This window comes from Zalophus californianus, chromosome 1 (assembly GCF_009762305.2).
Source record: "Zalophus californianus isolate mZalCal1 chromosome 1, mZalCal1.pri.v2, whole genome shotgun sequence".
NCBI classification, from domain to species: domain Eukaryota; kingdom Metazoa; phylum Chordata; class Mammalia; order Carnivora; family Otariidae; genus Zalophus; species Zalophus californianus.
Window position 1 is genome coordinate 153,263,409 of NC_045595.1, and position 144,179 is coordinate 153,407,587.

The 144,179-nt window shown below is 36.7% G+C and overlaps 2 pseudogenes; one reads left to right on the forward strand and one right to left on the reverse strand.

Annotated features, from left to right (window-relative positions):
* Positions 1-45,347: 45,347 nt before the first annotated feature.
* Positions 45,348-77,225, reverse strand: LOC113918141 (annotated as a pseudogene).
* An 11,270-nt stretch (positions 77,226-88,495) lies between these two features.
* On the forward strand, positions 88,496-89,826 carry LOC113918768 (annotated as a pseudogene).
* The last annotated feature ends 54,353 nt before the right edge of the window (positions 89,827-144,179 follow it).

A 144,179-nucleotide genomic window follows, 5' to 3' on the forward strand; every position in this document is an offset into this window, starting at 1 on the left:
GGCACTTTCCAAATATTTGCTTATTAGAGCATATTTGGACTATCCTTCCAGATCAGTGTATTGTGAGCCTTAAATATATTCCTACTCTTACGCGGTAATTCCATTGCTAAGATTGTATTTTAAATAAGTAAACATAGATGTAGTTCGAGATGTAAATACAGGGATGTTCACTTTAGCGTTATTTCAAGTAAGAGAGATTACAAAGAACTCTCCAGGAATAGAGAGTTAAATTATGGAAAATGAACTTACCAGTGGGCATTTAATTTCTTGTCATCCATTCAGTCATTTGAAAGTGTGCATCCAGTGCTTCCTACGGGCAGCCACTATATGCTGGCTCTTGATAGTATTACAGAAAACATACCATCTCTAGCTCTCAGGTATCAAAGTCCAGACTAGTAACCAAGATTTGTGCTTAGATTCCGGGCGTACCCAGAGGTTCAACATTTCCTTTCTTTGTAAAGTGGCCAGGCTGATGTTATTACAATTCAAACTCTGTCCATGTCCACATTCTTTAACATTATGTGTGGGCCCTCGGTGCTGTGGTTCCTACTTTCCTCTCCAGCCTTGACCTTTGTGCATCACTCTCCTCGCATGCTGAACTCTTCCTTTCTTCAAAGGAGCCAAGTCCTCCCGTCCTTTGAACTTTCACATATTAAGTTTGCCTGCAACACTTTTCTTAGTGTGGACTCCTCAGGCTAGGTCCTCTTTGGTTGTCTATGAAACATTCATTCCTGCCCAGAGTCTTCTCTGAACCCAATGGTTACAGTCAGCCTCTCATGTGTTTACATACCACCTCCTGCCGCCACAGAGCACTCAGAACACCGAAACATAATGCATTATTGACTAGTTTGTCTTTTCTTCTAGACTGTGTTGCCTTGAGGGCAACAACCATATCTAGGTCCTTCCGAGTTAGGCCTTCTGTTGCATCAGAACCACCTGTGTGGGTCACAGCAGGCAGTCTAGTACTCCCTAGATTCTGACAGCACAAAATGAGTTTTTAAAAAATGTTTTGAAGAGTATTTGTCAACATTGAAGAGAGCTTATGATAAGCATGTGACAACTCATTCAGATGTACCTTCAATTTTAAGTTATAATAAATATGTCAATGCAAATATAAATATAGTCATAAATAAACACCTTTAATTTGAGCTCAACTATTTGCCCCTACACTTTCTGTCTCTGTTTTTTGTTGTCGTTGTTGTTCCTCTCTGGCCGTTTTCTACTTTTGCCTGAGTAATCTTTCTTAAACTCAAATCAACTCACATAAGTCCCCTGGATGAATTTTTCCCAGGATCCCCATTTCCTGTGTACTTCCCAGAGCTGACTCTTCAACTTAATCTCTTCTCCTTGCACCACACCTGCAGGCTTAAGAAAATGATTCCCAAGCTCTTTTTCATAAGTTGTTCTCACCGACTGGAATGTTCTTCCTCTCTATGTTCTATGGCTAACATCTACTCTTTCAAGAATCAGCTTAGATTCCACATGTGTAAAAGCTTTTCTTGCTCTCCCTCTACTCTTCAGTGCCCTCTACAAATGCCTCCATTGTATACATAGTATGTAGGCAGTTTCCTCATTGCCTCTTATTTATTTGGCTTGCTTTTGGTTATAGAACTCCCTGGAAGGTGGGGTCTCTGCCTTTTAATACTTCGTCACCAGTTGTTAGCACAGTGCCTGGTATATATTAACCTTTCAGATATTTTTGAATGAACAAATGAATGGAAACTGGGCATGCAATAGGCCTGTTTATCTATACTACAAGAAAATTTCGAAGTCAAATATTATAAATGATTTCCAGGTAGCATTTTATAGAATTTTTAGCTTAGTATAGAGTAAAACCAAAATGTGTTCCCACTTAAATAAAATACAACCAATATAAAATAAGTGCTAATAACTCTATTAATCATAGTTTTCTTTTTTTTTAAAGATTTTATTTACTTATTTGACAGAGAGAGAGAGAAAGAGCACAAGCAGGGGGAGAAGCAGGCAGAGGGAGAGGGAGAAGCAGGTTTGACGCTGAGCAGGGAGCCCGATGTGGGGCTCGATCCTGGAACCCCGGGATCATGACCTGAGCTGAAGGCAGACACTTAATGACTGAGCCACCCACGTGCCCCTGTTAATCATATTTTTCAAAGATTTTATCCTCCTAACAACCTTGGGGGGTGATATCTATATATCCATGTCTACATCTCTAAGAAAAGTCAAGAGAGCTAAATACATAATACCATACAGTTGGTAAAACAAAGAACAAGAATTAAAACCCTGGCTTGTCTGATTCTACAGGCCAATGCACAACACAATTTACTAAGTATTTCTGTTTTTCAAATAATAAAAAATACAATCTGACAAATATTTATTATGTGCCAGGCCCTGTTATAGCTGTTTTACACATATTATTTTATTAAATGCTTATAATTACTCTATGAGTTAGGTATTATTACTATGATTCTAGTTTTATAGATTAAAATAAAAATGTACAAAGAGGTTAAATAACTTGCCCCATCACAGGCAGCTGAAATGAAGGAGAACTGGCTTTTAATCCAAATAGTCTGACTTCAAAGTCCAAGATTTTAAAAGTTAAGCTATACTATCTCTCAGTGAGGAAGCCTATTGAGTTTCCAGATTTTCTTGAAAATGCTAACATAGATTCAGTCAAGTATTCATAAGATACATATTGATAAATATTTCTGAGACCTGACTGTGAAAAAAAGACTGTTTTGATTAATTATAGGTAATCAAGATTAATGAAGTGATACAACTCCAAATGAAGTTTTAGTGATCATTAGAAGAGGAGCCAATACAATCCTATATAAAAAGCATTAATAGAATTAGAAGAATAATTAGAATGCCAAAAAGACTCATTGTGAAATGTTAAAATTGTCATCGGTGAAATGGAAAAGTTTCCTTCATTTTAAATATCATTACTTGCTGCAAGGCTCACCTGATATAATGGTGGTCTGTCAAGAATAAAAAAAAAGAAAGAAAGAAACTCTGTCTAAAACAATTCAACTTTTATTTAATTTGATATAAGAATACAGTTTTGCAAGTTTTTCATACTTATTTAAGTTTTTCATAGTCTGTTAGGTTTCATGGGAGGTGATGGAAAGTGTGTTTTTTTAATGCAATTGTCACTTTTTAAACTTCCATCTCAAAGAATCTGAGCAGGATTACTTGCAGGAAAAAAAATTAGATGAGTATCAGAGCAATCACAGAATTGTTTTGACCTCTTGTCTTTATTGTATTGCTGATGTTGTATCTATCACCATATAGAATGGGTGGGTAAAGCATGAAGAGTAACCCTTTACATTTGGGTGTATTTTAAACACTTGTTTGGCTTGTTTAAATGCCTGATTTAATACCCACTCATATCTTTGGCCCTTTCCAAGGCAAAGTGATAGAGCTACCTGCCTCCTTTTGTGTAACACCTTCACTCTCACAATAAAGAAAAATTCTTTGGCAGATCAGGAACAATGCTGTACTAGACACATTCACAGACTCAGGTCAAGCTAAGCATTTGCAAAGTTGGAGGCAAATTTTAAATACAAAGCTTAGGTCATATAGCATCATAAACTATTAACTCAGTAGGGGTTAGTGGGCAGCCTTAAAAGTGGCCATTTTTGTGCCTACCAGTTAATGTAAGACTAAAGATTGGCCAACAGATCAGGACTGTGTCAACATCTGCACCTGGGAATAATTTATAAAGTCTGGTTTAGAGAGCTTGCTTTTGAATACATAAAAATATCTGATTATTTTTTTCAAAACCTCCTATCCACTACTACCTACAAGGGGACGTCTCTAACCACTACCTTATTTTTCTCCATATATCTTTCCACTTTTGATTACTCATGTCCCCTTAGCTACAGATACTGCCAAACTTCATCCCAGTGGTCTGCTATCCCTGACCCAGAGCCTAGCCTATTCAAACATTTTTGGTGTTAGAAGCACCATCTTGAAACATGATTAGAGCCCAGATGTCTTGATGCTCAAAGTCCTATTCACTGTGTGCTTGGATGACCTTTTAGGTTCCATGTCCATCAAGCTATAACCACTGCTTCCCACCCTGGTACTATGTGTGCCTCATGGGTATGTTTGGACTTCTGCTCCATAGCCCAGTGTTTATGAGCTCAGCATTTGGGACCAGATAGGGATGGGTTCATAGCTTGGCTCAAACCAGTAAATAGCTGTGTAACCTTAAGCAAGTTACCAAATCATTTTGTGTTTTGATTATTTTATTATTAATATGTACTTATTTATTTTTAGCAAATAGGAGTTAGCATTCATTCAATGCTTAATATGTGCCAGGTAGTCTTCAGAGTTCTTCATTATATTGACTCATGCAATCCTTATAGGGACAATCTGAAGTAGTTAATTTTTTTATTCTCATTTTACTAAAATTTACTCTGGAGTCAGGCTTTAAAAATTTACTACCTCTCGTATATGAGGATTATAATACTGTTTTTATAGAGTGACTCGATAGAAGAATTCATTTATATTTTTGTACAAAATGCCTAAAATAGTGCCCGGGATATAGTTCTCACTAAATCACATTATTATTATTAATGTGCCTCAATTTCTTAATTCACATTATAGTTTCTTTCATCTGTGGAAATCTTTCTGAGCATCAGTTCTCTCCCTGAGGCCCTGATATCTTCCTTTCTCCCTGTGACCCTGCTTTAAAGTGATTAATGTCCTTAGCACTCAGGTTTGTCTACACATTTAATGCCAAATATTACCACTTTCTGCTCATTAACCTACTGCCATGTCTTGCCACAAATATCAGAGTCCCTTAGTAGCCAAAAACAGACTACCTAGAAGCTTGGACCCTGGCCATCTGGTTAATCCCACTAAGATCAAATGTGAAAAGTTTAGTTTCCTGGTCCTAGTCTTTCTAGCTCTTGTCAGCTTCTCTCCCTAGAGAGTCACATTCAAGATCCCTCAATTCATCACAGCTGAGGCAGCACAGTTAATCATTTTAGATGCTGGAAAAAAAAAATGTAAGCGGGTATGGAAGATATCACCGCAGGTATGGAAGATATCACCCCAAAGAATGGTCCTCACTTTCTCCATTTCAGCAACACCAACAGAAAGAACTTCATGTTTCAGGGAGACAAATAGATACTATCTAGAACTGTCAAATCTAGATGCTTTTTCTCACAGTGATTTTGTATTATACATATCTGTCATAGGAACCTGATATGCAAGAGCTTTTTACAATTGGCCTATTGTAGGAACAGGGACTTAATCACATTAATATCTTAAGAGGACTTCTTAAGGAGGTGAGTCACTTAATCTTTCTGAACCTCAGTTTCTTCATTTATGAAGTGAGGATAATATGATGATCTAATATAATGAAGATATTATTCAGTGATCAAGATCAGAATTATAGGCTTAAAAGCTGTGGGAAACAGAAAACAGGGTGGTAGCACTCTTCTTGGTCATAGTGTTGTCCTTGCCTCATTGGAAACTAGAGACAGATGCAGAAAATTGTCTTACTCCCCTGAAAGGGCAAGAAGAATAAAAGTGAATGGCAGATAAAAGATGGCAGCATGGCCTGCCTAACTTCCCTCTGAATGTCTCCTACAACACTGCAAACTTTCCTTTGACTCATTTTATGCTACTTTAATGTAAGCCTTTGTGACTTGGGCCTTCACACCAGAATTACAATGGAGCCTTTTACTTTTTGAGGTCTTTGATTTTTTTTTTTTTAATCTCCATAAAGAGCTGCTTCAAACTTCTAGCTATGTTTCCTTTATTCCTATATTTGATCCTATTTCTCTTCATCAGTTCTGATGAAGGTCATTTCTCATTGTTGAGATAAGCACTATTAACCACTGCCCGAGTTTATTGAGCACCTGTGCTGTGCTCAGTTCTGTGCCTAGGACTGGTAGCGTTAGAGAAGGAATATAAGGAGCTCACCGTTTGGTTGTGATATAATTGTGAGGAAAATATTATTGCCTTCATTTCACAAATGAGCTGTCTTAAGTTCAAAGAGGTAAATAACTTGTTAAGCTAACAGTTAGTAAAAGGAAAAGCCTAGGATTCAAATTCCAGGCTTTGTGACTCCAGAGGCCCTGTGATAAGGATGTGTGTTGCATCTACATGACTCAGGAGGAAACCAGGTTGACCAGAAGAAGGTGGCATGTTATAAGTAGGCAGAAATTGGGCAGCACTGAAATACATTGCTTACTTTCAAGTCTGCACCTAATCTGGTAGAGGATTTTAGACTTGACATAGTAGGAAACTGAGAACCCCTGAATGTTTTGGGTCTGGGACAGAGTTTATATGAAGTGGTGATAAAACATGAGTACTGCAATGTGAAGTTGGAAGAGGGAAGACAAAGTTAGAGTGGGGAACATTGTCCCTATAATCTAGCCACAGAAAGGGGATAGGTTGTACCAGGTATTGACAATAGAAATGGACAGAAAGACATAGATTCATGGCATTTGACCAAAAGGAAAAACATTTCGTAACTTATGACTAACTAGTGAGGGAGTGGTGTGGTGAAGGAAGGGACTTAGTCAGCCAAGGGAACAGCCAAGGGAAGAAAGTTCAAGAAAGAAATGTTGAATATAATTTTCTCTTAAATACTGAAAATCTGTCCTGCAGAAAGCAGTGTATGTTAGCTCTAAGATAGTCCCTACGCTCACAGCGCTTACAACCCAGTAAGAGAAAAAGGCAGGCAAAACACTAAAGAATAAACAGGGTGCTGAGGGGCTATGGAAAGGTAACTAGTAGAAGGAGCTGGATGAAAGAAGGCGGGGTGGGTAGGAGAAAATTGTACCCGGCCTTGAAGTGTAGTTAGGGTTTCAATAGTTATCAAATGTAAGAGATGACAATCACTATTAGTTCTGGCCAAAAATGGTGGGGTTTGGGGCATGGGAGTGGGGTTCACTGGTGAACTCAAAACCCTAGTGAGGACAGGAGGCAGACTGCTTCAAGCTAGCAATGAATTTAAAGAGGCCATTCTGGCTACTCAGAAGCCTGGTCATGGGAGGAGGGAATGAAATTAATATTAACCAGGGGCTTAGGGTCAAGACCTATGGGAAGAAGTAACTGGATGAAGGTAAGAGCTGATCAGCTAGAGATGAAGGTGGGGTTAGGCAGGAATGTGGTGTGGTGGATGAGTTAAGGGTTGAGTTTAAAGAGGAGGATGGGATGTTTCACCTTTGTGTTAGGAATAAAGGATGTGAAATTGGACAGACAGGAAATTAGGGCAACTCTCTGAATGCCTATGACATGGTTTTGATTTTTCCATCGAGGTAGGAGGAAAGATAGTCATGTTTTGAGGGCCAGGGTATATTTTGAGGTCTGGAGGCTCAAGAAGAGCTGATTGAAGTATTATTGGTGGTGACTAAGAATCAAAGTCTTACCGGGAAGTAGCAATTGAAGTGAACAAAGAAAGACTGAGTCTTTTGGATTTGGCATTTCCCCCCCAGCCATCCTCAGAACATAGGGAGGAGCAGGCTCAGTAGATAGCAGAGGATGGTTGAGGGTTGGGGTAGCACAGTATCCAGAAATAGTCAGATACCGTGGGAGCACTGGTTGAGGCAGTTGGCATTGGAGAGAAGGCCATGGTCGTGAAACTGGGGCAGATCTGCTCAGCAGGAGTGGTCTCCCACAGGGGACTGCTTCAGTGGGATGTGTGAAGTTCACTGAGGATAAGCTGCCGACTCACAGGGATGGGTAGTGAAGACAGGACAGGTGAACATGGTGTAAAAAAGAACTAGACCCATTTGTTGGATGATTCGAAAACCCATTGCCCAGGCCCTTAAGATCAAATCCTCTGACTGTTCTAGTGTTGACAGATGGGGAGAAAGTTGTCAGGATCACACAGTATATAGTTGAGGGAGGAGGTGGTCTTTCCTCCCTGTTCTTTTCTTCCTTTTTATTTTTATTATTTTTCTTGTCAGCATTTATTTGCCACCTTTATTTCCTTTGCGAGTCAAGAAATCCGCTTTCCCGGTCGAGAGGTACAGTATATGGAGGAGACAAAGAGGCGATGAATACATTTGCTCCCCCATGAGTCAGTTCTTTCTCCCTCTCCACTCCCCCCTCCTTTTAATTATTCACCACCATCCTTTTTCTTTATTCACTTATCCTCTCATCTCAGTGTTCATGTCACATTGTTACTCTTAAATCATAGCCACTGGAGGGGAGAGAGAGTTGTCGAAAACCTAAAATATGGAGGTTACCCATTTCTAATGCACGTATGTAAAGCAGCGATTCCTCTGGCCTCTTCAGAACCACTCCTGGAGGTTTCACCCGAGCTGAGCACAAGGACATGGAAGTTTTCCATTAGCCTCTCAGTCTTTCTTTCTCTCTCTCCCCTTCCCATGGATGAAAGACCTTTGGCCACAGACATTCATAAATTAAAGTGTGGTGTTAATTATTCTTAGACACAAGAAGGAGTTTTTTCAAATGGAACATATATTAGACTTCAAAAAAGCAGTTCTATTCCTAGCTCTTTAACACTAACTCACCAGTGATTTCTAAAGAAGAAATACAAGTTTTAGAAAATGATAAATATAAATATATAGATGGGGTTTTTCATGGTATACACCAAATGTTCTATTCTAGCAAACCCTTTGTTTTTAGTCACATAACTACCCCCCCCCCCCCATGGAAGAGTACTAAAATGGTACACTTAAAGTCTGGGGTAAATCAGGTGGAGTAGAGGATGAGGTCATTTCTTCCTCAAGCACTGGCATTCTCTCTCCCTCCATGCCCCCAAACCTGGTTTATCTTCTTGGTGCTTCCATTCCTTCATCTAGTTATTTATTCAACACTTCCTTAACAAGCACTGTACTAGACTTTAATGACACAAGATAGATGAGACATCGTCTCTGCTCTCAAAAACTCACAGATGACAAAACAACCACTCATTCAATTAACTTTTTTTAGGAAAGAGTAACTGGAAGAGCAAGAAAAGTGACCCCAGTATAGCAAATGCAGTGGGTAACTCCGTGAAGCAGGCTTGCCGCCTTGCCCGAAGTCCCCAGAGGGTGGCTTTCATTACTTCGATCTAACATTGTGATTTAGGTTCTGTTGTTCTCTGTAATCTCAAGGCCTGATATCAACTGATGAGCCCACCACAAACAGGGCTGTCTCCAAAGAGCAGGCTCACATAGCTTGGCCTCACAGAGATGGACTATAATTGGGAAGACCAACAGGAAATACAGTTGTCAGGGAAACAAACACTCCTGATCTCTAGTAGAATAGCCTCTCTAAAGAGGAGATACATGGAACATTGAAGAGCAGTCAGAAGACTGAATATTTTGGCTGTATGTATTCTGATGCATTAGATGATGGTTTCATATTTTACATTCCAGAGAATGTTTTTATTTTCTTCCAAGTTTCTAGAGGACCTCTATATTTGTCCTTTCTTATCCTGTTTACAGCAGTGCTTCTCGATGTAAAGACATCTCATTAAAATACAGCTCAGTGGGCGCCTGGGTGGCTCAGTTGGTTAAGCGACTGCCTTCGGCTCAGGCCATGATCCTGGAGTCCCGGGATCGAGTCCCACGTCGGGCTCCCTGCTCAGCAGGGAGTCTGCTTCTCCCTCTGACCCTCTTCCCTCTCGTGCTCTCTATCTCTCATTCTCTCTCTCTCAAATAAGTAAATAAAATCTTTAAAAAAAAATAAAATAAAATAAAATACAGCTCAGTGGGACCATCCTGGACTTACTAAGTCAATATATCTGGGGATTGGGTCCTGGAAGCAATTTTATAAATAATTTTCCAGTAATTTTATACATACCCAAGTGTGAGAACCATTGTCTGTAGAAGAGGTGATGGAAATACCTTTTATTTTTCCCCCAAGGACTTGTTCTAGAGCCATCCAGGTATAACCAGAGATAGGTATAATATGAAGTGGAGAAATTAGAAAATTATCCAATCCATCTTGCATCTTCTAGCAATGTATTCTCTTGATCCTGAAGGTGGTCTTTAGTGCTTTGACCCTCAGAGAACAGTGCATTTTCAGCAAGGCCAAAAATAAAGCAGAATTCCTGCATCTACACCAAAGGCAATGGGGAGAGGATGTCAAATACTACTTTTTGGGCAACAAACCTGAAGTCAGGATTGGGACACAGTAGTTACATATCAGAATAATAGTAAAAGACACACTTTGGGGCAGGGAATGGCACACCATGGAAAATATGAGGAAATATCACATATGAAAGCTGTCAGAACCTGACTGAAGAGACAAGGGAAGTAATAAGGAACCATCATTCAGGTGGATTATTGTGGATATAATTCAGTTGTGTCAGAACTGCTTTTGAAGTAAGGCCCGTGGGTTTACTTTCCCCAATACCAAATGCACTGCATTGCAAAACCAAAATTTGAAATATATGTCATCAGACTCACTCTCCTTTCTTGATCTCTACCTGAGATTTTCTCTCTTCTGTTCATAGATGTCATTTCCAGTCTTGCCTTGGCTCTCCTAATTACACAGCCAGATGTGCCACTGCAGCCCATTGCTGTAGACGTCCACACCACTGATGCACAGGCAACTGAGACTCAAATCTCCAATTTTGCAGCATGTGACCAAGATACCCTCTCCAGTTTGTCCTAGTACATTCTAATGAGAGAGTAATTTCTATGCAGTTCTTGCCTGTCTTGAACACTGAATCAGCAAAAGTAAACACATGAAGTGGACAGTTTTATCAGCACAATTCTTACGAGTCACATTTCCTAAGGGAAGATGGGGAACAATTGAATCCTCTGTTCCTTTATCCTGCTATTTTTGAGTTTCAGTGGCATATGGCCTGTCTATCATGCCTAAAAGTACTCAACCTCCAGAAAACCTTTTTTTCCAATTATAGGCTTGCACGCATGCTAAGTTTTCTGTGAAGAGCACTGTTCAGACCAAAGGGGAGTGACTGCCTTCTCAGTGAAATTCAGAAAAATGGAGCAATGACAGTAATAACCCTTTGTAATGACGTATGTCAGTGTTCCCCCACTTAAGGCAGCCTGGTTGATATTAACAAAGTATGAAGGCATGGAACAGGTCTTGGAAATGAGCTCAACTATCTTGGCAGTGATTTACTGTTCTAAGAAAAAGATGATGGTAGAAATTAATTTGAAATGTTTTTGACATTGGGAATGTACGAGGAGCACAGGTAAATGTTCTTTATTGTCAAAGGGCTATAGCCCATTCTCCCTAATCACAGTTTAGAGTCACCAGACATCCAGGGGGAGAGAAGGATCATTGCTTCCTTTGTGTGATTTGTCCCTTATCAAGGGAGAAGGACAATAATGTTGCTTCAGGAGATCTACTGGTATAAGAGCCTCAGAACTCTACGTGGAGACTTGAAACAACCATGGAGACTGTTATTTGCAACCTGAAAATTCTTTATATACAGACATACAAAAATCAAGATAAATCACATAAAACAAAACAAGAAACTACTAACTTTTATACTATGAGTTGGAGAGAAGGGCACTCAGAAAAGGTTTCATCTAGCAGAGAAATTTTTGTGAACCTTCAGTGATTTTCTGTGATTGATCAGTCAATAAGGTATGAATCATCTTCCCTTCTCCCCATCTCAGGGTACCAGATCTCCGTTTATGGTTAATTCATGATAAACTGAGATCTGTCTATAATGTGACTCATTGGATTCTCTTGCTAGAATATTTCATTTTATATGAGAAACCGTGCATGGTATCATTTTTTAAAAACATAGCATTTTATTATCTAATTATAATGTTTTGGAAAATAGGATTTCATAGGACAAATGAAGAAGGAAACATAATAATATCATTACCCAGAGATTGCCACACTGATATTTTGCTATACTTTGGTATATAAAGATATCATATGTACCACACAAATTACACACATGTAAGGCAATGTTTATGCATATACATTTATAAATGTGTGCATAAATAAAAATAAATATGTATGCATATATATTTATACATCCCTATATGTAAAATATTGGTTATTATACAGTCTACATAATTGCACTTTAGTTTTGCTTAAATTTTATCGTATAAAATCTCCGATATGATTAGGTACACTTTAAAAATGGGAATTTAAAAAAAATAAAATAAATAAAAATGGGAATTTTTTTGACTACATAATAATATTCTATAGTTTGAACATGACATGATTTATTTTGCTCTTCCCTCAGAATTTTTTTTTAATCAAGTACCATGTATTGCACTCTTCTGTTTTGTGATTTTGCATTTCTCTTTTACTTTTGGTGAGTGTGGGAAGCAGAATAAGGCCCCCTCCCCAAAGATATCCATGACTAATCCCTGGAATCTGTGAATATTTTATAGTACCTGGCAAAGGGGAATTTGCAAATGTAATTAATGTTAAGAACCTTAAAATAGGGAGATTATCTTGGATTATTCAGGTGGGTACAGTGTAATCACATGAGCCCTTAACAGCCAAAAACTTCCTCTGGCTGGAAGCGAAGGAGAAATTTGGCAGGAGAAGTGAAGAGGTATTCCAATTATGAGAAGGATTTGACATGCTGTTGCTAGCTCTGAGTAGGGACCCTTGTTCGAGCACTGAGGGGAGGCCTCTAGGAGCCAAGGGTGGCCCTCTGCTGACGGTCAACAAGGAAAGAGGGATATCAGTCTTAGAACTGCAAGGACCTGGATTCTACCAATGGCCTGAATGAGTCTGGAAGCAGATTCTTCTCAGAGCCTCCTGGTAAGAAACCAGCCAACCAACAACTTGATTTGGGCTTTATGAGACCCAGAGCAGAGAAACTAACTGAGCTGGCTCAGACTTCTGACCTACAGAACAGAAATCATAAATTTGTATCATTTTAAGCTCCTAGGTTTGTGGTAATTTATTACAGGAGGAACAGAAAACTAATACAGTGGCCTATAATATATTTTCTTTTAATAATGATCAATTATTTTATTATTTTTTTGAGATTTTCAGATTAGATGATTATTATCTTTGAAAACCAATTCTTTGAAGTTTTAATATATGAAGCTAAATTCGATATACATAATGAATGGGATAAAAAAACAAGATTGCCCCATAACCATTTCAGCCAGAGTTCTGCACCTTAAATTCCATCATGTGGTCCACTACAGGTTGCTGACAAAGAGTTGTACCCTGTCACCTTAATTTGTGTGAAGTTGCTTTTGATAGATCTTTCTGATGAACTGTATAATCCTGTAGTAGTGACATTTTTGTGCTTAAAAATAAATATAACTTGAAGCCAATTAATCAGTTGACTTCTAAATTATATGTTAAAAGGGACTCTAGTTTTAATGACTTTTTAAATTCTGTTCACATCCCTATTTCACTGGCACTTAGAAGGATTCTAGCAGAATAAATTGTCATAAGAGAAGGATTTTTAAATATTTTTTTCCTGGAAATCATGTGGATTTTCCTGTGGAATGATTGAAAATATGTGAATTACTCTTTTATGTGTTGGTTAACTAATGAAAGCATCTCATAAGGAAGAAAATTTACCTTTTGCAGCGCTATATAAATAGAATCAACTTATAGACCTTGTCATGAAATAATTTACCATCCTGCGTCTTCTAAGAAATCTTAATTTGAGTGTAATTCATTCATGATCCCACTCTTAAATAGCAGCCCTAACACCCCTAGAAACCTGCAAAAAATAATTTTTAAAAAATTAGTTTTTCCTAAGAAAGACTTCTGTTCTAATAAATGTATTAAATTATAATTAGTGCTATACTGCCATCAGACAGTTCTCGCTGCAGACAATGCTTTGTTCTTGCCTGAACAAACAAAGTTAGAATAAAATATCTTTTTCACTAACTAGACCTAAAGTTCTGTCATTGAGAACTCTGCACTGGTTATATACAAAAGTGAGAGTTTCTAAGGCTGAGGAAATGGACAAAAGGTAGAAACCCAAAGAGTGATGCTTCTGGTGAGGTGCTGGACAGTAAGGAGACCAGCTTCAATGAGAGAAGTTTGAAAAAGGGCCATAAATAATTTAGGATTAGGGGCAGGATGTGACAAGCCCCCCTCCCCAAAAGGCAATACAAGGAGAGCAAATGCTTATATCCTCTCAATTTTGGTGGCTGCCACAAGATGAATGGCCTATTTAGTGTCAGTTATTTCTGTCCAATGAATGTTCTTTACCACCTCCGTCTGCTCCTACTGTGAGTGGCCACTAGATGTGTGGGTTTTGTTTTGGTTTGTTTGTTGTTGTTGTTGTTGTTGTTGTTTTGATGACTGGCCACTAGGTGTTTGTCTAGCCACTTGCCTCTGCACATCGTGGTTGTTTCTCTTGCCTTCAGATTGCAACATACATGCTAAAAGTTATTCCTGCCCAGCATGGCTGCCACCTGCCTGCTCTGTGATCCCCAGAGCCACCCAGGCTCTACCAAAACTTTGTGGAATCTGGTGAGGTCAGAGGGCCCACGGACGTTAAGATTTGTTGGGCTGTAGTCACCTTGTTCACATGCTTGTATCCCTTGTTTCTCATATGCTTTGAAAGATTCAAGTCTCTTTTGCAAGTAGCCCTTTGAGGTATTCTGTTTCCTAGATCTGACCAAATATTTCACTCCTCACTCTTCTCAAAATCTTTTACATTTCTGAAAACAAGCAGAACAAAACAAACAAAAACAAAAACAAAAAATCTTTTACATTTCTGAACCTATTTTGGGATTGATCAACTCCACTGAAGTCTTAAATCTTTCCATCTTTTCCATCCACTTAAGGGCCTTACCTGAAACCTGGAGTTTGCAGATGCCACCTTTTCTTCATTTTCTCTCATCCCATGTAAGCTTTAGGGGAAGAAAGTGGAATGGGTGTCTTCTCTCTCCAATTCAGTATAAAACAATTATACATTCAGCTTGATATTAAAAAAATAAGCAAAATATGACTCACTAAACTCTACACCTGAAACTAATATTACACTATATGTTAACTAACTGGAATTTAAATTAGAGACTTGAAACAATAAAAAAAGAAAAGGAAAGAAATAACAAGTTATAGTGAGGACTTAGAGAAAAGGGAATTGTTGTGTTCTATTGGTGGGAATGTCAATTTGTACAACTACTGTGGAAAACAATATGGCTTCTCAAAAAGTGAAAAATAAAAATGCCGTATGATCTAATAATTCCACTATTGGGTATTTACCCAAAGAAAATGAAAGCACTAATTTGAAAAGATATACACATCCTACGCTCATTGCAGCATTATTTACAATAGCCAAGATACGGAAGCAACCCATGTGTTCATCAATAGATGGATAAAGAAGATGTCACACACACACACACACACACACACACACACACACACACACACACACACACACACACAGTGGCATATTATTCAGCCATAAAAAAGAATTTTATCTTGCCATTTGCAACAACTTGGGTGGACCTAAAGGGTACCATGCTAAGTGAAATATGTCAGAGTAAGACAGATACCATATGATCTCACTTAAATGTAGAATCTAAAAAACAAAACAAAACAAAAACAATAAAAACCAAACAAATTCTCAAATACAGAGAACAAACTGTTGGTCGCCAGAGGGGAGGTGGTTGGGGGCTGAGTGAAGGGATTAAGATGTGCAAACTTCCGGTTATAAAATCAGCTAGTCATGCAGATAAAAACTACAGCATAGGGAATACACTCAGTAGTGCTATATTAGCATTGTATGGTGACAGATGGTAACTACTCTTATTGCCGTGAGTACTGCACAATGTATACAATTGTGGAATCACTATGTTGTACACATGAAACTAATATAACATTGTATGTCAACCATATCTCAATAATAGAGAAAAATAAATTAAAAAGTCAAAAAGTGTAATTATAGTCAGTCTCATACCTTTTCTATGTTCTTCCCTTCTTCATCCTGTCATCCAATAATTCCTCATTGCCCTACTTTATTTATCAAAGCACTTCTTTCCTGGTTCCAAGTGTCTTTCTCTTCAAACCAAGTGCTACTCTCATACTGAATAACGTCAAAATCATGGCAGAGGACCCATGCATCTAAGGCATCTCGGTTCTTTGATGTCCTCATATCTCATGGACTTGTCCCTGACATCTTTTTAACAACATCAGATTATGTTGTCATTAGAAACAACCCCTAACCCATCTCCTTGCTTCCATGATGGCTGTCTCCCCATCTACTCTGCAAACTAGAGTAATCCTTTAAAACGGAAAATAAAGTCACACCATTTTTCTTGTTTAAAACCCTTAGAAAAGCTTTGGATCTTAGATACAATGTGAAAAATGTTTGGAAGTTATCATTCCTGTCCCACAAGAAAAGAGTTGCACAAACTGAAAATCAGTGACTTCTCTTTGCCCCAGAACTTAGGTCACAAGGCAAATTTACATCCTGAAATCTGAAGAGACAGGTACATCCAGAGAGGTGCAGACCTGAGTTTGCTTACCTGGAGTAAGGCAAATGGACTCCATTTGATCAATTATACGATTATTGAATTGTAAATATGTTTAAGGCTACATTCAATATCCAGCAAGATTGATGAAAATGTAAATAACAGTATAAATAAAATATATGCTAATAATTTCTATAATTGTCACTTCTGAAGTTACACTTAGCTTTTTGTCTTTTCCCATTATATTCTCTGTCTTTCCACGGTGTTTTCAGGCACTGGAAAGTTCTAACATCTCAGTTGACCCTTAGCTTCCTGGCAAGCCAGCTACCTGTTTTTGCTGTCAAAGTTATTAAGAATTATTGATGGCCTGGTGTCTGCAGGTCTTTGTTCAGCTTCATTAGATAGACAGTCCCTCTCCTAAAAAGAAAGTTCTCTTTAATCTTAGGGTGGGCCTGAAATAACATTTTCTCCAGATTTGTTCTTTTCTTTTGCAGATGAAAAAAAGGTGATCCTGTTTCTCTTTCATCAATTTGCTTATTTTTTTTCTAAACTCATGACCTTCCACCGGGGTTGGGAGGTGGGAGAGAAAGGAAAAAAAAAAAAACAAAAAAACCTCATCTTTGTAACTAAATTACTAATTCATTCAACTTCCTTTCTCCTTTATCAATGCTCAATTAAGTGAGAATATTTCCCCCTATTTCTTCCAGTTTTGCAACCCACTTAGAACAACTTGATTTTCCTTTGACTATTATAAATATGTCTGACCATGGAAAGATAATTACAGTGATTGCCTCACAATGGCTATTTTAGTAACTATGCCTGACATGTATTCCTGGCATTAAATGTCATGCAATAATTCACTGTGACAATACTTCCCAGGATTACTTGTACCTTTTTAAAAAAAATTAGTTTCTATACAGGTCTGTGTAATGTTAAAATGCTTACTACAGTCCCCTCAGTAAAAATGTATACAACTGAAAGCTTTCTCATATACTTCACAAGTATGCTTCTTCTAAGACTTGAAAAGGCAACTACTCCCAGCTCGATGATAGTACTCACAGTGCTCATGACGTATTATATTGTCTCTTTGCTTATTTGGTTCCCCTATTTGTTTGAGACTTCTGGCAAGCAGACATCTTGCCTTTCTGTGAGTCTTCAGCATTCAGCGCAACTCCTTACCTGGGTTTCTAATAAATCTGTGTCGAAAGGATGAATGAATAAATAAATGATTTTATATATGCATGGATAAAAGAATACATGAAAGAATTAGTATATTAAGGATAGTTAGCATACTAATAAGTAGGCTTAATATGAAAGGAGACTTAGAATAACTTTTTGTCTTTAGGAAGAAATCAATCAACAAGCTTCTTGATTCAGTAACGCCTGGAAGAGACACTACAGTTGACCCTTGAACAACACGGGTTTGAACTGCTTAGGTCCACTTATATGAGGATTTTTGCAATAAATATGGTTTAGTGTTATAAGTGTATTTTTTCTTATGATTTTCTTAATAACATTTTTCTTTAGCTTACTTTATTGTTAAGAGTATGGTATATAATACATATAACATGCAAAATATGTGTTAACTGACCGTTTATGTTATCTCTAAAGCTTCCATTGAGCACTAGGCTATTAGTAGTTAAGTTTCAGGGGAGTCCAAAGTTTTACACTGTGTGGAGGTTCGGGCCCCTAGCCCTGGCACTGTTCAGAAGTCAGCGGTACTGCCCTTGCTCAGTAGTGCCCCCCAATGGTTGCTTCCCATGTCACACTGTACATTAACCTCAACTGCAGCAGCTTATGGTCTCCTTCAGCTTCCTGTCCAATTATGTGAAAGTTGGAAAAATAGGAGAGAAAAAGAGTTTTCTTAAATAAAGCCGAGAACATGTGGATAAAAAGTAGCAAAATGTATTTCTCTGATTTCCCTTTTAAAAACAACAGGTATTGTGTGCCATCACCCCTTCTTCAATGTGCAGAACTCTCAATTTCATACATATATTTAGTAAGGTCCAAAAGAAATGGCTCAGGAGTAAGTGGATGCCACAAACTTATCACATACTAAGAAAAATTAATAGTATGAGCGCTAGAGATTGATGTCTAAAACACAATTTGCTTCTGACTTTATATTATGGAAGTAAGGAGGAAAGATCATTGTGAAAGCAGAATTCTGCTGCAGCCCTATGATAAGCTCTCTAATTAGAATATGCGGAGTATCCAAGAACAAAGATTTTTAAAATTGGCTTGCGGTGAGTGCAGGTGATGAAGCAACTGGCAGAGTTAATAACATACCTGCTATAATTGCCAAAGACCGAGTTCCAAACAGAGTAGGCCACACTGGAAAGAGATGAAGAGAAATTTAGATAGGGCTGAGGGGGCAGAATATGTGGAGGTACAAGGAAGTTGCAGGAGTGTGCAGAGACTGTTTGAATGGGTGTGTGCAGACAAGGAGTCATCTCAGATTAAGAATATGGAAAGAGGTATTTGAGGAGGGAGTGCAGTGACAGGTAGGTAGGAAGACTGGAAGCACAAAGAATATTTGCAAAGGAATAACATTTTGAGCAGGAAACAAGAGTTCTGGTTGCTATGGCCAAAGCTGATTTTGGCTCAGAATGGTCTAACTTGGAAGAAGCATGTTTGGAGAATTCTGAGGGTGATTCTTAATATTTGTTTGCAAAATCAGGGGTAAATATAGGAAAAAGTGTTTAGACTGGGGAAGGAGAGGATAGGGAAATATTAGCTTGTGTTAATAGTTGATTATCTTACCAGAAAGATAGAGAGATGGTAGCCTACCATGTTTAAAATTATTGAGGGGAAACCAGGAATTAGCTTCAATTTATAGAAACTTATAGAAAATGTAAAAATTCTTTCAGTACTTCTATCAGGAATAGCTATAGTGTTTATTTACCTTGAATCTAATTTAACATCCTATTGTAGTCCACTTAAATGTTTTTCTAGGTTGATACTCTAGTAATTTTAGTTTTATAGCTGGAAAGGGTATATGATTTGTTGGGGAACATAACACAATATAAAAATAATACTAATAGTACTTTAGATATAGATAGATATAAAAGCCAAATAAAACACATTGTTAAAAAGCAGAACCAAAATACAAAGACCATGGAAAACAGTCAGTTTAACACCAGCTGGCATCAGTAAAGTGTAATGGGAAAAATTTGTCTACCTCTAATATGGTTTTGATTATAGAAGCATTTTACTGACTTAGCACACTTGAGAGAAAGATAAACTACATTAGGGTTATCAATAAGAAAGGACTGTGCAGGCACCAAACAAAGTAGCCTCAGATGCCCAACCACTCTCTGTATTAAAATGTCAAAATAATAAATGGAACCAGAAGTACCTCCATACCATGGTCCCAGGATAAGACAGCCCCAAGGGATTATAGGCAGGAACACTGATAAGTATATATGTATATAATTTTTAGAGGGATGAGACTTGTGGAAGGGAGAGTTTTGTTTGAATATCTAAATCCAAGTTTGAGCTCTTGCTAATGCTGCAGGATGGATGGTCACAGAGATGCATACCCGTGTCACTGATACACAGCTGCCTCTCCTGCTCTGTTAACAGTCAGCATTGCCTTGTAGAGGAGACTGTAGATCATAAGCTTGTTTCCCTACTTCCCTGGTGAGTCAGTTTGTATTAAACATGGTGCAGGCAGTCCTACTGCTGAGGTATTTTCTCTGTATTCACCATTTCTCAGAAAGGTTGGGCATGTCCAGAACAAGAAGCCAAATAGGGCATCATCTCTTTATGAAAGGAAAGCTTTGTAACAGAAATGATGTCTAAAGCTACAAGTAGTCTGTTGACTTGAGAACTGATAGCATGCAAGTATTAGACAAATAACTGGAAGAGGAAATAGAAGAAGAGAAAACCATTAAAAAAGAAAAGAAAAGAACAAGAGAAAACAAGAGTTGGAGAAAATACTTCTGGTTAGGTAATGTGGCCTGTTCCTGGATTCCCTGTCATTGTGCCCCACATTTCTTCCAGAGAGGTTCATGTAAAAGCTACTTGTCTGTGCTGCTCTGTCTCCTCTGGATCACTTTGGCCCATCCAACAGCCCTGTCTGCCTACTTGGATATCCCTGAGGTCCATTGGCACCCCTTCTGATTGCCAGACAAGGTGACCCCCAGAGCCTGGAGTTGTATCTGCTCCTCCAGCTGTGCCTGTCCCGTCATAGGAGACAAAGCCTCTGAGTCTGCCCCTTCCCCACCAGGTTCATGGCCATGACTGGTATGTGGTTCGTGATGGCAAAGTCTATACCTAATGGTTTGTTTAATTGTAAGATGTTAGAACATCAGCATACTGTTCCAATGATGATTTCTTTTTCTTAAACATTTGCTCATTTCTGGAATTAATCCAAACTCATATAGGAAGAGAACTAAGCAGCATCAAGATGGCAGGCACGATAATATCAGTTCTTCAGTTTTTTAATTTTGAATTTTTCTGGCCCATAGGCTGAGTTTGCTGCTAAATTAAATAATTCTTCATATTTAGAATTGTTTTAAGTGAATTTCGTTTAAGCAAGTTTTACATAGAAGAGCTTTGGATTTCTGTGACAAACGACAGATGGCAAAGCCAAATGCTGACAGCTATGGCAGCTATATATCTGAAACAGGAAACATTTTTCAAGAATCAGTATTGTCATTTCTTTTCCCAATTCCATTTGAGTGCTAAGAGCAAGCTAAGAATCAGTTGTAAAGAAATCCTTAAGGAAAAAAAAAAAAAGAGTACATGTTACTCACCTGGATTCTCCTGGTGATTTTTATTAGACACTACTATCAATATGGGCACAAAGAAGAAAGCAGTCTCCACTATTCAGCTTCCATGTTGGTCCCTGGCATCTGGAAGATGTGCACACCTTGTGGACGGGGAGGGGGAGAGGATGATGGTGTATTCCCCTTGACTAGGTTCTACCCTCACTTTAATATGCCCCAGGGGTCTCTGCCATTGCACATCCTCAGTGGAGAGATGCTGGCATTTCAGAAGGGAAAAGTGGATCGCAGATAGGCTAGCAGATTGTCCTTGGTCCCTGGGACACTGCTCAGTTTTAGAGAAACAACTCTAGTCTTTTGATATTCAGTGCTTTAGTCTCAGTTCCAGCAGGGTATGTGTCTGTGACCTTGAGGAGGATGCTTTATCTTTCTATGCCGTTGTCATCTGAAAAAGGAGATAAACATCTTCACTTTCTGGCTTCCAGAGGACTTATCAGACTCCAAGTAGGTGGTTGAAGAAAGCTCTTAGTAATCTGTAATGAGCTACAATGTTTCTGACCTTATTTGGTATCCTCACTGTGGGTCTAATTCCCTCTGAAGGGGACTTGGGTTGAAGAAGTATGGAGTCCCCATCTACAGGTTAGTTTTGACTCTCTGTGCCTGTCCTAAGAAGTTGATGGGTTGGCCAGCAAAGGCTGAGACACAGCTTCTACTTATGGCATCCCATCTGTGTCACCTCTCAGCTGCCACCACTAGAGACTTTGTGACAAAACAGGCTGGAAAGGATACTTGGCAATTAGTCTTTACCCCACGCCCCTCTCAAGCTTGCTTCCCAATGTCAAACACAAGGTTTTCTTTGGTTTTATTCCCACCCCTCCCCCCAGCTTAGTTGAGAAAACACCAATTAATTCCCCAGCAGGAGGAGCATTCTTGGAACTGAAAACCTGAAAACCATCAGGACCAGATCTTTGAGTCTGACAAGGCTTCATTAAGTGGATGCTCAACGTTTTATTGTCCTGACACTGCCCTATGTATTAGGATAAATACCAGTCAGTCTTTGGCACTAAAAATCTGCCCTCTGTGACTCAGGACAAATGGGTTAGTGTTTTGTGTTCAGCACTCCAATGTTTGTAGTAGCCATGAGGTCAGGATGGCTTCAAGGTCGAGGGTATCCTTTCATCTACGTTATTAAAAACAACTAGTCATCTTCCCTATTTCCCTGTTCATTCCTCCCCACATACACACATCTAATTGGTCCCACATGCTTTTGAGTGCTCCTCTTAAATGCCTTTTGAATCTGCCTTTTCTCCAGAAGAAAGTCAGACTTTTTCTTGCCTTTTCTGAACTATTGCAATCATCTTCATGCATCTGACCCTCTGGCAGCAGTCTTGTTCCCTCTAGGCTGTCCCTTCTCCACTCTGCTACCAGAGTTATCTCCAAGTACATAAACCATGACTTTTGTATTCCTTTGTCATCCACTCTAGTTCTTCTCTAAAACCCACAGGATTTTGTCCAGATTCCTTAGCATGGACTACAAGGCCTTATTATTCCATTCAATAGGTTTGCATTTCTCAGGTGGACCCTAAGATCATCTGCTTTAAAGGAAAGCGGGGGTGGGGGGGAGTGCCTGGGTGGCTCAGTCTTTAAGCGTCTGCCTTTGGCTAAGGTCATGATCCCAGGGTCCTGGGATCAAGCCCCACATCAGACTCCCTGCTCAGCGGAGAGCCTGCTTCTCCCTCTCCCTCTGTTGCTCCCCCTGCTTGTGCTCTCTCTGTGTCTGTCTCTCTCTGTCAAATAAATAAATAAATAATCTTAAAAAAATAAAATAAAAAAATAAAGGAAAGCAGGGCATTTTTAAAAAAATGAATATTAAATAAACAACAACAAAAGAGACTCAAATACAGAGAACAAACTAGTGGTTGCCAGAGGGGAGGGATTTGGGGGCATAGGTGACCAGGTGAGAGGATTAAGAGGTACAAACCTCTAGTTATAAAGTGAATAAGTCATGGGGATGAAAAGTACAGCATAGGTAATATACTCAATCATAATGTAATACCTCTGCATGGTGACAGATAGGAACTACACTTATGGTGAGCATTTCATGATGTATGTAATTTTTGAATCACTATCTTGTACACCTGAAATTAATATAATATTCTATGTCAACTGTACTTGAAGGAAAGAAAAGAAGCAAAAGTAAAGAAAGAAAAAAGAAAAGGGAAAAGAAGTTACCCTTCAATAGGGGAGAAAATGGATATTGCAGGGCTCTACCCTAAAAGTGCTGAATCAGGACCTGGGGGAGGGGTCTACCAAATCCACACTTTCAACAATAGTCCCAGGTGACTTTTATGTGTAGTAAAATAAGAACTACTGCACTGGACCATGTATAAAGAACCCTCTTGGGGACAAGAAAGCAACTGTGTCTATTCCCCATATTTTCCTGGTACTGCTATGAGCTCAGTGAATATTTATTTAATAAAAAAAAAAGAGATATAAAATGAGCCTAACTCAAAATTCACCAAGGGAGATGTTTGTTGACTAGCAACAGGATGAGGAAACCTTATGGTATGCTGGAAATATTCTGTATTGATCTGGGTTATGGCTTCAGTATTTATTTAAATGTGAAAATTCACTTAAAATTAATGCATTTTTCTGCACTTAACTACATACATATGTGCTCACACACACACACACACACACATATATATAATACCTCAATATAAGTCACTCTTCAGTCATTTTTAAGAATATATTTTAGAGGGCGCCTGGGTGGCTCAGTCATTAAGCGTCTGCCTTCGGCTCAGGTCATGATCCCAGGGTCCTGGGATGGAGCCCCGCATCGGGCTCCCTGCTCGGCAGGAAGTCTGATTCTCCCTCTCCCTCTGCTCCTGTTTTTGTTCCTGTTCTCACTCGCTCTCTGTCAAATAAATAAGTCTTAAAAAAAGAATATATTTTATATTCCTACTCTTCACAAAAACATTTCTAAGTCCATCTTTTCCCTCTACCATGTCTCAAAATGCTTCCTTTTTTTTGCCCATCTCAATGACACTGTCCCTAATTATTTAGAATTCAGCTCTAATTATGCCACCTCAACCCAATTTAAATTCCAAATGACTCTGTATTGCATAGAAAGTGCTCCTTATATTTGACCTTCGTTACCTGATCTTAACCTATTTATACTGTTCGTTTTTCTCTCTTGGCCTTAATACCCAATATACCCTATATTTAAATCAGTCTTCTTGGTTTTTTTTGGCAAAGATCATTTATTTAATCTAATGAAATGACTTCTGTTGATACATGGTAGATGGAACGTAAATGTTTATCACCATTTCTATCTATACCTTTATAAAATGTTAGGGCTTTTTGCTTCCATACAGTTTTGTGTTTTTTTTTTTTTACTGAAGGACATCTTTTTTTTATTGTTTTTAACATTTTTTTTATTTTATGTTAATCACCATACATTACATCATTAGTTTTCGATGTAGTGTTCCCTGATTCATTGTTTGCATATAACACCCAGTGCTCCATGCAGAACGTGCCCTCCTTCATACCCACATCTTCTTGGATATTATTCCATGTCCTTGTGTCTTTAGTAATGCTCTTTCCACTGTCCAGAATGCCCTCATTCTGTTTTTACCTTTTCAAAGTCTATATAGCTCGGCTCAAATGTTGCCTTTTCCTTGAAGCTGCCTCTGATCCCTGTCTGGAAAGAATCATTCACTCCCAAATGTTCTCAATCTATGAGAGCTTATTGATTCAAAATAAGCATGGGTCCCATAAGCCTCTAAGCCCAGAGAAGAAATATCAAGGTGGTGGCGAAGAGAACCGTGTAACTGTCCTCTGGGAGACATAGATCTATTATACTATGTGGGAAGGTAAGGAGTTCAGGATGATTAGTGCCCATTAGGCACTGCAGAGCTCACTCTCAACCCCCTGCAGCTACACTTCTGGCTGCATGGAAGAGAGACTGGAAGAGAGACTGGCCCTTGCACATAGTCCAGATGGCTGCAGTTCCAACCAATGGACAATGAGCTCAAAATCACTGCAGAATTTGAGAGGAGAAAAGAAAAGAAGTCTCTTCCATTTTGAAATTTCGTTCTTTGGTGCATAAATCCAAGTAAGTAAAATTAGTAATAATTTATTACTAATAAATTATTAATTTACTAGTAAAATAATTAGTAAAATTATTAATGCTCAATATTTGTAAAAAATTCAGTTCCAAAAGCACTTTCATATACATCTCTTCTAACCCTGATAACACGTTTGTGGAGGTAGTGTTACTTTATACCCATTTAAAAAAAATGAATAACATGTCATTTAGAGAGCTTAAGTAATCTGAGATTTTATAGAAACTGATACACTGGAGTCTCAATGCAGAATTTCTTATAAATAGTGTGTTTCAAAGTGAAATGAAATGTTTTCTTAATATTGTAATTTTAAAACTTTCAAATTGAAGCTAGAAGGTACATGCATGTACCTGACATGCATGCATATATTTATAGGTATTATAATATATATGAATCTCTCTGTAAGCTAAACCTGTGCTGAGATTGGCATTTTGAATGAACTGCCTAGGGAATAGAGCATAAGGTTTATATGACTCATTATATGTGCTTTTAAGCATTAAAGCTCTTGGAAATCCCAACTTCATGTAGACCTCTTAAAGTATATGTAAACACTGGGACTCCTTTAATGACCCTAGAATTTCTTGATGCTTTATGTATTCAAGGGGGGAAAAAAACAGTGAGGATGTCTTGATCAGACTATTCTTATCTCAGCACCGCTGAATTTTTCCTAAATGAGCTATAGGACCCTAATTTTGTGTTTTGGGGAAAGCTTAATAACAATAATAACAATATTAAAAACAGCTAATACTTATTTTGTATTATGTGCCAGTCATTATACTTTATCATTTAATCTTATAACCACTGTGTGCCATTAATGTTGCCATTGTTTAAGATAAATGAGATACAGAGAATTTGAGTAATTTTCTTACCATCACACAGTGAGAAGGTTATAGGGATAATATTTGTCTTAGTCTAGGTTCCTCCTCTAGGTAACTCAGATTTCAGAGTGATGATTGGGAGGATGAGGGACTGGGGAGAATAAACTTGGAAGGATGAAAAGTCAGCCTGAGCACCTGATATCAAGATGGTCACTGCCATGGTGAGTCTGGATCCCATTAGGGCCTTCTAAAAGAAGAGAACCAGCCAAACAATTCTCAAAATTGTCCACCAAAGGATTGACAGGGGCAAACATATACCCATGGGCTCCTATCATTTTTCATTGAGAATAACTTCAGGGACTTTTAATCCCCACTCCCAGTATGCACATGCATGCGTGCGTGCACACAAACAGACACACACACTTCTGGACTGCACAAGCTTCGCGCTACTGAGTTCCAACTGGATTTCCATGCTTTAACATTGGAGAAAGGCCCAAGTCAAAGAGAAAAAAGTGGAGGACAAGTCAAAGCCCACAAAGAATTTGTTTATCAAGTAAGGGTTGGAATCAGAGATAGGATTGAGAGGATGTGAGGCCAGACACAGGACACATTTAATAAAGCTCACATCTTGCACTGTTAAGAACCTCTCCTGCCTTACATTAAAACCTAAATCTTGACTTTCTCAAAGTAGTAGCTAATTGCAACTTGCAAAAAATTTAGTATTTTCCTGAAACTAATATAATGTTATATTTCAATTATACCTCAATAAATTATTTTTCAAAGATAATATTCAATGTTTAATGAAACAAGCTACTTGCTGCTGGTATCAAGGGTATAACTGACATTTATCTTTTCTTCTTCCACCACTCTTTCCAGATTTCCCTGGCCTTCATTAGCACTTTAGCAAGTGTAGGTTGTTTGCCTGGTAGGGTGACCCAGATCCTCATACTGAGGGGTCTGTGTCCTACTGGGCTGTGTTTGCTGCAACTGGGCATTCACCATTATTACCAAGCCTGAAAGCACCAAAAACATGTCCCAATAAATATGTCCCAGACATATTCCTCCATGTTCCTATTTTGGAGGAGCAACCTTTGTTCTCCAGGATGATCAGGATCAGTTTTTCATAACTATACTAACTATAGTAACTACTTTCTTGGCTTCTGGCCCCTGATACCACCCGGTAGGGTGGTACTCATAGCATTTCTTTAGTGGAACACTTTTTTGGTTCCCTTGAAGATTTGTTTCTTCTCTGGAAATCAGGACCTTCAATCCATCAGACCTTAGTGTTTTAGGAATGAAAAATGGTAAATTCCTCAAGGAGATCTTTAAAAATGGTGGTGATAAGTGCCAATCTTCCACCCTTTGCTTTTAAGATCCAAGTATTTGTTCTAGATATTGGGGGATAAGTCACCATACGATAGTTATTAGTTTACTTTATATGCTTCCTCCTAAAGTACACAGTTATAAAAACCTGCAAGATATTGACTCTTTTATGGCACCTCAGCTGAGCCTTTAATAGGCTATTCTATTCTATAACTCTAACTACTTCCAGGTATGTTGGCAAGACTAGTTTGTGTCCACTCTTATATCCCATTAATCACCTGTCCTCCATTAACCCCCTAAATGGCATTTTGGTCCTCTTGTTGTAATGTTAGCTTAGACCTTGTTTCCAGTAACCCTCAAGGTGTTTGAGTATACTACTTCCCCTAATACACAGTTACTCTGGTAAATGACCATAAGTACTTCTGGGGGAAGGATTAGGTGAGTGTTTATCGTATATACCTTTAGTGGCATTCCAGAGTCCTTCAAGGGGACCCAATCTCCCCTTCAATCAATGGGTGCTGGTTTGGATCTAGGAACTTGGTGAGGGCTTTGTGAAGGATTGAGCTGCACATGTGCAGATGTAATGTGAGTGTACTCTATTGTTTGAGAATATTCAGTCTTCCATAGAGAACAGGATAGTTAATGGGATGATGAAACCCATAAGTGTTTAATGTAGATAGTAAGTAAGCTGGGAACTTATGATACACTGGTAAAGCTCCTAGAATGTGTCAAATATGAGTAAACAAGGAGCCTGTGAGGTATAGTCAAAATTTAGGAGACATGTTAAATATAGATTGTAAATGAGTTAGTAACCTGTAAGACACTTCAAAGATAGAAATAATAAATAGTCAAGATCATAGAACAAATATGAATACTTCTTATAAATAGAAAGGTATAGAAAGAATAAGTCATGATTATGACTCCTTTTGATTAATAACACCCTGTGTACTCTACACAAGAAATGCAATAAAACCCATGGTTGTTCAATAAGCTGACTGACATCTTCCAGCTCTGGCCAGGTATACTTGCCTCTGCATTGTTCTGAGAGAGCAAGCATGAGTCGTTGGCCCAAGATATCTCTGTCTGTGAATTCCTTGTTCTAACTTCAACTCTGGATCTTATAGCCACACCATCAGCAAGAAGGCTGATGTAGCTGAAACTGAGACAGGATAAATGAACATTACATAACCCAGGACTCAACTAGTATGGTCCTTCTGTCCACTTATAACCTAGTCTAAAAATGTTGTTACCCCACTTCTATCCCCTTCCTTCTTGCAGTGTGTTCTAAAATAATTTAATAAACCTTTTAAATTTGTTCTGTGAGCCCTTCTGTTCTATGACCTTTCAGTGCGATAACTTGGTAGTGTATTTAGAGGCTACTTTGCATGCAGGTAATTTTTCACATTGCAGCAAGTCAAGACTACTGGAGTCTTACCAGAGAATAGCACCTATAGGGCATAGAAAACAGAGATTGTATAGATCAAGTTCAAGTATACTGGGAGGCATTGGAATTTCAGACCAGCCAGAGTGAGAAGAACTCATTAACATCTCCTTAACAACCCCGGCATCTAGTTGAGGCACTGGAAAGAATGCTGTAGGAATAAAAATTACAATCTAGAGTTAAAAATACCTTAGACCCACATTTGCAAAGCCCAAGAACTTTTTAATGATATGAAGATAACACAGTTTGAAAATAGGTAAAATATTTGATCAGATATTCAAAAATTAAGATATACAAATGGCCAATGAGCACATAAAAAAGGTTCAAACTTCCAGAGCATTTATTATTAGAGAAATGCAAATTGAAGCCACATGAAGCTACCATGTCACACTTGTTAGAAGAGTTAAAATTAAGAACTTAAAAAGTTAAAATTAATGAGACTTGATCATACCAAGTTGGTAAGAATGAGGAGCAACTGGAACTCTCCCACATTCTTGGTGGGAATGTAAAAATGCTACAACTACTTTGGAAAACAGAGTTTCTTATAAAAATAATCATATACCTATTCCTTTATGATCCACTAATCCACTGTTAAGTATTTTTGCCAAGAAAAAATGAAAATATACTTCTACATAAAGACTTGACAGGAATATTAACAGTGACTTGTTTAAATTATCTCTGAATAATGAACAACCCAAATGTCCACCAGCAAGTGAATGTATAAACCAATTGTGGTATGTTTGAAAAGTGAGATAACAGCAATGAAAAGGTATAAGTTACTGTTACATGTGATAACATGTTTGAAACTCAAAGATACTATGTTGATGTAAAAAGAGAAAAGCCAACACATGACAGTATATACCATACGATTTCATTCATATGAGTTTCTAGAATGGGGAAAACTGATCTATAGAGATAGATATCAGATCCACAGTTGCCTAAGGTGGAAGGTGAGGATAATTTACTACAAAGGGCACAAAGGAACTTTTTGTAGTGATGAAAACATTTTTCATAATGATTAGGGTGGACATGGGTATCTGCATTTATCAACACTCCTGGAACCGTACACTTAAAATGTGTGCATTTATTGTATATAATTTGTACCTCAATAAAGTTGATTAAAACTTCTATGGCAATTCCCATATCTGACTTCAATTACTATAGACCATCAGAATATTAGAGTTTTAAGGAACCATTCCAGCAGTGTATTAGAATTACCTCTAGGTGTTCAGGCTAGAATATTAAATTTTGTGTCATGGGAGAGTATGTCTATGTGAATAATGCCTTTTCATCTAGTCTTATATTCTGCCCTCAATCTAAGAGAAACGCTCATGATTCGTTGTACACATGAGGCAAAATCTGCAATTCTTTTAGGGAGTTAGCTGTTACCTCTGTTTCCTTGCTTGGGTTTTGAAGAGATCTGATTCTAGTTATTAATTTGTGAGAATGAGTAGAGGTGCGATGGATCATGAGGAAGGCAAAAAAACCTTATAAGGCATTTGCTTCAGTGAGTTCTTTTCATGGTCTTTAGGCAAGGGGAGGCTGCTTCCCCAAAGCCCCAAAGTGGGAAGGGATTTCCTTCTGCTGGCCTAGAGGATTAGGAAAATTTGGGAGTTGTGTCTTCTTAAGCTTGTCCACCCAAATATTCTCATACCAGGTGTCAGAGTCATATCTCTCCTCTATCAGGGCTCCTTTGCACAGGAGTCACATTGAATCTGCACATTAGTCTCTTTTTAACAACATAGGCTGCCTTGTTGCAGCAGGAGAAGCTGTTTTCTTTCAGTTCTTCTGTGGAGGCCTTCATGGCTTCCATAGCTCACTCTTGGTTGATGGTTGGCTTACCAGACCAATCATTCTTTTTTAATGTTTCCAATGCAGCCAACAGAACTCTGCCTTATAATTACCAGTGCCACCTATTCTGTTAAATAGCCCAATTACCCCACTCTCCACCTGTGTAACATTCCAACACACCATAGGTGACAGTATTTCTATAGTATTTTTTTTTGTTTTATTTTATCATGTTATGTTAGTCACCATACAATACATCATTAGTTTTTGTTGTGGTGATCCACGATCCATTGTTTTCGTATAATAACCAGTGCTCCATGCAGTACATGCCCTCCTTAATACCCATCACTGGGCTAGCCCATCCTCCCACCCCCTACCCTCCAAAACCCTGTTTGTTTCTCAGAGTCCATAGTCTCTCACGGGTCATCTCTCCCTCTGATTTCCCCCCCTTCATTTTTCCCTTCCTTCTCCTAATGTCCTCCATACTATTCCTTATGTTCCACAAATAAGTGAAACCATATGATGATTGACTTTCTCTGCTTGACTTATTTCACTTAGCATAATCTCCTCCAGTTCCATCCATGTTGATGTAAAAGTTGGGTATTCATCCTTTCTGATGGCTGAGTAATATTCCATTGTATATATGGACCACATCTTCTTTCTCCATTCATCTGTTGAAGGGCATCTCGGCTCTTTTCCACAGTTTGGCTGTTGCAGACGTTGCTGCTATGAACATTGGGGTGCATATGGCCCTTCTAATTATGATGTTACAGCGTGCCTGGTCCTATCATGGTCAGTCACCAGTAGCTGGTGAGTGATTCAGATTTAGAATCTCATCCTAGAGGTCTACTAATCTCTAGGGCTACTTCTAGTATTAATTTCCTTGGCCTAGATTCTACCCATCTACCTACCTCCCCTCCAAAATAGTAGAGTGTAAAACAAAGACTTATGAACTCGTTGTTTATTTGGAAGGTGTTTTCAGGGAATGGAAGTAACTGCACGGAATTTAATAGGGAAGAACAACAACAACAAAAAACAATAAAAGAGGTCATTATTGAGTTGGTTACCATCATGGAAATTTAGAGTTCAGTCCTGCTGGGATCTTCTGAAGTCCTATTAAGTGCCTCACAAAATCGTGAATCCAAGGATTGACAGTGAAGAATATTCATCCATTGGCTCTCATCCCAGATTGATTGAGCATTATCCTGGAGCTAATTCCCCCACATTATATAGCTGTACATGGGTTGTGCCGAAAAAGTTCTTACTGCAGGCCCACTCATGCATTGGCACTGAAGTCGTGGGGAAAGAAGCAAAGATGCTTGTCATGGAGGTGAAATGCTGTAAGTGCAAAATAAGTCAGAGCCTACTTGAAAAAGTATGTCGCAGCTGTAACTAGAATCAATGGTAAGACCATAAAGATATGCAATGGGGCACAAGAAGTATTGATAGAGGATCATAGACTTGTTTGACTTTACAGCTGAAGTCAAATTATCAGATTATCATATATAATATCTCCAATGAACCAAGACAAAAATTTGACCCCCAAAACTCTAGTATCTCCAAATCTCTTCTTTAGTTTGGGTGAATTTAAAACCATAGTATTTGTAATATTACTAAATGTGTGAGAGCTTCCCAAGGTTTTGCAGCTAGAAATCCAGGTTATTTTCCAAGAATCTTTCTTTAAGCTGCTGTGTGGAAAACTCAGTATAAAACAACTTTAAAAATAACTGATAATTAGCACACAGTAAGGGTCATACAAATATACTGACACAAAACCATGCTTTCTAAGGCTTTTATGGGAACATAATTCTTTCAAAACCGTTCACAGCCAGAGTTAATTTATAAGCATTATTCTCTTAGGTTTTTGAGACATGGCCTATGGACTTGAAGAATAATGTGGCAGAACTAATGTTTGTGTTTTGGCAAGACTTTATTTATTTATTTTTTAGAAATGCTGAAAGTGAATCACCCCTTTCAAGCTCAGGGGGATGTAATTAATGAGTGCAGAGAAGATGACGAAACCTCCCCCAGCATGGGAATCAAATAATTTTGATCTGGAGAAACAAGCTCTTACCTAGCTGGAAAAGGCCAGAACTACACTAAAACCAGGGTCTTCAGACTCTCAGTCCAGTTTTCTTCTGGCAGTCTGTCTCAAGGCTTTAGCATCAGAAGATGTCAATTTAAGTCCAACTCCCCCTCTTACTCAACACATGAACTTAAGCATCCACTTGTCTTATTTAGCTTCAAGATCTTTATGTGTAATATGGAGATAATTAAGTCATCCTTTCCTATCTCATGAGGCTGCTGTAAGGGTTAAAGTATCTAACATTTATAAAACCCTGTGCAAATGTTTGCTGTTGTGGTTGTAGTGGTTACCAGATCAGCCTTAGATTAATGGTGGTTTTTATTTTTGGAACTTCTTGCCTTCACTTTCAATGTTTTCCCCTCCCTCCATAATTTTCCTGTCCAGCTGACTTCACTTATCAGGGTTACACACTCCCCTCCTCCAACAGCCATTATTACTTGCTCTCCTGTTCAGCTGTCTTTTATAAATGAAGCTGATTACAAAGACACAAATACATATTATGGTTTTCCAATGTTAATCTCCCTCCTCCAAGAAGTATTTAGCCACAAAGAACTGAAGGTCAGAACTGAAAGGACCATATGAAGATCAGTTAATTCCCCCCCTTTTCTTTTATAAATTAGAAAATCTAAGCCCAGAGTTGATGAGACTTGTCTAGAGACACAGAACGAGTTAGTAGAAGAGCCATTTCTCAAACTAATTCTCCTGATTCACTCTCCAGTGGGATTGTACTTGAAATAAAGGGGCATTTTGGGAGGCTGGTCTGGGTGACTGTTTCCACAGTTACCTGTCTGCAAAAAGCCAAGTCACTGGCACATTGCATAAAAGGAAACCTTAAAACTCCCCAAACCCATAAACATTTTCAGTAAATCTTTGAGGCACGATTTCTCAACCTCAGCATTATTGACATTTTAGGATAGGTAATTCTTTGTTGAAGGAGTTGTCCTATGCGTTGTAGGGTATTTAGCGCATCCCTGGCCTTTACCCACTAGGTGGCAATAGCACCGCCTCCTGTTTTGACAACCAAAAATGTCTCCAGACTTTGCCAGATTCCCTTGGGGATTGATTCATGGATCTAAGTCAGTCTCCCAGTCAAGCTATCTAGATTAGAGGAAGTGGCAGCCAGAGTTCAGGGAAATCTAGAATGGGTGGCAGAAGAGGGAGATGATGATTATCAGTTATGGCTTCAGGACTAACTATAGCAGTGGAGCTGTTATTTGTCCTGCTAATTCTTCTCTCAGTATTTCCAGAAATTGTCACCAACCAGAATCCTGAAGAAACTCTGACTGTATAAAGTGAACCTACTGTGATAAACAAGTGAAACTCAGTGGTGCCAGGGAATCGCTCACCTGCTGTTATTGCCTGGTAACTATTTACAATTGCCAGAGAATTGCCCTTAGCTCAGTTTTGTAAGCCAGCTTGCTTGGTGGAGTACACTCCCATCCCATTTGGTTTGGGACAGACAATAACTATTGTTGGCCAAACTAAGTGATGTAAGTACAAAGGTCAGCCCTCCTCCCTTCCCCTGCCCCCCAGTGCCTCACCTCAGGATGAGATTCTGTGCCAGAACTTCTCTCTTGGATCAAACTGAAACAAGTCTCAACTGAGACCACAGTCTTGCATAGCTTTTTTCCCATTCTACCTTAGTTTCTTCACTCCTCTTGAGAGTACCCTCCAAAAAAGTAATATATAAATCATGTAGGTCATATATATATATAAATATATATATATGGTATGTCTACTCCATCCTGATTTTTTGTCTTTCTTAATATGTTTGATAATCTGTATTTATAAGGATTTTGTCTGTTTTATATATATTTTCACTTATTTTGGTGCCTCTTATCTTTTTAGTATATGCAGCATGTGTTTGTGATCACCTTTTTTCATTCCTTATATTAGCCATTTGTATACTTTTTTAGATAACTAGGGTTATGTAAATTTTAATAGTCATTTTGAAGAATAAATATTGGACTTTTCTCTTTGCTTTTCTCTTTGATTTCTATTTCATGCATTTCAGTTCTTCATTATTTCTTTTTTTTCAATTTTATTTAGGAATTTTTTACTACTCCTTTTTATCTTTTTGAGTTGGATAATTAGTGCATTGATTTCAGCCTTTCTTATTTTTTAATATATGATTGTCTTAGGCTAATGGGTTATTTAAAAGTGATTTTTGAAACTTTGAACGTTTAGGAACTTTCTAATTATATCTGTGTCATTTATATCTACCTTAATTCCACTGTGATCAGATAATACAAGTTGTATGACTTTGGTCCTTTGACATTTATTTATTTATTTATTTATTTTTATTATCTTAATTTTATTTTAGTTTTTTAAATTTTATTTTATTATGTTATGTTAGTCACCATACATCATTAGTTTTTGATGTAGTGATCCATGATTCATTGTTTTCGTATAACACCCAGGGCTCCATGCAGTATGTGCCCTCCTTAATACCCATCACCAGGCTAACCCATCCCCAACCCCCTCCCCTCTAGAACCCTCAGTTTGTTTCTCAGAGTCCATAGTCTCTCATGGTTCGTCTCCCCCTCCGATTCCCCCCCTTCATTTTTCCCTTCCTTCTCCTAATGTCCTCCGTGCTATTCCTTAGGTTCCACAAATAAGTGAAACCATATGGTAATTGACTTTCTCTGCTTGACTTATTTCACTTAGCATCATCTCTTTTGACATTTATTGAGGTCTTTTTTGAGATGTGTTAAGTTATGACCCCATGTATTGCCCAATTTTGGTAAATATTTTAGGTGCACTTCAGAATAATGTATATTCTACAGATGATCAGTGTATTAGGTCAAATTAGATTCAGTGGTTTAAATTAAATAAAATTTGCTATGAAGTTATTAGATCTTCTTTATATTTACTGATATTCTGCCTGCTTATTCTATCAATTATTCACAGTGATTGTGGGTTTGTGTAATTCTCCTCTCTGTTCTATGAATTTTGGCATTATAAATGTTCAGACCATGTTATTAGGTGCATACAAATTTAAAATTGTTAAATAGTCCCAGGGAATCTACTCTTTTACTTTTAAGAAATATGGATGTTTTTAGTCTCTTATTGCCTTCAGTTCCACTTTGTAGACTTTTTTATAGTTATGGAAGTTTTATCTTGATTAATATGTGAACATTATATAATTAAACAAATTTAAAAGAGGTGTGGTGGAAAAGGGAAATGATCCTTTTTTTTTTTTTTACAGAAGAATGCCAATTACTAAATGCAGAAGTAATAATGGAAATTTTAAAAGTCACCATTTTACAAACAGCATGGTAGTGACTGAATAAAGGAAGAATGATCAATGAATGCTAAAATCGTTGGGAAAAATTTTGTTGGGGAATAAGACATTTTTAGAGTTTCCTACTATTACTTCACATTAGCTATTAATTGTGAAGTGGGGAGGTATACTTTCAGTATATATTGAAAAATGCAGTGGGCATCTTCATAACCAAATAATGTTAACATCACTAATAATGGGATAAACTGTTAAGTTGTGCCTGTTTATGTGATGCGTGAGATGGTACACAGCGTCACCTGTGAGATATTTCTTATAAAGATTTTTAATGCAAATGTGATCATGAGGAAACCATTAGCCAAATCAAAATTCTGAGACATTCTCTAAAATGCTGAAGAACTATTCTAGAATAAAAGACATTAATGATACATGGCAGCTTACTGAAATTCTTGGTGGAATCCATGAGCTATAAATTTGCCTTCAACCACAGATTTTTCTGTATCCCACAACTTTTAATATGGAAGAAGTGGATATGGGAAAAAATATGGAAAAAACCTGCAAATGTAGCTAAATATTAACTTGATTAATGTAGGTGAAGGGTATATTGTACTTTTCTTTCAACTTCTAGGGAGGTCTGGCCTTAATTTTCTTTTAGTGAAATATAGTTCACACACAATGTTTCAGTTGTACAACATAGTGATTTGACAAGTCTGTACACTACGCTATGCTCGTCGCAAGTGCAGCTACCATCTGTTATTATACAACACCATTACAATACCATTGATCACATTCTCTGTGCTGTGTCTATCACCTCCATGACTTATTCATTCCAAAACTGCAAGCCTGTATCTCCCACTCTCCTTCACTCTTTTTGCCCATCCCCCACCCCCTCCCCTCTGGCAACCATCAGTTTGTTCTCTGTATTTATGAATCTGTTTCTGCTTTTGTGATTGTTCATTTGTTTTGTTTTTTAGATTCCACATATAAGTGAAATCATATGGTATTTGTCTCTCTCTCTCTGACTCCTCTCACTCAGCATAATAACCAATCTAGGTCTATCCATGTTGTCGCAAATGGCAAGATCTTATTCTTTTTTTATGGCTGAGTAATATTACATGATAAGTCTATATATATTTATATATATATAAATTCCATTATATATATATAATATAAATAATATCTCACATCTTTATCCATTCATCTGTCAATGGACACTTGAGTTGCTTCCATATCTTGTCTATTGTAAATAATGCTGCAATAAACATAGGGATGCATATATCTTTTTGAATTAGTGTTTTCATTTTCTTTGGGTAAATACACAGTGATAGAATTACTGGATCATCTGGCATCTCTATTTTTGATTGTTTGAGGAACCTCTATTTTTGATTGTTTGAGGAACCTCCATGCTGTATTCCATGGTGGTTGCACCAATTTATATTCCCACCAACAGTGTGTGAGGGTTCCTTTTTTTTTTTACATCCTCCCCAATATTTGTTATTTCTTGTCTTTTTGATTCTACTAGCCATTCTGACAGGTAATGTATTATTGTGGTTTTGATTTGCATTCCCTCTATATAATTATTGATGTCGAGAATCTTGACGTTGACATTTTTTAAAAAAATTGATGGTAAAAATGGAAATAGATTTTAAAAACTGGAAACATACCAAATATCTGCTAACAATAGAACGGATAAATAAATTGTTGTGTATCACATAATGATACAATATATAGTAGTAAAAATAAATTATAAGCACAAGCATCAACATGAACGAATCATAAAAACAAGGAAAAAAATGTCACGAAACAGTGTGTACATCATGAGTCTACTAACATAAAATTCAAAAACAAATAAGCTGTATACTGTACATTAACATGATAAAACTAAAAAAAGAAAAGCAGGGCAATGCTGAGCAGAGGGAATGTAATACACTCATTCAGGTATATACAGAAAATATCTCAGGCACAGGCAGCAATTCTATTTCTTAAACTGAGTGGTGAGTATATGGGTATTCCTGTTATTTTTATTTTAAACTATTTGTCAATTTAAACACTTTTTAATGTAGAGATATATTTCATAATACTCTATGAAAATTCAGGAATTAATGAAATTCTGGAGAATGTAACAATTTAAAAAGAAAATGGGACTCAGATTCTACCATAAAGCGCCTTTTTTTTTTTTATAAGAGAATACTATGTTCTTCATTTTTCCTGTAATGACAATTATTTAAATGGAGACTGGCTGAGACAGAGAGTAGGAGAAAGGAAGCAGGATTAAGGAGTCACTGTTCTTCCCCTTAACAGTCTTTGTGGCCATATCCACTGTGAGTGAGTATCCTCTGGAAGTGGCCATTTCTCCTGCTCATGTACTTGAGTCATTTCTTCCCTGCCCTACCAAATCCAGCATTGATTCGTTTAAGCCAGGTTTCCATACTTTGTATGTGACATGGAGGGAGAAATGGGACTTGATCCACATCACAACTGTCCTTGGGTTTTACTTTAGAATGTCACTAAAGCTCCTTTTACTTTTTTATTGATTGACTTTTTCCCTACTTAAATTATTTACCATAGAAGAGATTGGTTAATCTCAGCACTTCCCTAAATTCTGCATGAAGGAAATATTACAGAAAATTTCTTTTTAAGTGATCTGTATTTAGATCAGAAAATTCAAAATAAAGCAGTATTAATAAAGTGAAGTCATTTCTTATTAACACATGCAGGTTTTTATATGCAATTTAAAAGATCCAAGGGTAGATTAACTTTTGGAATTTGTTTGAATCTCTAGTTCAAGGTGTTATCTATCATTAAAGGATGTTTATCTCAGTTATTTAAGAATGGACTTCAGGTGCTTTCAAATTTCTTTCATGAACAGAGGAAATGGAAGTGTAATTAACTCTAGGGTAGCTTAAATGCTACCTGATTCTACCAGATCTAAATTTAAGAGAACTGTAGGAAGAGGCATATTGATTCTTAAGAACCCAAAGACCTGCCCTGAACAGCAATTCTTAGCTCCAGAACTGGCACAGCAATTTCTAGGAAAGGGTTCTCTGACATGTATTGTTCCTGTATTCTGATGGGAATTCTTAGAGATGGTTCCACCATGCCCCCCATGGTAAGCCTTTCCATTTAACCAAGAACAGCTTATCTTGCACTTTTAAAAGCATATCAAATGTGAAGGAATAATCATTAAGCCTTTTATTTTTATGGAGTCTTTGGAGATTTGTGGGGAAAGGCAACATGCAGTTCTTTGTAAATGTCAGATCTCTTTACAGAAATGCGAAGGAGGCATTGCAGGCTGTCATCTGTTCTTCATGCTGCCTACTGACCCTCACTGGGAGATACCAATTCCCAAAGATTCTGAGGCCGCTAGAATAAATAGCTCTCTCAGGCACAAAGCAAAATGTTAGACAACATACAGCAGAAGAGAAACACTTTAATTATACTATCGCAATGTGTTTCATACAGAAGTAGAGATCTGAAGGGTTAGACATTGAAGGACAGTTCCAGCCGGCAGGCTGTGGAGGAGAATGTTTCAAAACGGCTGTAGCAAATGACACAAAAAACATGGGCAAAAAATGTAGGTAGGTTTCAGGCACATGAAGGGGGGAAAATGATGATGATGTTTCTGGGATGAAAAAGAAAATTGTATGTGAATCTTAAAAATAAAAATCTGTTTGTGTTGTGTCCAGGTGCATTTGAGTCGCTTAGAGGATGGGTCTCAAAATGGAATGAGATTGCAGATGTGGCTGTGTTTCCATCAGCCCCTGCCTCATCTTCAGGATTGTCCAATGGGCTGTAGTTCAGGCAAAAAGCCACTCACTATGTTTTCTCACAACTACTATTGATGATAGGCTATTTCACTAACAAAATGTCCTGCTTTGCACAGAAATATAGATGGTCCCCCCGGGTCATAGATCAAACTATTCATTTATGGCATAGTGAACAAAGTGGTTTTACACTCACAAGGCCCACTAGTAGCTAGGAGGCTTACTGGATATATTGATGTCGGGCAAGTTATTTAGGCTCAATGAGCTCCAGTTTTGCCATCTCTAATTTTTACACTCATCCAAAATTTTAACTTGTGGAGCCAGATTGTAATCAGCAGCACACAATTTGCATTATGCCAACTGTGTAGGTCATGGTGGCTTTTTATTAGTCATATTTTTTAGTTTTGTACTTGCTAATTGAATTATTACATTTTAAAACCTTAAATGTCATATTAATCTCCAGCCTTCTCCTTGATTTAGAAGCTCTCCTTGATTTGATCAATTTATTATCAACATTTTTTTCAGCTCTAATGACTCCAAAGCAACTATTCTTACTTTGCCCTTCTTTCTGCACTCTAAGCCTACTGTTTATTCTATGCTTTTTCATGAACTATTTCCAGCTTCGCCTTTGCATTCTTAAATCTGTGAGGCTTCAAATCACAGAAGTAGTTCAGATTAACCTCCAGTCCTATGTATAAAATTCTTCAAGATCGCCTCTTCTAATTGGTTCTCTGGTCTCTGCATGAACATGGAACTCCTAGCCCTTTCCACCCTCATAGATGTAACTGATAGAATCTTCAGTCTTCTATTGAACCTAGGGAGATGGTATGATGTGGCTGAATTATTACTTTTCTGGGAGTTGGGAGATATTGATCTGTCATTTTTAAATGCGTGACCTTGAAAAAGGTACTGAGCATTGATGTCTAAGCCTCTACTGAAAGTTTTCTTTATTTTTTTATTAGTATTTTTCAAACTCTGTATTGTGAGCATTTAGTGATTTTCAGAATGCGGGCCCTGAACCAGTAGGACCAACATCATCTGGGAAGAAGTTAGAAATCATAATAGATACTGAAACAGAAATTTGGTGATGTGGTCCAGCCATCTGTGTTTTGGAAAGTCTTCCAGGTGATTTGAATGCATAGTGATGTTTGAAAACCACTGTCTCAGTTGTTTGTAAAAACAAATTAGAGGATTGAGACCTCCATTCAAAAAAACCCCTAATACTATAGGATAGTAAAAAGATTGCAAATAGTCTTTCTATTATGAAATTAAGAAACATGGTCCAAATAATTCTTAGATGAAAAAAGATATACAAGACAGAAAACTTAGAAAACTCATTTTAAAATGGAAAAAATAATTATATAATTATGTGTTTTAAAAATGATGTAAATTATCCTAAAATTTAATATATAAAAGATAGATTAAGGGAAATATTTGGTATCCATTTCACAGATAAAGTTCATATAAAAATAATTCTTACAAATGGGTAACATCTTCACAGAAAAATGAGCAAAGGATATAAACAAGAAAAATCTCAAAAAGGAAAATTCAAGTGACCACAAACATATATCAAAAAGTTAATCTCTGCAACAGGAGAGTGATTTAAGTCAGTTACACTGAGATATCAGATTATATTCACAATTTACAAAGAATAAAAAAGAGCGACAATATCTATTGCTCATAGGCATATCATAGGAATATTATAAATATGTATTCTCATACATTACTGCTAAAATAGTAATTATTAAAACAATTTTAGAATGTTGGCAAATCCATTAAAAATGAAGATACATATACAAATCAAACCAGCAATATTTCCCCAGAGAATCTGTTCCTTACATGTAAAAGACCAAGTTCAAAAAGATTGTATGAATGTATGTTCATTGTATGAAAAGATGTTTATTGCAGTATTATTGTAATAACAAAAAAATGAGAAGGCAAATGTCTATCAATAGGGAAATTACTGAATAAAATGAGGTTTGTCTTTGTAACATGGAATTTTATGTGGTTGCGCCTATACTAGTTGACTTGGAGGGACTGAGGGACTTTTGTATTGTTATTTAAAAATAATAATGATAATAATAATAATAATAATAAACCAGCAACTGCTAACATTTCTTCAATCTTTTTATACTTCTACTAAATCCTTTAGTCTTCTCAATCTCTTTGTCAAGTAAGTGTTTCTTTTTTTTAAATTTTTTTTTAAGATTTTATTTATTTGACACAAAGAGAGAGATAGCTAGAGAGAGGGAGAGAGCACAAGCAGGGGGAGCGGCAGGCAGAGGGAGAAGCAGGCTTCCTGCATGATCAGGGAGCCCGATGTGGGGCTCGATTTCAGGACCCTGGGATCATGACCTGAGCCGAAGGCAGTGGCTTAACCAACGGAGCCACCCAGGCGCCCCAAAGTAAGTGTTTCTATTATTCCTTTTTTACACATGAGAAAGATGAAGTACAGAGAATTTAGTTCAATGTCACCCAGGTAATTAACATGGGAACCTAGAGGATAGTCTCAGTCTGGCTCCAGAATTTATACTCTTTTTTTTAAGTTTTTATTTAAATTCCAGTTAGTTAACACACAATGTAATATTAGTTTCAGGTGTACAATACAGAGGTTTAGCATTTCCATATGTCACCCAGTGCTCATCACAAGTGCACTCCTTAATCCCCATCACCTATTAACACACCCCCCACCCACCTCCTGTCTGGTAACCATCAGTTTGTTCTCTATAGTTGAGAGTCTGTTTCTTGGTTTGTCTCTTTCTCTCTCTCTTTTTTGTCCTTTGCTTGTTTTGTTTCTTAAATTCCACATATGAGTGAAATCATATGGTATTTATCTTTCTCGGACTGACTTATTTTTCTTGGCATTATATTCTAGTTCTATCTATGTTGTTGCAAATGGCAAGATTTCATTCTTTTTTTTGGCTGAGTAATATTCCATCACACACACACACACACACATACACACACACACACACACACACACACACACCCCACATCTTCTTTATCCATTCATCAGTTGATGGACACTTGAGCTCTTTCCATAGTTTGGCTATTGTTGATAATGCTGCTATATTCATTGAGGTGCACGTATCCCGTTGAATTAGTACTTTTGTATCCTTTGGGTAAATACCTAGTAGTGCAATTGCTGGATAGTAGGGTAGTTCTATTTTTAACTTTTTGAGAAACCTCTTTACTGTTTTCCAGAGTAGCTGTACCAGTTTGCAATCCCACCAACTGTGCATGAGGTTTCCCTTTTCTCTGCATCCTCACTAACACCTGTTATTTCTTGTTTCATTGATGTAAGCCATTCTGACAGGTGTGAGGTGATATCTCCTTGTAGATTTGATTTGCATTTCCCTGATGATCAGTGATGTTGAGCATACTTTCATGTGTCTGTTGGCCATCTATCTATATATCTTCTTTGGAAAAATGTCTATTCATGTCTTCTGCCCATGTTTTAATTGGATTATTCATTTTTTGGGGTGTTGAGTTTTATAAGTTCTTTATGGATTTTGGATACTAACCCTTTATCAGATATGTCGTTTGCAAATATCTTCTCCACTCTGTAGGTTGCCTTTTAGTTTTTGTTGATTGTTTCCTTTGTTATGCAGAAGCTTTATGTTTTGATGAAGTTCCAATAGTTTATTTTTGCTTTTGTTTCTCTTGCCTCAGGAGACAACAGCTGAGTCTACTACCTATCTAAGCTAGACATAGGTATATAATAGCACCCTATTTTTTGTAAAATTACATATAATTGTATAAGTATATATGTAATTGTATATATGTGTATATATATATTACATATATATAAATATTAGAGGCCAAAATTATGCACAACTTGGAAGCCTTGGCTTTGAAGAATGGAGAAAGGTTGTGTTAGGAAAGATAGGAGAATGCTGAGCAGAGATAAGCCAAAAAAACAAAACAAAACAAAAAAACAAGAAACTGCATTTAAACTGTGTATACATAATAAAAAGCAGCCGATGTGATATGATCCCGTTCATATAAAATTATATACTTGAGTGTGAGGTGTCAGTATATGTGTATATACGTGTGTATATTAATAGAGAAATGCATGAAGCAATGTTTCCAAAATAGTCATTTTAGTTGTTATAGTTTTATTTTCCCCTTTATATTTTTGCATATTCAAAAGTTTAAATAAAGAAGCTTTTTTGTTTTTTATAATAACAGGGTTATTATTTTTAATAACCAGCATTCAAAACAACCCATTCCTTAAGTGTAGGCTTTGCATAGTGAATTTCTTCTAATATATACAGTTGGAAAGAGAAAAAACAATACCTTTATGGTGGAGAAACTTGACAGTCTCTGGTGATCAAACCTGGTAATCAAGGGTAATAACAACATTGATGAGTCCTGTTGATATTATGTATCCTTTATATGATGTGTTGAGAATGGCTCTTTACCTCTGTGGTTTCAAAACATATTGCTCCAGTTTAATCAGGAGAAAGAAACAGGAAACAGCTCCCAATTGAGAGATCTTATCAATATGCCTCAAAAAATCAAGATCATCCAAACCAAAGAAAGTCTAAGAAATTGTTACAGCCAAGAGGAGTCTAAACAGAGATGACTACTAAATTTAATGCAGTATCCAGATGGAATCCTAGAAGAGAAAAAAAAAAAAATCAGGAAAAAGACCGAGAGAATCTGAATGAAGTATAGACTTTAGTTAATAATAAATGTATCAGTATGTATTCTCTACTTGTGACAAATGTATTATACTAATGTAAGATGTTAATAATAAGGAACTGGGTGGAGGATATGGAGAAACCCTCTGTACTATCTTTGCAAAAATTCTGTAAATTTATAACTATTATAAATGAAAAAGTTCATCCAATAAAAAAGACAAAATCACACTGGTTAAAAAACAAAACAAACAAGATACATGGCAGGCATTCTTTTTGATGCTATAGTTACCACAGGGTACCATACAAATAGACCAGTTCCTGCTAGGATCTTAAATACTAACATAATAGATGATCAATGGCTCTGTCCTTCATCCCAACAAAAAAAAAAGAAAGAAAAGAAACTTATTTTAGCTACAGGCTCCCAAGCTCTGCTACATGATTCACATTTTTTAAAAAAGATTTATTTATTTATTTGAGAGAGAGAGAATGAGCGAGCAAGTGGGGGAAGGGGCAGAGGGAAAGAATCTTCAAGCAGACTCCCTGCTGAGTGGGGAGCCCAAAGCAGGTCTTGCTCTCACTCACCCATGAGATCATGAGCTGAAACCAAGAGTCAGAAGCTTAACTGACAGAGCCACCTAAGGCCCCTATCCACATTTTCTTTTCTTTTCCTTTTCTTTTTTTTTTGAATTCAAGAACTGTTTATTGAGTGCCGGTTATGTGCTAGATGCTGTTCCAGGTACCTGGGACACATCAGAGAACGCAACAAGGGCCCCTGCCCTCGCGGAGCTTACAGTCTAGGCTTCCTCCCTCCGCACGCTGTGACCCCGAGCGGAGCCACCGCCCCTCCCTGGGCCAGTCCTCAGCTGCCCGCAGCGCGAATCTGCAGTCCCGGCTCCGATGTGGGGACCATGCCGCTGCACCGTCAGCACCAAACAGGACACCGGGCTCAAGCCCCAACACTCCCCTTCCCCCTACCCCCAGAGAGCAGAAAGGGCTAGAAGCTGACTTTTACTAGTAAAGTACAAGGGGGAAGGGCAGAGGGACTGGAGCCCGGGTGGTCAGGTGTCCTACTGCCCCAGGGCCTGGGCTGGCTACACGAAGTGCTGCCGCTGTTGCCGCTACTTGCTGGCCGCCTTGCTGGCAAGGTCCTTGGCCTTCTCTGTTAGCTGCCAGTGCCGTCTCCTTGGCCTTCTCCTTGGCTTCCTTGGCTGTCTCAAGGAGGGTCTTGAAGGGGCCTCCCCTTGCAGCTTGGCCATGTACTCAAAGCCCTTCATAGTCTTGGTCACGTTGCTTTTGAACCGGGCAAGACCAAATTTCTGGACAGCTCTGGAGACACCAAATAAGCTAGAGGAGACCCAGGCTTCCTGGCAGATTTCGGTCCAGCCGCTGTTATCAGAGTTCACACAGTAAACACATGGTTCCTCCACCACCATCAGCTGGGCGTGGTTGATGTTCCAGGTGAAGGTGGTCATGGTCTGGTTCTGCGGGTCCACAATAGAATCCTCCAGGATGTACACCAAGTGAGCAGCATTGGGCAGGAAACAGTCGCTCGGCCCAGCGGGACATCCTGTTGGCCTTGGTCAGGAGACACCGGGACAGGAGTTGCTGGTCAGGGGTCCACCTCCCGTGTGCACCATTGTCTTTCGTCAAGACCTGTTTGCTATAGGGATTCCGGTACCACTTGCCAGAAGGCAGCGAACACTTGGTCCCAGGAACTAGGGAGCACACTCTGGCCCAGGAAATACTTCACCACGGTCCCAGTCCGGGCGGGGCTCAGCACCCACGCAGCATCAGGGGTGCGATGCCCCGGGGAGGGGTGGGCACGCCGAGGCCGAGACCGGGGCTCGGTGGCACGCCAGCCAGGCTCGCAGCTCAGTCACCACTGCTCTGCACCCAAGCAGCCACCGCGGGCCATGAGGAGTCCCCTATCCACATTTTTTTTTTTTTTAAGATTTTATTTCTTTATTTGACAGAGAGAAAGAGACACAGCCAGAGAGGGAACACAAGCAGGGGGAATGGGAGAGGAGAAGCAGACTTCCCGCGGAGCAGGGAGCCCAATGAGGGGCTCGATCCCCCCAGTGCCCTGGGATCATGACCTGAGCTGAAGGCAGACGCCTAACGACTGAACACCCAGGCGCCCCCCCATCCACATTTTTGTTGAGCAATTTAGAACGTTGTTTTTGAAAACCAGCAAAATTATTTATTTTCTTTTTTTTCTGGTCATAGTCAATGCTTATTTATATTTACTAATTTATTGACTTATCTGTTCACTGTTAATTTTCATATCTAATTCTTTATCCAAGACCTCCTTTTCCCCTTTTGCTAAAGTAAACTTCTCAGTGATAGTTTATTCTTTAAAGATATTTTTATCTTGTACTCATGATTTTATGATAGTTTTTGTGGCTATAGAATTCTAGATGGACAGTTATTCCTTCAGAAACTTGAAGCTATTATTACATCAATCTCTGGATTCTAAAAAATTATATTTTCTCACATCTTTAAGTTCTTTTTGTCTTTGATATTCCTCAGAGATCAAGAAAAAGAGTCAGAGACAAGCATAGTGAAATCAGCAGGTGCCAAATCTTACAGGGTGTTATGGGTCAAACTATGGATTTGGACAACTGCCTTAAAGGTATTGAAAGATTTTTAGCAAGATGTCATGTTCTGGATTGAAGTTTTAAATGATCATGCATAATACTTTGTGAGTAATTCATTAAAGAATGGCAAGCTTTTGACTTTTTCCTTAACACTTTCAATATAAAACGTGCCAAATTAATTTTTCTAAATCAAATTAAATCTTGGCTGTAAAATCACTTTCCAAGGTTGGTAAGAAGTATAATGTTGGTTACCTTCTCTTACCTGAGGTTATATGTGGGTCCTGGGGTTCTGTGCCTGCATAAACAGCTCTAGGTTGTACCTGGGAAGCTGCAGAACATGTTTGTCCTCTCCCTTCCTTCCCTTGCTGCCTCACCTGAAGGGGGATCACGCTTACCTGGACTCCTACCACGTCTGCACAGGTCATTAAAAATTGTGTTGACCCATTGGAAGTTCCATTCCTTCTTTGTCAATCTTGTCCTTAGGGTTCTCTAACCAGTGTCAAAGCTAGGACTAATTTCAGAGCATGTGTGCAACTCATAGACTATCCAGGTAAGTTTTGGGTCTTTTTTCTTTTTTTTTTTTCAGGTTGAACTAGACCTTAGAAAACAAAGGACTGTTTCAGATATGCCTTAAAGATATCACTTCTCAACTTTTTCTTTTGAACCTGAAATATTAAACAGTACTTAATTCCTTTCAGATACCAGGGTGAATGGAAAAGGAACACATGGCTTAGGTATTAAGGCCAAAACTATTTTGTTTGGAAGAGTTGGGGAAAAGTACTTTCTGAAAACAACATAGGAAGGTTTTCAGTGTATATTGAGGCTATGGTTATTGCAAGTGTTTTTCCCCCAGCCTGTAGCTTGTCTTTTCATTTACCTAATGGTGTCTTTCAAAGAGCAGACGTTTTAAATTTTTATGAAATCCACTTTAATCATTTTTATTCTTTTATGGTTTACCATTTTTATGTCATCTATAAGAAATCTTTGTTCTCCCAAGGTTATGAAGGTTTTTAGTTACATTTTCTTCCACAAATTTTATCACTTTAGCTTTTGTATTTAGGACTCTGATTCAAGTTACTTTTTGTGTAAGGTAGAAGGTAAACATCATGGTTTACTTTTTCCAAATGGTAAGCAATTCTTTCAATAGCATTTGTTGAAAAAAAACTATCCTTTACTCATTGAATTGTGGTGGTACCTTTGTCAAAAACAATTGGTCATATAGGGGTGGGTTCATGTTGAAACTATCTATCTTTTCCATTGATCTACATATTTATATGCTGATGCTACACTTTCTTAATTACCGTGGTTTTATGGTAAGTCTTGAAAACAGTTCATATAAGTCCTCAAAATTCTTTGTTCTCTTCAAAAATTATTTTGGCTCTCCTAAGTCTATATGTTTCCAAACAGATACTAGAAACCTTTTTGTTAATTTCTACCAAAAAAAATGCTTTCCAGGAATTGATTGAAATTGTAATAAATGTAGATATCATCTTGAAAGGAATTGACAGCTTAACAGTATTTTAGTCTTCTAACCCACTTATTGAGGTCCTTAATTTCTTTCAGCACTGTAGCTTTCATTGTACAGGTCTCGCATATATTTTACTAAATTTATCCCACGATATTTCATGTTTTGGGATGTGATCATAAGTGGTTATTTTTTAAATTTAATTCTCTGATTATTTGTGGCTAGTATATAGAAAACAGCTGGTTTCTGTGAAATGACTTTGTTTTCTGCATTTTTGCCTAACTTAATAGTATTAATAGCTCTTTTTAAAAATCCTTAGCCTTTTCTACATACACGATTATGTTATGTGTGAATAAAGACAGTTTTGCTTCTTTCTTCCTCAGCTTTATGACTTGCATTTTTGTTTTCTTGTTTTACTGATGAGGAGCTCCAATTTGATAGTGAATAGAAATGGTGAGATTGAGCACCAAAATAAGTTGATGACTGTGAAAGTGCTGTTGTATAAAAATGTTAATATCATTTATTATTCCCCGTATATGCCAACAGATATGGTAGCAGTTAATAAATATAGGAGGGATCCTCATGGTATAGCACATATATATGTGTTCCTGAAGAGAATATAATTCAGTTATGATTTTTAAAAAGTTCTAATTTGGTCTGAGCCATTCCTTAGTTTCATAGTTTTGAGTGAATTATTAATACTTCCAAAGATGCAGTTACATGGAGAAAACAGTATTGGCTTCATAACTTGTTTTAGCCGTGACTCTTTCAGATGCAAGTTACAAAAACTCCAGCTCAGCTAGTTCAAGTTAAAAACATAACAAATGCGATTTATTTACTTCTGAAAAAGATTTGTGGCACATCTGGCTTTCAGCCACTCCTCAGATTTGCTCAGCTGATTCTCTCCATGTGGTAGCCAATAGGATTCACAGGGATTCCAGACTGACATATTCCTTCAAGAAAGAGAGAGTGCCTCTTTCTTAATGATTCTGGTAAAAGTCCCAAGAAGTGATGCATGTAGCCAGTAGATGTCATGTAATGACTGACCATTTCTCTGTTGTCTGAGCATCCTGGAAACCAGAGGGCAAATTGAGTCCTGCTTGAACTACTGACCTAAGGGACCAGTAGGCTCCAAAATTTCTTGTCTTTATCTTTCATATCTGCATCACATTCTGATGATCTCTGAAAATTTGATGTTCCTCTTGGTTCCTCTCTGCCTCTCCAGAACACCTTTTCCATCTCTCAGTAACCCAGTCTCCGTAGGCTTGCCACAATAAACAGTAATGGTGCCACAGGGGTGACCAATGGTGCTGGTGATTATATATTGTGGCATAAGTTTTAGATCAATGACTCCAAGCAGAAGGGACTTTTCCTCCAAAATGGGTATAAAACATACATCTCATCACCACAGATCACAAAAAAATGCCTTGTATGGCAAAAGAGGACATAGATGCAATTTTTTTCCAATGTTCATAGGAAAAGGCAGCATTTCCTTCACATTCTTCTTCTGCAGAGCATATTGAAGTGAGGCAAAGCCTTCTGTAAAATAACTTAATAAATATTTAGTCATCAAATGTAACTTTTTAAAAAATATTGATTTATTTGACAGAGAGAGAGAGTGCATGAGCACGAGCAGGGGAAGTGGCAGGCAGAGGGAGAAGCAGGCTCCCCACTGAGCAAGGAGCTGAACATGGGGCTCGATCCCAGGACCCTGAGATCATGACCTAAGCCGAAGTCAGAGGCGTAACCAACTGAGCCACCCAGGTACCCCTCAAATGTTACTTTTTAAGTATCAAAGAGATAAGTGGTAACTGGAGCTCAGAATTAAGGAAGGGACTGCTGTAGACTGTCATACAAGGGAGCATTCCAGCTGGACCATGCTGGTCCCTCAGCTATACTATTTAAGAGTCATTCCCAGTTTCTTAATGCAGAGAAGAGAAATAACTTCAGAAAGCATTATACACTCCTATTCTTCCTGTATGTGAGGAATTGTATAGTTTTCATTTCAGATTATTGATTCAGGCATTTTCAGCAAATCTCTTGTCTCCCTGAATCTCTGAGTTAAAAAAAAAAAAAAGCACTCTTATTGTTCTTATATATAAATATCTGGACTACATTTGATATTCAGAGAGGAGATTCTGGTGTTCTGAGTAGGCAAAACCAGAAAAGCAGCATTATTTTCAGCATTCCTACATGTATTATTTCTTCTTGGTTGCTTTTGAATGATTCTGCCTCTGTTTCTCTATAACAGTAATAGTGGGTACAGCAGGGTATACCCTAGTGTTTTGTTCTCCCAGAATTTTCTTCACATAGTCGAATTTTCTTCTTTCTCAAGCAAGGTATATGAAACAGAATAAAAATAAATAAATAAGGAAAAATAAAGGTGACATGACAATTTACGCTCAGAAATGGTGGGTCAGTGCAAATCTGGATTTCTTAGCTGGATAGATGACCTCATTACTAAGAGTTGTTTATATGAGCCATCAATTTTAACCTTGCAGATACATCTTGACTTTGAAACCCAAACAAGACAGACTGAGTTATCTCAGTTGCCTTCCAAACATCCCTACTTCCATGTCAGAGTTTAAGACAAAGGAAGCAAAGCTTTCTCCAGTTGCCACTACTTACTTAACTATGACACTGACCAGGAAACAGTTTTTAGAAGAGTTGGTTAATTTTCATTAGAATTAACATGAGGATTTTTCCTAGGGTCCCACAATTCCATGATGTCTTTTAAAATTATCTGGTCTGTTAGGGTACCCCATACTCTGTTCCCTCTCTTATTTTAAACTCACATTCTAAAGGCTTGACCTTCTCATCAATATGGACAAGAGTGTCAGGGATTTAAGTGCTCTAGCTATGAGGATGTACTGAGTCATAGACAGTGAAATACTCTTCCTTCCTCTACGTGGCTTTAGGTAATTTATGGAACAAATTTTTTCTTTTGCCCCTTATTTTTAAATTTATTTCATTTTTATCCAGTCATTTCTATAAGCAATTTAAAATTGTATTTTTTAATAAAGAATGAAGGGGAGTAAGTCGGAGGGGGAGGCAAACCATGAGAGACAATGGACTCTGAAAAACAAACTGAAGGTTCTAGAGGGGAGGGGGGGGGGGGGGGTTAGCCTGGTGATGGGTATTAAGGAGGGCACGTTCTGCGTGGAACACTGGGTGTTATGCACAAACAACGAATCATGGAACACTACATCAAGAACTAATGATATAATGTATGGTGATTAACATAACAATAAAAAATTTAAAAAAAGAATATAAAAAAATCTAAAGTCACTTGATAATTTTGAGTCTAAGTTTTCCTAGTATGTAAAATTAAGATCTAAAAGTATCTGACTTAGTAACAAGTTGGTATAGTAAGTGCATTGTAAACCAATCGCTTGGAAGTGGGAATGTTTTTTCTTTATGCCATAGTGGTGCTTAGGTTCTAAAACCAGTATACAAAATTGTATTTAACCTTTGATTTATCTGAAATATAACTATAGAACTAAACTTTATATGTAAAAATGTTTTCTGAGAAAAAAAATTCCCTGGGTTCTAATTTAAGATGGCAGGAACACTTCTCATCCACAGTGCAAATGGAAGTGACTCACTTGTTTCTCCTTAACCATGTATTTGGTGGGTCGTAGTAGGATCAGAGGAGTCCCCCAAGAAGAAATTATGAGTTGTATTTATGATCACAATAAATGCACAGACAGAATTAAAATCGACAACTTTCCCTGGGAAACTCTGCCAGGTGCTTCCCCAATACAGATTCGCTTGAATCTGGCTCTTGTTTATACACTCCTCACTGGTGGGTGGGTGGATCAAGGAACTTTGTGCTTAGTCCGCTGGTAGTTTTTATAACCATATTTAATAGTTTATGTATTTCTCCTAGTATACTGAACATTTTAGAGCAAGACTATATTCAGTTAACAATGGTATCCACAGTTCCTACAGAATCTGGCACAGAGAAATGCAAAATAAGTCTTAGATAATCAATGAACTGGAAATGGAGAGGAACGTAGAAGGAAGATTATGAGATTGACAGTTGAAGAATTTCAGTGATAAAGCTCATGAAGCTCAGGAACTACAAGGCATGAGGGCCATGGGAAATTTATTTGTCCTCAACTATCTGCTTGTTTGTCCCCCCTCCTTTCTGTGACCACTCTTGCTCATCTTTATAACATGTAAGTTTCCTTCCCAGCAGAATAGAATGACACAGTTACCATTCAAGTTTCTATGCCTGAAGCTATCACAGACATTTTGAGAAAACTTTCTTATATATGTTTATTCTTTAAGGTTTCTATTTAGATTATGAAGGGCAAAACTATTCTGTACATTCACTCTGAATCTCTCTATACAGTAAAGACAGATAGAAGATTCATTTGCATTTCAGTGAGAAACTCTAGACCAGCCTTTCTGGGCATTTCTTGCAGGAGCTGGATTAGGGCTGATGGTTCAAAAGTGAAATAAAGTAGAATCTGGAGGGAGATGAGCAGTAAGGTTAGGACTCAGATACAAATAGAATAGCATTCTTTAGTTCAAGTGTGTGTGTGTGTGTGTGTGTGTGTGTGTGTGTGTGTGTTTGTAGGCAAGGACTGTGGAAGATGAAAAAAATGATCACATTGTTAGAAAATATCCCAGGTAGAGCCAAAGCATAAGGAAGAGGAATAGCATGGCCAGTGTAAGTAGAGCAGACTATTGTTACTGGAATATAGTTTTGGAGGAAAGAACTCATGAGAAAAGAAACCATAGTGATAGGCAGACATCAGTTCATGGAGTGTCTTCTATGTCACAATGAATAGCTTGAATATTATATTGCAGAAGTTTTAAGGAGGGGGTAAATAGATTAGTTGGGTGGCAGTGTTAGATATGGACCTGAAGGGAAAAGGAATAGCAGTCAGGGGAGTTGTTCAATACTTAAGTTAGAACAGTGATAACAAAGATGGAGATGGTATGAGGGGCGCCTGGGTGGTACAGCTGGTTAAGCCTCCAACTCTTGGTTTCACTCAGGTCTTGATCTCAGAGTCATGGTATTGAGCCCTGCATAGGGCTCTGCACTCAGTGCAGAGTCTATCTGAGAGCCTAGCTCCCCTCCCCCTGTCTCTCCCCCAACCCCCCCCACAGGAGTGCTCACTCTCTCTCTCAAAAAAAGAAAAAAAAATGAATGAATAAATCTTAAAAAAAATGATGGGGAAGGTAAGAGTTGGATTGGTGTATTATTTAGAAGATAAAATCTGTATAATTTAATGACTGGGTTTGGTGAGCCAAGGGAGGGGTTATCTCTTCATGTGGTAGTGACTGACAATGTATATTATAAGGAGGGAGGAGATAACTTCCTTTCAGATCCCTGGAAGGAATGTCATTGTTATCACCCATTGAGATTCAGGTCCTTTTTTTTTTTTTTTAATTGAGAAAAGTTAGCAACTGTCCTTTTTAAAATATGTTTTCAGTGGTTGTTTTTGGAGTGTGCCCAGGGCAAAATTATGTACTTGATGTATTGGCCAGTATTTAACATGGAATACATCAATATTTCCAATCACGATAAATATGCTTATAAAGACAAGTTCAATGCTTATCTTAATTGGCTAACATATAATCAGGCTCATGGTGCTGTTTAATCCATTAGCATTAACAAGGTGGAGGTAGGTTTTATCAATACTGGCACTTGTTCGGATCCCTAGGCCAAGGAAATTAAGAATTTACAGTCACAACTAACACTTCTTCACTAACAGCAGTGTTAACCCTCGTTGTTTCAAACTCAACAACTCTTGTATCATACTGTAAAATACTTCATTATGTTAGTAGTCTAGGGCTTCACTACTCAATGTGGTCTGTGGACACTAGCTTCTGTATCAACTGGGAGCTTGTTAAAAATCTGGAATCCCAGGCCCCACTAGAGACCTACCAAATCAGAACCTGCATTTTAGCATGATTTTCAGATGATTCATCTGGACATTAAAATTTGAGAAGCACTTATCTAAGTGCTTGTCTTAGGTTTGTCTAAGTTTAAAAATTATATGGGGGACTTCCAGCTTCTGGTTAGGGCAGAGGATCTTGAATCAGAATAACCCTCCCACTGAAAACAATGGTAAACTTTGGAAAACTGTTTTAAGGCATTGGAGATCAAGCACAGAGAAATACTAAAGCGGTTGGGCTCCACACAGAGCAAGACCTGTGCTGATAGAACTTTGCTCTAAGGGTGCTACCTGGTCAACACAGTATGCTGGCAGATCAAAGTCAAACAGAAAATAAGAATCCTACTGACCTAAGGAGTAAGAGGTCAGAGTTCAGGGATGCCATTATGGCCAGAAATTGAGAAAAATACAACAAAATAGGGAACGACAGAAGGAGAACGCCAAATCTTAATATAAGCCATCCTCAAATCCTTGGCTGATTTCTTTCTTTTCTTAAAGATTTTATTTATTTGTCAGAGAGAGAGAGCGAGAGAGAGAGAGCACAAGCAGGGGAAGTGGCAGGCAGAGGGAGAAGCAGGCTCCCTGAGTTGGGAGCCCGATGCGGGGCTCGATCCCAGGACCCTGAGATCATGACCTAAGCCAAAGGCAGACACTTAACGACTGAGCCACCCAGGCGTCCTCCTTGGATCAGTTGTTGAAATTCTAGGTAGCCAGAGGGAAAATAGTAAGTGAAAGGCTAGAGGAACCTGATAGAGATTTTAGCTGCAGACACAAGGGAGACAGAATTTATTAATAGTTTCTATTGGTTTTTATTTTATGAATTTTTCTTATCTTATTGCCCTCCTTCTACTTACTTTGGTATTATATTGCTCTACTTTTGTAGTTTCTTAAGTAGGTCACTGATTTGCTACCTTTCTTCTTTTCTAATATAATCATGAAAGATTAAGAAATTCCCTGTAAGATGTACTTTAGTTGCATCCCAACAAGTTTTGTTATGTTATAATCTCCTTATCATTTAGTTTGGACCATTTTCTAATTTGGCTGTAATTTATTCTTTGGACCATAGAAAATTTAGATGGGTGTCATTCAATTTCTGAAGGGATTTCCCTAGATAGAATCTTACTGCTATTGATCTCAAATTTAATATTGTTGTGGTAGTACAACATGATCTATATGATATTGGCTCATTTATATTTATAAAGACTTGTGTTGTGGCCCAGGATATGATCCATCTTGATAAATGTACCATGTCCACTTAAAAAGAATGTATATTTTGAAGTTGATAATTACATTGTTGTATAAATGTAAACTCAATCAAAATAATCTACAGTGTTTCCTTGATCTTCTATGTATTTACTGATATTTGTCTAGTATCCCATCAGTTGATGAGAAAAGGGTGTTAAAATTTCTGCTTCTGATTGTGGAATTAACCAGTCTCCTTTTAATTCTGTCAATTTTTGATTCATGTAATTTGAGGCTGTTATTTTTTATTTCAAGTTTTTATTTAAATTCTGGTTAGTTAACATATATGGTAAAATTGGTTTCAGGTGTAAAACTTAGTGATTCATCACTTACGTATAACACCAATTTGAAGCTGTTATAAGGTGCATCTGTATTTCTGATTATTATGTCTCCCTGATGAATTAGTTCTTTAATAGTTATTCTTTTCTATCTCTGGTAATACTATTTGTCTAAAAGTCTGTTTTATCTTATATAAATATAGTTGCTCCGGCCTTGTTATAATTGCTGTTTGTATACTGTATGTATGTCCTATCCATTTTCTTTCAACCCTGTCTGTGCATTATTTTTAAGTGTATCTATCTAGAGAGCATACAGGTAGGTTTCTTTCTTGTCAATTGTGATAACTTCTGCCTTCTGATTAGTTTTGTCCAGTAACACTTAAGGTAATTAATGATTATTTTTTTAGGCACAGTTTTTTTTTTTTTTAATTTCATCATGAGAAGTGTACTCTTTAATCCCCATCCCCTGTTTCACCCATTCCCTCCACCTACCTCCCCTCTGGATACTAGCCCTTTATCAAATATGCATTTGCAAATATCTTCTCCCAATGACTTTTATGTTATTACCATTTTATTATTTGTTTCTGTTCATCTCTCTTTTTTAAATCATCCCTTTCTACCTCCTTTCAGATCAATGCGATATATTTAGAATTTCATTTTAATTTATCTACTGGCTTTTTAGCTATACTTCTGAATATTTTCTAGCAGTAGCTCTGTGGATTAAATATACATCTTTAACTTTTTATAGTCTACTTTGTATTATATTGTACTGCTCCATGTAAAATGTAGACACCCTGGGACTGTAGAGATCTATTTACCCCATCCCACCAACATTTCTGCCTATCATACATATTATATCATGTACATTGTAAAGTGCACACAGAAGCGCAACTTTTGCTTTAGTCATATATATTTTAAACAAATAAAGAGGAAAAAAACTTTAATGTTTGTATGTATTTACCATTCCAGTGCTCTTCATTCCTTCTTGGACATCTGAGTTTTTATTTGGAATCATTCTCATTCATTTTGAACAATTTCACTAAGCGTTTTTTGTAACACATGTTTGACAAATTCTCTTATTTTTTCCATTATTTGAAACTGCAATACATTGATCTCTTTTCCAGCACTTTTAAAGCTGTAAATCCCATTGTCTCTAGCCTCCATAATTTCTGATAAGTTAACAGTTACGTAAATTGTTTTCCTCCTGAATAAAATGTGCCATCTTCCCCTGCTGTTTTCAAGTTGTTCTCTTTATCTTTTGTCTCAACAGTTTAACTATATGCCTAAATATGGTTTTATTCATATTTATCTGACTTGAGGCTTCCTAAGCTTCTTCAAACTATAAATTTATATCTTTTATCAAAGTGGGAACATTTTGGCATTTTTCTCAAATATTTTTCTGCCTTGTTCTCCATTTCCTCTGATATTGTAATCTATTTATTTCAATTTATTGATCTATTTTCAGCTTCACTGACTTTTTCCTCTTAATTTTTAGTCTGTTCTTAAGTCCACCCAGTGACTTTTTCATTCAGAAATTGTATTTTTCAGTTCTGGAACTTCCTTTTTTTTCCTTTTTCATATTTTCTATTTCTCTGTTGGGCTTTCTCTTTTTTCCTTCATTATGAGCATATTCTCCCATCTCTCTCTGAGTATAGTTAGGAGAGCTGCTTTGAAGTCCTTGGTTACTATCTCTGACATTTTGGTTATTTTAACATTACCCTTCAGTGATTATTTTTCCATTTTAAAATGGGTTGCATTTTGCTGCTTGTTAAATTTCAAGTAATTTTGGATTATATCCTGGACATTGTGAATGTCATGTTATGGTGACCTGGATTCTGTTATATAACTGAAAGGAGTATGTGTATTTTTGTTTTAGCAGACAGTTAACTTGATTGGACTCAACTCAAACTGAGAACTCTGACTTTTACATAGAAACTCAAATCTAAATTACATTCTTTGGGTTTGTTGTTGTTGCTGTTACTGTTTTCTCCATTAGCTGGGTTGCTTACAGCCTGCAGTGTGTCCTACACATGTATAATTCAGCACTCAGCCAGAGATTTGCTCAGAGTTTATACACAAAATATGACCCCAGGGCTCTCTGTTTTTTGTGGCTCCTGCCTCCCCCCACATACCTCATATTCTAGCAGCTGGTATTGCCCCAAACTCTATTCTTTCTCTTCAGGCCAGAAATGTGGTGGCTTTGACGTTCTACAGCTGTCCTTCATGGGGATGTGAGTGTTGTCTGCACTGAGGCAAAAAGCCAAAATCAATAAAGCTAACCCTGTGGTGATCCCTTCTGCCAAGTTTTAATTCTTCTCCAGAATCTGCCTCCTAATTTTTACTCTCCAAACCATTAGATAACCGTTTTTGTGTTTTGTCTCGTGTTTTTAATTGTTTTCTTTGGGACAGCTGATATGGTTAGGAGTTTATTGGTCCTACCAGATATAGTAGAGGAAACTGTTTAGAGTTAAGTTCCTAAAATTCAGGCTCCACCTAAGACCAATTAAATTGTCATCTTCATTTTAGCATAACCCCTCCATCAGTTGCATATGTATTTGTGCTAGTTGTCAATTTATTGCCTTTTGGATAAAAATGTACCTTTAATACCATGCTTTGTAATAAGGGAGATTGATCCTCTAAGCATATTTCCTATACAGAGAGAAAGATGTTAAACTTTGAGAGTAGAGGGTGCTGGAAGGACATCGCAGAAGAAAGGATATTGTCTTTCTCAATTCCAATTTGCTTTTGTTTTTGTTTCTTCTTGCTCCTACTGCATTACTCCCAGGGTGCATGTAGATAGGGACATCCAGTGCCACTCTGCCCAAATCATGTGCCCAAAGCACACAACACCTTGAACTGTTTGTGCTGGCCCAGGCCTAGTGAGCAACTCACTGTGGCATTCCTGAAAAGGACACTGTGTTTCTTAGGCCTTTTACTACTATGCTTGCAAGTGGCTTCCAAGCTTGACTCCTGCTAAGCATCTAAGTGCCAGCCTCAGCCTCCATGCACCCCAGAGGAGTGTTTCCTACTTGCCTGGCAATGGTAGACCAGCTATGGTGGTTGCAACCAAATAAACTTCTGCACAATACAGTCAAATGCAATTTCTCTTTCTGCGATCAGGTCTGAATCCTAGCCTTGGGGAGGAGGCCTGGTTTCCCTTTTGAACACTGTTCCCTCAAACACAGGCTATTCTGTACAGTTTTCTTTATACTCATAATTAATTTATGTTATGGTTAATAATTCTTTAAATTTCGTGTGTTCACATTACAGTGATGTTTATGTGCTTGGATTAGCCCTTGACTGATAAAGATTTTGTATCATGAGTGTTCGTAGGAAAATAGACTTGCAAAGATGGGATTGGGGAATTGTTTTGGTTGTGTCCTTCGGCTTGAGCAGTGCTGAGCTTGTGGGAAATGGATGATAGTAATCCATGGTGATAAAAAGTCAATTAAATGAAAAAGACAAATACATAGTAGAGAAAATTTTTGAAAGACAAAGTTGAAATTAATAATTTTATATCCAAGTAAAAAACCTAGACAAAATTATCTTTAATTACTTATATTTGTCTGGGATGTTTTCTGACACGAATCAATTTTCTGATCTTCTGTGGATACCAACTCAATGTCCAAAATTCATGTCTGATGACCTAGAGATAGCATGAGACTCCACAGGTTTAAGGGCACAGTCTCAAAAGACTGCCCTCATTCCAGATGCCAGTTGAAAATATTGGGTTACCCATACTTCTGACTGACCAGCTATATATTGGGGGTTCCCATGACTTCCTCTTCAGGTTCAGTAATTTGCTAGAACAGGTCACAGAACTCAGAAAGCCACATTACTATGTTTACCAGTATATTATAAAGAATACAAATGAATAGCCAGATGAAGAAGTACATCGGGCAAGGTCTAGAAGGATCCCTGGTGCAGGAGCATCTGTCACTGTAGAGTTAGGGTGTTCCACCGTCCTTGCATGTGGATGTGTTCACTATTTCAGAATCTCTCCAAAGCTTCATGTTCAAGAGTTTTTATAGAGCTCAATCTCCAGCACCACACCTTGTCTCCCTAGAGGTTGAGGCTGAGGTGTGGAGCTAAAAGTTCCAACTCTCTAATCACTTGGTCTTTTTGATGACCAGCTATACCCTGAAGCGATCAAGGGGGTCCCACCCTAATTCATCTCATTAGTAGAAACACAGGTATGATGCAGAGGCTCGTATTGAACAACAAAGACATTCAGGAAATTCCAAGAGTTTTAGGAACGCTGTGCCAGAAACTGGGGAAAAAGACAAAGTATATTTTTGTATTATATCACAATCTGAAATAAAAGAGGTTATACAAGTTATTATATATCAATTACACACACACACACACACACACATATATAATTTCACACAAAAATGTAATGGAAATAAATAGGATATCTTTGTGGCAGAAGAAAAATGATACCAAGATCAAAATCTGGATCTACACAAAGGAATAAAAGCATCAGCAATTGAAAATGTGTGAATAAGTATAAAAGACTTATTTTTTATTTTTCAATCTCTGTAAAATATAATTAGTATCTAAAGTATAAAATAACCATGTATCATGGTGTTGCAGCAACAGTAAAAGCCAAATGATAGAAGAAAGGCCCAGAGATGTACAGTGGAAGTATCCAGTTTTAAAGTGCTTATATCCTCTTTCCCAAGACTGCCAGATGTCTCATTTTACTGTCAAATCAATTCTAAGTTCAGAATCTTGTCACTTGATTCAGGTACAGGTGTGGATACTGCTCCATGGGTGTAATTCCTTAACTATTGCTCCTGGAATACAGTTCTTGTCAATCTGTGGACCTGTGAAACTAAGACAACTTGTCTGCCTCACACAAACAATGGCAGAGCAGGCACAGAATAACTGGTAGAGCCATACCTGTTTGAAAATAAAAAATATAGCAGGGAGGAAGTTATTTTACATGTGGGAGGGAAGTAGAAGTATGTCAGAGATTTGACTGTGGCATTAAAAATACCTCTACAAATTGTTTTATACTCCTCCCTTTAAGAGGCAGATCCTCATTCCCTTGCTGTTGAGTGTGGATAGACACAGAGAATAGGATATTGTAGAAACTATGGTACGACATGTCATGTATGAGATTTAGATTATGAGAAGATTGCAGCTTCCCCCTGGCATGGACTTGCTTACTTTCAGATGACTTGCTCTGGGGGAAGCCAGAAGCCTTGTCATAAGTTCACTCAGGCAGACTGTGGAGAGTATCACATGGTGAGGAATAGAAGTCTCTGGCAAACAGCCAGCAAAGAATTAAAGCCTGTAACAATCATGTGAGAAAGCTTGGAATTGTATTCTCTTTGAGTTGAGCCTTCAAGTGAGATTACAGGTCCAGCTATTTCATAAAAGGCCTTGAAACAAAACTACATAGCAATGCCATTCATGTTTTCCTGACCCACAGATGCAGAGAAAATAAATGTTTGTTGCTTTCAAGCTACTACATTTTTTTGGTAATTTGTTATACAGTATTAGAGACTTAGTACAAATCTTTTATTAGAAAAGTGGAAAAATCTCAGATATATAGCATATGCCTCCATCTTTAGAAACTAGAAAGTGATGGAAAATTAACACAAAATAAGCAGAATAAAGTAAATAATAAAGAGTATACACTAATGTATAATCAGAAAGAAAAAATATCAGTGGAGTCAAAAGTTGGTTCTTGGAGAAGCTCAATAAAAGCAAAAGAAGAAAAACCTCTAGCAAAAGTGATAAAGATAAAAGGAAAGGAGACATTCCAATGACAAGAATGGAAGAGGTGACATTCTTGGCATATTGTTGTTCATAGTACAATTGACCCTTGAACAACATGGGGTTAGAAGTGTCCATCCTCTGCTGTTGAAATCCATGTACAGTGTTTGACCCCCAAAAAGTTAACTACTAATAGCTACTATGACTGGAAGCCTTACAGGTAATAAAGTTGATAACACATATTTTGTATGTTATAATATATTCTTATAATAAGTAAGCTATACAAAAGAAAATGTTACTAGGAAAATCTTAAGAAAGAGAAAATGCATTTATAGTACTGTATCGAAAAAAAAAATCCAGGTATAAGGGAACCCATGCCTTTCAAACCCATGTTGTTCAAGTGCCAACTGTAGTCCCTTTAAATCATTTTTTATTTAAGTTTTTATTTAAATTCCATTTAGTTAACATATAATGTAATATTAGTTTCAGATGTGCAATATAGTGATACATTTCCATATAACACCTACTGCTCATCATGACAAGTACCCTCCTTAAACCCCATTACTTATTTCCCCTCCCCCCACCCACCTCCCCTTTGGTAACCATCAGTTTGTTCTCTATAGGTAAGAGTCTGTTTCTTGATTCGTCTCTCTCTCTCCCTCTCTTTTCTCATTTTCCTCTTTTGTTTTGCTCATTTGTTTTGTTCATTTGTTTTGTTTCTTAAATTCCACATATGAATGCAATCATGTGGTTTTTGTCTTTCCCTGATTGACTGATTTTGCTTTGTATAATACTCTCTAACTCCATCCATGTCATTGCAAATGACAAGATTGCATTCTTTTTATGGCTGAGTAATATTTCAGTGTGTGTGTGTGTGTGTGTGTGTGTGTGTGTGTGTGTATCAATTGTTCTCTCTTCAAGTTTGCTGATAATTTATTCTGCCAATTCACATCTACTCTAAAGGCCCTCTAATGAATTTTTCATTTAGTTATTGTATTTTTCAATTCCAGAACTTCTATTTCATTCTTTTTTGTAATTTCTATTTCTTTGTTGATGTTATCTCATCAATGATGAGAATCATTGCCATACCTTTAATTCTTTATACATGCTTTCCTTTAGTTCTTTGAGTAGGCTTATACTAGCTGATTTACATATATGTCTAGTAATTCTAAAATCTGGGTCTCTTTGGGGATAGTTTTTATTGATGTAATTTCTTCCTGTGTATGGACAATACTTCCATGTTTCTTTTATGTTTTCACTGTTGTTGAAAACTGAATATTTATGATAGTATCATATGGCAACTATGGAAATTTTATTATCCTTTTCCCTTAGGTTTGTTGTTGTTTTTGCTATTTGTTTAGTGACTTTTCTTGACTAATTCTATGAAGTCTATATTCCCAATATTGTGCTACCACTGAAATTACTGTTTGATTAACTTAGTGCTCAACAGTGATTGGCCAGATATTTCTTTAAATGCCTGAGCCAATAAATTTTTCATCCATTACAAAGAGGCTCTGTATGTGGGTTAGAACATACACAACTCTGCCTTAGCCTTCACTTCCTATTTGTATAGTATTTCAGGTTCAGCCACATCTGAGAGATTGGGGCCCTCTCGGGTCTTTTTTGAGAATGTGCATAGCCTTGCACATGCACAAAGATTTCTATAGCTGTAGATGTATTTCAGATTTCAAAGCTTCCTCTGGAGATTTTCTTCCTCAAATCTCCCTTATAACTATTTGCTGGGCTCTTATTTGCCTCAACTTGTATTGTAGACTTAAGAGGCTGCAATAGTAAACAATCGCCGTTGAGTTTTTTTCAACAAAGTCCATGAGGACAGAGATTTTATAATGCAGTGAGCTCTGAGTCAGTTAAATAATGACAATGCCTTATAAATCAGGCTTTTCTAGATAGGTATAATACAAGTCTAATAGTGACAAATACTCTGGAGAAGGAACTTTTTGAAGAACTAAAATCCTCATCTGCTCTTTCTGGTTGGTCTTTTTTTTAAAAATTTATTTATGTGTCAGAGAGAGAGAGAGAGAGAGCACAAGCGGCAGGGAGCAAGCAGAAGGAGAAGCAGGCTCCCCGCTGAGCAAGGAACCTGATGTGGGGCTCAATCTCAGGACCCTGGGATCATGACCTGAGCTGAAGACAGACACTTAACCAACTGAGCCACCCAGTTGTCCCTTTTTCTGGTTGTTCTAAGTCTCCTGGTTTTCACTGTTTTTGTGGTTATGAAGCTACTTGTTTTCAAAGCTACCATGAAGATTTTATTTTATTTTTAAATTTTATTATGTTATGTTAGTCACCATACAATACATCATGTATTGATGTAGTGATCCACGATTCATTGTTTTCGTATAACACCCAGTGCTCCATGCAGAACGTGTCCTCCTTAATACCCATCACCAGGCTAACCAATCCCCCCTCTCCCCTCCCCTCTAAAATCCTGTTTCTCAGAGTCCATATTCTCTCATGGTTCGTCTCTCCCTCCGATTCCCCCCCCCTTCATTTTTCCCTTCCTTCTCCTAATGTCCTCTATGCTATTCCTTAGGTTCCACAAATAAGTGAAACCATATGATGATTGACTTTCTCTGCTTGACTTATTTCACTTAGCATCATCTCCTCCAGTCCCATCCATGTTGATGTAAAAGTTGGGTATTCATCCTTTCTGATGGCTGAGTAATATTCCATTGTATATATGGGCCACATCTTCTTTCTCCATTCATCTGTTGAAGGGCATCTCGGCTCTTTCCACAGTTTGGCTGTTGTGGACATTGCTGCTATGAACTTTGGGGTACATATGGCCCTTCTTTTCACTACATCTGTGTCTTTGGGGTAAATACCCAGTAGTGCAATTGCTGGGTCATAGGGTAGCTCTATTTTTAAATTTTTGAGGAACCTCCACACTGTTTTGCAAAGTGGCTGTACCAACTTGCATTCCTGCCAACAGTGTAAGAGGGTTTCCCTTTCTCCACAACCTCTCCAACATTTGTTGTTTCTTTCCCTGTCCATTTTTGCCATTCTAACTGGTGTAAGGTGATATCTCAATGTGGTTTTGATTTGAATTTCCCTGATGGCTAACGATGATGAACATTTTTTCATGTGTCTGTTAGCCATTTGTATAATGAAGATTTTAAATTAGATTTATAATGAATATCTGTTGAAAGGGGGGGGTGGGAATAGGCCAAGCATAAAAACCAAAACCCTACTTTTCTTACAAAGATAGAGAGGGTTTTTTGTTGTTATTGCTGTTTTTGTTTTTTTTTAGCAAACACTCCTCTCATTGTCACAAAACTGTGGTTAATTTTCAGAGTCCTGAGAAAGTTGATTTTGACAGATTTTTCTAGAATTTTCATTGATTTTATGTAGGAAAAGAGTCACAGAGTTTCTCAGTGTGTCATTTGGGAAGCCCTATTTCTCCATCTAAATTTTGTAAAATAGAAATTAAAAAATTGATTCTAAACTTCATTTAGAAATGGAAAGGATATTGACTAGCCAAAGGAATTGAGAAAGAACAATAAAACTGGAGGATTAACAATGCCTGAATGTAAAGCTTATAATAAAATGATAGCGATGAGGGCTTTGTGGGATTGGTATCAAAATAGACACAGAGATTAATGAAACAGAATGGAGAGTTAAGAAATAAGCCCACACACATATGGACAACTGACTTTTGGCAAGGTTGCAAAGGTGGTTCAATACAGAAAACATAGTTTTCCAACATTGGCTATTGGTGTGCCATATAGACAAACAACTTTGATCCATAAATCACCCCATGTTAAAAGAAAAAAAAACAGCTAACACAAAAAAAGATCTTGAACCTAAATGTGAAACCTAAAACTTCTAAGAAAAATATCTAGGAAAAATTTTTGTGATTTGGTTTTAGGGAAAGATTATTTTTATGCAATGATTCCAAAAGCAAATCTATAATAGATTGGATAATTGAACTTCAGAACAATTAGAAACTTTTGTAGTTGAAACATACTGTTAAAAAAATGAAAATATAAGCCACAGACTGGAAGAAAATATTTGAAATCATATGTACATATATATATGTATATATAAGCACATATATATAAGGTTTTATATATATAAACATATATATGTACTTATATATGTGTGTGTATATATACATACACACATGTATGTATATATGTACTTATATGCAGAATATATAAGAATTCCCAAAACTAAATAAAATGATTTTAAAAACTCAGTAAAAAATTTTATTTGAACAGATATTTATATCACTATTGGAAATAAAAATAAAAAGTATAATGAAATACCACTACATTATTAGAACTGTTTTAAAGAAAAAAAGAGCAATCATATGCTTTATTGGCAAGTGTTTAGAGATATGAAGAAACAGGAACTCTCATACACTGGGCTGGTCAGAATGTAAAAGAGTACAACTACTTTGGAAAATAGTTTGGCAGGTGTTTTTTTAAGTTAAACATATATCTATCATATGATCTAGTTACTTCACTCCAAAGTATTTACTCAAGAGTAACGAAAGAATATGTCTTTATGTAGACTTGCACATGAATATTCATGGTAGCTTTATTTGTAATAGCCTAAAATTGGAAACAATTAAGTTTCTATCAACAGATGAATGGATATAATATAATAGCATTCAGTAATAAAAAGAAACTATTGATACATGATACAAAATGTATGACTATCCAACCAATTACATTTAACAAAAGAAGCTAGACCAAAAAAAAAGATTATATACTATATGGTTCTATTAATATTAAATTCTAGAAAATGCAAACTAATCTACTACAGGGAAGGAAAGCAGATCAATGTTTCTCTAGGACATTCCTCCTTTTATGTGGAGGAAAAGTCAGTGAGAGGGGCAGAAGGATGGATTATAAAGGACATGAAAGATATGTGGAGAGTGATGTATAGTTTCATTATCTTAACTTCAGTGACTGTTTCATAGGAGTACATGTCAACCCTTATCAATTTGTACACTATAAATTTGTATGATTTGTTTTATGTCAATTATACTCCCGGTAAAGTTGTTAAAAAATGATTTCAGTCATTTTGATAAATGAGATATATATTTTTTAGGTAAGGAAAAAATAATATCCTTGTATTAAAAAAAAGTGGACAGTATCATTAGCCATCATAGAAATGAAATTTTAAGCCATGATTATAGGTGGGAAAATCCTGAACTCCTGGAATTGCAGCCTAGAAGTTTTGCGGACGCTCTCCCTAGTGAAACTGGGGAGAAATTATGGTGAAAGAATAACTGGGAAATTGCTTTAAAAATAATTTAAAGTCTCTAGGAATTGTCCTAGGGGCACAGAACAAATTTATTCAAGAAAACCTGCTAAATATCTGTAAGAGGAGCAAAAGTCTGTGGCACTTAGAGACAAACTGCTTCCTCCCTCCTCTGTGGGCTAAACAATATGAGGGCTCCACTTTGGCAGGTTTGGCGGGGCAGTTTGAACTCCCTCTTTCTCTAGCTCCCAGCCAAGGGTCACGGTGTCTCCCCAGGAGGGAAAGGTCATCAGCATTTCTCATCTAGACCAGCCCTCTGTTGCAGAAGCTACATTGTAGGCAAAGGTAACCTAGAAAGCACCTTATGAGCTCCCTTCCTCCACTCAGCCCCCATTAGTAGGACAGAGATTCTACTCCTGAGTACTGGACCCTCAACAGCCTTTGACCAAGCTCGCTTCTAAGGTGGAGATTTCATGATCAGAGAGGCAAGCCGTGAAGACCAGAGGCCCTTGCACTCTCCCAACACTGCACCTGTAAAATGGGAGTGTTACTCAGAGAAATGGGCCAGCTGTGCATCCCGGGTCTGGAGTGGTGGCCCAAAGATTTTACCAAGGGGGAGAGATCTTTCATGAGAGAGCTCTGTAACTCCTCCAATTGAAAGGTCTGTCCAAATGAACAGAGTGAAGAGATGTTTAAGCATAAGGTACTCTCAAGAACAATGAAGATTTTTCTAATAAACAATGTAGGGGAGACTGGTAACTTCATGAGAGCCACAACTAAACTATACAACAGCTGGTTTACCAGAGAGAATCATGGAAAGAGGCAGCTAAGAGTATCCCTCCCAGGGTCAGAACTAACCTCAAAGAATGACCTCAAAATTATCCCTATAAAGGAGCTCAAATTTAATTGGGTCAAACTGTGGAGCATTTTATGCCCCAGGGCATTATTGAAAACAATAGAGCAGTCAGCTGGAAAGTAGTGGAGACTAACAGCTGGGTGTGATACCAGCAGCGCAAACGATTTAACCAAAAGATCAGGAAAAAAGATTGTCAAAGAGAACTCTGTCCAAACCACTGTCATCCCAGGTTGACGGTGCATATATCCAAGGCTGCTTCCTCTGAAGCATCACAACAGAAGCCTCACAGTCCCGGAGAAACAGACTTAAATCCAGCAAGTCACTGAACATAAAAAAAAAATCAAACAACAACAACAACAACAAACCATGGGACTTTGTTGTATGCAGAGTTGCTATAACATATTATTTAATTTGTCCAGTTTTCAACAAGAAATTCTGAGATATGGAAATAAACAGGAAAAGGAGATAAGCAGGAAAATAAAAGTAGACACTACCTGTGAAAGAGCCCAGATGTTGAACTTCAGAGACAAAATCTTTAAAGCAGCCATTGTAAATATGTTTATAGAACTGAAGAAATTGTGTTTAAAGAAGTACAGAAATGTATAATGACAGTGTCTCACTAATAGAAGATATCAATAAAGAGATGGAAATTACACACAAAAAACATTATGAATGAAAATTCTGGAGTTGAAAAGCATAATAACTGATAAAAAGAATTCACTAGAAAGGATCCACAAACCTTTAACAAGATGAACAGATTTCTTATCTGAAATGATGGAGAAGGGAGCAGGATGACATATTCAAATACTAGAAGTAAAAGAATGACAATACCATCAGTGAACCCTGTCCACCAAACATATTTATATCTAGCAAAATTCTCTTTCAAAAATAAAAGTGAAATTAAGACATCATCAGATAAAGAAAAACAGAATTTGTTTCTAGTAGATTCAGACTGAAGTTCTTCAAGCTGAAAGCAAGTAACCCCAGACTTTCATTTCAAACTGCACAAAAAACAAAGAACATCAGTAAAGGCAATTTATATAATTATATGAGAGTATAATTGTATATTTTTCTCCTTTTCTTAATTCATTAGAAAAGCAAATGTGTAAGACTATATAATATATAAATATATAAGTGATTAACAATTATATAAAGTATATTTTTGAGCTTATAACATTTAGAAATGATACATATATTTTACAATAATAGAAGAAGGAGGTGAAGGGAGGGTGGGAGCCAAGCTGTAATGGAGTAAGGAAATGACGCCAGGTGGTAACTGGAATCTGTAGGAACAAATAAAGCAAATCAGAAAAGGCAAATAAGAAGTTTAATATAATAAGCACTATAAATATATACTTGCTTTTCTTTCTTCTCTCAGCTTCTTTAAAAGACACAAAATTATATAAAGTAATAATTATAACAATGTAATGTGCTAGTAACTTATATAGATGTAATATGTATGGCAAATAATAGCAACAAAAAAGGGACAATGTAGCTATGTAGCATTATTCTTTTTACTGTAATGAAGTTCATTCATATTTGAAACTTAGTAGAAAGAATTAACTTTAAATTACTGATTATTTTCATATACAAATAAAGCCAAATCCTTCATTAGCTATTACTAAAGGAATTACATAAGAGAAGAAGAAATATGTGCTAGTTCTCTTCCTGACTGGAGGGCACCATACCATAATACCTCTTTTCTAAGGAGAGACATCTTATACTTTCCTTTGGTAGATGATATCGGATTCCAAAGGTGAAGAGAAAGGCCATGTTTCTCTTTCTTTCTTTCTTTCTTTTTCTTCTTTCTTTCTTTCTTTCTTTCTTCTTTCTTTCTTTCTTTCTTTCTTTCTTTCTTTCTTTCTTCTTTCTTTCTTTCTTTCTTTCTTTCTTTCTTTCTTTCTTTCTTTCTTCTTCTTTCTTTCTTTCTTCTTTCTTTCTTTCTTCTTTCTTTCTTTTTCTCTTGGCAGTTTATTTGTTCTACCACCTGAATGAAAGGATGAAGCATAAAGAAAATGTTTTATACCAGGAGCAGAGCTGAAGAAACATTTACTCTGAGCTTGGCTGAAACAGGGATGGTTTAAAGCAAATTGCTGAAGGTCCTTTAGACTCAAAGCCAAATAGGTAAGTAAATAGGTCCTTGAATTTCAGTTTGAAGGAAAATATAGGACTTCCTTAAAAAGGAAGAATGAGTATAGGCCAATAAGTAGGAATTAGTTTATTAAAACACGTATGATTTTTTCTTTAAATATTTTTTTATTGTGGTAAGAACACGCAACATTAAGATCTACCCCCTTGACAAATTTTTAAGTGCATAATGCACTTAAATAATAATAGTATTTTAAACTATAAGCACAATGTTGTACGGCAGATCTCTAGAACTTACTCATCTTGCATAACCGAAACTATATACCCATTGAACAGCAACTCTTCATTTGTTGGTTTGCTCTAAAATACTTCCCCAAAAGTGTTGTCTGCTTTAAGGTGTTAGACATCACGTAAGTTTGACTAATTTAACAGAGGAAGCTATATTTGAACCTTAAAGCAATTGGCAATCCATGACCATAAATACTTCAGTATTTGTGCAATACCTGGAGAGAAACTATATTCTAGAGGAAAACTATACAGTATAGAGATGCTGCTACCTAGTAACATAGCATGAAAATAATAGGTAAGTTTTTAGAAAGTCAAGTCACCACACTGACCCCGAATTTATGAAACAGGCACAGACAGCACACATTTCTATTCTCGACTTCATGACAAATTATCATTTTTTTTCATTTGTCCTTGCAATTTGTTTTTAGTGTTTATCTAATGTTTTTTTAAGGAGAGCTACAATTCCCAATGTCATGGATTTTCATGCTTAGAGTATTTAGATTTTCTGTATCCAGGGCAATGCCTTAATCCAGGTGAGAGTGAGGGTGAACTGCACCAGAATGGTGATAATAGAAAGTGGTGGGAAGTTTGACCTTTACTGTCACACAAAACCATGGTTATTCACTTCTTTTTTTTTTTCACTTCTTTTTTGTTACAGAGTTTCAGTCATGAGAATTTATATTCTTGTTCTCCATTAAGAATTCTAATCTAATATTCATTTATTTAATAATATAAAGGAATGAAACTAAATGATTTGAATAGATTTGTTCAGTATCACTTTGTGGCTCCTTGGGTTGCATAAACTTTAGAGACTGACTTTACCTTTGGACATTAACCATTTGAAAATTAGCTGACAATATCAGTCTTAGAAATATAGAGTCATAAAGTTTTCAAGAAGGTGTTGTCTAGTTGGGTTGTCTGAAATACTTGGATTTGTGTCATTAATATCTTATTCCCAGCTTGTGTGTTGGCTGGCAGAAGTGTTTGTAAGTAAATCAAGCCTACAGATAAAGAGTAATCATTGCAAATCTGATTTACACACTTGGACATGTTTTATTCATTGTAGCTGGTATACTTCTTTCATGCTTGGCAGACAGGAAAGCATCTTTCCTTGGTAAGGTAGGCATACATTTCAGTCATGTTCTTGGAGTAGAAGTGGAATTGCAACATAATATTACAGTGTGATATCATGCAGTGAGGCTGGGATTTGGGGCTAGATATTCCCTTAAAAAAAGGAAGATGACTATAGGTACAAAAATAGCTGGGTTTGATTCTTGACTGTATTATTTGTGAACTGAATTTGAGCACATTACTTAGCATTTTAAGACTGTTTGCTCATCTGCTAAGGTGGGGAATATTTATCTCATAGGGTTATTTTGAGGAATACAGAAGATAAATGCATATGAAAATTTGACCACATAGGTGTTTAACACATGTTTTCTAATACTATATTCCTTTTTTTAAAAAAATGTGCAACTTATTAGCATTATTATCTTGAGAAATCATATTAACATGTCAGATACTCAGTTTACTTATATGCACAATTGAGTAGTTTTATTAAACCATTCTGAAAACCTTTAATTAAATAATATTTTTGTAAATGAAGAAAACAACTTTTTTATGGAGGAAAGAAAAGAAAAATGTGCAATGTGACTAGAGGTAATAGAAAAGAATGACCAAATCATAATGGAGGAAAGAGAAAAGCTAAGCCAAAAAGAAAGAGAAAAGCTAAACCAAATTGGTACAGCAGGTAATTGTAATGAAATATACTGCTGACTTGTGATCTAGCTGAAAAGACAAGATGAAAACATGAAATAATTAGAGACAATATAAAATCATATTTAAGTACTAGATATAATTATGTGTACACAGGGGGAGAGTGAACAAGTTAAGTATTTTTTTAAAAATTCCATTTGTAAGGATCTAAAAGGAAAGTTGTTGTTGTACAAAAAGCTCCAAGAGAAGGTTTAAGACACTGTACCTCACTGAAAATAAAGGTACTAGTAATTGGAGGAGAGGATCGAAATGGTGTTTCCTTAGGCATCACCAAATTTATCCTAGTGACAGAACACTCTGAAATACAGAACAAACAGAGAAGCTGGAAGATCAAAGAAATCAAGTATCTTTAACATAACATTAAAGGACAACATACTAATAAAAGGCCTCTTTCTCTAGAGACTAGAAAAGATGAAAGAAGTGGACAATCTGATCCTCCTCTTCCTCTCATCCAACCTCTGTGTCATTTTTTAGCTCATGCTTCAGATACCAAATCAAATGCAAACCAGTTTAGTATCTGAGTACATCTATAGCAGTATTTCCAATGTGGGAGCTATATAACATCATCATGAAAATAATTTAGAGTGCTTATTAAAAATGAAATTTTTTCCAGATGGCCAATAAGTATGTGGAAAGGTGCTCAACATTAATCACCAGGAAATGCAGATCAAAAACAACGAGATAATACCTCACATCTGTTAGAATGACTATCATCAAATGACAAGAAATAACAAATGTTGGAGAGGATGTGGGGAAAAGGGAACTCTTGTGCACCATTGGTGGGGTAGTAAAGTGGTGCAGCCACTATGGAAAACAATATGGAGGGAACTCAAAACATGAAAAATAGAACCACCATATGATCTAGCAAACCCCACTTCTAGATATGTATCCAATGGAAATGAAAACAGAATCTCGAAGCGATATCAGTACTGCCATGTTCATTATAGCATTATTCCCAATAGCCAAGTCAGGGAAATAATCTAAGCTTCTATCTACAGATGAATAGATAAAGAAAATGTTATTCAGATCTGAGAAGAAGAAAATTCTGCCATTTGTGACAACATGGATTGATCTTGAGTGCATTATGCTAAGTGAAATAAGTCAGACAGAGTTAGACAAATACTGTACAATCTCACTTTTATGTGGAATAAAAAAAAACTGAACTCACAGAAACAGAGACTAGAATGGTGGTTTCCAGGGACTCTGAAGGTAGGGTAAATGGAGAGATGTTGGTCAACAGGTATAAATTTCCAGTTATAAGATGAATAAGTTCTGAGGATCTGATGTTCAGCATGGTAGTTATATTTAACAATATCGTATGATATACTTGAAAATTGCTAGGAGAGTAGATCTTAAATGTTCTCACCACAATAAAGGTAATTATGTGATGAGATGGAGGTGTTAACTAATCACCACAGTAATCATTTCACAATATATAAATGCATCATGTAAGTTAATTCAATCTCAATAAAGCTAGGAAAAAAATGTAAGTTCCTGTTCACACTGCCAGGTCTCTTGAATGATCTCAATTTTTTATAGTGACACCTGAGAATCAGTATCATAATTATGTGGAATTCCTATTAGTAATAAATTTAAGAACTCTAGGTCTATGTGGAGGTCAAATCCCTAAAATTTTCTTTAAATAAATCGACTGAGATATACTTACTGATAGCTATATAAGGGTTAGTTGAACTATGGCCAAAGACTAGAGGAAAGAAAAGATTTAATGTATTCCATTTCACTCCAAAATGGCAGCTGTTACGGGGAGACAGGACAAGGAGCACAACAAGACTCTTGGCACTTTTGGTGGATGAAACGATTCACAAGATCACAGACACTCTAGGTTTAGACTGAATCATGAGCAGCTATAGGCGTGTAAGTGGCAACATTTCTCCAATTCTCAACCCCTTGGTGCAGGGAGCATGCCTGAGCTTCCCTCAGTTTCTTGATTTTGCGGAAGCATCCCTGCCCTGAACTACAGCCTGACTAAGTTGGCTGAAATCAAGAGCCTGTCCTTCAATTGTTTCTTAGAGTGTGTCTGTCACCTCCTGTACGAACCATATAAAATTCTCCTATAATTAGAAATGTGATCATTAAAGTACTTGAAAAATATAGGCAGTAACAGGAACATATATTGATTGCTTACTATGTGTTAGGTGTCATTCTAGGTACTCTCACTTGGTCCTCGCAGCAACCTTTTGGAGTTAATATTACACGTATTATGCAGATGGGGAAAACTAAGGCTAGAGAAGATAAGCAACTTGTCCAAAGTCACTTAACTGATTAGTGACAGCACAGATATAAAAATCCAAATAGTCTAGTTCTCCAGCCAGCACTTTGAATCAACATCTCAGACTGCCTCTCATTTGTATTTTATTTGTATAAATAAGAATTGTTGAAATTACACAAAATTGCAAGGAGGAAGGGCTCTCTCTGGCACCAAAGGAGGAACAGTATAAGAATATATAGATAGTATGGAAATAAATGAAGACCAACCAAATGAGAAAAACAAAGGCAATTTCTTCTGAGCTGGTTATAGCAAGGGGGTCAGCAGCCACTGTCACTTGTATTTTGTCAGAGACTCAAAGGCAGGCAGAGGAATGGGAAAGCTTTAGGATGAAGAAAAGGGAAGCTGAAGGAGTGTTCTCATTGGAGGCTGTTGGCCTGGGGAAGCTGTAAGTGGGCCATGTGGAAGTGAGGCACCCTATATGATTGATTAGGAGTACATATTTGGCTCACTCTGGTTGATCTTAAGTTGGAAATGGGGACAGAAATTAGGGAAGCTGTCCATTAATCAAATCCTGGCCATTTGGGGCTGATTGATACAGAGTCATTGTTTAGTTTCCTGGATTGCCACTAGAGATAGCAATCTGGCTTCCTGGAAGTCTGATAGCAAGCTGACTTCCTGGTGGCTTATTGTAGGTAACGGTTGGTTTCCTGGGCAGGCTACTGCAGGCTTTGCATCAAAGTTTTATTTCTATAGATGGTCTGGCCATTGTCCATTTTTGTATGCAGTCTTTCAGTTGATTTGAAAACAAAATGCAAAACTTCCCTACCTATGGGGAACAAAAAATAAACAAAGTTGAGATGAACACTAAGCTAAGAAAGATAACTACAAAATATATGGAAAAATGTATTAACATGTTAATATACAAAGAGCTTTAACAAATTATGAAGAAATTGTTCAACATCTCAATGGAAAAAATAATGTGGGCAATGACAGGTAATTCATAAAAGAAGAAAATACATTTAACTTCAAAGAAATGCACATTTTTAGCCTATTACATTGACAAATATTAAAATGACTGACAAAATTGAGTGACAGCATGGATTGGAATAAACAGACATTCTGATACACTACTAATGGTAGTCTAAATTGGTCCAACTTTCCTGAAAGGCAATTTGGCAACTGTATCAAATGTCTTAAACATATGCCTTCCCTTTAGACCAGCAGTGCTTTTCTAGGAATTCATCCTAAGAAATGAGACAAATGCACAAATTTGAAGGAAGAAGGATGAATTCAAAACCTGTGATTCCAAAGTAATGGATCCATTAAATAAATCATGATACTTTACATGTAGTCCTTAAAAAAGGTGATGCAGAAATATATTAAGTAATGTGAAAAGTCCTATATTAGTTGCTAAATTAGCATAATCTATTTGAGAAAACAACCTGGAAGAAGAGCTAATAGTTGTTGTCTTTGAATGGTCATGGGTTTTGAAAATGTTTTAGCATTATTATTTTTGTTTATCCCTGACTTCTAACTTTCAACAATGAATAAGTGAGTGTTGCTGAGGAATAGCATTAGTTCTGTTAGTGTACAGAACTAAAAAAAAAAAAAAGCATATACAGTTTATAATCTCTCTAATGAAAAATGCCTATTGACATTTTTAAAACTAAGCCATGCACATTTTTAGAATATTCAACTAATTGTTCAAAAGTTTATAATGAGAACCAGGGCTTTCCTCTCTGTTCCCCTGTCCCTCTTCCCAAAATTATTATTTTTAACAAAATTTTTATGTATTTGATCACATTTTTATGGAGGGAGAAACATCCATACACTAAAAAAGAGAGAAAAATTAACTTAATGATTCTAGCCTGGTGTTAGTTGGTTCAAGAAATAAATCCCACCGTCTCTCCCTTTAGCTCTTACCTGAATTCCTAAGTTTCCAACTCATTGGTTTCATACGAGGATGACCTAAATTATACCTTATAATATATTTTAGAATATATAGCTTTTTATAAGTCTTTGAGTTCAAATACCTATCTTTTCCTTCCACTCAAATTAAAGGTGCATTTAAAAAGGCTCAGCATTTCTTATATACTGACTATGTTCATTTTGTTGTAGTCCCGATGCACAGTTGCATCGTTCCACAGATTATCCACGATGCTAAAAATTCTTCCCACACTTGCATTTGACACAGGAATTGAAATAGAAAACTGAACCCATTTAAACAAATTTAGAGCTGCAGTTTCAGTGCTAAAAACAAGTTTTGATTTTTTTAGTGTTGTTTCCTCAAGAGAAATGATCATCTCATGTCCAAAGCACAGACTTTCTCATAAAGAGAATTTGGAGTGGGCTCTTATTTTCATGATGAAAACATTCAGATGTGAATTACTTCATCAAAAGGGGGAGATGGCTCATGATCAGGCAAACACAAAGCACCCAGAGCAGTACATGGTAGATTTTCAAAAAGGAATTACTTCTTTCTATATGTGAAAGCTCTTGTATTCATATTTAATTCTTCACAGGTAAACTTACTGACTACACACACTGATAAATAGTTACTTTGCAATGTGTATAAAGCTCCTGTTGAAAAACTTAATATTGATTTTTTTCCCCCTTTGGGAATTTTGGAACTAAATTAAAGAAAAATTTTGACTGATAGAAGATTTTGTTAATAAAATTCCCAAATACTCTTTAGCTTAAAAGAAGGTTGCAAATGTCAGAGCTAAACAAGGATCCAAGAACTGCACGTTTATATGAGAAAAGTTCTGTATTCTTGCTACACAGTTTTATATGGCCTCAGGCCATGTATTCAGACTGGGAGGTGTGGTCTCCTGTGCTGCATTATAAAGAGGCACCATTTCATTGATCAGATGCTCAGAGATTCATGGCCAATTAGTTCAATTGTATAAAGTGCTCTTGACTTTGACTAGAAAATCTGAACCTTAGCTCTACAGTACTTTGTAACTCTTGCCATATACTTCCATGTCTGTCATTCTTGTACCCTGGATTCTGGATACATATGCTGCTCCCTAGCTTACAAAGGACTGACATCTTTCACAATATACAGATAACACATCAAAGTGGGACTTATTAAGGACATTTACTTCTACTGCCCGGACTCCATTAGAAATAACCTCTGCCAGGACTTTTTTGGCCTCAACTATGTCACCCCTATGAATGTTCCTAGTTCTGATGGTCTGAAGTAGATCTGGGGTACTGACTATGGAAATCAGTCTTTTGAAGCCCACAACCTCATGAATATCCAGAAGATACTCCATCCACCACCACCCTTTACTCAATGGACTACTAACTCACCATGGTTTGGCACCAGCTTATGTCTTGATTTGGCAGCACTGCATAAGTCCTTTGCAATTCTTGTGTTCATTCTATTATTCTTTTTTTTATGGGGTAGCTATTTATCCAAAGCTGAAAGACTACTTCTCCTATACTTCCTTCATGAAACATCTCTCCATAATTTAGATCAGTTATCTTTCACTGTCTTCTTGAGAATTGGCCTTTTCAAAATAATCATGGCTGCTTTTGCCATTATAAGAACTGAGTTGCATGGATTATATGCTGAACAATCCAGGGGACACCATTTGCATGGTAATATGAGTGTCACCCCTGGGACTGAGCAATATGTTTCTCTCACTGAACACTAAGGAGTGCCACATCTAACCAAGACATAAATGGTCAGAGTAGGTATCCCAGAAGTAATGTAAAAGGATCCTTCTGACAAGTCACAGTTCCACTTAGATGTCAGTCATTTCCCTCTCTGTGGAATTTATCCCACCGTGGTATAATTGGTTATTTTATTTCTTTGCCTCCTCAGCTATGCCATGAGCTTCAGGTAGGTAGAGATTACTCACATTCTATTATCAAGTGGATAGCAAAGCATCTGGCATATTTTAAGACTGTTGAAAAAATAGACTCAAAGACGTTCAGTGGTGTGCCAAATAGCAAGAAAAGGAGGTAAATCTGGGGGTGGGTGAGACTCAAATTGTAGGTGTCATATAATTCTTGCCCTGGCAAAAGTCATGTGCTTATGTAAGTATCTATAGGTCTATATCTTAGAATTGCTAAAGATGAAAAATGCCATCAAACCTCAGAGTTTCAAGTCCAGCCACCCCCTCCACAGTGCACTCACCACATTTTCCATAGCTCTTTAAGATGCTTAGCACCTTGAGACTGCCATTCTATCTTTTAGTAGAACAATACACAACGAAAATCATGATGCACACTAGTAACACCGTGGCTAGCATTAGTACTTAGATCTGCTGTATGGGCATATGGCAAAGGATCAGGCACATTAATTTGATTTTCACATAGAAATGCACCTGGGACTGAAGAGACATTTGCTGGGGAAATCTAAAAAATTTCCTAAGAAGTATGCTCTAAGAAGTATGAATATACCCTAAGAAAGTTGAAGGAGGAAGCAATAATATGCTTATATTAGTAAAGCCCAACTTAGACAAAGCAAAAATTTATGCTCAAGCTGTACTATTAAATCCTCAGGACCAACTTCACCTACAACTTTAAGAATAATAAAAGAACAATACACAATGAAAATAGCTGCATAATAGCTTCAGAAATTAACCCAAACTTTGACCATTCAAATCTCTTTTTCTCCTGGGTCCATGTTTTGTTTTGTTTAATGGTGGGAATCAGACAACCAGCCCTGAATTATCAGATCACCAATATTTTGTCTATTTTTTTAAAATATTTTATTTATTTATTCATGAGGGACAGAGGGAGAGAGAGAGGGAGAGAAGCAGAGGGAGAAGCAGGCTCCCAAGGAGCAGGGAGCCCGATGTGGGACTCGATCCCAGGACCCCGGGATCACGACCTGAGCCGAAGGCAGACGCCCAACGACTGAGCCACCCAGGCGCCCTATTTTGTCTATTTTCAATGGACATCCACCAGATGTCTGTTCAGGGACCATGCTTATTAATTTGTTCATTCTCTTATTCATTCATGCAAATCTATATTGTTTAACTTCCATATTCCAAGCATTATAGTAGATTTAAATATCCACTGATATGCAAAATGGGCATAGTTCTCACCCACATAGAACTTATGGCCTAGTAACCCAGTTCAGAATACAGATATTGAACAAATAACTATACAGTTACAAATTTCAAGTGCTACAAAGAAAAATAATGTAGTGTCATGGATAACTGCATGACTAGATTTCTATATTTGACAAAAATGTCAATTAAAAAAAGGTGAAGTAAAGACATGTTTACTAAAATAAATACAGGAAAAAATTAATCACCAAAAGACTGTAAGTTATTGAAAACTCTAGAAAATAATCTTCAGGTCCAAGGAAAGTGATCTCTAACTGAAGTGAGCCTCAAAGAAAATGGTAGATGAGTGGGCAATATAAATATGAACACTGAGTCTATAAATCAAAAGTAATAACGTTTGTTGTAGTAAACACATGAACAAAAAACTGACTTTAAAATTTCAGGTAACAAAAAAAAAAATCATAGAACCATAACTTATCAGTTGGAATGTGTGGTATTAATGGGGGTAAAACTTCTAGTATCCTAATATTTTCAAAGATGAGAGTAAAATAATTGAATAATTACAAACTTTAGTAAGTTAAATATGAATTTCTAATATTACCAAAAGAGTGGAAACAGAGTGTCTAAATTTTATACTAATAATGGATGAAAACAGTATTTAAAATATTCAATAATCTGAAATAACAAAGAAAAGAGATAGAAACAGAGACCACAAAAAAAGTAAAAAATAATATGGTAGATATAAATCCAAATATATTAGTAATTAGGCTGAGTAAAAATGGACTAAATGCTCTATTTTAATAAAAAAGATAAACTGGGAACAAAAAGTCTATACTGTTTATAAGGAATATATCTAAAATACATGGCTATAGAAAATGTTGAAAGCCATTGGATGGAAAAAGACATGCCATTAAATCCTAATAAAAAGAAAAGTTGATATAACTATATTAATAGCCAACAAAAGTAGACCTCAGGCAAATACAATTAGTAGAATTCAAAAGAATTACTTCAAAATGATTAAAGATTCAATGAGTAGAATGTATAGCAATTTTAAAATTATATGCATATATTAGCAAAGTCTCAAATTATTCAGAGCAAAATTTGACAGAAATACAATGAGAACTTGATAGATCTCCAAAATCAGAAAGTTCAACACTCCTCTTTTAGGAATTGATAGAAAAGCATTTAAAAATATGAGGATATAAAAAAAAATTGAAAAACATAATTAACAAAGTTGACTCATCAACTGCAGAATGTACATTAATTCAATCATGCACAGATCATTTATAAATATTATTTATAAAATATTAACACATACCAGGCCATAAAACATGTCTAAATACAAATCCTTCCAGATAATTAAAGAGACTGTTTCTCAACATATTTCACAAGATCAGCATTATCCAGATAACAAAACTTGACCAACATGTTGCAAGACAAGAAAACTACAGAACAATATCCTTCATAAACATACATGTAAATATTTTCAACAAAATTTTAGCAATAATATCTAACAGTATGTAAAAAAGAAAATATATTATGACCAATTTGGAATAATATCAAGAATTCAAAAGTGGTTTAACATTTAAAGATCTATGTAATTCACCTTATTCACTAACAGACTACACACACACACACACACACACACACACACACACACACAATAACAGCAACAATGAAACACATAGATCAATAGATATAGGGAAAAACATTTGACAAAACCCACATTCATTACTAATAGAAGTTTCCCAGAAAACAAGGAATTGAAGAGATGTCCCTAATCTGATAAATGTCATCTATGAAAAGCTTTCAGCTAACATCATTCTTAATGGTGAAAAGAAGATGAATGTTGGCTCTTAAGATCATGAACAAAGTAAGGATATTCTCTCCCACCACTTCTACTTAACATTGTACTGGAGATTCCAGTCAGCCCAGTAAGGTAAGAAAAAAATTAAATGACAACATTATTGGAAAAGAAGTAGTAAAATAATCTTCATTTACCAAAAACAGAATGGTTTTTGTAAAATGTCTTCTGGAATCTAAAACAAATAAGCTAATAAATCTAATATGTGAAGTCAGCAAGGTTGTAGGATATAAGATGAATATACAAAATCAATTGGATTTCTGTGTACTAGCAATCCGTAGTTGAAATACTGAAGATACCATTTACACTAGCATTAAAAATATTACTTAGAGGTGAATCTGAGAAAAGATATACAAGGCCATTACACTGAAAAATAGATAATACTAAGAGAAATTAAGCCCTAAAAAGATGGAGATGCCATGTTCATAGATTAGATGACTCAATGTTGTTAACCTGTCATTTCTTTCTAAATTGATTTGTAGATTCAATGTAATATCAATCAAAATCCCAGGAATTTTTGGTAGGCTTATATTTGAACAGACTGATATTAACATTCATATTGAAATGTAAAGTATACAGGGGGCCCCTGGGTGGTGCAGTCCATTAAGTATCTGACTCTTGTGTTCCGCTCAGGTCATGGTCTCAGCTTTGTGAGATCAAGCCCCGCCTCAGGTCTGAGCTCAGGAGGAGTCTGAGTTTCTGTATCCCTCTCCCTCTGCCCCTCCTGTGCTGGTTCTCTCTTTCTCTCTCTCAAATAAAGAAATAAATCTTTAAAAAATATATAAAGTATCCAGAATAGACAAAACAACATTGAAAATAAAAGAATAAATTTGGAGGACTTTATAGTACTTTTTATTAACATAAATTCGCATGGGGCTCCTGGGTGGCTCAGTAGGGTAAGCGTCCAACTCTTGATTATCTGCTCAGGTCTTGATCTCAGGGTTGTAAGTTCAAGTTCCACATTGGGCTTCACTCTGGGCATGGAGCCTACTTAAAAATATATATATATAAATAAATTAGCACATTTTGCAAACTGGTATAACGTTGTGTAGTAATGCTATAGCTGGGAAAGAAAACTAGTAAACTTGAAAAAACACACATATCCTGTGACTTAGTCTTTCCATTTCTGAGAGTATTCCTTATAAATCTGCAGGTTTATATGCAAAAAGAAACAAAAGGCAAGAATGTTCAAAGCAGCATTTTTCACATTTTCCAAAAACTGAAAAGAGCCCTTTCATAGTAAAATGGATGAATGAATTGCCATATCAATAAACCATAGAATGTTACACAGCAATGAAAATTAATGAACTAATTCTATGTGCAACAATATGGCTGAAACTTACAATCTTAATAGTGAATGGAGAAGAGCAAGTTATAGAAAATATATGCAGCATAATTACATTTATGTAGTATTCCAAAGAGGCAAAACTCAAGTATTTTGCTTGGGGATGCATACACAAGAACTAAAACTAAAGAAAAGGAATTGCTTATAAACAGTGTCAAGATAATGGTTACCCCAAAGGAGAGGGAATGGTGGGAGGAGCCACATGTGGGAGTTCTGGAATGTTGCTATTATTCTTTTGCCTGACATATTATATTTCCATGAGTTTGGCTTATAGCTGTTTTTTAAACTGAAAACACACTTTTTACACACTTTATTAGACACATACATTTATTCTATTTTATAATGTAAGAGTTTAAAAAACAAAAACCACAAGTCTTTGTAAAACCTAAGGAGAGGTGTTCGGGTTCCTTTCCTGGCCTGGGCCAGACCTTGTGATTTTAAAGCCTAAGCATTAGTCTCTTATGAGGTGTCATAGGGCCTATCGGCAAAAGGGTTGTGTTGGGGAATGGCGTACGCATTTTTAAGCTTATTCCAGCACTACTCCTGTGTCAAAAGTTGGCTCTCCAAAAATCTCTATTCCTGCTTCTTACACTCACCTATACCTACAGGCTAAAAACTCAGGTCTCTAGACTATGACTCACAAGCATTAAGAGAAAATGTAGTGCTACTTGGAGCTGGAGGTAAAGACTCCTAACTGGAGTGTAACCAGTCATGATGGAACACTTCACCTACTCAGTGGAGCCTGCAGATTGTCCCTTCGTGCGAACTGACAGCACCTCAGAATGCTGGATTGATTCAGCAGTGAAGCAGGGAAAACTGTGTCCAAGTGAAAATTATCTGATACACAAAAATTCTCTAAATTGCTATAATGGTAGAGAAATGTTATGGTTGGTGCAAAAGTAAGTCATTACTGGAGGCAAATGACTGAACTAAAGAAATTTGATTTCCCCTGGCTTTTAACTTCATGGGTGGCTGCCTGCAAGAAAACTCAATATATCTCTAAGACTTCTGCCTCTTTGCCAATTTGACTGAAATCAGCCCATAAAAGCCAAATGATTTCATTCCACAAGAAAGTAGGAAAATGTTGGAAGGGTCTATTTTTAATAGAAATTCAGAATTCCTTGAAGGCTATGGTTTCTTTGTCAAATTAGTTAGTGGAATCATAAATATTTCCATTTCTTATGCATACAAAGGAGAACATTTGATCCCCAGCTGAAAGAGGTCAGTCTGAGATAAAGCTTACAAAGTAAACATCACCAGATGATGACATACAGGAGAACTAAGTCTGGTCACTTGAAAAATGCTTGCTTAATATCCACAATAGCCAAACCATTGAAAGAGCCGAGATGTTCATCAACAGAGGAATGGATAAAGAAGATGTCGTATATACATACAATGGAATATTACTCAGCCATCAGAAAAGATGAATACTTACCATTTACATCAACATGAGTAGAACTGGAGGGTATTATGTCAAGTGTAATAAGTCAGTCAGAGAAAGACAATTATATGGTTTCATTTATCATATGTGGAACATAAGAAACAGTGCAGAGGACCTAAGGGAAGGGAGGGAAAACTTAATAGGAAGAAATCAGAGAGGGAGAAAAACCATGAGAGACTCTTAACTATAGGAAAGAAACTGAGGGTTGCTGGAGGGAAGATGGTTGGGGGGATGGGGTAACTGAGTGACAGGCATTAAGGAGGGCACGTGATGTGTTGAGCACTTATGTTATATGCAACTGATGAATTACTGAACTCTACCTCTGAAACTAAAGATGTACTATATGTTGGCTAATTGTATTTAAAGAAAAGAAAAAAGAAAAGTGCTAGCTTCTGCAATTAGAAAAATTGATATTAAGGGAAAAACTAAGGGAAGATTCCAGTACCCATTCTGGTTTTAATTTCAGTTCCAGGTTGGCAAAGTCATGGGTTTGTTGGATCTAGGGGAAAAGTTATTGTCTAGAAAGGATCATGGATCATTGGTGTCTCCATTGGTGTGCTCTGGCTCAACATTCTAAAGGCAGGGTCAATAGCATATTAGGGGAGATCTAGACATGACTCCCTGAGCTTTCTCCCAATGGGAAAGCAGTCCGCAATTAAAGATTGGAAGTGAAATGTGGGGATAACAGCTCAATTAAAGAGTAAACTGCTTGTGGCCATGGACCATGCCTTTCTTTCATTCCTCTGTTTCCTAACCAAATTTGCACTTCCTAATACAGTATTCCTGTGGATCATCCACTCAACAATTATCAATTTGCTGAAAACTAGGCAACTTGCTTATTGTGGGAGAAAGCAAGAGTATGGGATATAAGTACTTTTTCCTGTAGTCATGACATCAGTCGACTCTATATAGATCTGAGAAGCTAGCACTTCCATTTCAAACCACAAAAAAGATATCTTGCTTACATTAAGATTTACCTTAATCTAGGAAGGTGATCATGAAAAATTATTACCATGACTGCTTCAGTCCCCTATAAATATTGAATGGTTTTCGCATCTTCCTATAACCACTTGGCCCATGTTTAAGAGAAGCAAGAAGAAAAACAGCCCAGGGGGGTAAATCTGTTGTACTTTAGCTACATCCTGACTCAGCTGACTTAAATAAAAAAGCCCTTTACTGACTTATCTAACTGCAAACCCCAGAAATGGGGTGAGCTTGAGGATGACCATCAACTCATGGCTCTGGCTCTGTTTCTCTGCAATTTCCCTGGCTGTGTCCCCTTCTAAATAATGACTACATCTTTGTGCTCCTTCTCTCATGGAGAAAAATGCCTGTAGTGGTTCCTGCCTTCACATCCATAAGCCACAAGAAAAAAAGAAGAAAGAGGAAGAAAGAAAATACTCTTCTCAAAGACTTTTAAGCAAGTATCCCAAGATCCATCCTGACTGGGTTGTTTATATTACCTGTTCATCTCTGGACCAGTGATTGTGGATGGAGGAATGAAGTGGATTAATTAACACAATCCAAGAAGGCTCAGCCTTGAAGCCAGGCAGAGTCCATTCTCCTCACGATTTGCTAAATGAGTAAGAGTAGAAGGCTGAACCAAAATTCAGAGGTCTAGGAAAGAGAAACATTATTCTGGGCAGGCAACCAAAAAGAGAGAGAGAGACTAAGAAAGAAAGAAAAATAGCAATAGTTCTCTAGTTTGGCTGCATATTAGAATCATCTGGGGATTTGCAAATCCTTATGTCCCAGACCAAAACACTGGGCCAAATACGTCAGAATTCTCTAGAGGGAAGGGAGAGGGCAGGAGTTCTCAAGCCCCACGGTGTTGATTCCAGTGTGACTGCAATGAGACCATTGCATTGCATGGAAAGAGATTATTACAGGAAGACAGAACTAATATCTGTCAGCTTCTCTCCTCACGTGGGGGATTTTGGAGAGAGATGAGTTGGTTTTATTCCCCAAGCTCTGGCAGCTTAAAGCCACCTGAGCTGACAGTTGTATTTCCCCTTACAAAGGGGCTTACACGTAGTGGAATTATACTTTTCTAGCCTCACAATGAACAACACAAAGGTTACAACAGTGGCCTAAATCCCACATGGAAGCACAGAGAAGGCCCATGTAAGCACTGCTTTCCCAGAGTGACAGAAAATAGAGGGGGATTACAGATGGGTTTAAAATACTGTTTCCTTCCTGCCACCATTAGCGGTGTTTGTAGAGTGTGCAACCTTGCATCCCTGAGCCCAGCGCAGTCAGCTGGGGCATGGCTTTGTTTTGTTTTGTTCTCTGGTTCTCATCACTGTCCTTTCATCCATTCACTACTCATTTTCTCACTCTGTTTGCTATTCTGGATCCTATGGCTTCCCTCCTGAGAATTTACCAGAGCAATCAGGCTGAATTACAAGAGAGAAACCAAAACCCCCTTCAGAATTTCCTGCTTTTCTTTCTTCTTCTTTTGGGGAGGAGGGAGCTGTAAGAGGAATAAAAATTTTCTTTCTTGTTTGACTTCTAACACTGCTTGGGCTCCGTGTTGGAAAGTCTTACCTTCTCTTTCAATTTGTTTTTAAAGGAAGATTACAACAAACAAAACTTCATGACAGAGGAAACGATTTTCCAGAATGCAAGAGTCACTCAGACTGTAATTTTTCAAAGACCCAGGCTGGGACACATTCTCATGAAATTATCAGGAGCACTAGGAAAAGAGAAGACCCTCAAAACTTCCAGAGGAAGTAACATATTAAGTCTCAAGCAAAAGATAGGGAATTATTGTGGCAAGGGACTTCTCAACAGCAACTTTGCTAACAGGAAGATAATGTTCTTCCGAATACTGGAGTAAACATTCTCGAAATTATCAGTAAGTGTGAGGTGTATTGTAAGCAGGTATGGAAACAAGAACATAGAAAAAGTCAAATGATTAGAAAGTGAGAAGAGCACATTTAGTAGAGCCACCTTAATGGGTGAGGGAACAGGATCCTGGGGCACCAGGAATTTTCCCAAAAGAAGTTTAAGGGTCTTTAATTTAGTGCTTCACCATCAACCGAAATCAGCCGCTTCCTACTTCTTGCTATATTCTTTCTCCTCTTCTGACTATCCGTCTTCCTTTTCACTCCTTTCTTTATACATGTTGGTTTTTCAATTTCTTTTTCTTATATGAGTTGCTGGTCTTTTAAACATGCACTGGTTCAAATTTTTGAGAGATGAAACTTGATTTCTTCTGCTTGTCTTTTCATGGCAAGGCACATGATAGGTCGCTGTGGACTAATCAGGTTCTCACCCCCTAATTGTCAACTGAGGTGGTGGGAGGATATAAAACATTTAAAAACTGTGGCAAATTTGTCTTGTGTGGCAAGGGCAATGAACAAGGCATTTTTACTTTGAGCAGTGGTCCTTCACCTTATTAGATCTTATTAGACATGCAGATTTGGAGGGCTTCACCGCAGATCTACTCATTCAGAAACTCTGAGGGTGAGTGTCAGTCATCTGTGTTTTGGCAAGCCCTATGAATGATTCTGATACACACTAACATTTGAAAACCAGAGCCTTATCAGGGGCTATCACAATATTATTGAATATTTGGTTTACATAATCTCTCTGTATCTAAAGTTTTCCAGTGATAAAAGGCAACATTACTTCCTTTTCATTTTTTTTTCTGAAAATGTAATGGAATTTTATATATTATCTTTCCTTAGCTATAGGTTGTGCATGGATGGAAGGCAGGTGTATAATTAGATGAATGCACATTCTCCAATGAGACAACACTAATACACCCAAAACTTCCAGCACATTTTATAAATGCTGTAGGTAGCAATAAAAGTTTCCTTGTGTTTCTAGCCATGAGAAACTCATTCCTTTTGGTTTACTTTGACCGACTCTCCCAGTCATAAATCCATACTCTTCCCACTAGAGTAATACAGAATGAATTTAGATTGGACTCTCACTTACTGAGAATCTAGTATATGCCTTGTTATCTCTTTTAGATCTCCCAATTACTCTGTGCATTAGGCATTTTTACACCCTCTCTGTGTGTAAGTCCTTGGAACATTTGTAGACACCCTTCTGTATCTCTTTCCAAGCAAAACAGCCCTAGCTCTGTCAGTTGCTTCTTTTATGATATGATTTTAAAGCCTTTCAAAATTCTGGTTGCTCTTCCTAGATGCTCAGTTCCTCATATTTCAATATTTAAATACTACACATGTAAGCAATGGTCTGACACATGTGGCACATTACCTCCTTTATTCTGGACACAGTATTCCTATTAGAGAAACCTAAAATTATCCTCAATTCCCAACCATATAACTGTGGTTCATATAAACTGATGTCATCAGAGGTCTCCCCTGACATGATTTTTTTTTAACTGAAGTGTATTTTACATCTGTTCCTATTAAATATCATTTTAGTAGTTTTAGTCATCATTCCAATCTGTCATGATTTCTTTGAACTTTGATTCTATCTTCCTTTCTTTTTATTAGCTATTCCTCCCATATGTCTATCATCTGCAAAGCTTATAATCGTGCTTTTATGTCTTTGTTCAAGTTGTTGATAAAAATGTTGGGTAGAACAGATTCCTATAATAATGCACATAATACTAATATTTTATATTTGCATGGTGCTAAAGCCTTCACAAAGCATATTCATATACATGATCTCATTTGATACTATAATCCTGGATGGTAGGAAGGGCAACCTTATTTGCTTTTCTTCTCATTATGGATAAAGAAATGATGCGAAGAGAACATGAGTCACACGACTAGTGGTAGAGAGTTACTAGTATAACTTAAATGTTTTAACGAGGCTTTTGTTTAAGGAGGCAGCGGTAACCCAAACATGAAGGAAAGGCTTGGGGGAGTCAGGGACAACTAGGAGGAAAGATGAAAGCGAAGATGCTGAGCCAGAACCCAGACAACTATGTCTGCGAAATCAAGCTGGACTTAAAAGAATTCCAAGAAACTATGACCTTCTTACATTTTCTTGAGGTCCCACAAGAATACTTAAGAACTTTAAATACACCAAACTGGAATGTGTATTTGCAATACCATTCTTTGCTTTCCTGGATGGTCACCAGGATGGAGTCAGTGGCTTGGCAAGCATCCAAAGAGCATGGCTACTGCCCTTCCTGGGGCATGTGATGGAGAGGTTAGAATTTGGAACTTGACTAAATGAAAATGTATCTGTACAATACAAGCACATGAGGGTTTTGTACAAAGAATATGTACTGACTTTTGTGGGACTTCTTTTTCTACTATTGGTGACGACAAACTGTGAAGGAGTGGAAGATGGACGGACCAGGCTATGGGGAAGAGGAGAAACCGTTGCACATCACATTAGGAAAGACAGGGTATGTGGGAATTGATCATCACTGGAAAGAGACTGTTTTTGCCTCATGTGGACAGCAAGTAGACATATGGGATGAACCAAGAACAAGTCCTATATGTCCAATGTCCAGGGGATTTGACAGGAAAACTAGTGTTAAATTTAACCCAATTAATACATTTATCTTGGAAAGTTGTTCTTCTGATGGGAATATAGTACTATATGAGACGAGACACACCAGTCCTCTGAAAAAGAGCATCTTAGATATGAGAACAAATACATTTTGTTGGAACCCTATGGAAGCTTTCATTTTTACTGCTGCAAATGAAGATTAGAACTTCTATAGTTTTGATATGCATGCATTGGACATTCCCCTAATGGTACATATGGATCATGCCTCTGTGGGGCTTGATGTGGATTACTTTCCCACTGGGAAGGAGTTATGTCTGCTAGTTTTGATAAATCTATTTGAATCTTTCCTGTGGACAAAAGCAGAAGCAGGGAAGTCTATCACACAAAGAGAATGCAACATGTGATCTGTGTAAAATGGACTTCTGACAGCAAATATATTATGTATGGATCTGATGAAATGAACATTTGTCTATGTAAAGCTAATGCTTCTGAAAAATTGGGTGTGCTTCCATCATGAGAAAAAGCAGCCAAAGATTACAACCAGAAGTTGAAGAAGAAATTTCAACATCATCCTTATATAAAACACATTGCTTCTCACTGAGATCTACCAAAATCTGTCTACAGCCAGATTCAGGAACAGTGCATCATGAAAGAAGCTCATCAATGAAAGGAAGTGAATCGTCTCAAACATAGCAAGCCTGGATCTGTGTTGATTGTGTCAGAGAAATAGAAACACAGAGTGGCAATTGTGAAATAACACTTGATATTCCTACCAATCCTGATATATAATTATTTGTTGCATTTTTAAAAATGATTTATTTATTTCGGAGGAGAGGGGGAGGAGCAGAGGGAGAAGAATACATTAAGTAAAGAGCCTGATGAGGGGCTCAATCCTACAACCCTGAGATCATGACCTGAGCCAAAATCAAGAGTCGGAAGCTTAACCAACTGAGCCACCCAGGTGCCCCTATTTGTTACATTTTGATTTACAAATTCTGCAAGTAAAAGTACTGGCTTTTCTGAACCACTAAGGGTAATGGAGAAAAGGTGACAGTAGATCTGAGTTTTCTAGGACAAGCATGAGTTAGCCAGATAGACATGAGGGATAAAGGGCATTCCAGGCCAGAAGAGTAATTATTTAATGACCAGAGGTATGGGTATGGGGGGAGTGTTAGAAGATGATGGAGAATTAGGCGGAGACACATAATTTAGGAATGTTTTCTTTTACTGATGGTATCACCCTACTTGTAATGTTAATTAACCATGTCCTGATGAAAATCTTAAATATCTTTCATTTTTTTAAGAGGAAACATCATCAATTATTTCCTCTTGACTTTTTTCACATTTAATTTTTCTGTGTTTTAGATTTAAGAAACTTAGATGGTAAATTAAGAAAAAAAAGGAAAATTGTGCCTTGATTGAGTTACCTAACTTTATTTGCATAGCTATGTACATTTTAAAATAGAGCACAATATCAAAACAAACAATAATATCCCTGCCGTGTTATGCAGAGGTATGATTACACAATTTAAAACTCAATTTTATTGTGCATACGTGAAGACTGGTTTTTGATTGCTCAAGTTTTTTTTTTCCCAAACTCATAACAGTTTCATTCTTCATCTTAAAGTTCTAAGGTTGAACTATATTTGCATTATCCATAAAAGAAATCATAAATATTTTCTCTGTATGAAAATTTCCCCCAATACTTCATAACCTGAAAATGACTAAAGCAATTTGTGCACTAAAAATGGGGGGGACCTCTTTGTTCTCAGACAAGGGCAAGGGAGTTTGAGAATCAAAGGATAATTTCTTGAAAGTAAAGGTTGAACAGGTCAAAACAGAAGGTGATACTGGATGTTGTTTTGAAATGCTAACAATAGCATCCCTTCCTACTTGCCTCCTGTTACATGGTCTCAAATAAAACTGTCAGAGGCTAGCATCCCAGGACCTCTCGGCAGACCCTCTTTAAGAGCCATAAAGACCCAGTGTTCTCCATCGACTTGCTTCTACTTTAGAGTGAGAGAAACACACACGATGAAAGGAAGGTTAAAATCTAAGGCAGACAACAAGGAAGCAGCTGAAAGGGCTGGTTCACCCTGCAGTGTAATGAAAGATGTTGGTTCTGAGAGGGAAGTTACACTTTGTCAGAGACTTCTGGTTGCCTAGAAGTTTGCAGTCAAAGAGGAGTCGGAGTCTGATGTGGTTGCGAGGAAGTGGTGCCCGTGTTGCATCACTCCCCCATGATACAAGGGCCACACCAGGCACATGTATTGAGTTGGGAACCTCTGGGAAGTCCCCCAACAGGAGGCTTCCAGTTGTGTTCTGCCGAAGCAGTCAACTCCAAAGAGACCTGGTTTTCCTACTATAAAGACAGTGTGACGGAGACTCGTGGGCTTTTCCTGCCATTTCTGTTGTGTCCTTTGCCAGACAGCACCTGGCAAGCCATATCTGTGTACACAGAGGGTTTTACCACATTGTGAGGAAACCTCAAAGTCGAAACTCCCTATGAAATGGATTTGGTTAAAGATCTATGGACCTCCTAATCATAATATATGAAACAGTCTCGTCTAGAAAAAGAGCCTGCATTTAAACGAGACCTCGGTTAGGTATGGCTAACTGTAGGTATTGAAAACCACTAACACATTTCAAAATGAGAGTGTGTGGTAAGAAAATATAGTGTTAGGAAGATATGGATGCACTCAACATTAGATACTATGCACTGAAATATTAATAGACTTAAAGTTAAGGTGATAATTGGTATCATACTTCTAAGCTGAAGGTGAGGACAGAAGACAACCTGGTGAAGAATCAGAGTTCATACAGTCGCTGTTTGATTTTTTGCTAGGAAACTGACTGAGCTGAATTAAAATGGAATAGCTTTCTTTAAGTGAGAAACTTCTCTGTCTCATCACCCTTTGCTTGCGTTTTGAATTGAGACCCTGACATTTATCATAGATGAGATCACAGTGTTGAGCAAAACTGAATAGCAACTCTATGTCCATCAGGGGCCTCCGTGCAAGAATTAAGAATAGTCAAACACCAGAGGGATGCCAAAACACACCCTTTACCTAGATCCCCCTTTTAGTAACATTTTGCTGCATTTGCTTTATCTCTGAAGATATTTTGAAGTAGAAGAAAATTCAGATGTTCCTGGCTGCTTGAATGACTTTCCTGAGAATCTAGGAGATGCTGTTCTATACATTCCCATTTCTTTACTTCCTTACTTTATCCCCAAATGCAGGGAAGCCTTCTCTCTCTTTGCTGCACTGACAGGCTCTTTCCTCTCTGGCCATCTAATGGAAATTGCTCTCCCAAGGAGCCCTCAGCATCCCACCTTTATCTGATGTTATTTCCTGAATTTGTCTCCCTCTTTACAGGCCCAATGCATCATTATTGAGCTCTCTACAATCTGAGTCCTGCTTCCACATTTTCTGCTCTTTAGAGCCTTTTTCTTTCCCTTCTGTCTCCATATGCTTGCTCAATTTTAACCCCTGGCCCCCACAAACCTCTCTCTACCAGCTGCCCCTCCCATCTAGAAGCAGTCTCCCCCCCAGTTACATTAGTATTAAAAACTATCCTTATTCAGTCCACACTTCTGACCTGTGTTGCATCGTGCTCTCTCCCACAGGAAGTGCACGTTTGCATTTTATCACATCCACCCTGGCCCAGGTGGGGTCACCCTTCAATCCCCAATATATTTAGAGAAAGGGAGGATTTCGTTACAGTTATTAATCTGATATTCATGGCTTTTCAGATGAAAAATTGGCTTTCTCTTGTCAAGGAGAAAAAGTATTGCTCAGGATTCTAGAAGCCTATAGCCTCCTCTTTCCTTCTCTGTGTTGAAATGTTAGGTAGAGTGTGAATTTTGATGAACATGGCTGAAAGGAAGTAACATGGCTGAAAGGAAGTAACATGTCAAGAAAAGAGGGAACCAGATGCAGTTTGGGTTAGACTCTTAACAAATGCTACTAGCTTCTTCACCACTTAAAATTCTTGGGGGACAATTGTTGGTCTCAGAGTACAAATAACTTTCTTTGCCAGGACATATTCAAGGGGTTACTTTTTTCCTTTCATCCTAGATACTTAAGTGATGCACTGAGAATATGGAATGTTGTGATATGCCAATTGAGTTGTTGTCTATTCATATCCTTGAATAGCTGTTTCAATTCAGGTACTGCTGGACATCAATTTGCTTGCCTGCAAAATGGGGACATTGGATTTGAGTATTTCAAAGATCTAATTCATTCATAAATGTGTGCATAACCATTCTGAGGCATGTTGGAGGGTAGATTTAGGAACTCTTTCCTTGGAAGAGGAAACTGTCAAAAATGTGACTAGGAGGATTTAACCCTCTTTGTTTCTACCTGGAATTATCCTACTGTAAGAAAGAGAAGGCAAGTTATTACTCAACACCCAAAATGACTATCTTCCTTCTAAAGGAAATGAGATAATAATTTCTATGTACTATTCCTTTCCTCTCATGGAGATTGGCTGAGATGAAAGAAAGTAAGGAAATCTCAAAGTTTCTTCCAGGTCATTTATGTTCTTTGAGGGGAAACCTGGAAGAATCTCTGTCCCCTAGTGAGTCTTTGCATATGCAATAGCAGGGTCTGAGCTGGATAGGCTGCTGTCCATAATAGAGTGAAGGAAGGTGTCCTCTCTGGGAGGCTATAGGAAGAATCCCCAGAAAATAGTGAAGCACAGAATTCTTAGACAGCGAGGCAGTAGACTGAAGCAGACACCTGTCACGTCAACACTTAAGAAAAGTCTGCTCTATGCAAATGCCTTATGTGAGAAGATTGGAGTAAAATGAAAAAAACAGCTAGAGGAAGTGAGACCTGAATAAGATCATAGTTCATTGGAAGATAGGACTCAAAACTAGAAGGGATTATTTGCAAACATTTTTGACATGAGTTCTGGAAATTTGGGGTAATGGGATCAAGACACACAAAGAACATGTCTTATTTACCTATTTGTCTCTCGTTTCTAAAGAAAATTACCACCCAGGGAGCACACCTTTCCCATACCTTGTGTTCTTGTGCCTAAAAGTTGTTAGGGAGCCCCACACATGTGACCATGTTTGCCTTTTAAATGAGGCATAATCAACTGCCAGGGCTTCATGCTCCAGTTTACAAACTATGAGGACTAATTTGGTATAATCCATATAATATAGCTCATTATGAAGGGAGACATTTAAAAGTCATAACTTTTATCTGTAATATAGGCTTAATCCCATTTTACTGTATTACTTTTTCCCAGCTATAAGGTTAGAGTCACTATAAATGTTCTAATCTATCAGCACACCCTCAAACATTTTTCATTCCTTTAGAAACTTGGGAGCTGTTGCCAAGTGATAATCAATACTAGATGGGACTGTTGAATTCCTTGATATCATAGCTTTTGAAAACAACACTGTTTTGTTGAAAACATATTCACGATGCTCTAGTACAGTACCTACCACATAGCAATTGTGTAATAAGTATTAGGTATTGCCAATATTATTATGTTTGCAGTTATTATTGGATAACCGAGTATGATCCTTTTCACCACTATCATCTCATTAAAACCAAACAACACTTTAAGGTGAACACCATTATTCTAGTTTCATAGAAAAGGAGCCTAAAGTTCAAATAACCCAAGTGTTACTTACTTTCCTATATTTTAATAAATAGAAGATGGCAAAGTGACTATTCAAACCCAAAGCACATGTTCCTTCCATGATACACAGTTTTTTCAAACTTCAGGCTGCCTTCACTGGGGATGAAGTGATTATAGGTGGAACACAGAAAACCATCAAAAATACTTAATAGGTTTAATTAATTTTAATATATGTAAGAAAAATATTTATGACCAGTAGTTATAGATTTGGGGGTATAGCAGTGATTATAAAAATATTCTTTTTTTTTTAAGATCTTATTTATTTGTTTGACAGAAAGAGAGACAGCTAGAGAGGGAACACGAGCAGGGGGAGTGGGAAAGGGAGAAGCAGGCTCCCGGCTGAGCAGGGAGCCCGATGTGGGGCTCGATCCCAGGACCCTGGCTGGGATCATGACCTAAGTCAAAGGTAGATGCTAATGACTGAGCCACCCAGGCACCCCGATTATAAAAATATTCTTAAAATCTTTTTTATCAGTGTAAAAATGAACATTAAACTTAAAAATATGTATTCATAATAATACAACTGTAGAAAAAGTCACAAAAGAGGTATTTGAATGGCTGAAATTTATTCTTTTATTTATTTATTTATTTTGAATGGCTGAAACTCAGTTAACACTGCAGTAAATCACACTTCCTGGACTTCTCAAACTGCTCTCTTCAGGAACTTGCTGATGGCTTGGGGACTAGAAAAATCTACCCACACACATACACAAAACATCTTATCTTAAAATACTTCTAAAAATTTTGTCTACTAAATTGTTATTGTCAAGGAAATATCATTCTAAAAGTAAATAAAACTTCTTATATGCTGCAACATCACCATTTCTCTTTCCCCTCACTCACTGCTTCTTGCCCTCTTCTCTAAGCTATTGCCTCAAGGGATGACTCCAGGCATCTGAGGAAGGTGGTTGTCTGAACACCTGAGGGACTTGATCCACTCCAAATGGTAAATTTTATTTGGGCCATCACTCTCCAGAAGGAACATCACACCAGAGGGGCGTGGGGAAATACCTGCCTGCCATTGTTTTCCTGTCTGTAGAAGGCACCCAGAGGTCACCCAGCTCCTGGTACCCATGGCGTCCCCTTCAATGTAGGCTGGACCTGGTGATTTGTATCTGTTGGATAGAATCTGACAAAAGGGATAGGATGTCACTTCCATGGAATTAAATTACAAAAAACTGTGACTTCCATCTCGCTGCACTCTCTCCCCTTTGATGTCTCCATTTGTACTTTGATGAAACAAGCTGCCATGTTGGAGAGGCCCACCTCATAAGCTGTTGAGGGCATAAGCTCCATTTGTACTTTGATGAAACAAGCTGCCATGTTGGAGAGGCCCACCTCATAAGCTGTTGAGGGCAGCTTCTCGCCAAAAGCCTTCAAAGAACTGACACCCTCAGCCCAACACCCGTGGAGAATGGTGTCCTGCCAGTAATCATGGGAGTGATCGTGGGGTGGATTCTTCTCCAGTTGAGACTTAGATTCAGTAGGCACAGCCCGCACCTGGATTGCAGCCCATGGGAGGCCCTGAGGAAAGGACCCAGCTGAACTGTGCCTAGAGTCCTAACCCACGGAAACTGTGAGAAAATAAATGTAGTTGTTTCAAGCTACTGAGCTTGGGAGTAGCAATAGATAACTAATATACTGCCTTACTAAATTAGATTTTAAAAAGGTCACATTGTGGACCTTCTCTGTACCCATGGCTGTATTTTACTCATTTAGGGAAAATTTGTCATCAGATACATTTTACTGACCTTTAACTTCCTGCAAGATATTCCTCATTTCTAATCCCACGCACCCCACCTCCAGTTATTTCTGGTAGATACCCAGGATGTTTTTTCTCTCACATTTCCTTATGAGTAAGTCCTATCAGCTATAGTGAGGTTTCTGTCTTTTCCTCCTATCTGTTCATAGCCCTCTGCTGCTGAGCCCTCTGCTACTTATAAAGCTGGGGAAGAATTTGTCAGCCCTGCTTCCAGTAGGCAACAATTCAGCTGCCCCCCTCCAGGAATTTCTACCCTCTCTGTGCACTGACATAGAGGTTCTAGAGCCTTCCAATGTGTCAGGGCAATATGGGAAAGTCTCTGGAGTTCTTGATAAGCTGAAACAGTTCCAATTCCTGGGCTGAAAAAGGAAGAAAGCCTATTTTCCCATTGCTTACTTTAAGCTTTTCTTCTTTTATTATATGGACATTTAAAGCCATAAATATTCTTTTAAGCACAGCCTTAAAGACATACCACAAATTTTGAGGAGCTTTTTTCTCTTTTTAGCTTCAGTCTCTTTTCTCTTTGTAATTCAGTTTGGATAGTTTCTATTGCTATGTCTTCAAGTTCACTGTTAGTTTTTCTTCTGCCTTGTCTAATTTCAGTGAGTTTTTAATTTCAGATATGGTGGTGTTTTAGCTTTGGGAAATTATTGTTTTTCATATGCCTTCCATTTCTCTCCTCATCTGATCATGTTTTCCTTCAAATCCTTTAACATATTTGTAATATCTCTTTATTACTTTATTAAAGATCTTTATTACTTTATTAAAGATCTCTTTAATATCTCAAGTTCTTGTCTACTAATTCCAACACCTCTGATTTTTTCTGACTCTATCACCACTGACTGATTTTCTTCTGACTATGGGTACATTTTCTTCCTTCTTTCATCCTAGTAATTTTTGAATGCCTATTAGATAATACAGAAATTGGGGGCACCTGGGTGGCTCAGTCAGTTAAGCGTCTGCCTTCAGCTCAGATCATGATCCCAGGGTCCTAGGATCAAGCCCCGCATCGGGCTCCCTGCTTGGTGGGAAGCCTGCTTTTCCCTCTCCCTCTGCCTGCCACTCCCTTTGCTTGTGCTCTCTTTCTCTCTGTCAAATAAATAAATAAATTTTTTTTTAAAAAGAAAAGAAATTAAATTGCAGAGTTTCTGGATTCTGTTGGCTTCTTTAAAGGGTATTGAGATTTCTTTAGGCAGGCAGTTAAAAGTACTTGCTAATCAACTTGATCATTTTAAAGCTTGCTTTAAGTATAAGCCTTGTTTATTAGCTTAAACCTAGAGTATCCTTTACTCTAAGGCTTATCTACCTCGACTATGAAAGCAGGACATTCTGGGACCTCTACTGAATGTTCCAACCAGGAATCTCCTCTCTGCTTGTTTGCAAATCAAATGTGTCCCAAACCTGTGTGATCTTTAGGAATTGTTTAGATTACAACTCTTTAGAAGCTGTTCTTTTTCTAGTGGTTGTTCTTTGCCTAGTCTTATGAAGACCTATCTATGCAGGTTTAGCTTATATTCAGCCAATGCCTCAAGGAACCCCTGTACAATTTCTGGCTAGCATCCTCCTCTCTGGTACTCTCCCCTGCAAAGTCCAACCAGTCTGAAAGTGGTTGTTTTCTATTTTGTGCAGTTTTATATTTTATACAGTTTTTTAGTTGTTTTGGCAGGAGGGTGAGATTCTGCCACATTGGTTCCTAAACAGAGCTTTTCTGTGTCCTAATATTTTAGAAGAAATGAACATCAACTGGTCTATCAGTTCTCATTTCTCTTCTCCTTAGAATAAGACATCATTGGGATTCAGCTGGAAGGCATCTCCAAGTGACAGTCACCAAGTTATATTCAGAATTACTCCTCTCTTTTACAGCAGTGCTTTGCTATTAGTCCAAGCATTCTGCCTATTCCTTCCTTCCTTTAAAATGGGTCTCCACTCAGGAGTCTTTAGTAGTCATGTAAATAGACACCAGTCAGGCCAGGGCCACAAGACTAACATATTAGCCCAAACATGCCTGCATCTAAACATGGGGTGTAGCTCAGGCTTAGGAGTTCTACCCTCACTCCTAAACCTTTATACACTTATGAGATTCCCTTTATTTTGATCAGATATATAATGTATTCTGGCTCCTCCTTCCCCCCATCACTCATTTGAGGTAGGCAAAAGAACTCCTCCTTTTCAATTACTTTCTTTAGAAACTTTTCTATAAGAGATTACCAGTTTTGGTATTCACCTCCTCTGTGTATGTTAGGGAAAATATCCTGCCTATAGCAATGGTTCTGAAGAATCACATGAGCAGTTGTCAAAGACTAATGTGGGTGGTCTTTATTTTTCTGATATCAAATCAAATCTAACACCAAATCCCTATATTTCCTAAGGCTAATGAGAAATTGATTTTCTGTCATTAGTTGAGATTCTTCCCTTCAGGGTATGAAATGATTCTAAGGGTCTTACTCAAAGTATAATTTTTAGGGAGATAGCTCTGGTTTGGGAAACATATATGTTGTTTTTTCATTTTTTAAATCTGGACATGGTACCTGAAGGGAAGGGGCCCTGTGGTTTTTGTGTCACACTTGAACAGAAGGATCTCTGTGGCACCTGGAAGCTGTTCTCATGTGGTTTAACCCCTGGAAAAGTGACATACAACCAGGCTGCTTCCAAGATTTTCCATCCCCCTTGGCCCTGTCAAGGAGTAGTGCAAGCACTCTTGATTTTTTCAGGGCCCCTCTCCTTTCCTGGTGTTGAGGAATTTCTTCTGTTTCTATTCTTTTTCTTCACCAAGAACTTGCCCTGCTCCCCAGAGGCATTGCATTATTTCCCATCTTCCTCAGAAACATGTATTGAGGTGGTGGTAGCAATCTCTCTATACTGCCATTAGTTCTGAGGTAAGAGAACACTAACATCTATTTCCTAAAAAGAAAATTGAGAATTACAAAAAGACACACACACACATAGACACACACAGATTGTCTCAATAATTTACCCCATTTTTTTGGTCTAAGTTTAGTTAGCTTCTGGTGGTCTCATAAATGGTTACTGTGCTGTATTTTCTAAATAATTTTAACTATGATATCTAATAACTATTGTTTTGGAGTCTCTATTATTTTAACTTTTATAATAGGTATGTTTACAGCTTCTTGAGAAAATGAATTCCATTTTCTCAATGGGGACAGAGCCTGAAGGAGAAAGACAAACAAAGGGTAATTTTGTAAGAAATTGAAATGTATCCCTCTGATGATTATGGCAAAAGAGCCAAAAGATCTCCTAATGTGGAAAGTTTTTATTTCAGCAAATGTGAATTTAGCACCTACTATGGATACAATACATAACACACTATTTTAAGTATTGGAGATAGATTCAAAATGGTCTCTACCCCTCAGATGCTTGTATTCTAACAGACTGCTATACCGCATTATGCTTGCCTCCTAGTCTTCAATTTTCATTCTTTTTCTCTCTCTCTTTCTCTGTCTCTGCCTTTCCCTCCTCTTCTTCTATGACTCTGTCCCTCCCTTCATGGGTCCTCTCCTAACATCTCTGCTTCATTCTTCCTGTATGCCAAATTTTCTCTTTGTCTCATCTTAATCAGAGGGTTTTTTTTTTTCCCTTATAACTTTCCCATGCTAGCTAGCATGATGGCCACCTAACCCCATTCTAGCTACCTTTCACTTTTTTTATTTAGCTACTTTTTACTTTAATTCTCATTCTTAACTGCTTCCATCATTCAGATTTATACTGTGTAACTCATGTGAAAGTACACAAACTCATGTATTCTTCACAATGCTGTTCTGCAGTAGGCAAGGCAGCTGTTATTATTTATATGTTACACATACATTTATTAAGGCAAAAAAGATAATGTTACAGCCATAATTTAGTAAGAGAAACTGAAGAATAGAACAAAGACCTTCCAACTCTCAATACCAAGTTCTTTGCAATGTACCACAAAGTCCTTCAAGTTTTTTCATGCTTGCAGTGTAGCCCTTAACCACATGCAAGATTGTGCTGTTTGGTGCCACCCAGATTGTTTTAACCACTCACCATCTTGAGGTTGGGGGGAACTATGTCTTGCTTATCTCTCCTCTGCCAGGGAGTGCATTCTGAGGACTTATTAACTCTTTGATAAATAGTTGATGATATGATCCTAAATATGCCCTGGCAAAAAGTAGTGTACTGGGCTTGGGCATGCTGGGAGAGCTGAGTGGGACAGTGGCACAATGAAGGGAGATGTTCTCTTAGAGATCATGTCAGTTGGGTTTGCATATTTTGTACATTTCTATACCGATGAAATGTGTTGGATGATGCAAATGATAAGCCAGTGTTGAATATCTCTTCTTACTTGCATGGAATTTTAGATTGTGGACTTCATTCAGTGAAGATGGAAATGGAGTTCCAACTATGGAAGGGAAAATTACCATTTCCCCCAGAAACAGATTGATTTGATTGATTTGATGTTAAAAAAACATGGAGTTTCCTCCCCAACACACATAGCTGCCCTTTGATTCTGGCAAGGTTATCACTTTTTCTTCAGTGACTCTCTTCTGCCTCTCTGCTTTATTTATGTTGCTCTTGGTGGGGGTCTACAGGGAACTTTAGCTTGAAGGGAATGCTGTTCCTCATTATGTAGATCATGTGGCCATAGGCTTTATGCCTTAATGAGATGGTTCTTAGTTTGTCTATGCTACTTTTTCACTTCAGAAGGAGTTCATGTATCACAGTCTCCTTGTGTAGTTTCAGGACATAATAACACCTGCCTTCTCCTTGTTGCAGAGATGTATTGAAGATTTATGTTTATAAGAAGGATTGAACGCCTTTGAGTTAGTTGCCACCAATGTAAATGTTATTACATCCAATTTATGAATGGGATAAGGAGCACAGATTGATTGTCTGATTTGTTCAAGGTTGTACATTTAACAAATATAGTTATCGAAACAAGAAAGAAGGGATGAGTGCACAGAAACTGTCTCCCAACCAAATGGGGGTTTTTCACTGTTCAAAAAGAAGTCTAAAAAAAAAAAAAAAGCCTGCATTGTGTGGAGAGTTTCTGTTTTTGTTTGTTTGGTTCAAGATTAGCAGCACACCTGGAACATTCTCTTCATTTCTGTCTGCCATTGCACATAATTTTACTTCCCATAAAGTCCTATTCCAAACTCACCTACTTCCCAGATTAATCTCACCTCCTCAGTTCTGAAGGGAGAATGCTATGGAAGAAAGAACAAGGGATCAGAGCCCCAGTGTGGCCACAGTAATGACAGACTGTGAGTCCCAGTTTCTTCATCAGTAAGATAGGGATAATAAAAAGTTAGTCCTTTACTTGAAAGAACTGTAGCTAATGAGATAAGGCAAGAGAGGTATTTGTAAATTAGAAAAGACTATATAATTCTAGTTATTATTTTTATTATTCTTTCTTTGCTATGTAGATTCTGCCTGGCCTTAATATAATACTCTGCTTGCACTATATTAATGTGTCTATTTGAAAATTACTTTCTAAGCCTTTCCAAGCCCTTTTTGTGGCTTATAAATTCCCCAAGGACAGGACTGTCTCTTCTGTTCTCTTATATCCAGTGCCTCCTGCTTTCACGTTGGTGCATTGTCAACTGATATCATCTTGAACATAAAGTTCCCTGAGAAACAAGTGAAGGAAAATGACTTTGGATCATTCACAGACTATGATACCAGCAATCTATACCATGTGCTACCATTGGAAGAATGAGAGAAGGAATTTGACAATGAAGTTGTGAACTACAGCTGCCTTGAGATGAAGCATAGAGCAAATGGTTATTATTAGCATTAGCAACAGACTTTAGGGGGTAAAAGGTAAGAGAAGTAAAAAAAAAATTACTGCCTTATGGATAAAGGCAGGGTTTCCTTATTAAGTCAAAGCATGCAAACTTCATGGCTTAGCAAGTGGAGAGCTGAGGCCCCATTTGGAGCCCCCATCTCTCTTTTCTATGAGGTTTCTCTTTGTCTTGGGCACTTCACTGGAAATCCATTGCCACTGGCTCTTCCCTAAGGGCTCTGCTCTCTCCCTTAAAAGCTCAGGCCCAAATGCAGACAAAATCCCTTCAGTACAGTTAAAAACAGTAGGAAATGTCAACAAGTTTCCTAAAAGCAACAAAAGGCAAATGAAAAAAAAGTGCAAGAAATCTCAAGCCGGTACATTTTACAAAGCATAGGTTCATAGCCATGAGAGATGCCAACTTGTTTCCAAGGTTCACAACTTGGTCCAGTTGTGAACAGACACCTTTACTTTTTCCATCAAGAGCTGTTACAATGTTAAAAGCATCTTACCTGTTTTCCTGCTTCCAGAATCCCTATCTAACTAAATATGGGGTTGCATTCATACCTCCCTCTGTCTCTGCTACTTGGTTACAAACTGTGGGATAAAGGCTAAAGGAGAACCTTCTGCCTCTCCTCTCACCCCCCCACCCCTGGACCCTATTACTAAGTTTTTAATTCATGAGAGCAAACTTTTCCCCTGGCCATTGCCATAGTTTGTATTTGAGATTCTACATATTTTACAAATAAGAAATGGTTTGCTCTTTTGCATAAAAAGCCATCTCATTTTACAATAAAACTTGTATCTATACCACATGAATTATGCACATGAAAAATAAGGGTTCCTTTCTTCACACTGGAGACAACAGATTCTTAGCTTTTGAAGGTTCCTATGTTAGTTTTCAGGAAAATCCATGGATTTGAGGGTTTTGGGTATCATGATTTCAATTTCAATTCCTACAGCCCACAAGAAAGTAATTACTAGTTATTGCTTGACTGTTGCTTTAGCTGGGACCTGCCTATATATATGGCCACTGCTGGCATATTAAATGAGAAATAATTTTCTTTCTTCCTGTAGTCTATCAGAAGTTTTTATGTGTAAAAAGTGAGTCCCTAACTGAGACTGTGATGTATCTAAAGACTGAAAAAAAAAAAAAAAACTGAGTCAAAGGAAGGCTCTTGGAAGAACCTGGGACACTTTCTCCCCATGATCACAATTTTCAAAAATTATAATAATATCACAATCATGATATATTCACCTTATTCAGATTTCCCCAATTTTACTGGACTCATGTACATGCACATGTGTATGTGCAGGCATGTGTGTTAATTACTGATTACTTGTGCCATCTACGATGACTTGTGTATGTACCAACACAGCCAAGATATCGAACTATTACAACACCCCAAGGATCTCTTATACTATCCTTTTATAATCACACCTATCTCCCTCTTATGTCCCTTCTTGCCCCTAAACGCTGGCAACTTGTTATCTGTTCTCCTTTTCTAGAACTTTGTAAGAAAGTGTCAGACTATTTTCCAGAGTATCATTTTAAACTCCCATCAGTAAAGTAGAGTGAGTCAATTTCTCTGAATAGCCTAATCAGAATTTGGAGTTGTCAGTACTTTTTAATGTAACAATCTTGAGAGGTGTGTGGTAATATCTCATTGTGACTTTGTGTTTCTGTAATGGCTAATGACACTGAACACCTTTTCATGTGTTTATTTGCCATTTGTATACCCACTTCAGAGAAATGCCTCTTCATGTCTTTTGCCCATTTTCTAATTGGATTCTATAATTCTAATTTATTTGTTTATTTTCATTGTTAAATATTGAGAGTTATGTATATATTTTAGATACCAGTTGTGTGTCAGATATGTATTTTGTGAATATTTTCTCCTAGTCTCTAGCTTGTCTTTTCATTCTTGTCACATGGGCTTTCACAGAACAAGTTTCAAATTTTGATGAGGTCCAATTTATAAATTTTTCCTTTTATGGGTCCTGTTTTTGTGACAAGTATAACAACCTTTGATTAGCTCTGTATTCCACAGATTTTTATCCTATTTTTTCTTAAATTTTTGTTTTATGTTTTACATGTAAGTCACTTGATTCATTTTAATTAATTTTTGTATAAGTTGTGAGGTATAAGGTTTTGGTAGAAGTTTTTTGTTTTCTTGCCTAGGGATATCCCATTGCTTTAGCTCTTTTAATTGAAAAGGCTATCCTTCCACTGAATCACTTTCACCTTAAAAAAATAATTTGATCATATTTCTGTGGGTCTGTTTCTGGGTTTGTTATGTGTTCAGTTGACCTACATATCTATTCCTCCACCAATACCATACTGTCTTGAATACTGTAGTTAGACAGTAAGGCTTAAATTGGGTAGGGTGATTTCTATTCCTAATTATTCTTTTACAAGCTTGTTTTGGCTATATTCCATGATGTGTACCATACAGCAAGCTTGTTTATGTCTACAAAAATAACTTTCTGGTATTTTGATGGGAATTAAATTAAATTTATAACTCAATTTGTGGAGAATTGACATTTTCACCATGTAGAGACTATTGATCCATGAACATGGCATATTTCTCCATTTATTTAGGTCTTCTTTGTTTCTTTCATCAACATTTTGTAATTTTTTAAAAAAGATTTTATTTTTTTATTTATTTGTCAGAGAGAGGGGGAGAGAGAGAGCACAAGCAGGAGGAGTGGCAGACAGAGAGAGGGAGACACAGACTCCCTGATGAGCAGGGAGCCCAATGCGTGGCTTCATCCCAGGACGCTGGGATCATGACCTGAACCAAAGGCAGATGCTTAACTGACTGAGCCACGCAGGCGCCCCAACATTTAGTAATTTTTAATACAAATCCTTTGCATATTTTGTTAAGTGTATCCCTAAGTATTTAATTTTCCTTGAGCCAGTTACAATTCGTATTGTGTCTTTATTTAGTTCCTATATGTGTTGAACTTGTATCTATGACCTTACTAAACTCACTTGTTTGTTCTAAGAGTTTTTGTAAACACTGGGATTTTCTATGTAGAAAATCATACCATCTGCAAATAGAGGTAGTTTTATTCCTTCCTTTCCAGTCTGTATGCCTGGTTAGAACTTCCAGTTCTATTTTGAATAAGTTTGGTGAGAATGGACATTGCACCTAGCTAATATGTTTTAAAAAGCACACTGAGGAAATGGGGTATACTCAGAGGAACAGAACTTGTCTTGGTCCAGCTCATTGGAGGAGTCTGGATTGTTTAATGGGTATAACCATAACAAATATTAAAACCTATCTCCTAATATTTGCAAACTCAGTTTGGGGGAAAAAGGTATAACAGTTTTATGTTGCCGCATGACACCGGGCAAGGTTTGGAAAAACCTGCAAAAAGGAAGATTTGGGCTTATAAGAAGAAAGAACATTATAGTAGAAATATTCCCTGGCATCCTTGAAGGATATCTCATGAAGGTTTAGTTCTCATTTCTAAAGGTATTCAGAGACAAGATTATCTCTTGTGAAGAAGGACTATGTAGAAAGTGCTTCCCCTTGAATCCCTGGTCTACTATGAGTTTATGATTATTCTCCTTCTAAAAACACATTCAGTTAGTTGCATTTTTCTTTTATGTGGTTACTGAATCATACTTTTTTGTGCAGCCATGACTTTGGGCACGTAGAAGTTCTCAGCTCATAAAGCTAATTAATAATGAATGGTCATGGTGATGATAACACAAGAATCACAGAGCATGGAGCAAACACAAACCTAAATAGGCTTGATGCGTAATAAGTATAGCAAGTCAACCTTAGCCACTTTTTGAATAAACTGTTTTTTTTTCCTCTTAACCACATACCTGCTATTTTTCTCTATTCAGTATTTACATTTTCTCTCCACGTTGCAATGTGACTGATCTTTTGCACCATGCACAAAGAACAGACACTGCCTTGGACTTGTATCTCATAATTTTAATTGCCTGCCTTGTATGATTTGGGTATGGAATTAATCAAAATGGATTAAAAAGGAGGAGAAATAGAGGTGAAGTGTGAGATCAGAACTAGGGTGAGCAAAGGAGGCACCCTGGGGTGCAAATGTAAAAAGCTACTCACAAGCTCTCAAGCTCGTGCAAGTGTTGCATCAGCACTTGAGTGTGAGTGCCTCAAACACCGTGCCCTGGGTACCTCACCTGTTGTACCCAGGTCCAGGCCACAGACCTCTGACTTATCTGTAAGCAGCACAGGCAGACAGATATCGGCTCCACAAGGAATATCCCATCAACAGTTGATAGAACATTCTATTTTTAGTTTTCTCAAAATGCATGGCACTTAAAGAGAAGGATTAATTTATAAAGCATAATGTTCGTATAGCTTTATTTCTTCACAGCCATTCCTTATACTGCACTTTGTCTTCTTTCATGACTTTGAACTTACTATATTAAATGATATAAAATCATAACTTTGGTGGGTTAAAAAATTGAATGCAGGCTCTTTCATGTGGTTGGTTCAATCTATTACTACTTGGTGTAGTGGAAAGAACATGAGCTAGAGAGTTATATCTGTCTTCAAATTCTAGGTATACCATTTATCAGGTATGGTCGCTGGAAAATTATTCATCTTTTTTATTCATCTGTAAAATGAACTCATAATTATCTTTTAGCATTGTTTTGATTATTAAATGAGAAAATGTAGCTATACTACTGCTCTTAATTATTATCTACTATACCTGATTACTGACGAAACTATAGGGGCAAAGTCCAAAACAGGTATAGTTGAACAAGTATTAAGGCAGAAATATGGTGAATATTCTACGATGCTCAAGATTAGAGGTCTCAAAAATTGCCTGAGTATCAGATTCTGACACAGTTAGTCTAAGGTGGAGCTTGATTAACTGTATTGTTTTTTTATTAACTGTATTTTTAATGAGTTCCACTGGTGATTGAGATGTGCCGCCACATTTGAGAGGCTTCCCTAGATAGCAACAGAATTCTCTTCTGATTTTGTCTTATAATTGTTTATCAGACTCTGTTTTAAGCATTTTTTTTCTTTTCTGATATACACTCATGATTCCTTTACTCTGTAATTTCTTCCCAGAGAAGGCCCCAGGCTAACTTGATGTATGCCTTCCTTGTGTGCACAAGGGAAGCCTTTTGTTCTAGGATAGTTCTATGAATCTGCCAGTTTTGCTGTGCATTTCTAGAACAGTTTTTTAATTAAAAAAAAAGTCAAACAAGATTACCTAGTTTTCTTCTTTAAAAGGCATCATTGTCAGTTTCCATTAAATCTTTTTTTTCTTTGCCTCTCTTTCTTTAAGATATTTGAGTTCAGCAACATCCTCTGTGTCAACTTCTGGTTAAAAAAGTTGTTTTTGGGGCGCCTGGGTGGCTCAGATGGTTAAGCGTCTGCCTTCAGCTCAGGTCATGATCCTGGAGTCCTGGGATCGAGTCCCGCATCAGGCTCCCCGCTCCTTGGGAGCCTGCTTCTCCCTCTGCTTCTCTCTCTCTCTCTCTCTCTTCCTCTCTCATGAATAAATAAATAAAATCTTTAAAAAAAAAAAAAGTTGTTTTTGGCCTACTTCTGTTGTCCGTGACTGCCATGGTAAAACAATCCATGCCAACAGCCCAGCCTGCCGGGCTGCCATTGATAAGACCCCCTTTCCTTGGTCTGGCATCTTGTTCGGACACTACAGCAAAAGCTCTATTACTCTCTGGGGAACACCTTGAGTGTCATCTTGGTGGCTCACAGCCAGCATTCTGCCCTGTGGAAGGGGATCATTGGGCACACAATCCAGAATGCACTTAGTACAGTGTTGTCTAGAGGATCTTTCCCCTGTAGTGTTAAAAACTGTATTTTTGACCTTCAATTCTGACAGCCTGAATTTTATTACAGATGGATGTATCTGGATTAAATGTAGCTCATTCCAGAAAAAGAAGCTTTCAAGGAAGTTGTCGGTACTTTAGGACTAAACATTAAAGATGAATTGGAGCTTCCACATGGGGTATGGCAGAAATAGAACTTTCACATAATTGAGGTTGTTACTTTATTCCTGTAATGTTGTCATTCAAACAATTGATGCTCAGCCACAGGGACATAGTGAAGACTTCAAAGTCATTCTAACATGCATCCCATTGGGAATCTTTTGCTAAAACTACCTGATAGATCATCTGATTGAAAACTGATTGATTGGAAGCTCACTGTGTGAGAAGGTCACCCATTCAGCTTTGAAATTCCCTATTTTCTTTTACAAAACATTTCTAAATATTGAATAGCCTCTCTAATATCCAATTGTTCATTTTATTTATGCCCTAGAAAAGCACACAGAATAAATTTATTTTTTCTTCTTTACGGAACCTCTTCAAATATTTGGTGATAGTTATATCTGCTGATGTCTTCCATTCTCCAATTAAAATAACCCTAATTCTCTATCTTTTATATGCCATAGCATTAAAACCCATATAATTCTGGTCTCTTTCTCTTAACTTATTTGGCTCTTTCCAGTACTCAAATGCATGAATATGGTCTGATGAGAGCAGAATACAGTGGCGTTACAACCTTTCTTATATGAGATACTATACTTTATTAATACAGCCTCTTATCACAGTATTCTTGATAGCCTGATTACCCTTTGAATCATAATAAATTTGTGTGAATCACAATAAATAAAACCCCCTATGGTTTTTCACATAAACTGATATTAATTCAAGAATTAAAACAGGTATGAAGGGAAAGGAAATTTAACTGGGTTAGACTTTACTCCCAGCTTGGTTACTACTTTATTTTGTGATCTGAGGCAAGTATCTGGTTCTGTTTCTTCAACTGTAAAATGGAAAGTTAGGATTAAATGATTTTTAGGATCTCTACTAGCTCTAATATTGCATTATTCTAGGAAATTCCGTGTTTCTCATACAATTGTTTTTTAACTGAAATGTAAGACTTCATTTATCTCAACAAATTTCCACTATTACGGTGGTGTTTATGTTTATTATTATTTCCATTGACATTTACCTCTTAAAATTGGATCCATAGACACACATTTATAGAATTCATTTATTCTCTGAGGGGAGTAAAGTATGGAGGGGAATAAAATATCTTTCATTCCAACATGGAGCAAAGAGAAGACACTTGTGTTAATTAAGGTTGACTCAAGGAAGCTTAACACTACTCTGAGTGAAATGAAATAAGGGATAAGAATGGACATGATTGTGGGTATTTGTGAAGATGTTTATGGAAGGCTGTTTGTGGAAGGCCTATGCATCTGGTTATGGTCCTATCATCTCTGTATTTCAGTAGGACCAGCTGGCAAAAAACAAACAACCAACAACAACAACAAAAAACAAGCTGAACATGAAGTAGGGAAGAATGAGGGAAGACTAGAATTTGTGAAGACAGATTGGAACCCATGTGGACGAACTGGAACCCACATCTGTGTATCATCACCTCGAACCTTGACAATGTGGGTGACCACAGAAGGAACTGTAGCCCTCTGGAGGAACTAAACATGCAACTGGCCCAGCCAGTTGGAGAGACTGAGGAGGAGATATGATGGGAGCTAGAAGAACTGTAGGCCCATCTGCTACCCTACACCAACCAAGAAAGGGAACTAGCATATGAGCAACAAATCGGCACATGCTGTGGTGGCGACTGAACACTACCCAGCATTCACATCACTGCCTTCCAAATTTTATGCAAGCTTCCTTGCATAAGGAAGTCGGTCCTAATCTAGAACCACACAAGGAAGAGAATTTTGAGAAATGTGTTCCCAGGTTAGACATGTTATCATAGTACAAAAAAATGTAGCAATGATACCATTTTGTGAAGTGAAATTTCTTTCTGAATACTTTAGACAGTATTTGAATATCTAGGAAAAAAATATACTTAGGCAATCCATAAAGCAAATGTGAAAAACCAAAGGAACTGGTATCAATTGCTTTGATTACATAATGAAATGTAATAATGTAATAACTGAAAAGTATAAAATAACATTTTTACTGCCAAGGTACATAAGGAAATATGCTCTCTTCAGTATAATAAAATGCACCAACAAATATAAAGAACTATATTTTAGGGACACCTGGGTGGCTCAGTCAGTTGAACATCCAACTCTTGATTTTTAGCTCGGGTCATGATTTCAGAGTCCTGGGATGGAGCCTTCTGTGGGGCTCCACGCTCAGCAGGGAGTCTGCTTAAGATTCTCTGTCTCCCTCTATCCCTCTACCTCTCCCTCCAGCTCACATATGCGTGCTCTCTCTCTCAAAAAAAAAAAACCAACTATATTTTAGGATAAGTGTGACACATGCGCTCAGTATATTTGAAGAGAGAGAGAGAGTGTGTGTAGGTAGGTGTGAGGATTTGGCTGCCTGATGACCTTACCCTGTGTCAGGAATTAACTTTATGTTAGGAAGGGTCCTAGCTATCTTCCTTCTTCTGAAGTTTCTCTGTTGATCCTTCCCTTCTTTCCCTCAGTGACTCTCTTTTCCCATTTCCAGTCATAAGTTGAACATTTTCCCACTAGTGTTTATCCCATCAAACCTCTTGATTCGTAGTTCACAATTTATTTGGTAAATTATATTATTTCAATTTGTATTCAATATGGATTTTTTATGATAGAAAGAAGCATTTGGTCTGCTATAGTCTGTCATTGTGGTTTCAAACAAAGAGGTGTACAGTTACAAGGCACCTTCATCTGGAATAGATATAATTATATGTAATTTTAAAAACAACACTAGTATTTTGAATATTCAAAGAGCATTCTGTCGTCTGTGCATGGTTCTAAGTGCTTTTGATTATGCCTCTAAAAACACAGAAGCTCAAGGTATTCTGTTTTCATTAAAGGTCAAGGTGGAGTTTAAGATAGTTTGTTCTAAATTTGGTATGTTTTTCAATCTTAGTTATTCTTCACTTGCCTTCAAACAGTCCAATCAACCAAAACAAAAGAATCCTCTTAAACTCCACAAAATCATCTGGGGATAATGTGGAAGAAAGAGTGGTTAATGACTTCTTATTTGATCTACTAGTGGCAAAGCACATCTTTTTACTTCTAAGAAACTAACATTTGTGTCCGGTATATATCGTGAAATCTTACTTTGATGCCTTATCATCTCTGGTTTATTGCTAAGTTTTTCCCTGACTGATTACACCACAAGTCACTCCTGGAATACTAATTGTGCTTAGTCCTGATGATTCTAAGACACCCCAGAAATTTCCATTTATAGTAGGGCAAGATATTGAGCAAGAGAATTGCTTGCATTGCTGTTATGCTGTATAAGGATAGTTAAAAGGGGATTAAAAAGTTTAGGAGGCTATTAAGAGAAACTTGTGGTTGGAAGTTGTTGGTAAATGAGATTTAGATGTCGGTGACCTGCTTAGGCTCCAACGAGGAACTCTTTGAGCACACTTATGTAAATGTCAGGAAACGTTGGCCTTTGCCTGTTCATCATCTCTTTAGGGTAGTAGGCTTGTGCTTTGCAACACTCACCAAAACAACGACAAAGTCAAATCATTTCTGACAGCCAAATGTATTATAAAGCATTTTCATTTTCTTTTAAACCTCTGTACTCTGAATAAACTTTTAGGAGAAGAAAAAACTATCTCTACCCAATTAAGACCACTTAAATTTCTCCTATTAATTAAACATTAACGTTTCCCTATAGTACAGCTAATTAATCCTTGAAATATGAAAATCACCATGAAGAAGACAGTTTATAGTAATAATTTACATAAACTCAAGCCTATGCTATGGTGATCAAGATAAGAGACACATGAAAATTAAATACCAGTAAGAGGAGAGCAAGAACATGTATTTTCGTATATCCATAGCACAAAATGATGGACTATACACTGATTTTATTTTTTCTCTTAACTATTAAAATCCTTAATCTGTATATGTCAACTTATCAATTTAAATTTAAAATTTGGTAGTTCTATAAATGTAATGATTGAATCTTCTTGAAGGAAATTATATTCAATATGAAGTCAAGCTCTATAGAATTTCAAAATATTAAACACTTTACTAAGAATAATCACACATTAACTTAACTTTCACAAAGTTCCATTATCACTGTTTTTCAAATAACAAGGGAAAGAAGTTAAGGAACTGATCGGACTCCACTTAGTGGTTTTCTTCATTAATGCTTGAGCCCAAAGCTTGAAATGAGTGCTGAAGTAGGTTGCCAAGGTGCTATCCATTAAGGGCCTTTTGGAACAGATAAATAATACTTTATGCTTTTCTCTATTTTAAGTACTGGTATTGTGTGGGGGGATTAGCCTAACACACACTTTGTGGATAGTATTCAAGGGCAAATATTTTATAACAATTGAATGGAAGATGAAGATTGGTTATATCCACTTTGCCTTGGGGATAGTGCAACCAGTTGCCAGGTCAATAAGTCTCCTTGTTCACCTGTCAACACAGCTTCTTGAAAGCTGGTGATGGGACTGCTGGTCTGAGCTAACCAAATGAAAGATGATTTCTGGCTGTTGCAAAGTCTAGGAACTGGTAGCATTGCTGTTGTTGACTCATATGATTTATCATCAGCAATCTGACTGCAGATTTGAGGCACGGATGTGGCAGAATATTAATCTGAAATCTCCTCAGTTAGAACTAGAAACCTAATTGTAGAAAACAACACCTGATGAGGTTAGTATAGAAAGCAATGTAAATTATATCTCACCCTCAAATCTACCCCAGCCAGCAAGAGTATTACTTATGATGTTCTACTAAGGATGGGGTAAAAATGTCAAAGAAAACACATGTGCCTGAAAATTTCCTGTGAATTTTCAGCATGGCTAGGTGTTCATACCATTTGGAGATATTACCTGCCTGCCAGCTTATGAAGCAGACCAGAATTAGAATTAGTCCTTATTGTTTATATATAATTGGTTCATGAGAAATGTGGACCTGTTTTGTCTTTAATATAGGCTCAGGAAAAATGCTGAATCCATCATTTCCCTGTCCCAAAGTGTGCTTATAATCAGAGGAAATGCAGGGGCCAAGTAGGCGTATAAGAAAGGACACTGAGAGGGAAGAGCAAAAGTGATAGTTGGGCTCAGAGAATCTAGGTGAAGGGGTCTTTAAGTCTGACATGGTAAAAGCAACCAGGGCAAGAAAAGTGAAGATGTGAAAAGTGAGGTCTGGGGATCATGAGGGAAGAGTTTAAGCAGAGTCTGTCCTTTGGTCTGGAACAATGAAGGCAGAGAGGAGATAGGACAAAAGTAGATATAGTAACTGAGATGTGAATAGCTCTCAGGGGCATCCACTGAGGCCTAAAGAGGCAAATTTAGTATAAGAACCATGCTGTGCCAATCCAAGGCATTTGTCCTATCTCATGTATAAAAGGCCTCTGAAAAAAAATAGGTAGAATAATAAATAATACATTCTCAAGGTGCTATCATTGCTAATAATGCTAACTTACATCTGCACAATTCCTAATGGCTTTCAAAGTACTTTTATATAAATTAACTTATATGATTTTATGACCCCTGTGAGATATGTAGATTGGGTATCATTTTACTGACCTTATAGGTAAGGAAATTGAAATGGGGTTTAGAAATGCTAATTGTCTTATCTGTCATCACCTCAATCTGCAAACAGCTAAACTGGCACTCAAACCCCAGTTTTCTGATTAGACCAGACCTCTTATTGGTAAATATATAAACACACACACAGGCATACACATACACACACTAAAATTTGGGGAAAGTTAAATACATTTGATGATATATTTAAACTTTCAAAATGATATAATAGAGGATAATTATGTTTGGGTATTATTCTATCAGGGGCAGAATCTTGGCCTAGAGAAATTTGGGTCTACCCAATGTGATTTTGGGTTTTCCCACAAAGAAGTTGAAAGAGAACTAAAAGGTTCAATAGGTCATCCTGGGAAACCAGTGAAAGAAGATCACAGTCAAGCAGGAAAGCACAGATGGTGGGAGAAGTTACCTTTTTCGCTTGGGACTCTCAGTCATTTGAAACTACATTGCAGCACGATTTTGGTTCTTCAAAATCCCTGAATTCTTGGAAATAGAAATCTCAGAATTGAATAAGCTTGTTCTAAGGAATAAAGCTTTGGGATATCTATAGGACTTCTGAACACAAATCAGAACTGAGACTCTGTGACTCTTTCCAACCATGGCCACAGGCAATATAAGCTACTAGGTGAACATGGCAGGCTAGCATTTAAGATCTAGGTTTAATATTTACTGCATGTCACTTAATTCTGTTAATACTGAAGTTTACTTGCCATATGAAGGCAATGGTACCATCTGCTCCATGGTTCATTTGGAAGACAGAATGATTCCATGTAGGTAAATGTACTTTGCAAGCATCAATTATTAGAAGTATCATACCTATTGAGAAAATACCCCCTTTGAAGCATTTCTCCTTAAAGACAACTAAAATCGTTCTTACAGCTTCTAGAACTTCATCACATTGAGGCAAGGACAGAAACTTTAGAAAAATTGTGTGTATAACACTACTGGCTCTTGATTTTTTCCTTTTCTGTTGGCCCGCTGGATAGATTTTCTGGGCTGGACAAGATGACAGCCACGAGTGAGGAAAGGGAGATGGAAGCAGCAGCTGCTCTTGCAGCTGCTGAAAGCTGCTGACACAAGACTCAGTTGGGAAAGCACTGAATGGAGTGCAGTAATTTGGTGGAGAAAGGCAAAGAGAAGGCTGAGCAGCACACAGTGAAGAATGACTCAGAGTTTTCCCTGCCCAGAACTTTATTCTGCTGGAGTTCTCTTCGGCGTTTTTGTCATTGTAAATTGGAGGCTTGGAATCAGCAAGAGACAGAAAAGAGTCCCTGATGAACTTCCAGATGGAGGCGCTTTGTTTTAAAAAGTGTAGAAATAGAAAGAGAGGTGTACTAGCAGCATACTGAAAAGAGGCAAGAAGAGTGGATGAGTGTCTGTAGACAAAAGAGGTGGTTAAGTGACTGCAGAGGGGGCAGCACCACTCAGTAGCCCCCTGGGTGATCTTGGGAAATGGAAAAAAAAAAAAAAAAAAAAGAAACAAAGACATAAGGAAACTTTTGGAGGTAATGGATGTTTTTATTGTGATAGATATTTTTACCTTGATTGTGACAGTGGTATCATGGGTGCGTGCTTATGTACAAATTCAGCAAATTGTATACATTAAATATTTGCAGTTCTTTTCTACATCAATTATAAATCCGAGAGAGGGAGAGAGAAAGAAAAAAAATACTTTTGTTCTAACTTATTCAAATCCTTTAAGAAAGGGGCTAGAACATAGCCCTAAAGAATACAAAATAAAAGAAAACTAACTTCATATCCAACATCTAAGCTTATTTCTAGGCCAATACATTAGAAGAAACAATCTGAAGCTGGCTTACAAACAACAGTACCCAGTGTGTTATTGGTGGGTGACAGTTCAAAGAACATATTTGAAGAATTTAGTGCTAAAAATACTCATATTTTTCTCAACATCTTTATTGAGATATAATTTCCATACAATAAAATTTACCAAATTAAACTGTGCAGTTTTATGAGTTTATCAAACATGTACAATCATGTAAGGACCATAATAATCACAAAACAGAACATTTCATTATGACATAAAAGTTCCCACACAACCCTTTGCAGCTAACGTCTTTTTGTTTCTGTCCTCTGGATAATAATGGTGATTTGTTTCTCTCACTACAGTTTGTCCTTTTTAAGAATTTCACATAAAAGGTAGCACACAATTTACAGTCTTTTATTTTGAGATTTATAGTGTTTTCCAAATTGGTTTATTTTTATTGCTGAGTAATAGTTTTTGTATGGATATACCACATTTATCCCTTCACCAGACGATGGACATTTGTGTTGTTTCCACTTTTTGGCTATTATGGGTAAAGCTTCTTTCAACAGTCATGTACACGTTTTAGTAGGGATTTGTGTCTTCATTTCTCTTAAGTCAGTGTTTAGAAAGGGGATTGTTAGGGAAGTGTGTGTTTATAAGAAACTATGATTGTTTTTCAAAGTGGATATACTGTCTTGGATTCACACCAGCAATATATGAGTGTTCAAGCTCAATTTCTTGCCAACGTTTGGAATTATCAGTCCTTCTAATTTGAGCTATTATAGTGGCTATACAGTAGTCTCTCATGGCTGTTATTTGCATAATTCAATGAGGAATGATGAGGAATAATACCATCTATATATCATATTTGATGAAGTGTCTGTTCAGACCTTTGGCCCATTCTTTATTTGATTTTGTGTTGCTATGACTGAGTTGTAAGATACTTTATATATTCTAGACATAAACATTTAAGGAGAAAGAAGTTTTTCAAATATTTTCCCAGAATGTTATGTGCCTTTTTATTTTCTTAACAGTGTCTTTTGAAAAACAGAAGTTATTAAACCTAATGAAGTACAATTTACTTTTATCATTCATCCTTTTTCTATCCCATCTAGGAAAACTTTGCCTATCCCAAAGTCACAAATACTATCTCCTATATTTTCTTCTGTAAGATTTATAGTTTTTAGCTTTCACATTTAGGTTTATGATTAATCTCATATTGTTTTCTGTGTATGGTGTGAGGTTAGGGACATGGTTTATTTATTTATTTAATTATTTGTCATATAGTTATTCACTTGTTCCAGCATCATTTGTTGAAAAGACCAAATTCTTCACAATTAAACACCTTGACACCTTTGCTGAAAATCAACTGACCATATATGTATATGTCTATTTCAGGACTCTGTTTTCTCTGCCATTCACCTATTTGTCTATATGTATGCAAATATAACACTGCCTTGATTACTCTGCTTTATGCTAATCTTGATATCAGGTAGATGTGTTCTCCAATTTTGTTCTTTTCAAAATTATTTTGATTACTCTAGGTCCTATGCATTTCCATATAAATTTTAAAATCAGCTAGTTAGTTTATTTAAATGACCTACTGAAATTTTGTTTGAGATTATTTTGCATCTGTAGGTAAGTTTGGGGAGAATGGACAGTATAATATTATTGAATCCATGAACATGATATATCTCTATCCTCAGTTAGGTCTTCTTTAATTTATTTCAGCAATTATTTGTAGCTGTAAGCAATATAGATCTTGCACATATCTTGTTAATTTTATCACCAAATATTTCTTATTTTTAATACTATTGTAAATGATGTAAAAATTTTTTAAATTCATTTATAATTGTTATTAGTGTATAGAAATTTAATTGATTTTAGCAGATTGACTTTACACATGAAAATTTGATATATTAATTTATTAATTTCTATAGGTTTTTGAAGACTTTGGGGAAGGACTGTCTACATTTATCTGGGCATAAATAGTTTTACTTCTTTCTTTCCAAACTCCATTTAATCTAGTTTTATTTCCTCCCTTTTTACACTGGATTGGACCTGCAGTACAATGTTGGGTACAAGTTGCCTTGTTACTGATCATAGGGGGAAAGCATTCACCTTTGTACCATTAAGAATGATGTTAGTTGTAGGTATTTTATAGCTATTCTTTATGAAATTGCTGTTCCTAATATGCTGAGAGCTATTTTTTTTTCTGTTGAGAGCTATTTTCTATTTTCATGAATAGTTGTACATTTATTGAGATGATCATGTAACTTTATTCTTTTATTCTTTAATAATGAGGACACACTTTTGAATTTTTAAATATTTTTTTTAATATTAAAGCAACCTGGCATGTATAAGATAGACTCTACTTGGTCATGGCATATTATCCTTTTTACATATTACTGAATTTGATTTGCTAAAGACAGATTTTTCTATCTTTGATTATGAAGGATATCAGTTTAGGTTTTTTGTAACTTTGCTTTATTGTTTTGGTACCAGGATGATGTTCTTAAATGAGTTAGGAAGTAATCTATCTTATTTTCTAGAAGCATCTGTATAGACCTAGTATTATGTCTACCTTCAAAGTTTTGTAAAATCATCAGCAAAACCATCTGAGCCCAGAGTTTTCTTTGTGGCAGGTTTTGAACTAGAAATTCAATTTTTTCCAATATTATCAGAATAGTCTGATTATTCTTTTAAAAATTTAAACTATAAACAAAAATAAAAACAGTTTATCCATTTTTTCACCCCCTACTGCATGCCTTTGGCAACTGCCTATCTGTTCTCTGTATCTATGAGCTTGTTTTTATTTTTTTGTTTTGTATTTTTTTTAGATTTCATATGTAAGAGAGATCATGTGGTATTTGTCTTTCTCTGACTCATTTCATTTAGTTTAATGTGCTCAGGGTTCATCCATGTTGTCACAAATGGCAAGATTTCATTCTTTTTTATGGCTGAATAATATTCCTGTGTGTGTGTGTGTGTGTGTGTGTGTGTGTGTGTGTGTGTGTGTACCATAGTTTTATTAGGTATTCATCCACTGAGGGACACCTAGGTTATTTTTATGTTTCAGTTATTGTAAATAATCCTGCAGTGAACATGGTGGTACTTCTATATATATATTTCAAGTTAAAGTTTTTATTTTCTTTCAATAAAGACCCAGAAGTAGAATTGCTGGGTTATATGGTAATTCTATTTTTAATTTTTGGAGGAAACTCCATACTGTTTTTTATAGTGGCTGAACCAATTACATTCCCACCAACACTGCACAAGTTTTCTCTTTTCTCCACATTCTCAACACTTGTTATTTCTTGCCTTTTTGATCATAGTCATTCTAATAGGTGTGAGGTGATATCTCATTGTGGTTTTGATGTGCATTTTCCTAATGATTAGTGATGTTGAGCCTCTTTTCACATACCTGTTGGCCAGCTGTATGTCTTCTTTGGGAAAATGTTATATTCAGATTCTTCTGAAATTTGATAGGATTCTTTGAGTGTTTTTTTGCTGTTGACTTATATGAGTTCTTTATATGTTCTGGATATTACCCCTTAGCAAGTATATGGTTTATAAATATTTTCTCCCATTCTGTAGGTTGTCTTTTTGTTGATTGTTTCTTATGCTGTCCAAAGACTTTCAGTTTGATATAGTTCCACTTGGGTTTTTTTTTTTTTGTTTTTTTTTTGTGTGTTTTTGTATGTGTGTGTTTTCTTTTTCTTTTTTTTTTTTTTTTGTTGCTTTTGTTGCATTTACTTTTGGTGTCAGATTAAAAATATCAGTGCCAAGACCTATGTCAAGGATCTTACCTCCTATGATTTCTTCGAGTAGTTTTATGTTTTCAGGTGTTACATTCAAGTCTTCAATCCATTTTTGAGATAATTTAAGATAGTGGTCCAGTTTCATTATTTTACATGTGGCTGTCCGTTTTTCTCTACACCATTTATTGAAGAGATGATCTTTTCCCCATTATATGTTCTTGGCTCCTTTGTCATTAATTGACTATATATGTGTAGATTTATTTTGGGCTCTCTGTTATGTGCCATTCATCCATGTGTCTGTTTTTCTGCCAATACCCTACTGTTTAAATTACTATAACTTTGTAATATAATTTGAAATCAGAGAGTGTGATACTTTCAACTTTGTTCTTCTTTCTCAAGATTGCTTTGGCTATTGTCTTTTGTGGTTTCATACAAATTTTAGGATTGTCTGTTCTGTATGTGTGAAAAGTGCCATTGGAATTCCGATAGGAATTACATTGAATCTGTGTATTGCTTTGGATATATGGACATTTTAACAATATTAATGCTTACAATTCATGAGTATGGAATGTCTTTCCATTTATTTGGGTTTTCTATAATTTCTTTCATTAATGTCTTATAGTTTTTAGTACACAGGTATATACAGCTCTTTCACCTCCTTGGTTAAATTTATTCCTGGGTATTTTGTTATTTCTGATGCAATTGTAAATGGGATTATCTTAAATTATTAATAATTTTTTATTTCTCTTTCTAATAGTTTATTATTACTGTCCAGAAACCCAACAGATTCTGGGGTATAGATTGTGTGTCCTTCAACTTTACTGAATTTGTTTGTTAGTTTGAACAGTTTTTTGGTGGAGTCTAGGTTTTTCCTATATATAATATCATGGCAGCTGAAAATAGTGATAGTTTTTACTTCTTCCTTTCCAATTTGGATACCTTTTATTTATTTTTCTTTATTAATTGTTCTGGCTAGGACATCCAGTACTATGCTGAATAGAAGTGGAGAGGTTGAACATCCTCGTCTTGTTCCTGATATTAGAGGAAAAGTTTCCACCTTGTCACCAGAGGTGGGTTTGTTATATAAGGCCTTTGTTGTGTTAAGATAAGTTCCCTCTAGATCTGCTTTGAGAATTTTTATCATAAATGCATGTTGATTTTGTCAAATGCTTCTTCTGTATCTGTTGAGATGATCATGATTTTTATCCTTCATTTTGTTAATGTACTGTATCACATTTACTGATTGATAGGTGTTGAACCATCCTTGCATCTGCTGAATAAATCCCACTTGATCATGGTATATGATCCTCTTCATGTATTGTTGAATTTAGTTTTTGTTGAGGATTTTTGCACATGTTCATTAGGGATACTGGCCTATAATTTTCTTGTGGCATCCTTGTCTGGTATCAGGGTAATGCTTGCCCATAAAGTAAGTTTGGAAAAGTTTCCTTTTCTACTATTTTTTGGAAGCGTTTGAAAGGATTGGTATTTGTTCTTTTTCAAATGTTTGGTGGAATTCACCAAAGAAACCTAGCCCTAGACTTCTGTTTGTTGGAAGGTTTTTGATTGCTAATTAAATCTCCTTACTAGTAATCAGTCTGTTCAGATTTTCTATTTCATTATGATTCAGTCTTGGTAGGTTTTATATTTTTCTCTATTTCATTAATTTTTGCCATCATCTGTGTGATTTATTTCTTTATGCTGACTTTGTATTTACATTGCCCCTCCTAGTTTTGAAAGTAGAAGCATGGGTCATTCATATAAGACCACTTTTCTTTTTCCATTATAAATCTTTAATCCCAGAAGTGTAATCCCAGGATATCCAAAGACTTTCTGACTTCCCTTGTGATTTCTTCCTTTTTCTTGTGTCATTAGAAGCATGTTATTTAATATCCAAATGTTTGGGAATTTTCCAGATCTCTATGTTATGAATTTCTAATTTAGTTTCATTCTGGAGAGAGAATATACTTCAGATTATTTCAATTCTGTTAAATATATTGACTTGTTTTATGGCCAGAATTTATGTTAGTGAATTTTCCTTTGTGTCTTGAAAAATAGTGTATTCTGCTGTTGTGAGTGTAATGTTCTTTGAATGTTAGATAAGTTGGTTGATATCAGTGTTCAAACATTCTATGCACTTATTATTTTTATCTACTTTCTCTATTAAATGTTGAGAGAGGAGTGTTGAAATTCCAACTATAATTGTGAATGTGTTTCTTTCTCCTTTCAGTTTTATCATTTCCATGTGTCTTTTCTTCAGGTATTTTGAAGCTCTATTATTAGGCACATATAATGGATTATAATGGCTTTTTGATGAATTGGTCCTCTTATCATTATAAAATATTCCTTTTTATCTCTGATAATATCTATTGTTTTTAATTTACTTTTTCTACTATTAATACATCATTCTAGTTTTATTATATCCTAATTTAGGTTTATAGAGGTAGAATTTACATATAATAAAGTTTAAACCTTAATTTACAGTTTATGAGTTTTGGAAAATGTAGACATTTGTGTAACCAGCAGCATAATCAAGATAAACATTTCCATCATCACAAAAAGTTCCCCTCAGGCTCCTTTGCGGTCAGTCCCCTCCCTTCATCTTTTGCCTTTGCAAACCATTCATCTCCTTTATATTTCTACAGATTTACATTTTCCAGAGTGCATTATAAATGGAATCAAACAGTATATAGTCTTTTGTGCCAGTAATATTAGTAATTTGTTCCTTTTTATTGCTGAGTAATATTCCATCACATTGATGTACTGTTGTTTGGGTATCCATTTTGTAGTTGATGAATACTTGTACTTTTCCTAATTTAGAGCTATTTAAAATAAGTTACATATGCATTCACATACAGGTCTTTCAGTACACATATTTTCATAAAGTTCTAGGCATTAGGATGTATGAAACAGAAATCTTCACAAAGCTCACAACAATAACAAATTGAGATGGCCAGAGAATTGAAACATGGTGTCAGTAAACTGAAGACATCTTCAGTGAATCAGAACCTAGAGTAAGTTCTACATTCTGTGAACACAATCCAATAGTGGCTGATTGAACTTAAAAAATAGTTTAATAAACCCATGTTAGACAGCTACCAGGATTTTGGAATGGATGGGTAAAAGGTTCCAGACAAGTTTCTGGGAATAACAATTCACCCAACAAACTAAAGAATGGCAATAGTATAAAAATGCTGAGTTCTGTTACCTCATGAAACTCTTATGACATTACTGCCATAATCATACAGTGTCACTTTTATTCCAGGAATTAAACCTTACAAATATTGCTAGACTCAAAGTCAGATATCTCTGAAACATTTGCAAGCAAAATGAATTCTCTTCGATGTGCATCTCCCCTGCCCCAACTAAGTGCTCACTACATCAAGCTCTTCATTTCTGTCTTAAGGTTAAGCCTGATGCTTAGAGCCCAGATCACCTGCCTGTGCTTTAACTTCAAAGGAGGCAGGTGAGATAAGTTCTCCAGGAACTTATTATATTCCTTTTGGAGAGGAATAACTTGTAATATTAGAAGTTCTGCAAATTTATTAGTATTTTCTGAAATATTCTGATCAGCCTGAAATTATGGCAAATATTGATTATATTCTCTTTGAATTTCTTGTTTAAATAAGATGTGGGTTCAAGGTAGAGTTCATGATAATAGTGAAAAGAATAAGAAAAATTGCAGAGGATAGTAACCACAGATCTCGTCCTAACGAATTTGGAATGATGGGCAAAAAAGGACATAAACCAGGGGAAAACAGACCATAAGCCCTTTGAAGACAGGAACTGTAATTTGCTTTGTTTTGTTTTTGTTTGCCTTCCTTTCTTTACTGTTATCTTTTTAAGCTATATAAACAAAGTACTGACACATTATAGGTATTCATTTGGCATATGGAAAAGAAAACAACTAAATTCAACTTCTGATTGTGAAAAGTAAGTGCTAGTGGGAAAGTGTTTATGTTATAAAAAGAGCTCTTACTTTATAAAATGACTCTTATATTTTCTTTTTTAAAAAAAGATTATTTATTTATTTATTTATTTATTTGAAAGAGAGAGAGAGCAGAATGAGTGTGAACATGAGTTGGGGGAGAGGCAGAGGAGAGGGAGAAGCAGACTCCCCACTGAGCAGGGAACCCGACGTGGGGCTTAATCCCAGGACTCTGGAATCATAATCTGAGCTGAAGGCAGATGCTTAACTAACTGAGCCACCCAGGTGCCCCATGAATTTTATATTTTCTCATTTAAAAATTTTTTCTCAGTTGAATGATATTTAAAATGCTTTAATTTAAAACAGCTATTTACACATAACTCTTCCAGATATAGTTATTCCATAATATATACTTTATCTGATTACTACTAGTAGTGAGATGTATTACATTTGATTTCACCATATGAATGTAAGATCTTTGGGAGAGTTAGGATGATTTAGTTCTAATCGAACTTAAGAGTAATGTAAGGTGGAGTTAAAAAATAAAAAGGAAAACTAATGACAATTGAGAAAGAAAATGTATCAAAAATAGTATGTATTTGTGTGTCTTTTACATAATTATACTGTTTGGAATTTTTTGCTGAGTTACTGTGCTAATCTTGAAGTTAAGTGAGCCTTCTCTGGGTAGCATAGCTAGTTGAGAGGCTGCTGTATCTCCAGATCCACCATGGATCATGAGACCATGCTCCTAGCCAGTGACTGAAGGAATAGAATCAGGTTATTCTTGCCCAATGTGAGATTCTTCTAACAAGCAACTTTGGCTTGGAGATACCCTGTCAGCCTGGCTGGAATTTTCTTAGAACTGTGTTGTGATATGAGGACCTTCCTTCACAATCCTACCTTCCCTTCCTTTTTTCCATTGGTGTCAGACCTATTTCATGGTCTGAACTCTCTTCCAATGTACTCCTTCTCCCCTTCTTCTGTTTCCATCAATAAATCTCTTGCTTGCCTTGTACCACTTGGTGTCCTGTCTTCTACACTCAGAACATCTGAAATGACACAGTTACATTAATAAGGATCCTTTTTTTTAAATTAAAAAATAAAAATAAAAATGATACCATAGGAATATTTGTTGGGTTAAAGTTTTGACTCAACCACACCTTTAAAAGCCTAACATTTAGCCTTACCAAGGCTAGAAATGATATAACTGTGTCTCACCTGACTTATCATAAATCTTAGCATCACAAATAAGAAGAAATAACCAACATAAGGAAGCCTCATTAGCCCTGCAAACTCATAAATAGAGTCAAATAACATATACCATTCTAGCAATAAAAAAAAAGTGATTTATTTTATGAAAATTAGGGCTTTGTTTATTATGGGCAGTTTTTATAAGATGTTTATGGGAGTTAGATTTCTCTTAAGATAACAGAGTAAGGAGTGATAAGAATGATCTGAGCCAGGGGTAACAATCTGGAAGCTGGAGGGCTAAATTGGGCCAAAAGATCTGAGCAGGTATATAGGAGCTCCCTACACTTTCTGCTCAGTTTTTCTATAAAACTAAAACTTCGGGGCACCTGGGTGGCTCAGATGGTTAAGCGTCTGCCTTCGGCTCAGGTCATGATCCCAGCATCCTGGGATCGAGTCCCGCATCAGGCTCCCTGCTCCTTGGGAGCCTGCTTCTCCCTCTGCCTCTCTCTCTCTGTCTCTGTCTCTCATGAATAAATAAATAAATAAAATCTTTTAAAAAAAACTTTATTTAAAAATAAAGTTCACTTAAAGAAGCTAATGATTATGAATGCCCTTAAAAAGAGCTAGCCCAGTTAGGGAGACTGAACCCATGCCATTTATCCATGGTACCTTACCTAAGCTACCTCCCTGGCTCTCAAGAGACTGTAATATAAAATGGGCCTTCAACAAATGATGCAAATTGGTTGGAGCAGAAGATTTTGGATGAAGATGGTTCCTTCAGTCCTGGATGAAATAGTTAGGTAGAAATTTCAGAAGGCCATAAAAGCTAGACCAAAGAGGAAAGTTGTCATTGTGGTTGTGATTGTCTTGGTTAACAGTGGGAAACCAAATGTTTTGAGCAGGAGAATGATATTTAAGGGCCAACAATAAACACAGACAAAAGAATAAAACATTACTAGAATGAAAGGCAAGCAATTTTAAAATGGCCTTTAGATTTGTTATATTCAAACATGAGGGAAAATAGTACAAAAAGAAAGATGGATTTTATAGCATGTTTGGCTGTATCTGGGTCATAATAGCCTTTAAATTCATGACTGATGGATGAACCAAGAGACAATGGAGTCATTCAAATAAAAAAAAAGGAGAATTAGGCTGGTTAGTTTTATGTTGTCTAGAAACTACTAAACAACTAGAAGCATGTTCCCTCTACCGAAAACCAAACTTTCTGTTTAAAGACAAATATGTGAGAGCTACAGAGATTTCACATTTCAATTTTGCGATCAATCTTCCATCTTCCAGGGTTGGAACCCACCATTAAGCCTTTGCTCTGGTGACTATTAAGTAAGGCGACTTACTTCTGAGACCGTCAGAAGAGGCAGTGCGGGGATGACTTTGAGACAGAGATCAGTTACCTTGGCCCCAACCACACAGACTGACATTAAATCACTTAGTGATTACCCGGAGGATAGCAATGTTCACTGTGGCTCCAGGTTCTCCTACTTCTTGCTCTGTTCCTTTAAAAGTGACTAGAGATAAAGAGAAATGCAAAATACACCAAATGAAAAGGAAAAGGAGAAAAGCAATGTGAAATCTGTGGAAAGGGCAGATAGGAGATCCTCTCAAAGATGAATTTGTTATGAGATTCAGATTTACGGTTGAAGTCTGTAAAAGCCCACAAGGGGAATATGCAGTAAGAACATTGATAATAAACTCATTAGAAATGTCTCCAAAGAATGTCTGAGTAGCGATTCTAATTCTAAGGATGCACAGGTATCATATTAGCTTCAGATGTGGGGCAATATGTAGGGCATTTGGGGAGTCACCAAGGGAAATTAGATGACAGCTATTGGAAAGAAATTGCTATAGGTAAACCAAGGATTGAGAATATGCACATGCAGATCTGAGATTAAAAGTTAGCACTGCAATCTATTGTATCTGGTATGATACAGCCTCCATAAAATAATTTCTTTTATCCTAATACCTAAAGCAAGTTTCTTATCTAGGAGACTGATAACCATGTGTTGGTCACAAGTATTTGTAGACTAGCTCCAGATTTCATGCATCTACACTAATGTTTCTTTCTATTGATGAGAGAGTTAATTGCATAGAGGAGTATGAAGCTGGAGGAAAACAAGCATATTAACTAATACCAGGATATGGTTATCATTTTTTCTAGTCTGTACGTTTTTAATGGACAAAATCATAAAATAGAGAAAAAGAATTTTTCAGCTGTAGAAAAAAATCCCAATCTTCAGTTTCATAAATTCTCTTAAGTATCTGCCTAGTTTTAAACTCATGATTGCCTAGCTTTCTTTTCTCATTAATTTTTTTTTTTTAGTTTTTGTTCCAATTTTTATATGTTTTCTTTAATTTTTTCATGGAGTTTATACTCCACCCCACCACCAGGCATTCTTATCTCTCTGCCTTGCCACTTTTTTCTTACTGTAACTTTCCCTCCAAACAGGGAATGTTTATTTCACTTGGAAATATTAGTAGAAAGGAATAGAAAAAGGAATAGTGGAAATGCAGTTCCAGGACCCCATTGTAATTTGCTTCCCTTAATACTCCTCTCTTTTCTCTAGGATCTTAGTTGCACCTGCTCTAAAGTATGGCAGCAACTCTCAGAACATATCCTTTAAGCCAAGCTGCTCAAGGCAACTTGCCAAAACTCACCTTAAACTATTTGGATAATGAATGTGGAATTAACTCCCTGCCCACTTCCACTTTCATGGCCACCACAAGGCTAAGTTTATGTGTGTTAGTGATCAAAAGTACTGTTTATATTGTGTCTTCACTTCACTGAGCCAAGTATTTTGAGTATCCCATGTACATTCTTGTTTTTTAGGTCTGTGGTAGACAGAATTCTAAAGATGTCCATCCAAGAATCCCACCCCCTAGTTATTTTTAAAAAATATGAGTCTAAGTACTGCTGTGCAGGGGCTTTATTTGTTTATTTTTAAAGATTTTATTTGTCAGAAAGAGAGAAAGAGAGCAAGAGAGCAAGAGAGAGAGCACAAGCAGGGGGAGCAGCAGAGGGACAGGGAGAAGCAGGCTCCCACTGAGCAAGGAGCCTGATGTGGGACTTGATCCCAGGACCCTGGGATCATGACCTGAGTTGAAGGCAGACACAACCGACTGAGCCACCCGGGCATCTCTGTGAAGGGGCTTTAGAGATGGAATTGGGTTACCAATCAGCTGACCCTCAAATAGGAAGATTATTTTGCTGAGTACAGTGCAGTCACATGGGCCTTAAAAGCAGACAAGACAGGCAGAAGAGTCCATCAGAGAGCTGTGGCAGGATAGGAAAACAAAGGAGATAGGAGGCAAAGGGAGAAATCAGATTCCAAGCATGAGAAAGATTCTACTCACTGTTGGTGGCATGAAGATAGAGAAAGAGGAATATGAACTAACAACTTTAGGCAGCCTCTAGAAGCTGAAAATGACCCCTGGCCAAAAGGTAGCAAGGATATGTGGACCTCTATGCTACAGCCTTGTGAAACGGAATGCAGCCAACAATTTGAATGAGTTTGTAAAGGGATCCATCTCCAGAATTCCCAGAAAGAAACACTTTGATTTTGGCCTTATTCAACTCAGAGCAACCAAATTGTGCCTGCACTTCTGACCTATAGAAACTGTGAAATAATAAATTTGTGTTGTTTTAATTAAGTGTGTGGTAATTTGTTACAGCAGCAAGACAGAATAAGATGAATTAGGCAAGCAGAACATTACTACTAAGTTTCTATTATATCCAAGTATTTGTGCTAGCTGCTAGAAGGGATGGAAGAACAAAGGATAAAGATAGTCTTTGTCCTTTCTGTGCTAGTGTGTGGGACTATATATGTATCTATATATGCATGCGCACCTATGCTCGTATATGTCATGTCATTAGCTAGTCATGATGTGCTTGGTGAATGTTGAGAAAGGAAAAAGCTAGGAAACAGAATAACTGGAGTGGTTGTCCTTCATCTCTGGCTAGTGCAGGCCCTTATGTTTTGCTTCCACTTTTGCCTGCGAAACATAGTATTTCTGTTTAATTTATTGGGTTATGTCTAAAATGTCTTAATTAACATCGTAAATATATGCACATATTTTTAAAATTTTTATCATAGATCAGAAAAAGGAAAGCTCTTTTTTATTTCCTAAAGATCAAGCACACTGAGATCTCCTGGTCAAGCAAAGTGTTAAAATGCTCAGTGTTTCTCTGATTAAGGCATTCATAGAAGCATGGAATTTCAGGTTATAGTTGAGCTATTAAGTTCAAATTACTTTCAGTTGGTTACACATTCTCCTGTAGTTTCTGGAATAAACCAATATATTTTTCTTGTAGATAAAAGTTTCATATATATTTATAAAAATATAAATATTTTTATATGTTTATATATAAATTATATATACTCATTTAACTTTAATACTTCTGAAATGTAATATTTTTGTTGCAAATTTGTTCTTCATACAGACAAAAAGATAATTTCTATTCTTTTTTTGGTATATATGGCACATATGTGCACAATCATATGTATGTATAAGCACACATATACATATATAAGCATATATATACATAATGCCTTTTGAGAGGACAATCATCAGCTTCTGAAATGAGCCTCTAAATCCAAACATGAGAAGATCTTATCTAAAATCTCTTTATCTATCTGCAGCTGGGAGGAGGGAGGCAAGATGTAGGAGTAGGGGACCTCATTTCAACCAGTCCCCTGAATTTAGCTGGATATCTACCAAACCATTCTGAACACCCATGAAATCAGCCTTGGATGTAAGAATATATATCTGGATCTCTACAAGCAGAAAAACTCCACCAGGTGCGAGTGGTGGCTTCCGACCACTCCAGATTTTCCTAGGGTGCATCTTGCCTGGGTCGTAGTTGATATTTTGGACTCTGTACATTCCCTCAACCATCCCTCAACAGAATGACTAAGAGGAGAAACTCCCAACGAAGAAAAGAACCAGAGACAATGGCCTCTGCCACTGAACTAATGGATATGGATATAAGCAAGATGTCAGACTTAGAATTCAGGGTAGCATTTATGAAGTCAATTGCTAGGCTTGAAAAAAGTATTTGTGACAATATAGAATCTCTAAGGGCAGAAATGAGACCTATTCACACCGAACTTAAAAATGCTATGAAAACAGGGCACCTGGGTGGCTCAGTCGTTAAGCGTCTGCCTTCGACTCAGGTCATGATCCCAGGGTCCTGGGATCCAGCCCCACATCAGGCTCCTTGCTCCGCAGGAAGTCTGCTTCTCCCTCTCCCACTACACTTGCTTGTGTTCCCTCTCTCTCTGTGTCTCTCTGTGTCAAAAAATAAATAAAATCTTTTTTAAAAATGCTGTGGAAGCAATGCAGTAAACTGGATACTCTAACAGCTAGGGCAAATGAGAAAGAAGAACGAATTCGTGATCTAGAAGATAAGCTGATAGAAAGGAAGGAAGTCAAGGAGGATAGGGATAAACAACTAGAAGCCCATGAGATCTATGATGCCATGAAACATTCCAAAGTCAGAATTATTGGGATCCCAGAGGGGGTGGAGAGAGAGAGAGGACTAGAAGGTATACTTGAACAAATCACTGCTGAGAACTTCCTTAATTTGGGGAAGGAAACAAGTATTCATGTCCATGAGGCAGAGAGGACCCCTCCCAAGACCAATAAAAATAGACCAATGCCCCGGTATACAATAGTAAAACTTGCTAATCTTAGAGCCAAGGCAGCTATCCTAAGAGCAGCTAGGGAGAAGAGATTTCTTACCTATGGAGGGAGGAACATCAGAATAATGTCAGACCTGTCCACAGAGACCTGGCAAGCCAGAAGGGGCTGGCAAGACATAATCAGGGTACTAAATGAAAAGAACATGCAGCCAAGAATACTCTCTCCAGCAAGGCTGTCATTCAGAATGGACGGAGAGACAAAGAGCTTCCAGGACAGGCAGAAACTGAAAGAATATGTGACCACCAAGCCAGCCCTGCAAGAAATAATAAAAGGGGATTCTATAAAAGTAGAAAGACCCCAAGAGTAACATAGACCAGAAATTTACAGAGACAATCTATAGAAACAGGGGCTTTACAGGCAATATGATGGCACTAAATTCATATCTTTCTGTAGTTACTCTCAACACAAATGGCCTAAATGCTCCCATGAAACGGCACAGGGTTGCAGATTGGATACAAAGACAGGACCCATCCACATGCAGTCTACAGGAGACTCATTTGGAACCTACAGATACCCCCATATTGAAAGTGAGGGGATGGAGAACCATTTATCATGCCAACAGACCTCAAAAGAAAGCTGGGGTAGCAATTCTCATATCAGACAAATTAGATTTTAAACCAAAGATTGTAGTAAGAGATGTAGAGAGACACTGTTTCATACTTAAAGGGTTTATCCAATGAGAAAATTTAACAATTGTAAATATCTATACCCTCAACATGGGAGCAGCCAACTACATAAGCCAGATATTAACCAAAATAAAGAAACATATTGATAATAATTCATTAATAGTAGGAGATCTTAACACTCCACTCTCAGCAATGGACAGATCATCTAAGCAGAAGATCAACAAATAAACAAGAGCTTTGAAGGACACATTGGACCAGATGGACTTTGTAGATATATGCAGAACATCCCACCCTAAAACAACAGAATACTCATTCTTCTCAAATGCACATGGAACTTTCTCCAGAATAGACCACATACTGGGTCACAAATCAGGTCTCAACTGATACCAAAAGACTGAGATTATTCCCTGCATGTTATCAGACCACAATGCCTTGAAACTGGGACTCAGTCACAAGAAAAAATTTGGAAGGAATTCAAACATGTGGAAATTAAAGAGCATCCTACCAAAGAATGATTGGGTCAACCAGGAAATTAAGGAAGAACTTAAACAATTCATGGAAACTAACGAGAATGAAAACACATCGGTCCAAAACCTATGGGATACTGCAAAGGCAGCCCTTTCAGCAATGTGGCAGGATACAAAATCAAAACCACAATGAGATACCACCTTACACCAGTTAGAATGGCAAAAATTAACAAGACAGGAAACAATAAATGTTGGCGAGGATGTGGAGAAAGGGGAAACTTCTCACACGGTTGGTCGGAATGCAAGCTGGTACAACCACTCTAGAAAACAGTATGGATGTTCCTCAAGAAGTTAAAAATAGAGCTACTCTAGACCCGGCAATTGCACTACTAAGTATTTACCCCAAAAATACAGAGGTAGTGAAAAGAAGGGCCACATGCACCCCAAAGTTCATAGCAGCAATGTCCACAGTAGCCAAACTGTGGAAGGAGCCAAGAGGCCCTTCAACAGATGAATGGATAAAAAAGACATGGTTCATATATACAACGGAATATTGCTCAGCCATCAGAAGAATGAATAACTACCATTTGCATCGACATGGATGGAACTGGAGGGGATTATGCTCAGTGAAATAAGCCAATCAGAGAAAGACAATTATATGGTTTCACTCATATGTGGAATATAAAGAATAGCACAGAGGACTGTAGAGGAAGGGATGGAAAACTGAAGGGGTAGAAATCAGAGAGGGAGATGAACCATGAGAGACTATGGACTCCGGGAAACAAACTGACGGTTTCAGAGGGGAGGCGGGTGGGGGGATGGGGTCGCCAGGTGATGGGTATTGAGGAGGGCACATGTTGTGATGAGCACAGGGTGTTATACGCAACTAATGAATCATTGAACACTACATCAAAAACTAATGATGTACTATACAGTGGCTAACTGAACATAATAAAAAAATGAAAATAAAATGAAATCTCTTTATCTAACTTTACCAATTTGAAGCAATGTAAACTTTATTCATATTTTTTTCCTAAAACTTGCTCCTACTGGCAGGTTCTTGTGTTCTAGATCTACTCACCACTGGTGCCTTTGTTAGTAACATGAACTGTTCAACAACTTCAGTATTATGTGCCTTGGGGTAAAGTCAATGATGTTGTTGATTAAAATTCAGGTATCATAGAGCTAGGATAAACTTAACTCACTAAAAGCAATGCTTCATTACCTTTAGTTAATTTATAAGGTTACTTTTGAAATTGGGAACAGATAAGTTTTCAAAAAAATTAATTCACTACAATTACATAAGGCTGCACAAATCTCAAATGGAGAGGAAGACCAATCATTACATTCATATGCATCCATATAACCAAAAGATACAGAACCTTTCCAGCATCCCAGGAAACTCCCTCATGTCCCCTTCCAGTCAGTACCCTCTCTCCAAGTTAATCACTCATCTGATTTCAATCACAAAAAATGAATTTTGCCTCAGAATAGATTTAAGTTGAAACTGGGAGGAGATGATTAAGAAAAATGAGGACAGGCTTGGGCAGACGTTCCTGGGTACTCAGGTATGAATCTCGGGTGGAGAAAGAAAGAATAAAAGACAATTATTACCTATTTTCCTGCTCCAGAGTGGCAGGGGAAGTCTCAAACAACAGAGGTGCAAACATTTTGCAAAGATCACATAAAGATATGTGAAAGATATAAAACATTGAAAGATATAAGATCTACATCTCCAACTTGCAAATAAGTTATATCCCAAAAGCTCATTTATAAATTCACCACTGGGAACTTGGAACCTACTTCCCCATAGAAGCAATGTCATAAATGTCATAAATGATGATTGGGATCCCAGGTTACTCATATAAGCCTATATTAAGCATAATGAGTCTGAAACATTGCACATTTAAAATGAAAAATAGGTTCAAATCCACAGCACACATAATTAAGCAAAACAGAAAAAAATGAATATTCCTATTTATCTTGATGTTGGTACTTTAGAAAATCCAGTTTTAATTAAAGGAGTTATGTGACATTAATTTATTTAGGTTTTGAAAAGATTTCAGGGCATTTTCAAATACCTTAGATGATGTTTTTCTTTATTTTTTCTATTTTTACTCTGAAAATATCACTTCTTGTTACCCTGATACAGGTGACTCTCTAACCCTAGCCTATAGTCATCTACAACTTATGACCAATAGCTAGTGGCTTAGGCAGAGACTTTAGTAAAAGAAGAAATGATATCAACATTTTCTTCCTCCTCTTCAAAATCTCTTTCCTCTCCAGAAAAGAATTTGGAAGATGGGATTGGGAATTATGCCTTGAAGATCCTCCAACTACACAGGGCCTCATTGATCAAAGGCCCCAGTGTTGTGCTTGGAAATATACCAGTGTATTTGTGCTGAGGCTATGGCCCCCACGCTATTCCCAGCTTATGACTACACACAGTTAAGGCACTCATGATCCTGGAAGACAAGCAACAGTTCTGTTCTGATGGCTGACTTTGGCTAGAGGACTCCCTGATGGCATTGCTAAATCTGCTTTTAAATGCAGAACAGAAGAGGAGCTTTCACCCAGCATTCCCTCCCTCTCTCCTTCACTCAGGCTTAGACTTGCATTGTACTCTGACAGCTCTTTCCCATTTTTCTCTTACAGTGTTTCCCCTAATTTTTTTTTTAATTCTACCTTAACATCTGCTTCTCGGAAGACTTCCCAGACTAACATAGATTATACTCTCTATTTAAGAGTTGCACTAAACCTGGGTTGGGGAGGAAGTGTGTTAGGTGAAAACTAGTTGGGAGTAGAATAATAGAAACAAGAAGTATATGTTCAATAAGGCTTTAAGAATAAAAAGTGTAAGGCAAACCATAAGACAACTCTTTTTTTTAAATTTAAATTCAATTAGCCAACATATAGTACACCATTAGTTTCAGATGTAGTGTTCAATAATTCATCAGTTGACACACTCTGAACTACAGAGAACAAACTGAAGGTTGCTGGCAGGGAGGTGGGTGGGGTGTGGGCTAAACGGGTGATGAGTATTAAGGAGGGCACTTGTGATGAACACTGGGTGTTATATATAAGTGATGAATCACTAAATTCTACTCCTGAAACTCGTATTACATTATGTTAACTAACTAGAATTTAAATAAAAACTTGAAACAACAACAATAAAAGTAAGTTGCAGATATTCTTCTCCCAAAGACAAAGAATAAAATGTGTAAGGGGTGCCTGGTGTCTCAGTTGGTTAAGCTTCCGACTTTTGATATTGGCTCAGGTCATGATCTCAGGGTTCTAGGATCGAGCCCTGTGTTGGGCTCCTTGCTTGGTATGCAGCCTGCTTGAGATTCTCTCTCTACCTCTCCCTCTGCCCTTTCCCCTCCCTGCTTGCTCACACTCTTTCTTTCTCGCTCTTAAAAAGAGAAAAAAAGTGTAAGGAATCTTTAGGCTTTCCTTCCATCCAGTCTAACGAGTTAGGAAACAGCTAAGGATGTAAGCAGAAGAAGAAAAAGCAAACAGAAATTAAGAGTATGAATTTCATGGGTATATGCCCCATTGTATTGTCTGCCAGGAAATTAAGAAAGGCACTCCAGCTTATAATTTAACATTGAGAGCTACCCCTTAGCCAGCAAAAGTCAAAACTTACTCCTCCTTAAGTATTATATTTTTCTTCAGCTTTAAATTTCCTGACTGTGGGTAAAGTTCTCAGCTCTGATGGGAGTATGTATGTCTCTAGGCATCATGGTCTCTTTTTATGCCACTGTAAGAACTTAGCATTATAAAAAATAACCAAGAGATATAGCTAATAAGTCAATATTGGAAATAAAAGTAAATCCTAAAGAAAATCCATCAAATCTAAAAGCAATCAAGAAAAGAGAAAAGAAAGAGCAAAGAACCGATAGGATGAAAAAAAAAATGCCGAGACACTAGAACTAAATTCAACCATTTCAGTTGCATTAAATGTCAGTAGTCTAAACATTGCAATCAAAAGCAGAAATTGTCAGAATAAATATAAAACAAGACATAAGTATATGACGTCTATAGAAGATGCCATTTAACAATCAAATCACAAGTTTTAGGACAAAATATGAAAAATATATATATATATACCATACAGAATAGTCATAAGAAAACTGGAGTGGCTATATTGATATTAGACAAAGTTGACTTTAGGACCAAGAATATCAACAGAGATAAAGAAGAAATCTGATAAAAGGATAAATTAATCAAGAAGACTTACTAATCCAAAATGTTTATGCACCTAATTAAAGAGTTTCAAAATAAAATAGACCAAACCTGAGAGGTCTGAAAGGAAAATAAACAAGCCTACAATTAAAATTAGGAGTTTCTGCATTCCTCTCTCTAATAGAGAAACTAACAGAACTAATAGGAGAAGTACAATGAACATCATTAAGGATATAGAAAATTTGAACAACTCTATCCAAGAACTTGAACTAGTTGACATTTTTACAATGTTACTAAAAAATTCTCAAAAAATGTAAAAAGCAGAGTATAAGGAATACAGTCAATGATATAATCACGATGTAATGGGACAGGTGGTAGCTATATTTGTGGTGAACATAGGATAAGGTATAAACTTGTTAAATTACTAAGTTGTACACCTGAAACTAATATAACATTGTGTGTCAACTATTCTCAAATAAAAAAAATTTAAGAGATTTTAAAAGACTAAAATTTTTTATGTTCTCTGACTAATGAAATTAAATTAGAACTTAATAGAAAATCCACCAATATTTAAAAAATCAGCAATGTACTTCTAAAATATCTGATGGGTCAAAAAATTACAAGGGAAAATGAGAAAAGTTGTCTAACTGATAATGAAAATGTAGCATATCAAATTTGTGAGATACTGCTACTACAGTGTTTAGAAGGAAAGTCATAGCTTTAAATGCTATGCTATTTTAGAGAGACGGGAGGTGTAAAATCAATAATCTGCCACTTTGCCTTAAAAAGTTACAATAAAAAGCAGAGTAAACAAAAAGGAGGTATAAGGGAGGAACTGATAGAGATAAGAGTAGAAGCCAATTAAACAACAACAAAAAAGAAAAAAAGTAAAAAATAATATATGAAACCACAACTTGTGTTTTGAAGAGAATAAAATTAATAAAGCTTTGGTTGGCCTAATCAAGGAAAAAAAAACAAGAAGACACCAATTTTCAAAATTATAAATGAGAGTCTATCACTAGAGATGTTACAGACATTAAATGATAATAAAGAACAACTATGAACCTTATTCTAAAAAATTTGATAATCTAGATGAAATTAAAATTTATTTAAGGACTCATAAAATTATGAATCTGGCCCAAGAAAATGTAGAAAAAATCTGAAAAGCCCTACATGTATTTAAAAAATTGAATTAATAATTAAAAAGTTCTCACAAGAAAAACTTCAGGTTGAGATTGCTTTAATGGTGAATTCTATCAGACATTTAAGGAAGCAATAGTAACAGTCACACATAAACTCTTGCAGAAAGCAGAGGGAGAGGCATTATTTTCCAACTCATATCCTGTGTCCAGTAGTATGCTGACACCAAATCCAAAGATATCACAACAAAAGAACAATACAGATATATGTCCCTCCATGAACTCAGGTGTGAAAATCCCTACAAGATTTTAGGAAATTATACCCAATAATATATAAAATGGATAGCAAACCTGACTGAAAAGGTTTTTCCTAAGGAATACAAGGTTGATTTAACTTCCAAAACATCAGTCATTGTAATTTAGCACATTAATAGAATAAAGTGGTAAACATATATGATAATTTCAATAGATGTAGAAATTGCATTTCCAAAATTCAGTACTCATTCACTTAAAAAAAATTCTAAATACTCAGCACAAGAATAGAAGAAAACTTCTTTAGCCTGATTAAGGGCATCTCTAAAGAACTTATAGCTAACATTATACTCAACAGTGAAAGGCTCAGTGATTTCCATTTAAGATCAGGAACCAGGAAACGTTTTAATCAACATTGTAGTATCAGTTCTATCCCGGTGAAATATGACAACACAAAGAAACAAAACATCATAAACATAAAAAAGGAAGAAATGAACTCTCTGAAGAGGACATGAGTGTGTACATAGAAAAATGTAATAAACCACTAATATGCTACTTAGACTAATAAGTGAATATATCAAGGTTGGATATGTCAAGTCTGTGTAGATATACCAATTTTATTTTATATATTTGCTATAAATAATTAGCAAAAGAAATACAAAAAATCAACTCCACTTAAAATGGCACCAAGAAAAATAAAATACTGAAGAATAAATTTAGAATTTTTTTACATGACAAAATGGGAATAAAAGACATAAATTTCTCAAATACTATACAAAATGCATGAACTATAAAAGAAAAAATAGACATGATAAAAATTTTAAAACTTTTGCTATTTTATATTTTTTAAAGATTTACTTATTTATTTTAGAAAGAGAGAATAGGAGCAGGAGGGGCAGAGGGAGAGGGAGAGAGAATCTGAAGCAGACTCTATGCTGAGTGCAGAGCCCCATGTGGGGTTTGATCTCACAACCCAGAGATCATGACCTGAGCCAAAACCAAGAATCAGATGTTTAACTGGCTGTGCCACCCAGGTGCCCCAACTTTTGCTATTTTAAAGGCAATTAAGAAAATAAAAAGGCAAGCTACTGACTGAAAGTATTCACAAAACTATATCTGACAGTGGGCTTAAATCTAGGATATCTAAATAATATATATTCCAACTCAATAGTAAGTTAAACAATACTATTTAAAACGAGCAAATGGTTTAAGAAGACACTTCACAAAAGAAAATATACAAATGGGCAATAAGCACATAAAAAGATGTTCAAGTCCTTAGTCATTATAGAAATGCAATTTAGACCAAAATAAGATACCAATATATATCTGCTAGGCTAAAGTCAAACAGGCTGACAATACCAAGTGTTATCAAGGATGTGGAACAACTGGAACTTTTATATCTTGCTGGTGGATATCCAAAACAATAGAGCCACTGTGGAAAACAACATGGCAGTATTATATGAAGTTAAATATATACTTCCCATGTGACCCAGAAATCCCACTCTTAGACATCTACCAAAGAGAAATGAAAACATGTATTCACAAACATTTCGATCTGAATCTTCACAACAGAATTATTTATAATAACATAGAATTAGTATTACTATGTACTGAAAGTAAATATTTGCTATACAGATAGATCACAAATAACATAACCAGAATGTGTAAAGAACTCCTATAAAATGATAACAAAAAGACAAACAACCAAATAAAAATTGCCCAAAGACTTAAACAAACATTGCAGAAGAGAATACGTAACTGTCCATAAAGCACATGAAAAGGTGCTTAACCTAATTAGTTAACAGGGGAAATGCAAATTGAAACCACAATGAGATACCATTTCATACTCAGTAAAATGACTAAAAACAAACAAGCAACAAATAATAAGAAATAACTAAACAAAACTGGTAACACCAAATGTTGGCAAATATATAAGGAACTGGAATTACAATACATAGCTTGTGGAAAGCATACCTCTCAAATATCTAATTCCACTCTACTCCTAAATAAGCAAGAGCAAATGAAAACACATGTCCACAAAAAAGTGTATCTATAACATGCGTATAGCCTCTTTATCTATAAGAGCTCCAAAAATGGAAGCAACCCAATGTTTATTAATGGTGAATGGATAAATAAATTGGGATATATTTACATAATGGGATACTAATAAAGAGAAAACAGAAACCAAAACTACAATACGTGCAACAATATGGATAGATCTGAAAAATACTATGTCAAGAAGAAAAAAGCCAGAAACAAAATAACATATATATATTCCATTTATAAAAAGTTCAAGAATAGGCAAAATGAAACTTTGATGATGAAAATCAGAATAGCATATGCCTATGAAGGGTAGGGATTGACAGTAAGGGGTCAAGGGAATTCCTTGGTGTGATGAAAATATTCTGTATCTTAATTGTGGTAGTGGTTAGATTGGTGCATGCATTTGTCAAAAGTCATCAAATGGTACATTTCTGCACTTAAATTTGGGTATTTCACTACATGTAGACTTTAACTCATTATAAAAATCTAAAAGTAGTGATAATAACAGACACATGAAAAGATTCTCAACATCACTAATCTTTAGTGAAATACAAATTAAAACCATAAGGAAATATCACCTTATACATGTCAGAATGGCTAGTTTCAAAAAGATAAGGAATAACAAGTGTTGGTGAGAATGTGGAGAAAAAGGAACCCTCATGCACTGTTGGTGGGAATGTAAATTGTTGAACCCACTGTTGAAAACAGTATAGGGTTTCCTCAAAAAATTAAAAATAGATGTACCATATGATCCAGTAATTCCACCCCTGTATATTTATCCAAAGAAAATAAAAACACTAATTTAAAAAGATATATTCATCTCTATGTTTATTGCAGAATTATTTACAATAACCAAGATATGGAAGCAACCCAAGTGTCCATTGACAGATGATGGATAAAGAATAGGTGTTCTACATACAACAAAACATTATTCAGCCATAAAAAAAGAATGAGATCTTGCCATTTGTGACTACATGGATTGACCTATAGATATAGTGATATATGAAATAAGACGGAGAAAGACAAATGACATATGATTTCCCTTACATCTGGAATCTAAAAAGCAAAACAAACAAAGCAGAAACAGACCCATAAATATTGAGAACAAACTGGTGATTGCCAGAGGGGAGGGACTGGGGGGAATGGGTGAAGGGAAATGGCACGTACAGGCTTCCAGTTATGGAATAAATAAGTCACATGAATGAAAGGTCCATCATAGGGAATATAGTCAGTGGTATAATAGCGTTGTATGGTGACAGATGGGAGCTACACTTGTGAGCACAGCATAACATAGGGAGTTGTTGAGTTGACAAATCACTATGTTGTATATCTGAAACTAATGTAACATTGTGTGCAAACTATGCTTCAATTTTTTAAAAAGACAATTGATGTCCATTAGCATGATAAATGGTTCTCCACCCCCTCACTTTCAGTCTGGTGGTGTCTTTGGGTCTAAAATGAGTCTCTTGTAGACAACTGCTTGATGGGTCTTGTTTTTTTATCCAATCTGGTACATGGGTCCTTTAACTGGAGCATTTAGTCCATTCACATTCAGTGTAAGTGTTTTTTTTTAAATTTTTTTAGGAATGAATTTATATTTTTATGGAAGTATAGTTGACACACAATGTTACATTAATTTCAGGTGTACAACATAGTGATTTGACAAATTTATACACTATGCTGTACTCACCACAAGTATAGTTCCCATCTGTCACCATGCAGTGCTACTATAATACCATCAACTTTATTCCTTATGCTGTGTCTTTATCCCCATGACTTATTCATTCTGTAACTAGAAGCCTATATCTCTCACTCCCCCTCATTCATTTTGCCCATTCCCCACCTGAGAATTGATATTTTTAAGATAATGAGTCTTCCTATCCAAGATCATGATACATTTCTCCATTATTTCCATATTTGAAGGGAGTTTTTCTTTTTTTTTTGTAAATGGGCATTTATTAATTTTTTTATTATAAAACCAATTATTGACAGTTTATTTTATTTATTTTTTATTATGTTATTTTAGTCTCCATACAGTACATCATTAGTTTTAAAAGATATGAATTGAGTGCCATTATATTACCTGTAAAGTTGCCGTTTCTGTAGATTGTCTCTATTCCTTTCTTGTCTTTGTTTCTTTTTGGCTTTCTCTTCACTCAGAGGATCCCCTTTAATATTTCTTGCAGGCCTGGTTTAGTGTTCATGAATTCCTTTTGTTTTTGTTTGTCCTGGAAACTATCTCTCCTTCTATTCTGAATAACAGCCTTCCTGGATAAAGTATTCTTGGCTGCATATTTTTCCCATTTAGCACATTGAATTTATCATGCCAGTCCTTTCTGGTCTGCCAGGCCTCTGGGAACAGATCTGCTGCCAGCCTTATGTTTGTACCCTTGTAGGTTAAGGACTTCTTGTCCTGAGCTGCTTTCAGGATTTTCTCTTTATCTCTGAAATTTGCAAGCTTCACTATTATATGTTGAGGTATAGACCTATTTTTATTGATTTTGAGTGGGGTTCTCTGTGCCTCCTGGACTTGAATGCCTGTTTCCTTTTCCAGATTAGGGAAGTTCTCAGCTACAATTTGTTCAAATAAACCTTCTGCCCCCCTCTCTCTCTCCCTATTTTCTGGGACCCCTATTATTTGAATATTATTTCACTTTACGGTATCGCTGATTTCTCAAAGTTTCCATTCATGATCCAGTAGTTGTTTTTTCTCTTTTTCTCCGCTTCCTTACTTTCCATAATTTTGTCTTCTATATCACTGACTCTCTCTTCTACCTTGTTTATCCTAGCACTTAGAGCCCCCATTTTTTACTGCATCTCAATAATAGCATTTTTAATTTTGGTCTGATTAGGTGTTCGTTCTTTTATTTTTGCAGTAAGGAATTCTCTGGTGTCTTCTATGCTTTTTTTCAAGCCCAGCTAGTATCTGTATAATGGTTGTTTTGAATTCTAGTTCCAACATCTGACTTATATCCATATCAATTAAATCGATGGCAGAGAGTACTACCTCCTGTTCTTTCTTTGGCAGTGAATTTCTCCTTCTAGTCGTTGTGTCCAGAAAAGAAAGGAGGAAAGGAAAAAAAAAACAAAGAAACACTAACAACAACAACAACTTCAGGAAGCGTTTCTGGCGTATGCTGTGTGCACTCTGCTGTTGTGTTTTGGCTGCTCTTTTCCACTGGTCTGTCCTCTACAGAGTTCCTCCTTGCTTGTAGTAGGGAGTGTTTGGACCCCTAAGTAGGTGTGCTTGGATTTGTTTGTGAAGTGAAGCCTGTAAAGGAAAAAAGAAAAGAAAAGAAGGAAAAATAAAAATAAAAACAAAAAAACCTGAACCAAAACAAGAGAAAAGGAAACAGAACAAAAATGGGTATAAAAAGACAAATAATAAACTATAAGCCTGATTCTAAAAAATAAGAAACAAGGAAGGAAAGAAGAGTAGGGAAAGAAAAAAAGAAAAAAAAAAAAAAAGAAGAAGCCTGATCCAGAAAATAAGAGAAGGAAACAGATGAACCAACAAATGAACAAAAGACTATAAGCCATGGGTGCCTGGGTGGCTCAGTTGGTTAAGCGTCTGCCTTCAGCTCTGGTCATGATCCCTGGGTCCTGGGATTGAGCCCTGTGTTGGGCTCCCTTCTCAGTGGGGAGCCTACTTTTCCCTTTCCCTCTGTGCTCTCTCTCTCTCACTCTCTCCCAAATAAACAAAACCTTTAAAAAAAATAATGAAAAAAGATTATGAACCTGTTTAAAAAAAGAGAAAAGAAAAAAAGGAAAACATATATATATAAAGGATAAAAATAAAATAGAAATAGAAAAATAAAAAAATGCAAAAAAATTCTTAAAAATTAAGAAAAGAGAAAAAAAGACAATTGGATATCAGGAAAGAAATAAGAGATCAATAGGATATAGTTAAGATGTTTTTAATAATAAGCTATTGTGAATTTATGTGGATAAATTTGAAATTTTAGATATACATTTTTAAATGTAGATCAGTGTATGTGTATGTACATGTATGAAATATCACTAAATCTGAATCTGTTTTTAAAGTAAATAAATAAAAGTAAAAGTAGAGATAATAATGTTATAATAGTAGCAGCTAATATTTGAGTCCTTTCAGTGACTTTCATTGTGTTTTAAGTACTTGTTGTGAGTTAACTAATTTAAATCTAACCTCAACCCTTTGATTGCTACTTACTGTTATTACTATGTTACAGATTCAGAAATTGAGGATCCAAGACATTAAATAATTTGCCCAAGGTCAAACAACTAGTAAATGATGAAATAAGAAATTAAACGCAGATGGTCCAGGTCTACAATGTAAATTCCAAACCTGATGCTGTACCGCACAATCATGGAAAAATTAAAATCAAAGAGTAGAAAATGATAAAATGATGTCTCATCTTCCTTTCATTCTACTTATTAACAACTATTAATGATTTTTTCAGCTATCTTGAAAAAATTTTTACATACACAGATTTGTATTTTATCAGGTTACATATTACATAAAACATTATAAGCCACATATACTTTTACACAAATTAAATAATTTTACAAATAAAGTACTGCAACTTGCATTTCTATACTTCATATACTTGGATATTTTTTCTGATCAGTACATGTAGCTATACCACTTTTCATAAATCTTTGAAAGAATATAATATTGAAATGTGTGTTGGTTTGAACCCTCAGGAGCTTCCCAGTGAAATTTGAAACTGGCCTCCATACACGGAGAGCTGGGAGAGACCTAAGTAAGAGGTAGATCACCTTATATTGGTAGGTGGTAGGTCTAATAAGCAAGGGAATTCATATATGAGGTTTGTTTTAGGCAGCTACAAGATTAGTAGATCTCTGCAGCAGCCTGCCAGAACCATAAGTTTATTTAGTGGCCTTAACTGGGTTCCATCTTGTTTACCATCCAGATAGTCTCAACAACACATTGTTCTCTCAAGTCTGCATCTTTAAAAGTGACTCCCACTATGGGAATGGTGGGCAGAATGTAGATTCCAAGGACAGGAAGTTAATGAGGAGCCTCGAATGGCCCACATCCAGCTCTCGGGTCAACTGGTAGTCATGCCTTCTCAGTGACCTCTAACACTCCACCCTTAATGACCAGCTCTTACTATCTTCCATGCCCCCCTTTTCCACAATGTGTGCTGAGTGGTCAGCAAGGGATTTCACTAGTGTGAAGAAGATGGCTCATTTGGTGGCTGACTGCAATGGAGGCAGGTATCACAACAACAATGTAGGCACATACAAGAGAAAACTAAGATGAAGATAATGATTCCTAAAATAAATATCAATTTTTGTCCATCAAGAGCCCCATGATCCAAACCACTGA